Genomic DNA, 144,179 nt, shown 5'->3' on the forward strand with positions numbered 1-144,179 from the left:
GATAATGATGGACTATATTAAAGTAATAAATGGACCATATTCATATAAAAGGAAGGGCATAGTCCCCAACACAAAGATCTAGCCTCTTTCCTGCATTTCCCATTCCAGTCAAACCAGACCACAGATTGGCTGCCAGCAGAGGACTTTACCTCGAACAACAGAAGGTAATATCACATCACATCACATGACGTCACACCACATCCACCATTCCTTTTATTTCTAGCCCAAATATAAGACAGACTGCGGCCTTAAAAAACTCAGAACAGACCTGCCTAAAATTTATGGAGGTGGAAATAAGCAGCAATCCAATGGAAAAGAATCACGTCATAATGAATTTTGATTCTTGGGTACAAAACTGTCAAAAAATTAGTTTGTCACTGCTCAAGGGAGATGATGAGGTCCTGATACCTGGCATCCCTTCAAAGAAATGCAGATTCACAGAATTACAGAATGACTGAGGCTGGAAGGGACCTCTTCAGGTCATCTTGTCCATGCTCATAGCTAAAGGAAGACCACCTCTACTGTGTCCAGGTGACTGAGTATCTCCAAGGATGGAGCTCCATGCCCCCCTGGTCCTCTGTGTTGTCCCTAGTGACCCTGCCCAAACCACCTGAACACTTACTTGTTCTTGTAATTGTGTGGATGTGAGAGTGTAAGGAAATGTAATCACTGAGAAAAGGACTGTGAGTGGATAAAACTAATGCACTTAAGAGATTTTGTAAAACAATATCACCTTCTCCTACCACAGATTCTCACAGTGTAATTTTTACACTAACACGTAACAGAGAAAAGCACAGACAGTGATATGTGCTGGAAGGATGCAAGATCTGGATTTGTGTAATCTGGATGAGAAAAGCTTCAGAGACATTAAGGTGATAGTTTTCTACATGTAAAACATCATTATCAAGAGAATAGCCAGCTGTTCTCACAGATGTTGGGAGAAGGACAAGAAGAAAATTTCAAATGCTGCAAAAAAATTTTTGGCGGTGTATCAACAGGAGTGAAACTGGGGGCCTCATGGACTCTCCACCAGAGAATGTGAAGCACATGAAGGCAAACATTTGTCACCAGTGTGTGGATATGTTCAAACCTGCCTTACTGCTGGGGGCTGGACCAGACCAGTAACTGACAGCAAGCTTCTCCTGATGTTCAGTGCCAGATTCTTTGTCAAAGGCCCTGTGACTCAGAGCTCTTGGTGCCAACCCAGATCCATGCCAGTTAGACTTGGTGCCTGAGCCAGAATTTTGTCACTTCTGGGCTAAACAATCCCTTTTACTCTCTTCCTGACCTATATTGTTTCAGTTGCTATGAAACCCTTAGCCATGGAAGTAATTTTTCCACTGGCTCCATGGACTGTGTCTCACTGTCTCTGCTTCTCACTACCAGGAATGTTAAAACAGTTTTATTTCTTCAATAAAATTGAATACAGTCATGCTTGAGCTGGGGTGGGGGTCAGTTAGCCTAACATTTTCATTTCAGATGACTTTCGAAAAACTTGGCTAGAGCTAACGCAACTGCAATTATTTGAGTGGATCTTTTGCTATTATCCATCTGACAAAGAGATGGCAGCAGGGTGGTGCTGTTGCATTTTTGTCTTCATCTGCTTTTTTTATTTTTTTTTTTTTTTTTAATCTGTTTTTTTCAGAAGTAACAAAACAGAGCTTCTGAAGCTTTGGTGTTTTACCAAAACTACACATAGAAATATTTGAATCTGGTACAAAGTCAAGAAAAGAAATAGCTATGCATTTTCCAACATACATGCATTTCATGTGAATTTTACGCACAATATTTCCCTTGAGTTTTAAGATATCTGCAAAACTCAACTCTGTAATCTATGAAAGTGAACATTCAGGTTATGAAGGCTGAATGAAGCCTACAAAATCTTCATGTTGTGTAAATGCTGGGAGAAATCTTTATGCTGGGAGCAGAAGGTAGATCCTTTACCTGTATTTTTAGTAGGATCAAGTTAAAGAAACCCTACATTTTGTTAAAGCCTGGTTTTGAAGTGCTCTCTTTTTTTAACCTTGCTATTATTGGATTATATTTTCATTCATTAAATGTGAAAATGGGAAGCATGTAACCAAGGTAACAATAATGTCCCTGTGGAGTATCAGAGTGCACAACACTCATGTCACCATCCTAAACCAAGCTGTGCCTTGTCTGTAACAATCCCTGCCCTCTTCCCATCATTTGTGAAACAAGATCTCACCAGCCAGGACCACATTTTCGGGAGGACCTGCAAGAAAAGGGGGCAGCTGAAGATTACACAATACAGGTATATAAAGATGTAACTGCAACTGTGTGCCAGGCACTTCAAAACCGTGATGTGTCTGCAAATGAGTCATCTTGGAGTGAAATCTCCTGGCTAGGAGCAATGTAACTCACTCTCTCCCCATAACCTCACAGAGTGTGAGACCTGACAGGCAGTCACAGCAGTGAGTAAGGCACATTCTTCGATGGTCAGAGGCAGATTGGATGTGTCACAGGGCAGCACACCAGGTTTCTAACTTAGGACGCAAAAGAACAAATCTTGCTATGCATCATTACCCGCCACTGGCTATCCTCCCATCATATTGCTCTCCTTCTCTGGTTCAGTTCTGTGAGTCTTTCCTAATCTGAGTGAGAAAAATGCACAGTGTCAGATGGCGCAGATAATGATAATACCAGCGAGGCATTATCAACAGGGCAAGAGCAGTAGCTTCTAATCTTATGGTTTCGCTCATGCCTTTGCAGACAGTTTCTGTTTTTAAGCAGCCTATGAGAGAAGGTCTTTGCCAAGCAGAGCCATTTCAAAACTCTGCAATTAAATTTCTTAACTCTTTTTTTTTTTGCTGAAAGTTCTTGCACTTAGACTACCTCTAATACCAGGCCCTGCTGTAACTCTAACCCACAGCTGAATGACAGCAGATAACTGTATCAACAAGCAACAAGCTTATCTGACATATGACTTTTCAGCCAGTTTCTTGTATGTACACTTTAAACATCCTGGGTCCTGTGAGTCATTTCGGTGTCAACAATAGACTGAAGAGAAAAAATAGATTGCTTGTAGGGTTTTTCCTGCTTTCTGCAGGGAAAAAAACCCTCAAATGGTATCTTGTGCATCTTGTCTTCTCTTTTCCCAAATATTGCTCCTCCATTTCTTCAATCCATTTTTACAGTCTTATTTTCATTTCTTCTCACTATACCACCTCTGTCCAGTTCCTGTCTGGGTACTCCTCCAGATGTCTTGCAGTTTTAGGAACCCTTTGCTTGCCCCTGGAACCAACACAAGTGAGTAGATGAGTGTATTGCTGAGCACTAAAATCCCTTTTTATAAGTACTTCTGCCCCCGCAGCATTCCTGCATAGTGACAATTCTGCATTCTGTGTCGCAAAATTCTCCTAGGCTGTGTCTGGAGGAGAAGATGGAGATAAGGACAACCTTTTCCCCTGTGAAATAGTCAACAACGAGCTAAATACATTACTAGGGCTCTAGAGATAGGCTTTTTATTCAGTCCTTGAGCATTCCCCCTTCAATTTCCATTACCTTTTCCAAATAACTCTTCCATTACTTGTTGCTTTGGCGCTTTTTGCGTGTGTAGCCTTCACATCTTCATCAGTATTTAGCAGCGGCGAGTCCTTCGACGCTCGGGTGCGTACTTTGACACATTTCTGAAAGATCCAGGGCTTTGAAGGCTCCCGGCGCTCCCGCTGGCCGCGGAGCAGCGGCTGGGGCGGGCTCGGGGCCGGGCCGTGCCCGGCGGGGCGGGGGCGGCTCCTCCCGCCGGGAAGGTGCCGGTGGCCGCCCCCGCCGCCGCTCCGCCCCGGGGCTGGCGGGGCTCGGGCCCGGCTCCCTCCCCGGCCGTGAGGGAGCGGGCGCGGGGCGCCGCAACTTCGGCAGGATGAATGTGGACAACCAAGATGTGCTGCTGGATCTGGAGGGAGAGGAGGAGGAGGAGGAGGAGGAGGAAGATGATGATAATGATGATGGGGAGATTGGTGAGTAGGAGGCTGGCGCGGGGAGGGTCCTCGCTGGCCAGCGGGCTCATCCCCGGGCCGCTGTGGCTCGGCGGGGGCACAGCCTGGGGAAGTCCCCGGCGGGGCCGGTGCGGCGGGCGGGGAGCGCACCTGGCGGCGCCGCGCCCGGGCTGGGGCCGGCCGGGACCGGGAGCCGCCGGCACACGGGGAGAAGCCGGCACACGGGGAGCCCCCGGCACACGGGGAGAAGCCGGCACACGGGGAGCCCCCGGCACACGGGGAGCCGCCGGCACACGGGGAGCCCCTGGCACACGGGGAGAAGCCGGCACACGGGGAGCCGCCGGCACACGGGGAGAAGCCGGCACACGGGGAGCCCCCGGCACACGGGGAGCCCCCGGCACACGGGGAGCCGCCGGCACACGGGGAGAAGCCGGCACACGGGGAGCCGCCGGCACACGGGGAGAAGCCGGCTCACGGGGAGCCCGCGCCGCCGCTGGCCTCCTTCCGCTGACACTACTGAGGGTTTCCGCGGAAAATACGGGATGTCTGTGTCCGTGCAGGAGGCTATGTGCCAGGTGTGGTTGCCTAACGGAGCGCCGTGGCGATGGTCCTGCTTCCGTAGCGTGGGCAAGGCTCAGTGGGCGAGAAGCACCGAAAACTTTGCCCGGTCCTGCCCCTCTGGCGGGAGGGAAAGGCGTGAGCGGGGGCAGAAGTAGCGCTTCGCAGTGAGCGCCATGCCGGAGACCTTTGGTGTCGCAGAGGTCTCCCAGCACAGGCACAGCCCGTGCCCCGGTGCCTTGGTCCTTAGGCGAATGCAAACGTGCCGTCGGCTCCGCACGCCCCGGGCTCGCAGCATCCCTCTTCTCTCCGCGCTGCTTGACTGGAGTGCCTTAGCTTGACACCGAGCTAAAGAGAAGGGAAATCACAGAACTGCTTGGGATGGAGAGACCTTGAAGATCATCCAGTTCCTGCACACCTGCCATGGGCAGGGACACCTTCCAGCAGACCAGGTAGCACATAGCTCCATCCTAGCTGGCCTTAGACATGATCAGAGATGAGGCTCCCCCCAATTCTCTGGGCAGCCTTTTCCAGTGCCTCACCATCCACACAGGAAATAGTTTTCTAGTATGTAATCTAAATCTCTCCTTCAGTGGCACCACTCTCTCCCCCCAGAACAAATAAACCAACAAAACTAAGGAAGGGGAAAAGAGGCAAAGCAACGAAAGATAGTGATTTTGCTGGGAGTGTCTGTTGGAAAAGCAGACATTAAAATGGACAGAGTTTTAAATTCAAAATGTATGCTAGTTTTGTTCCAATGCCAGTAGCCCAGGACAATGACATTGTATTTACTGTGGGAATGAATTCTATTAAAGTATTTCCAGAAAACAGCCTGAAAGGGGTTGTTTCTCAGCTGGTTCAGACTGAAGGGGCCTGTTCATTTCACTGAAGAGACACAGATTTGCTTCGGTTCAGAAGCTGTTTTTCAGCTGCAGTAGCCAAGATATTATAAAGCCTTTTATTTCTAGTTAACTTGTTAAAATAAACCTAACAAATAAGGAATGCCGACAAAAGTCAGATAAGCAAGTAGAATCTGGATCTCTCTATATAAATTTTAGCAAATTAAGAGGGTTTCTGCTCATTATTGTTCAAAAGGTAGTGAATGTTTTCACTGAAAGACATGTATTTTTGATGATTTTTTAAATATTTGGTCTGAATTTCTGCATTTGTAAAAGAATTTAGTGACATGAACTCTCTCTGATACTCTCATTGCCTCTGAACACTGATCCTTAATAATGGTAAATACAGCCTGCCACATTTATTCAGTTAGCTCACTCCAGAAGTGTATAAAGTTTGAGCCTCACCCAATGTCTGTGGAAATCAGGAATGTCTTTCCTCCAACATTATTAGCCTTTGTTTCAGATGGGAGTATCCCTTGACTTACAGTAACAGTCCAAAGACAAATTCAGTTTTCCATATGAAGTGAGGCAAAGGTATTGTTTGACTCCACTCCCTGAATTTAAAGGGTGGATCAGCACTGCAGTGTATTAACAGCTGTCTTTTCCATTCTTCACCCCCGAGAACAACTGAATTTTTTCCTGCTTGTAACTCTTTATCCAGCTTGGGGATAGTTCAGCTCTCAGAGCCAGCAAATCGTGAGCTTCATATACTGTATACAACAGTTTGGAACCACTCATTCTATGTTTAGGCAAAAATGCCTAAAAATTGTGCAGTAATGATTTCATGAGTTGTTACGCAAAGCCTGTTACGCAGCACCTGGCTTTGTCACGTTTGCTACTCTGCCTTGCAAAATGCATGTGTAACTGTCTTAAGGTTTTTATATTAGGTATAATTACAGGAGAACTGTTTTATTAGTCTGACAAACATGTAAATCATCAATTTACCTCCAGTTTTATTGTACCACTTGCATCTGCATCTTTCCCACGGACACCATCCCTGATTCAGGAAGTTAGCAGGGTTTCTGAACTCTTTCCAGTTCTATTCAAGATTAGTCTGAGGTCTTTATAGGTCATCAGAAAAGCGTTATTTTGGAATATCAAAGTTTGTAGTCATGGCACAGAGAGGAAGATCTGTCTCATTTTGGCATACAGTCGGTTTTGGTTATCCATGCTGATGACTAGCAAACCACTCATGTCAGAAGCATTAGGCAGGCATCCAGAGAAAGAACAGTACTCAAGTCCCAGTCCACAGGGAGGTACCAGAGCTGCTCTTCCTGTTGTACAGGGCTTTGAAACTAATTGTTTGGGTCAGAGCTGTGCTTAGGGAAGAAAGTCTTGTCCTAAGGTTAGACTTTTTGGCAAGTTTAGACTTTTTCTTTCCAATGCTTGAACAAGATGGGCAACTTTTCTTTTTTTTTTTTTTTTAATCCTTTCAAGAGGATTGTTACATCAGTAGCATCTTCTTTTTTTCCATAAATCATAAATTTATTCTTTCCCTGATGCAAACCTGACACTATATCCAAATTGGTTTGCTTGTGTTTGGGGATTTACAGGATATTTGAGTAAATTAAATATTTACTAGTTTCCAGAAAAATTAACTTATTTTTTAGTTAATTGCAGTTTATTGCAGACAATATTCAGAGGCATGCACACTGACTATCCAGCTGACAAGAAATGATGTTGTCTTCATGGGGATATGTTAGCAACTTGCTTACTCTTTGTGGTCTTGGTTTTACTCAAATTTAAGTCCTAGCTGCTCCTTGAGCCTTGAGTCTACATCTTGCCATCTTTTGACACTGCTGCAATAATGACCAGACCATGCTTTATAGATGGCTGAGAAAAGGGTGGATTCAGGGAGAATTCCAGCTCTTCTTTCTAAAAAGGCTTTCATGCTGTTGTTCAGGACATATTTTTAGTAACTACAATAAAAATGTACAAAAGTACTGGTTTATTCAAGCAACACTGATTGTGGAGTCACAGCCTGACACAACCAGTTTTGTTCAGCCCACCGTATGACTGGAAGGCTGCCCTGAGTGGTGATGTTGTAATCCAACTGGTGTAGAGTAGGCATATTTTTCACCTCCTTACTTTTGCTGTCTGTTAGGTTTTCTGCTTGTTTCCTCATGGTATATACTGCATTTAGTCATGGTGCCTGCCCAGAGCTTTTATTTTTTCCTTTTCAATGGCTTCAATAACTTGATGTTTCTTGCATGACCCTACAAATATTATTGATATCATGTACTATACTCCAGTATGAACATATACCATGCCAACAGTGTCCTCCAAATTACTCCAGTTTGCCTTTGTGATGCTGTGAAATAGACAGTTCTCTACAGAAGTCTTCTAAAAGCAATGGAAAGCCTGAACACTTAATTTTTTTGAGGGGGAAGTATGGCTTTGTGCTGTAATTTATTGAGTATAAGCCCCACCTTTGGAAAATTTCAAGGGGGCCAGATCTAATAAATTTTTAACACGCAAGACTTTATAAGCAGATTCTTTTAAAAAAATTAGTTCTGTTTCTGAAAGGACATTTTATTCTTTTTCAGTCTACCTACAGTATTGAGTAGAACTGCCCCAGTGGTGTCTTTTCACACCTATTTTTCTTCTCTTTTGCTTCTCATACTTGCAATCAACTTAAAAATTATTGGAGCACATTGTAGCCCTTCATTCTCCTGAAGATGGCAATAAGCTGTCCGAGGAGCTGAGAATCAAGAATTTCTGCTCACTGCATTCTGTTTGCGACACTGTTCTTGTGCATGTACATCTCCTGTGTGTACATTCCTGCAGACACAAGCAGGAGGGCAGACACATGGTCTCATTTATTCTGAGTTACTGCTGGGGGAGCGAGAGACTCCACCTGGTGAGCTGGGACTTGCATAGGTCCAGGATACAGTGGCCTGTTACACTGGTTACACTTTCTCTTATATCTCTACACTGATGGTTTACCTACATTTTTTTGTCCCTTTGTACTTCAGTATTTTAATCTCCTGAATTTCTGCCTCTTCACTTTCTCAGAATCCAGGCCACAGATGAGTATACAATCCTAGCCACACAATGACATCAACTTTGTCACCAAGTGTGGTTCCATTTGAAAGTACACTGCTGGTACCAGTCACTGTTTAGTGCTGATTTAATGATTTTTTTCTACAGAAATCCTAAAACCCAAATGGTAAGAATATAAATATTTGATTTCAATATAATTAATATAATTACCAGTTTGCAGCTATTTATAATTCATAAATTCTGTAGGAGATCAGAGAATCAGGCAGGAATTTAGGAAACTTATACAACCTTCATACATATACCAAATTTTAATCTATTTAAAAAGGGTTTTTTACCATACCTGAATTAAAAGTTGCCCATGAAAAACTTCCTGTGCTTTGAAAGTATTCTTTCTTCCTGTATTTTAAATTTAGCTGTACTGAGCATATGACTGTATTTTACAGGTAAGTCTGCAAACTGCAGGAGGACTTAATCTGCCACTGTATTAGCTTGTGCAAATTGCACACCTTTAGTAGTAATAGTTTTGTTTCTCTTTTTGGTTATTAAGTAATAAATTTTACAGTGAGTGTTTATCACAAGTCATTCCCTGAAATTTTTTGTCTATGTATGCAAGCCTCTTACTTTAAGAGGAAAAATGCTCTACACTTTTATGCTCAATAACTTCAGGGTTTTTTTAAACGACTTTTCAAGCATTACATTTGTAAAAAAGAAAACTCATTAAATTGAATATGTAGGGAAAAGCCAGAGTTTTGTTACATGCTACAGAACTCCAGGAGTTCTATAATGTTACAGTTACTAAAAGTAACGCAACCAAAAGCTCACAAAAACCTGTGCTAATATCAGTTAATTTGAGCTTTATGCAGTATATGAAAGTGCAGATAGAGAACTTGAATTTGAAGAGACCAGAGACGTGGAAGGTAAGATATACACATGCCGTAACAGATGTTGTGTTTCCACACAAAAGGACCTTTCAAGAGGAATTAGAGAAGAATTACTGATAAGATCTGTTACTGTATGTCTGGAAATTTCTCAAAATCATAGAATGTGTAAGATTGGAAAAGACTATGGTGGATCATTGATCCAACCTCCCTGAATATCTCCAGGGAGGGAGACTAACCACCACGTCTCTGAACAATCTGTTCCAGAGCATGGTCACCTGAACAGTAAAGTTCTTCCTCATATTCAGGTGGAATGAATATTCAGGTGCACTTCCTGTGCATCAGTTTCTGCCCATTTCCTCTTGTCCTATTGCTTGAAACCACCAAGCAGAGCCCAGCTCCATCCTCTTGACACCTTCCCTTCAGATACTGAGGACATTGTTGAGGTCACCCCTCAGTCATCTCTTCTCAAGACTGAACAGGCACAGCTCCCTCAGCCCTTCCCCATAAGACAGATGTTCCATTCCTCTGGTCATCTTTGTCACCCTCTGTGGGAGCCACTCCAGGAGTTCCATGTCTCTCTTGCCCTGAGGAGCCCAGAATTGGACACAGCACTCCAGATGTGCCTCACCAGGGCTGAGTGGAGGGGCAGGATCACCTCCCTGGCCCTGCTGGCAATGCTCTTCCTAATGCAGCCCAGGATCCCATTGGCCTTCCTGGCCACAAGGGCACTGCTGGCTCATGGACAGCTTGTTGTCCAACAGGATCCCCAGGTCCTTCTCCAGAGAGTTGCTTCCCAGCAGCTTAGCCCTCAACCTGTCCTGGTGCAGAGGGTTATTTTTTCCCAAGTGCAGGATCCTGAATTTGCTTCTGCTGAATTTCAGGCAGTTCCTCTCTGCCCAGCTCTCCAACCTGTTGAGGTCCTTCTGCAGGGCTGCACAGACCTCTGGGGTGTCAGCCACTCCTCCCAGCTTTCTGTTGTCCATAAAGTTGTTGTCATTTATGTAATTCAATAAAGTTATCATTTAAATCACCTCATCCTGCTATTTTCTCATACCTGCCAATTCCTTGGAAATGATGGGTGGGTGGCATACTGTGTACTTAAGGTCTAGTTTGCCACTAGACATGTGGCAAACCCCATGGGAAATCTCATACTAAAATGGGTGGGTGTTTTCCTGTGATTAAAAAAAAAAGAACCAAACACATGGGAACTTTTGTTTTACATGGTATAAATTAAATAGTCTTGTATCCCCAAAAGAAGTCAAATAAGTTAGCATTAGCCTACGTTTGGGATTAACTGGTATAACTGATGTGCTTTTTATGTAATGCACAAATAATAGAACTAAATATTGTGTGCTTGACATGAGAAAACCTTTAGAAAAGGTGCTTCAGGCCTTAAGCATATGGAACTGCTGAAGTTGCGTGTTTAACAAGATAATTTATTTAACAGAGTGTGAATGTCAAGGAGGACAGCTCTGAAGTAGGTGCCATGGGTTGGTTTATGTGCTCCTCTTGTACTGAAGAAAAAAAAGTGAGGGGAGAAATATTATCCAAGTGCTGAGCTCTGTATCCTGCTATATAGAAAAAATCAGATTGTTTTTAGTGGACTGTCACTAGTCCTATGGTGCATGTCTTTGGCATAGTCCTATCTAACAGTCTGAAATGTTGGTGTACAAAATATATATTATTTAACTGATTTTTTTTTTAATATTAAATACAAAAATTATTCTGTTTTTCAATTCAAACTCAGGCTTAGTGTGAGTGTAGGTGGAACAGTCTTAGCTCTGAAGAGAGTGTGTTCATCTGCTGCACTAGCCCTGAGGAGAGACTGCTCGGACATTGCTCCCATCTGGTGTTCAGGTTCCATTTTGATGGATCTGGAAGCTGAAATGAAAACTGGAGGCTGTAATGTCACAAATGTGAAGCACACAAACTGGTTTGGCTACAAGAATTATTCCCACCCGCAACCTGCCCACAGCAGCAGCCCAAGTCTCCTTGGCATTCTGGCCTTACCTTTCACTGGGGAGTCTCAGTGTAAGGGTGGTGGGAATGCAAAGCTGCAGAGAAAGACACTGTACACTTTATCTTCTTATTGCTGCTGTCTGTGATAAATGAAAACTGGCAGTCATGCACACTGTCACCAAACAATAGATTGTGTTTGATTGTCAGTCTAAGAATGCAAGTGTCTGGGCATAGATCTTTTGTCTTTTCCATCCCTCACAATTTACTCAGGCATCCCACATCTCTCTGAAGGCTTTGTGACAGAAGAAGTGTCTTGATTGTATCCCAAGGCAATATACAGATATCTGAAATATACTTTTGCTTAATTAAGTGGAATTACTCTCTTCTTACCTACCCCATTCTCAAGTGTTGTATAACAGCAATAGGCATGGTTCCCTGCATGGACTTGGGAAGTGGGCTCCTGAAGCATCCTTAATGAATGCCAGATTCAAATTGGAAAATTAATAAAATATACTAAACTGCAAACTAAACTTTCAGAAGTGTAATTACAAGTCTGCTGGACCATAAACATTCTTTTAATTGTTTCTATGACTCGTGGTAGAAACAGCAGCCTAGTTTCAGAATGTGTAAAGGCCCTTCCATTTAGTTTTTACATTAAATAATTTCCAACTAAACCACTATTTATCAACATTATTTAGACACAACTGAAAGTTAAAGTCATGTAAGAACTGGCACCAACAGAAGATTTTGCTTTGCTTTTACTGTTTCCCTTCCTTTCGGTTTTTTGTATCTGGATTTCATCTGGCCCCATTAATCTGGTTAGTCAGGTTCTCCAGCATTTTTTAGATATGATTTATCACGGAACATTAAATATTTGCATAGGAGGCTGCTTACATTACAGTCATCAGAATGAGCTGTGCAGCAGTGTTCTGCTGTAGAAAACAGCTACTACCTCTTTTGTGTTCAGTGCTGTTTGAGACCTGCTGGTGCAGCAGGCTAAATGCCTGGAAAGCTTTAGTGCCCATGGTGTGTGGCTGTCCTGCAGGCTTCCAGCATGGGTGGAGATTGGTCACAGAATCACAGAATGGTTTGGGTTGGAAGGACCTTTAAAGCTCATTGAGTCCAACCCTGCTGTCATGAGCCCCATCTTCAACTAGATCAGGTTGCCCAGGGCCCCATCCAGCCTGGCCTTTAATGTTCCCAGGGATGGGGCATCAACCACCTCTCTGGGCAATCTGTTCCAGTGTGTCAGCAACCTCATTGTTAAAAACTTGTTCCTTATAAGTAGACTTGAGTCTACTCTCTTTTAGCCTAAAACCATCGCCCCTTGTCCTGTCCCTAAAGGCCCTATCCCCATCTTTCTTATAGGCTGCCAGTTAGTCCTAAAATGACACAGGAAGGTTTCTTCAGAGCATTCATTTCTGATTGACAACTCTTCTTTTTTCCATGGCTGCAGCAGAGACCTGTGACCTTTCCCTCGGCCATCACTATTTTGGGAAATTACAGTCAGATAAGGAGTCTTCATTGTCTAGGAAGAGTGGGAGCAGGAGGTGCTTGTATTGAGATACCCTGCACCTCCTATATGGTGGTGATACTAATGGACTTGTGTCAGGAGAAGGGGATGCTATTTGTGACTTGTCAGTGGGTGAAATATTGTGGATTCTTTCCTTCCTTTCTGAGAGGAATAGTAAATAAAAAATGTCATCTGGGTTGCAGATCAGGTTGGAAAGTATGAGAATATAAAATATGTATGATTATAAAATATTGGTGGTGTAGCAATCCTGCTAAAGATGCTGGCAACTGATATTAGTGATCCAAGAGTGTGCTAACACAGTGAAGGAGTTAAGAGCCATGACCAGACAGCCTGTGGAGAAGCTGTGGTCTGTTACTGTCGTTCAAGAAAGCCTGAGATAAGCATCAGGCTTGAGCTTAAATCAGTGGAGAGATTCATGTAGCACAAACCAGGGTCTTCACTGAAGGTTCTCAACTAAATAAGAAGTGTTGAAGTAATGAAAAAAGTAAGGAAATAGAAGTGAAGGCAAAACATGTCAAGCGCTGGGTACAGACTAGGAAAAAGAAAGTAATTAAAAGTGAAAGAGGAAGAACTCTTGACAGTACTCACAAGGGGAGGTCTGGCCAATGCAGCTATTAAGAAGCAATTATTACTGTGAGGTGGTGAGGCACTGGAACAAGTACCCCAGAGTTGTGCATGCCACATGCCTGGGAGTGTACAAGGCCAGGCTGGATGGAACTTAAAGTAACCTGTCTTGTGGAATGTGTCCCTGTCCGTGGCTGGGGGTTTGGGAACTAGATGATCTTTAAGGTTCCTTCCAACCCAAGCCATTCTGTGATTCTGTAATTCACCTATTTATCTGGGCAGGCGCTCATTAAGCAGTGGCATAAAGATTCTTCCTGTTGAGTTCATCAGGAAAATAAACTACAGAAGGGACTAAGATAATATAGCTATGAGTGCAGTGAATTGAAGTAATTAATCTGTGGCATTTTTGTGCATATTTTTAATATATAGTAAAAATTACAATGTGTTCATTGGTAATTTATCCAGCAGGAAAAGAAAAACTGCTATATTTATACGATTAGTTATTTACAAAACAAATCTCCGCTGCTGTAGGTTTGGCACTGCACTTAGAGATAATAAGGCTGAGATGATGATCCAGAGGGCTCTAGCAGTGCCAGAGAGTTTTATTAGTTTGTGTGCAATATTAGTAAGATTATTGGTGTTCTTTTTCTGTGTGTTTTTTCTGTAAGTAGTCTAATGGAGTTTTTATAGGCATTAATGAACAAGGATGAAATCAAGCAAGGCACACTTTACCCTTGTGAGCAGTCCCTTTGACCAGAGTGGGAATCATTTTTGTATACAATGTAGAAAAAGGAGAACTAGTCCCTAGTGGAAGGAATATCTCTATTAAATCTTTAATCAACTCCATATATGATGATTTATTCTAGGAAAAATAGTAAATTCATTTAATTATTTTGCTGTCTATAAAATACAAGAAGGAATTTTGCACCAAAGTGCAATTTAATCTATAAACTGATGGCGTTGCTTAAGATACAACCCAGCAATAGCTCCTATAATATTTGGTAAGACTTAAACATGTAATAATTTTTTTTAAAAAATATGACCTGAAGAATAGAAGAGTCAGTGCTGGACTATATTTTTTGACTTGTTCCTTGCTGGTAACCAAGGGAGGAGAGAAAAAGCTGCAAGGGCAATGCAGTCCAGCCAAGTAGAGCTCCAGATGTTTTTGTAAGTTTATTGGAGTTTGCAAGAAAAGCAAAGTTCGTTTATCACAGAATCACAGAATAAGCTGATTTTGGGAGGGATCCACAGGGATTACTGAATCAGCTCTTAGCCCTGCACAGGACAGCCCCAAGAATCACCATGTGCCTCAGCATTGCCAAAATGGATCTGCCAGCCTTGGTGCTGTGACCACTTCCCAGGGGAGCCTGTTCCAGTGCTCAGTCACCCTCTGCGTGAGAAACCTTTTTCTAATATCCAACCTAAACACCCCCTGCCACAACTTCAGGCCATTTCCTTGGGTCCTGTCACTGGTCACCACAGTAAAATCTAAAGATTCCTTCAATTGCTAAAACTACAAAGTATTTCCTAATTAGGAAACAAAAGTACAGTTTGTTTCTAAACTCTGGGTCCAACATCAAGAATGCTTGCAGGCAGAGTCTTTGCACCTACACACAAGTTAAAAAGTGCCTCTAGGTTTTGACTTTAAACTTAATATTTTCACTGTTTTTTTAAGTAATTAAAAGTATCTTTTTGGGACCCTCCTGTAAACACACTGTCTAACATCTGAGTGTGGGAAATACTTTAAAGCAAACATGCTGAGAATCTCATTACAGAAATTCAAATATATCTCCTTTGAGACATGTAAATTTAATAGCAGTGGGTATAGTTTTATAAATATATCTCAGGATTTCTAATTAGATAGCTCGTTGATCCGTAGGCATTGAAGGCTGACCAAACAGCCATCTGCAATTACAATTGGGTTAATCATGTCAGCTCCCTACAAAAAGGCTCCATGGCTGCTGCCTGGAGATTTGGTATTGGTGAGGAACACCAAGGGATCAGCTTGGCTGCTAAAAAAACCTATGTTTGGAGCTTGGGGCAGCTGCTGTGCATGGGCTACCCTCCTGTAAAACACATGGAAGACAGGGTATGCCAGTTCCTTCTGTAAAGGGGTAGTAATTTTGACAGCATGGTTGAGGCTGATCTTAGCAAATTTGTCTCATGACAAAAGCAGAACTAGCTTATCTTCTTTGTATTTCCTGCTTCAGGACAGCTGTTTCATCTGGGATTAAAAACAAAACAAAACCCCCCAAAAAACCACAAACAGAAAAAACACAAAACCACCCCACCCAAAAATAATAAGTCACATTATTTTAATCAATGAAGAAAACACCTTCCTATTCAAGAAGGCCCTTAGGGACCTTCAACACTGGAGAAGGTATAAAAGCAGCTTGTCAGACTTTAGACCAGAGGCCTAACTCTACAGTCCTCTCCAAAATGTTCTGTCACAGTCCTACAGCAAGTCAGCCTTCAGAGTATATGCGTGTTTATCAGGCCAGGTTCTGGGCATGTATGAGACCTAGGCAGGGGAGACAGAGTGCTCACACAAAAATGATAACCTGCTTGTGCTGCTTGTTGGTTTTATCCTTTGTACTTCTTAAAATATAAGCAATACTGTGTTTTAACAGAGCTGATTTAGATCAGATCTCACTAACTCCTCTGAAATTACTCAGGGAAAGAAAACATCAAACCAGTGATACTTTATGGAGTTTGGGCTCAAGTTTGGGCTTAATCTTCTGACAGCCATTATGTTGCCACCATTTAATGCACTTGTCTCAGGCTGTGGTAGGAATACTGACTTTTACAGGCTTACCTGGAGCCTGCTCCTATAGTTCTCACACAACAATGTAAACTTCTGAGGTAGCAGTCTTCTGCTCCTTTCTATATTCTGTGTAGGGAAGGATTACAAGCCAAACATGAGAACACAAATGTGAGAGTGATTCTTTTGAGATAAGTGGATCCAGCAGCATCCATGAAGTTTTTTAAGTGTGTAAATGTTGCAATCTTAGTCCCCAGAGCCTGGGGGTAGCTGTTCAGTAGGTGTTTTTCAGAGTGGGGGTTTTTTAAGTTGTTTATTTTCCAAAGTTATTATGATGACAGCATAAATAATAATACTCCATTTATCAGTTGTGGATTGGTGTATCCTTGCTTTATTTTAATTTGTTTCCTCTGAATGGAGGAGAGTTTAATTAAATGCATTGGGTATAGATGATTATCCTGTGCTCAAAGATCAAATGTGTCCATCAGAAGAGCTTCTGCACTCTCATCATATATAGTTCACCAAACAAACCCATTAACCATTCATCTATATCATAATGTCCCTTAGGAGCAGCTTGCATGCAAAAATAAACATTAGAGAAATCCTGTTTGCTTTCATGATGATTATTTCAGTTCTTTTCCATAACCATCACTATTTTCTTTGGCATTTTCTCTGCCATTTTCTCGTGTCACCTTTAGGGCCAGTCATTCTCTTGGCATTCAGAATGCCAAGTTTGAGTCCATAAGAACAGATCTGGCTCCTGCAGAAGAGAAGTGTCACTCACAAGTGGCATAGGGTGCTCTTCAGGTCCAAACTGTGCGGCTGAAGTGCCAATCTGGAGCAAGCAGGGACAGAGGAGTTATTCCATGATTTCATGTTTCTGTATTTCTCCAGTTTTCAGATACTAAACTAAACGAAAATCTGGAGGTAAATTCTCTAGTTTGTGTTCACAGATCAGACTGGATGACCTTGCTTGTTCTTTGTAGTCTTACAGTCTAGGAGCTGGATTCACACTTTTCAATAGGTCATTTTTCTTACCTTTGACACAAAAAATGGAATCTGCAGTAGAGCCACTCTGGTCTCTTCTTCAAAACCAGAACAAATCTCAGCATACTGATATCAATGGGTGAGGACTAAGCTCCTAACAGCTCATCACACTTGCATTTTCCCTACTGTTATAACAAGATGGATAAGCATTCTTATCTCAGTTTAAATGAAAAAAGCTCTCTAGAGGCTGCTGGTTGGGTTTGGGTTTTATTTCAGTGGAAAACTGATTTTTTACATTTTCTCACTTCCGTAGTTTAGAAGAAATGGATTAGAATATCAGTGGAAAAGAGGACTATCGCTGGGTCTCTCAGCACTGGTTGTACTCTCATGGAGATCTATAATGTTGTATGAAATGAGCAAACCCTGTGGTTGTTCATGTGTTACTTCCATCTGGTATGTTCATAACATCGTAAAACAGTTAAGCAGAATTCCTTACAGACACCAAAGTAAAATGTCTTTCCCTGCTTTCCAAAACAAAGCTTGCATTTCCTCTTCTGTGGGCTGTTTTTAAGATTTTGTAGAATTACACTGTGGTGTGGGTGAGATAGGAGGAAAGCCAGGGTTTGGCTTTTTCCTCATTATTCTTGCTGCTTGGTTTTGTTATAACTGAACAGTATCTAAGATTCAATGCTAGTCATTTTTCATCAGGATCATTATAGTCCTGAGTTCTGTTAGCTCCCTCCTGAGATACACTATCAAAATACACATATTTTTATTCTCTGTGCCAAGCAAAAGGAGACTTGTACTTTTAAATTCATGGGTATTCTTTACTGATAAGTTCTTAGAAAGAATTTACTCAATCTGGGATGGCTAATCTTCTATGAGGGGGCAGCAATTGCTAGAGAAATCTAGAAATGGCACTTTATGCCAGACTATCAGGTGCTTGTTCTGCTGGGTCTAAAGCTGTCCTGCTGTTCCTACTCTGAAAGACTTGTTCACAATGGTGGTGGGTGACCATACTGAAATCTGAAGTATGACTCAACGTAGGGAATAATCCTTCTATACAACTTTCTTATAAGCACAAATCTTAAGTATCTGGACACCTGATACTTCATTAACATTGTTGCACATCAAGCAATCACAAAGCTCTCACTATCCCATACTCAGCACTGTTCATGCATTTTCTCAGGTATCTTTGGCATCTGCCTCAAAGGTTGTAGGACCTGGGGGCTCTTAACCAGTGACTGAAATGACCAGGACCTTCAGCATGTCATTCTCTCTCCAGAGGAATATACTTCATTTGTTTCCATCCTTGTCTTGTTAGAGGACTATAATGGCTGTTGGGATCTTACATCCTTCTGCTTCTGTGTTCTCAAAGTCCAGGGGAAAATTTTTGTGTTCTCTCTGGAGCCTGTTTTTATTGCCTTCATGTTTTCCCAATGTATTTGTGTATAAATTTGTTGAGTTGTTCTTTTCACATGCATTTATTTTTAACATTAGTTGAAGAGTGGACTTTTCAATGGCAGGCAAAGGGAGCATATTCTTATTTTCCACTAGCTTGCCCACTCTTATTAGAAAGCTGTGTGCACATATGCATCCTTCTTAATGCCTCTTTTCTCAGAAAGAAATTTAGAAACCTCTGTGTCTCCAAAGCCACATCTGTCCAGGAGGAAGCTGTCAGCCTTACCCAGCTGTAGCTGCTGGGCATCATGAGTTGAATTTTCAGCAGAAATCAGAATTTTTGTTCATAGTGATTTTAATAAGCTAAAACAACCACACTGGTTGGTTGTGGTTTTTTCCATCATAGTACTGAATTTGCACTAACTACATTATTCCGAACTGACTTTTTAAAACTTAATAAATTTGATCCATGAGAAAAAGTGTCTACAGTTACTATGATTACTTTTCTTGCAGTGCATTTTGAGATTAGTCTGCAGCAGCACAGAGTGCTGCTAATATGGACCACTAATCAAATTGCCTGATTAGGTGAAATTCCAGACTTTCAGCAAAGTTTCCTCATGCCAATTGCAGTAATAATTGTTACATCATTTCTGCTCAAGGGAATCACTCAAATGCTTCAGATATAATTTCATTTCTAAACTGACTGTATAATTAAATAATACAGTATAGCCAGCAGTAATCTTTCCCCATATTTAAATGCAAATTTTACCAGTTACCAGCAGGAGCCATAGCATCCCTAATTGGTTGCAGCTAATAATGTATTATGACTAAAAAATGTTAACATTAAGGTTATGAAGCCAAGCACTTAGAAGTTAGGCAATGTCAGCATTAGTATTGCCCAGGCAACTTCCATTTCCCTGCCATTTGTTTAAATGCAAGTTACAGTGTTTATGTACACAATCATTGTTCTTTTTTTCCTCTTAAGTCCACTGCCTCATTCAGTAAACTAGTAGTAATTGCAGATTTCTTTTTATCTTCCTCGTAAACAGCATGGCTCCTGGTCTTGTTTAGCTCAAATTATCCAAGCATTGCACAGAACATTTTCATTCCTTTCTTCCTCTGTATTTCTGTGGTGCTTTTACCACATCTGAACACTATATCTAAGAGGGATGTGAATGTCAGGTTGCCTACCTCCTGTTTTTAGGGAGACATGGAGTTTTAGGAACCCAGGCCCTTTTCACAGGAATGCAGGCTGCTGAAGTGATTACTAAGATGTGGGGAAGGTAAAACAATTCTGAATGCGTTGTGCAAACACAAGATGCTAAACAGGGAGATCCAGATTGCACTGGCAGAAATCCAGTGCCATTGCAATGGCAGGAATGCATCTTCTGTAGGTCCACATGAAAATATTTTCAACCTCTTTTTCACAGTCAGATTTTAATCTCATTCTGGGATTACAGTTGATAAACTCCCTGATTTTCCTACAAAGCTGCATAAAAAATGCTCCCCAATGACAAAAGCTTTGCAACATATTTTCCAGTTTTGTCTTTACAAATATCATACCATACTTCATTGTAGAATCACCATAGAAATAGAACAGTTTGGGTTGGAAGAAACCTTACAGATCATCCTGTTCCGACCTTTCTTCCCTGGGCAGGGACATCTTCCACTGGACCAGGTCACTCACAGCTTCATCCAGCTTGGCCTCGGACACAACCAGGGATGCAACATCCACAGCTTCTCTGGGGAACCTGTTCCAGTGCCTCACCACCTTCACAGTAGAGGATTTTTTCTAGTATGTGATCTAAACATACTCTCTTTCAGTTTGAAGCCATTCCCCCTTGTCTTGTCACTACAGGCTCTTGTAAAGGGTCTATCTTAGGGACAAATGCCCAGTTGTGCTGTAGAAGTGCTGAGTTTCCTGGCAGTAGCACCCTGGGCAGTTGGCTTGAAAACTGTGCCAGGAAAAGCTGGGCCAAGCCTTGTTCGAGCAGCTGGCTCAGTGCCACATGTGTTAGACCCTGGGACACAGGCCACTTCTCTGAGGCTGTATGCAAATTCTTTGACAAGCAGATAATCTTTCTTCCTTTCAATCTTCCCACAGTCCTATATACTATCTGTCTTTTGCAAAAATAAGTTAAAGCTCTAGACAGACAAGTTTTGCTTAGCCAAACCTGGAGTCATTGTCATTGCAGCCCCATCTCGCATACAAAAGAAGGCAGGGTCCTGAAGAAAAAAGAATAACAGTTTGGGGTTTATATTGAAAAATTATTTCCTTTGCCTTAAAATCTGTCAGCATCTCCTGTGCTAGATCAAATGGTATTACTGTCTACCTTTCACCTTTTTTGTAGTCACAAAAAATTCTGAAACAGAGAAATCAGGATCCAGTCCTTTCCTTTGTGTCTTTAAAATGAGGATCTGCAATGATAAACAGTCTTGAACCAGAACTATTTTAGTGTTCACGAGTTTGAGTTAGAAGTCTTATTGATCTGCTTACTTGCCACATCTCTCTATAAATGTCTTTTTTAGAAGAACCCTGAAAGCCAGTTTCTACCATTAGAGCCATATTAACCAGAGAGGAATTATTGCAGTTGCTGATTTAATTTACGTGTTGTAATGTGTAGTAACCTGAATTTTTATTTTAAAAGCTTACTGACGGAAGTATTTTTTTCTTGTTGATTGGTAAAGCAGCTAACACAGTAAACCCCTCATGTTCTACTCTGTAATGTCATTTCTGAGGGCACCACAGGGGTTACACCCAGTCTGGACCCTGGCAACCCCCAGGGAAATAGCCACACTGCCTGACAGCAAGGCAGGAAATCCCTGTTAGCCAGCAGCTGCAGAGTCTGATTTCAGTTAGAACTTCTGGAACTGAATGTTTCCATTACTCCCAAATCCTGTGTTAGGGGCCTACATCTCGTCTTTGTTTCCACATACACACATTTATTTCATCAAGTATATAGCTCAATGCACACTTTCTTTGATTTTCAATTTGTTGTTGAATAATTTCTTTCTAATCTGCTAGATAATTTATATTTACTCTGAACTTGTATATAGATGCATCTTGTTGGTAGGTAGAGTTAATATACCATAGAGAAAACCATGTTTATTAGTTGACTTAAACATGCTGTATACTTTTTTAAAAGTGCATTTATGAAAGATTTTGCATTTAAAATATTTTATTAAGCAAGGGAAACATTAACTATAGTAATGAAATTGATGTATTGATTAATGAAATGAATTTATTAATTCTGGTCACTAGGGGCCATATGCTATGGTTAATATAATTTGGCTTAAAAACTCTCAATCTGCTTGGACACTTCTGAATACATCAGCAAGAATTTATCTGTAACTTTATATGCCTGAGGTGTTCTGCAAATCTGTCATAATGCCCTTTGGGTTCTTAAAATTAGTCTATCTCATCCTTTGCAACCTGGATTTTATTTACTCCAACAGGAAAAAATGCTACCTGTTCTTCTTGATCCCTTTTCCAAACTAAAATAGGTTATTCCAAGTAAAGAAAATTTTCTCTTGGAACTTTCTAACCAAGCTAAAAGTCCAAGTTGTCTGTAAGCTAGTGCTGGATTCAATGACCCAGCTGATCCCCTACATCTTATGTATTAATGTGACTTAGGTCATTCTTTTTCTCAACTCTAGAAACCAAGAACTTGCATTTTTTGACAGGAAACATTATGATGTTTTCATTATTGTTAAAATGAAAGAAATACAATATATATGCAAGTGTGTATGCGTCAGTTTGTAGGAGCATGACAGAAGCAATCATGAAGCAGGCTCATTTGGCAGTCACCATTACAGTAGTTTTCTACCTGATTCCATATATAATGGAATATATAAATATATATAATATATAATATATAATATATAATATATAATATATAATATATATATAATATTAAACCAAAGAGCAGCCCTTAACTGAAAAATTTAAGAAGACTTGTTTGTTGCATCATTTCAATGTATTAGGTTACTAATGGTTACTTACTAGATTATAAAAAGACATATGTGGAGAAGAGAAAATGAGTCAAGCCATATTCCTGCCTGAGATTAATGCCTGAAAAGTGTATCAGTCTGAAGCCTGCTAACTTAATCACTTTATTCCATCACTTTATACTTTGACAAAACTAGCCATGTGTTTACCATGCATACAATCAGTTTACAACTGAAAAGCATACCAAATATTGTTCAAAATTATATCAGGTAAATGTGTTAGTACATTCTAAATCAAAGGTTGTTTATCTTTAAATTGCCTATTGACAGATGAGAGCCAAAATAATTCTTTCTGAAGGCCATTTCAGCTGAACAAATGTGGGTAAAGTGTTTCGCTTGAGAAAAAGCAATTGGAATATTCTAATTATCAACTGAATTTCTGCAGTGGTTTACAGTCAGCTGGGGTTGGGCATGGATATGGATGAAGCCAGGTTGGTTCTGGCGTGCACTGCAGCAGTGAGGAACAGGAGCCAACATTGGCTTACTCTGGATTACTCTGAAATCACAGAATTGTGACTAAACATCATTAGCCAAATGGGTTGTTTTTATTTTTGGAAACTGGCTGGGGATAGTCCAGCTCTCACTGAAATGCTTTAGGATTTTTGCCACAGGTTTTGGGCAATTGGCCTTCTTTGAGTTCTAAACACGTAAGAACTGTTTTACACTTACTGAGCCCCCTAAACATTCCAATTCACTCTCTTTTAAATATTAGGCACTGCTATCGGCAGAATAATTTCCACAAAGTCAAATGTCTTGTTTTTATAACTGCCTGCTGTTTACTTTATTATTTTTGGTGAAGTACCCTGACTCAGACTTGCAATGACTTGTATTATACACCCAACTGAATGTTTTCCTGTTTAGGGTTAGCCATGAAAGAGGATTTATTTTTTAAAGTCATTCCACATGTTCCCATCCTTTGTTTACACAGCTGTAAAAGAAGATAACTTAATGAAAAGAATAGTTTTTCAAACAAAAAAGAATAATCTTCCAAGACATCCATTTCACTTCCTTTAGCTCCAGCAGCGTCTATGGCTTCATTATTAGATTTCCTTGAGCCTCTGAAATGAAAATCAATGCTTTCCTTATTATGTGGTGTAGATTAGGTTTTTGGGTTAATGATACCTGCAGATCTGCACTATGTGAGTGCACAAACTATATAATTTATTAACAGCTGGAAAGCCATTTTGGCATTGCTACATTTTAACATTACTAATTGTCACCATGTTTCTCACGTGCTGTAAGACTGCAGGTGACCCTAAGAAGAGAACAAGACCGTCACATGGAGGGCAGCTGTGCAGATCTTTTATTAACTGTAAATGATAAGTTATAAAGCATAGTTTGATATAAAAATAATTCAATTTCTCTTCAAATGCAGAATTTTTCTGAAAATTAAGAATGTGGGGTTTAATAGCATGATTTTTAATCTGTTGTTGAATAATTTCTTTCTAAGAAATCATCAAATTGTAGACTTCAATGAAGTCTACAAGTATGAAATAAAACTAATTTAAATACATTCTTCAAATGAGGTCTACAGGTGTGAAATAAAACTAATTTAAACACATTCTAATCACAAAATTTGGCAGAATGAATACTACTAAATGCAAGCAAATAGTATTTAATGGAATGCAGTGAAACCATTGATAATTTTATAATGTCTGCTCTCATATGTGCATGGAGAAAATACCAGAGCCCAGAGAACTACTAGTCAGGAAAAATCGGCATCTGGACAAAGACCAGTCTTTGGATCTTCTTGTTTATCCCAGCAGATGGGAACAATCTGACTCCATGTAGTTCTTTAAGCCTCATTGTGGCAAACATGATACGATCTTTTAAATTGATTTTCATTAGAACACATAGACTTTATACTGATCACTCTTTTTTCTTTTCTAATGTGATGACAGTGCTGTCAAATGTTTCAGGAAATGTGTCAATTCAGTTAAAAATTGCATGTAAATATTTCCTGGTATTTTCCAGTCAGTGACGTATTTTGTTATTACACTAATTTTCTTTGCAATCTATTTGAGGCGTAAACGACCTGAGCATGTCTAATGGTGTACATAATGTTCACACATTTCTACATGCAGTGAATGTTGTTGCCTCAGGCACGGCTATGTGAGGACAGGGTTGTGAGGAAGCTTGAATGGGGATTTGGAATGTCATCTACTCAGGGTTTTCCTTCAGTAAATGCCTGCTGCCCACTCCTCTGCTGCTTCCCACCTGCTGCAGTGTGCGTGCAGACAGGTGCTGCAGACCAGCTGCTGTGCCCCCGCACTGTGGTCTGCCTCTGCAACATCTCATTTTCTGGAACCAGACTGTAAACTTCTCTTTTCAGGGAACAGGAACTCCATGCTGCAGGCAAGTCCCACTGAGGGGCTGAGCAGACATTCTCAAGCACATTGGTTTGTACTTAGGAGAGCACAACACTCTATTCACTTGTTTTTCTGCTTGTAAGAAGAGGATTTGGGACTTAGACTAAAAAATTTTAAAAATTATGTGAGAGACAGCACTCTCACAAAACTCTGAGGGAAGTGAGAGGTGATGTGATCTCCATAGCAAAGTGGCAAAGCCTAGGGATTCCAGATGTCACTTTCCTGGCTTTGCATTCTTGGTTGCTCATGAGGTGCCATGCTCAGTGGCAGGGCTGAGATCTTGTCCTTGACAGTTTCTCACAGGCTTGTTAAATACCAGGTACCGTGAGTTTAGTGTTGTAAAATCTTCTTGAATTCTCAGAATAATTTGATGCCTGTTATTTTGGGTTAATGCAGGTGATTACAAGCCAAAAGAGTGCTGCAGCTCTTTTTCACCTCTGACTATTTTCATTTGAGATGAAATCAGTGATAGCAAATATGTAGAATTTCTTTGTCACAAAAAGATTAGCATCTTCAGGCAAGTTTGACAATGTCCTTATTACAAAGCCAAGCCCAGTGTTTGTTTCAAACATCAGTTTATCCAACATTTTTGTGGTTTTCTTGTCATTAATGTTTTTTTGGACAGCATCTTTTTTCACTCCTGGATACTGCATTTTTTTCCAGTCTCAGTCCTCTTTAATTTACAGAGTCAAAAAAATTGTTTCATCCCTACTGCACAGATTCCATTATTTCACTATTCAGACCCAAAGGAAAGGTTTAATTCTTTATATTTAATTCTTCTTTATGTTTCTTACAAAAGAGGAGCAGCTTCCATGTCTATCAGTAGGCCACAGCCTGTCACCTAGGACAACAGGTAGAGATTGCTAGTAGTAATGTTCATTAAAGCCTTTAAATTTGAATTAAGTAATGAGAAACCACTGAACTTACAAAACCATCCACTGTCAATATCAATTCACTTATGAAAAGACTGGACATTTTGTGTGGAATATCAAGGAAATTTTTTGATCTTTATTCAATCCAGTCAGAAATTCTGGCTCACCTGTGAGAAAGCAAAGCTGTAGAAAAAACTCGTTAAAAAAATCACTGGTAGAATAAACAGCAGGATTCATCTCCCGTGGCCTGGCCAAAAGAATGGGATATACACAGGTTATAAAGGAGTAGTGTGGGATTAACATGGACTTCTTAGTACTTCTGCATAGGCATATTTGTTGGAAGGTGTGTGGTGTTGACAGCTCAGTTCAGTGTCCTGCATTGAAGAACAATCTCCAGGCAGCTGGAAATACCACTGTTACATTGGCAGCTCAAATGCCCCCAAGATATTCTTACAAAGTAGTTTGCACATTTTCTGTACTTAAAATTTTTACAACAGCATCTTTTGAGAGGACTAGATCAAAGATCAACTGGTCATTGGGCAGACACTCAGAACTATGACTACAGTAGAAAGTAATTCAGTCAAGTGTTCTTGCAAAAGCATATGTTTCCTGGATTGCTTGAAGACAGAATTTGACGTATCTGTCAATTAAAATCAGAGTATGCTGGCAAAAAGCCAGTAGATTTTTTTGTTCCCTCTCCTTTGCTTTACTTGGCTGGATGATAGAACACAAACATCTAACCTTGATATACTGTGACTCAAATATTAAGAGTGATAAAAATTTCTGAAGAAGATATGAGTAAGCAGAACTATTATTTTAATATAAAATCTCAGCACAGTGGCCTTTAGACATAACTATGAGGTCACTATGACCAGACTTACACTCAGAGGAAACTGGGTCTGGGGAAGGACCTCCAAATTTCTACTAGGCCAACCTTGTAAAGTTGATGCCAGATTCAATATGGCCAGATTGTTCCAGGATATTTAATTCATCTGTACTAAATAATCTCTGATGTTAAAGACCTCGCATGACCTCACCTGCCTTCCCAGGCACTCTGACCTACTGTTCTTGCTGTTGGGAGGTTTTTCTTAGTGTCTAGCACCAAATTTTTATGCTGCAGTTTTTTCCTCCATACTTAAAACTAACTTTGCCATAATGCTGGAGGGGAGGTGGGAGAAATAAATTAAGTGATTTTGGGGGTATAAAAAGCACTTTGTGTGGGTGCAGTTTTTCTGGCAAAGCTGTTTTTGCAGTACTGTTTTTGTATTTCTGAGAGACTAGAACAGTCTCTTCCAGATAAAAGCTGCACGAAATTGGCACAGCTGCCCTTGCAAACCACTGTCAGAACAAATCTTCTCTAAGTACCCATTCAGGTAGTGTCAAGGCTTTGTAATTTTGGATTCACATGAACCTTAATCTGTAATTAACTTGAGAGAAGTTCTTGGCTATTGTCTCATTAGAGGTGAGAGTAGCAGCTCCCTGTTACATAAGTTCTTCCATGGGGAAAAGTTCTTCCCAGGGACTCTCTTGAACATTATTTAGTGTACCAATGTGTTAAGATATTAAATATAGACACAATTACAAAGTTTCCATGACATTCACCATATCAGGAGGAAGGTGTTCTGGACAGAGACCCTGATGCAGAAGCAAATTGTACTCACGTACAAATTTCGTAAGAATATTTCTGACCAGCCCCAGATCCGTCAGGATTTGAGAGAATTGGACTTCTTCCTATGAATGCCACATTTTCACCTTCAGCTCTGTCTGAAGGGTTTTCTAGATGGGACTGATGATGGGGGTGCGGTTTCTTAGCAAAAAGGCCACTTTAACTCCTCATTCTGCCATTCAGTGGCTGAGAGTCTTCATGTCTGTGTCCACTGCTGTGTAATGTTTTGTGTAATGGCACTCACAATTTCAGAGAAACTGCTTGTATTTTAAAGTAAGATGCTGATATTTCTACTTCTCTCTGCCTGTTACATGTGGGCAGAAGCATTTCTCCTTCTGTGGGTTTTCAGAAATACTTTGTATCTGGATATCTTTGGGTCCACACAGAGAATAATGAAGGAAATGCAGGGAGATACCATTACACTGAAATTGAGAATGTATATTTCCCCTTCTCACCCTAGTCTGAGCCAAATCCATTAAATCATAACTATATACAAGTTCAACAATTTTTCAGTAGCTGCTGAGAGGTTCTTGTATTTTCTGAGTCCTTGTGTTATTGTCCCACCATGTCATGTTTGAATGCTGCACTAGTCTATATTTTCCATCTTTTTTTTTTTTTTTTAATTCTGGGAAATGTTTCTGAAGATCTTAATATTGTTGAGAGCTCACAGACCTCGATTATTCATCTGGGCAGACCTTTGGATATGGCTCTAATATTTCAGAAAAGATTCATGGACTTGCTTTCGTCTTCTCCCTGGAGCATTTACTATCACCAGAAGAGAAATCTGGAAACTGGCAATACCACCTGGAACTAAGTCCCTACCCAACTCTATGGAAAAGTATTTAATTTTCTGCTAATTGAAGAATTTTCTTCTTGAAGGCTATGAGAGAGTTCTGTTGATTTGTAATCTTGTTGTGCTCTTTTTCTAACTGTTTTGACATATCTTTCGCTGGTATAAATTGAGCATCATCAGTGGAAAAGAAAGCTTCTTAAAATGTCTTGGAAATTTGGCCATTTAGCAATGAAGGTTTCAAGCCAAAAAAACCCCAGAGCTAAAGTAAATCGAAACATAACCAGGCATATCAGTTGTGCTCTTCCTGGCTTTGTATCTAATGGGTGTTGAGCTATTCTAAAACTGCTATAGGTTAATTATTATAGAATTTGGAGCTCTTCTTTTAGTATTATAATATTTTTTGGTAGGTTGAGGCTGTCCTTTTCAGACAACACTGATATTTAGGTAGCAGTGTTGCTGTGTTATCCATGACCCTTTCTCAGTGCAGGACAGACTTGACTAAGATACGTCTCTGTTTTAAGGATCTAAAAATAACAGATGGGATCCATCTGTCTGCCATGCATAGGAAGGAAGCAGCCTGCTCCCTTCAGCTACATAATGTTATCTTCAGCCTCAGGATGTTATCTGGCTTCTCCTTAAGACACAAAAATAGTTGTGAAGAAACAAAATGTTGCAAATACCTTGCAGCAACAGTAGAACTTCTGTAACTTATTTCCAGTAGCTAAATTAGGATGAATTTGTGTGTTATCCAGTGCTTGATTTGGTAGCCTGTATTCCCAGTGTGCTTGATAATGGCTTCATGCCGCAGCATATTTGACAAAGTCATTTTTAGTTCATGTTGTATTTTCAGGAAACCAATTCAGTTTCCAGGTTGTTCATTTTTAACAGGTATTGATGAAATGGGTGAGGAGCAGCTGAGGCACACACTGAAGTTGTAGGTGTGTTTTTAGGTTATGTGTTATTGAGTGTATGTTACAGTATCACAGCCTGTATAACACACCTTCCAAGCCTTGAGAGGAATTTTTTTTTTCTACTGTTATTTGTTCTTGCCTGACTAGAACAGCCAGCATGAGCTAGGGTTGTTTGCACAGCTGGAGCCAGTTCTGGTACCCTTATTCATTGAAAAATAAACTTCTGCTACAAACTCCATAGAGTTTCTGAAATACTAAATAACTAGTAAAATACTAGTAAAGGGATGCTGTTTGCATCACTGTAGGGATGCATCATTGTCAAAATATTCTCCTAGCATTGCCTTGTCATCCTGATGTTTCACTCTCTTGCCATCTGCGATTGTAACTGAAGTGTGATGCACAATTGTTACGTCTCTGAAACACTAAAGTGCAATAAACTGGCTTCTCCACAACGCATCAGTAAAAAAAAATTAAAAAACTATAAACCCATTAAAAAATCATACCACAAAAAATGCTGAAATATTTTCATTTTTTATATTTCATTTTAGCCTTGGAACTGAACCAGGTGATTATTCCCACTTACGGAACTGTGCCGGACCAGCAAAACCTTCATACTCCTGAATGGGTGGGTACCTGTTTACTTTAACTGTGACTACCTGTACAATTTTCTCTTGTAGGTATGCAATAGTCCAGTAGCTTTTCCAGAAGACTAGCATTCCTTTGCATTTGCATCACATGCAATTCATCTTTGTGATTAAATCTGAGTTGCTGTTATCCCCATTTCCCTCAAGGCAGCTGAAGTAATTGACTCAGATCTATAAGTACAGGTTGTCACAGGCACTGGACTCAGTGATAAGTGACCAATATAAACTCATTATAAACTGATAAATACACATACATCTCCTCTCTCAATGTAATTTTGTTCACAAATATATAGGATTTCTATGTGTATACACAAGAATAAATAGTTCTGAACACACCCCACACATACTCAAGAAGGCTCCAAGAAAGTTTGGAGACACCAAGAAATTCCTTACTCCAGAGATTGAACTGACAAGAAAGAGAAAGACCTAGAGGTGTCTATTCCCTTTGTCAAAAGTTCTAAGTTCCTAGCTCACCTAAGATCTTCTGCAGCTAACAGGCTGCTGGCTCTAGCTCAAGAACCCCTGCCTCAGATCACATAGGAAACCAGTATCCAAAATATCTGGAAATGCATTTCCTTATGGGAGGTGGTCACCCTTGCCTCCCCTGACCCTGTGTTTTGCAGCAAGACGTTCATCTGAAGCTGTTTAAACATTTTTGAAGCATGAGGTGCAACCAAGAGTTTCCATTTCCCAACTGAATGCCTATACTTAGATGTTATCAAAATCCTTCTTAGAGTCTCCTTGTGGTTCACTGATTTTTTTTCCGTATTTTTATGAAGTGAAATAGCATCCAAGCAGCTGGAATGTCATATACCTTGTGGTTTGAACAGTTCTCCTCTGAACAGCCTTGGTAGAATTTATTTTTATTTCTAGTGAAAATTGATGGTCAAAATCAATTTTTATTTTTGGTTACTCATGTTTACCAGCAATTGTCGTTTCTTCTCAGTTTTAGCAGCATGTCTCCACTGCTCCTTCTGTGTCAAGCCCTCATTGCTGATCACTAGATAGTTTCAGTGGGTTGGAGGAGACAGAAAGATAAAATTGAGATCTGATGAATCTCTGCTAAATGAATTAAGGTTAATTGTAGCTAGAAACAGAAACTGAAGAGGAAGCCTAACCTGAAATGGTTGAATAGAAGGGAAGTGCTGTGCCTTTTGTCTAAACTTAGAACATGCATTGTAGCCAGAAGTATTCTGGAAATTTGATTTGATTTTGCAAATTCCTCTGAGGAGTCAAAACTAAGTAAATTTTTGGCTGATAGAAGCAGTCCTGTTCTTCTTATGGTGCTTTCTCTAATTGCAGGATCATATGCAAAGTTTGCCACAAGATCCCTGCCTCATTTGGCACATGAATAGAACAATTATCTCCAAAAAGACAAAAATCTTTGAGGATATTGTTTGTGGTACTTCAGAAAACTTTAAATGTGGCAGGAAGTAGCAGCAAAGGAATGAAAGGCTCTTACCACTAGAATAACTGAGTTCAGTCCTAGATATTTGGACATCCCCTGCTATAGGATTTTTGTGTAAGACTTAAAAAGTTGCAGCCAGCTTCTCTTTTTCCTGAGTGCCAAAGGAGAACATCCATGGCCCTGTTTGCATTTGCAAGAGAGTGACATATGGACCTGGAACTGAGTGTATTGATTGCTCTTTGAAGAGAGAGAATTGCTGAGCTCTCTGGAAAGATGTCACTGTCCTGCTGTATAAAGCTGTAGCTACAAATATAGGAGACAGTAAAGAGGTTTTGGCATAGGTGTTTAGATGCCTTATGTGACGACCATTAAAATGAGAGTTATAGTGTTACTTTCTGTCCTGGGGGATCTTTTATAATTAAGTTTCGCAACATTTGCAGAATGCTGAGATTCCATAAGGAGAATACCAAAGGCATCGTCAGAAGGAAATCTCTATTTTAAGCACTTGAGCTGTTTAGGTGAGGTGTAACAAGAAGCAATACCCACAAAATAAACCCCAACAAACAAATGAAAACAGAAAAACAGACCTTAAATAAAGAGGACAATAAGGAGGATTCCATAACTAGTACAAGGAGCTTAGAAATACGGCATGTGGTGCTGCAATTTAATCATGTAACATAAACAACATGTACAAGGAAGAACAAAACTGCACAGTCAGCATTAATTCAAGCCTTTTCCAGCTCATGTTTCATTTTGCAGCTTATCTGCTTTGTAGGTAGACAATTTGAATTGGCATGTAAAAATAAGATTTTTTTTGAGCGTGAATAGCTGCAGAGAGAAGGTTAACTTCATCAAACTTTTTATTACTGCTGGCCTTCATATAATTTCTTCTGCAAGAAGAATTCTGGGCAGCTCAAAAGAGTGAATTTCCCAGCTCTTGCATCCCAGAAAATATGGGAGCTGTTGAAAAGCAGATTTTCACTGAGTGCTTTCTTCATTTTCTTTAAAAGTAAGGCCATTCAGTCTCTCTCTAATCAGGAGTGACTGGAATTCCTCCTGCAGCCAGCAGCAACCTGACGCTCAGACAGGAAGTCAAGTGGGTGTCTGATCCAAACTTAGCTGAGGGGACAAGGCATCCCAATGCCTGGCCAGTTACCAGCTGCTTTCTGCTGACAGAAACTGTAGTGACACCCCATATTTTTTCTACTTGTCTTTAGTCTCAGTTTGTTTCAGTTTGCTACATAACTGAAATTCCTTTGCATGTTGAAGAAATGAAAAAAAAACCTTCTGATGAAGTGCTTGCTAATATTCACATTATTGCTAAAAAGAGACCTAAAATAGTCCTCTGCTGTTATTAAAAAACATGAATAATAAAGGAAAATGTTAAAGGCACAATGGTTTTATTTGTCTCCCTCCAGAGCCAGATCAACATGACTATGCAATATGCAAATAAATTTACATCTTTCAGTAATATCTGATATATCATATATAAAAATATAATCCAGAAATAAGTGTTTGTGTTGGTCGTAATGTCAGAAAGTTGTCTCTATTAGTTGCTCAGAACCTAAAGCAACAACCAATTTTTTATATGGCTGTGACAGTAAGAAGAACTTCATATTTCTCTAACATTTTCTTCAGATGATCTCAAAGTCCTTTATAAATAAATATGTTTCCTGATATCCTGGTAATATAGTTTGTTTTCTTTTTATTTACTTGTTTTAAACTTTCCTGAAGAAGGAAGAGAGAAGTAACTGTGCTCCTAATTAGACAGTCTGAAATTTTTCCCTTCATAAAACCCACACCTGAAGTGCAACCTGCAGATCCCCCATGTGCCTCTCTCTGTGCCCCAGTGGGAGGATTTTTGCAGGATTTGTGCTTATCAGCAGAGGCAATGTTACACAGGTTCTGCTCTCTTCTTTCCCTGTACTGATTTATTCACTGGCATGCTGCAGGAAGCTATTTTGAAGCATATCTGAAAAATATGTAAGGTTGTAGACAAGTAGTTTATCCCTTCAGTAATGATTACATTTGGCGCTATTGACAGTCACACCAAAGGTTCTTGCAGGCAATATAAAGCACTTCTTTCATCTTTCCAGTTAGATAAATCATTCCTGCAGAATCTCTTGTTATTTAAAAAATCCAGTTTACAATACTGTGCTTGGTCAGAGCATAGTAAACAATAAATAGCTGCAATTCCTGCCCACATATTTTTCTTCATGCTTGTCTCAATGCTGCCCTTCCCACCATTATCCCCACTGAATATTTAACTATATGATGCCTCGAGAAGCCTGGGAAAGTGAGGCAAGTTTCTTGGTAATGCAACCATTTTCCCTCCCTGGAAGACAGCTGTTGCTGAAGGGAGCTTTCCGCCTGCACATTCCCCTTTAATCTACTGCAGGCATCACATGTAGCCATGACTACAGCAGCAGCTCTCAGGAGTGAGACAGCAGCTCGCCTTGGATACCAGCGAGCCTGGGCTATGAGCCTTGTGTGCTGGGGCAGGCTCATCTTCCTGTCTCACTTGCCCCTTTTCCAAGTGCTGCTGTGTCCCGGGGTCTGGGGGCCGGTGCTGTTGGCTGGTGGTGGCTTGAGCTGGATTACCAGAGGGCAGTAAGCTCCTCATTCCTCTGCCCAGGACACACTCAGGGAGCAGGAAGATACGGTGTGTTAGGGGACGGGAGTGCCTGGCAGAGGACTGCTCATGACCAGCCCCTGCCGTGTGACTGCATCAGTGCAGCACTTCCCGGCTCCAGCAGGATTCCGCAGCCACGACCTGTGTGCATCTGGCAGTGAGGGCCCGAGCAAAAGGCGTTTGGTGCCGGGGAGGTGGTGTCTCCGTCACACACCTTGCTAGGTTTTTGCTTCTGCAGGCTCCTCCAGTGTCCTTCCCTGGAGAGCCTCCGATGCTCCCCTGATCTGACCTGTTCCAAACTGAAACACAGAGGTGCGCACACTTGGAGGTGGTCGTGCTGCCTCTAGACTAGCCTGTGTAAGTGTAACTTCAGTGTTACAAAAATCTTTATGCATGGCCAGGTCCTTCTCTCCTTCAGATTCCTTCTGTTAGTAAAGCAACTGATAGTTCCCCGGTTGGCAAGCAGTTGGTTGTACAGCACTTGGACAGTTACTAAAGGCTGCAGATGGTGTGATAAGTATAATTAATATTTCACAGCTATATATATGCATATTATTGGTGGTGGTGTTAATCAATATTAACCTGCTGTCCATTAGGGTATTATTAAAACATTAGAATGCACAACTGATTGCCTCCATCAGTACTTAAAAACGTGTTTATTCCAAGGCTTAAATAATTAAATAGTGCAGTAAATAGTCCTGTGTTCATTTATTCCAGAAGAGGTATCAGTGGACCATGTTCATTTTGGGGCTGTAATTTGCTACTGATACTTGAAAAAACTATGTATTGAAATTTCAGCCCCATTAATTTGTCTCTGCATGCAAGCTTGTGTGCATTGGTATGCTAGTAACATTTGTAAAACTGTCAAATAATATTGCATATTAAAAAAAAAAAACCCAAAACAAACATTGTCTCAAAGGAAATGCTAACTTCAAAGTACACCACATCTTTTTGGTTTCCAGTCCTGTTTTTCTCTGGGTAGTTATGTTGAATAATATATGATTTTTCATTACCAGCTATCCAGTAGGGATTACAAAATACACCACACATGTAAGTAAATGTGGCTGTTGAAAACGTGGCTATTAACTTCTCTTTTACATTTTACTTCTTAATTTTAATTTGGTAATATTTAATTTATTTAATATGAGCTACATAACAATCTATTTATGTGGGCCTTAATCTTGATTTCTTCAGCATTCAGGTTTAATGAGTCAATTCTTTATAATTTTATTGATACATAAAGTGTCTATGGAAAGGTCAACTGAACAATGCCCTTGGGATTAAAAGCAATGGAGATTCCATATAAGAAGTTAGCTGCTTAAGTATGAACTTCTGTGTATCTGGATTCATGCAGTCCAAAATTTATTAATCTTTCAGCTATATTCAATTTATATGTGCATAGTGTGTGAAAGAGAGAGATAAAGATAGCAACAGTTCACAAAGGTAACAGTTATACACACTTGCAGATGACAACACTTATGTAAGTAAATTCATCAGTCAATGCTAGTTAACAGGCAGATTTTTTATTTTATAAGTAGGTATTTTATAACTATTGTATATTTACTTTTTATATAATCAATTATTATTGCTAATCCAGTTATCACTGCCATTTTAAGCTTAAAAAGACTGCATTTAAGGGAAAATTATTCAGTGAAATTATGCAAACACTAATGATCAAATCTCTTTCTATCAAAACTTGATTTGATGTTTGCTCTTTTCCATGTCTTTCTTCTCTACCCTGAGGACAGGTCATAGCAGAAAAAGTGCTAAAAGCTTCAGTGAAAAAAAAGCTATTACTACTTCTATGCTTTCAAGTGCTTGACTTTCACAACTAAACTGTGTATCTCTAAACCTAAGTTATTATAGTGGTATTTTTAAGATTCCAAAGAGGAAAAAAGCCCAATTAAAAGACCTTGTGCTTTATGTAGTGACAGTCCTTCCCCCTATTACTCATTACCACAGGATCTGGGCTCTGTGTTTCCAGCACTGCAGCACAGAGCCATTGTAGCCCATGACCTGACAGAGCCTGCTGGGGTCCCAGGCTCTGTGCCTGCTGCTCAGGCACCTCCCAGGCTGTCTCCCAACAGGGGCTGTTGGTGTTTTCCTCCCAGCAGGGAATCTTGTCAACATTAAATCATCATAGTTATATTTTAAATGAGATTGGAAATGACAGCAGCAAGGCTGTGTTTTACACCTGTGACTAGTCTTCAGCAGGAGAAAAGCTTGTCACAGCCAATTCTGATTTCTTGATAGGAATATTCCAACTTCATCTCTTAAGAATTTAGAAATTCACACCTGTGACTTGCTTTGGCTGATACTCAGTGTTATTGTGGTCTGGTGATGTATCTGGAATTTTTTTTCCTAAAACTTTATTCACAATATGCAATTGTCTGTTGATTTGGTGACTGCCTAGGTAGTCTCTAAATCCTACCCCAGGCTGTGAAACTAACGTGCAGAATGTGTGTGTACTGGCCATATGTGTATGTGTGTGAGCAGCTGCTTGCTGTCAGGTTTGTCACAAATCCCAACACAGGTGGCATTCAAAGAAAACTGTTCTATTCAAGAATCTGCTCAGAATTTTGAAGCAACTAAGTCAACAGGACCTCTTTGCAGCAGCCTTTGCACATGCAACGTAAAAAAAAAATTGTGAGTTTAAACTCCCCTGAGTTTACTTAAAATAAGGAAATTTTGTCATAATTATGGGGAGACATCTCGGCTGCCTGTTTTGGTTCAACCAATAAATAGTTACAAAATAACAGGGAGAAGTTTTTGAAAAAAAAAAAAAAAAAAAGTGAGAGAAAATTTGTTTTGGAAAAACTGACACGTGGTTCCTAAAACACTGTATCCTCCCTGGAACTTGAGTGTTCCTGTCTGAAGACTGACATTCTTCTCTGCTCTTCACACTTGAAGAACCATTTCAGGCTGCACTTCTGGGGTTTCTGACACCATAACCACATATTCGTGGCCTTTCTTTGGACCAGGCATCCTAGAGCTCCAAAACCTGACCTGGCATGTATCATGAAATTTGATCTGAACTGACAGGGAAATTCCAGGGATGAGACATCTGGGGATCATTGCCATATCCACGGCAAATGCAAGAGATTATTCCGTGTCATTTTGCCTGACCTGATCCTGGCTTGGCCTAACTTCCATGCCCAGTCAGCTGGAGACCAAGGTTCCTCTGCAGTGCTGTGTAGGAGCCTTGCCAGCTTTGGAGGTGTTCCTGTCTAATGCCATGCTGACTCCCACTTCTGGTTTTTGGTATTTATCCACTTCAGTGGCACCACCTCCATTAACAGAATGGATGGATTTGGCCTAGAGTACCTGAGTAGTTGGTGCCCATTCCATAGCATGATTTGGATAACATTACAGCTGTATATTACCTGAAATATATAGGGGGTTGGTAATGTGGGATATTGCCCTCAGAGTACTCTAAGAAACTACAAAATCATTATTCAAGTGTTCAAGTTTCCCTGTCACCAATGTGTCTGTATCGTTTCACGCATGAAATAACACATTAAGATGTTATTAGTGGATATGACAATCTATCCTACTTTCCTCCAGGGACTAGATAATGGCTTATGGATATATTAAAAATTTTGATTTTGGCATCTATTATAGCATGATGGATGTGTGGCACACAACAATATGTTTTTCTTGCTGAGTTGCTGCAGATAAAGTGAGAAATATATCCACATAATATGTCTGTTTGGAGATCTCATCTCTGCTCTGACCATGTTCTTTGCATGTTCTTTTTTCTCTTGGCAGTGGTGGGTTTAAGTGTAAGCCATAAAACTGCTTTTTTTCTTTTCTTTTTTTTTTTTTTTCTTTTTTTTTTTTTTCTTTTTTTTTAGTAATTGCAGAGATGCTTAAAATTCTTCAGGTAAGGGAACAGATGGGAATGCACAATTAATGGGAATTAATTCTGAGACTCCAAACAGGCAAGAACAGTCTTGCAGACAAGCTATCTTATGATATATGTCCATGATGGTGTACACATTACTAGACATTATTTGGTACTGGTGCTGCTTTCCAGTGCTTCTCTCATTGTAAAAAACTAATGTACCATTTTAAAAGAAGAAAGCTAAGTCAAAGTTCTGTTTATTTGCTGTCATGTACAGACCTGACAAATTTCTCTGGATAATTTTTTTTCTTCATTCTACTCTGTGCAACATTGTCATTTTGGGCTTCCTGTTACACAAGACTGATATATGATGAATTTCTATGTTCACTGGAATACTGTGTAAATGGAAGCAAGTAAGGAACTAACAAGTAAAGATCTTCATATTAACCTGTGTCACCTGCCTTTCAGGTGGATTTTGATGATAAGACTGACTCCTTGTTCTTCAAAGATGGGCAGCGAAGAATTGACTTTGTTTTGGTGTATGAAGATGAAAGTAAAAAAATGACTCATAAGAGGAGTGGTCGTAAAAAGCAAAAGGTAAGTTATTTTTCATGTATTGGGTGTTAGAGCTGTGGGCAGAAAGGACAGTGGCAGAACAGCAATTCTTTTGCCTTTTACTGAGAGTACTCTTGGAAGCTGGGAGAGTGAAGCCCATTAAACTGAGCAGGGGACAGGGCTCGAGCCACTAGACTGCTGTGTAAATGAGCAGAGCACTGCACATTGTGTCTGTCAGTGGGTGCTTGGTGACCTCAGAGCCTCCTCTTGGGAGGCCACCCTTCAGAAGATGTGAGCAGGAAAATGCCAGTGTAAGGTTAGAGTCAGATACCAAGATCTTCACACTGGGACAATTTTCTGTACCTACCGTGATTCAGTTAGGCCTCTAATGGACTTTGGTAATAAAATCAGAGGAACCCAAAGGAGGCAGCTGACCAGTTGCCCCAGATCGCAGTTATGAACACAGCTGCTGACATTCTGCTGACTTCTGGTAACATAACTAAGTGTTTAAGGGAATTTAATTGTGTATCTGCCACCAGAATTTCTCCCTGTAAAATTCTTTCCCTTGGCACTTCAGCAGCTTCGCACTTTCTAGAGACCTTGCAAAGTTACTGACTCAAGCCAGTGACTTATTGATGCCCCTTCGCATCCACAGCTCCATAGCTCCTTAACAGTGAAGCACAATAACAGATTAACTATTATTCTTTAATCATTTCATCAGCTCCATCAGTTCCATCAGAGGACTATATTCACTATGGCACACAGGGTCACACAAACAAGCTTAGCCATGCCACTGAACTGTCTGAGAAGTAAGCATCCATGAGATTGTTCCCTTGGCATCTCCACTCCCCCACCCAGCCACATCCTCCTCTGATTTAGTAATAATCCATATTCCAGCAGCAGCCTCTCATAGAGACAGGCAGGGACAAAGGTATCACTAAAAGCAGCTCACACACAAATAATAATTTGCAGTTAGGAAAAGAAGAGTAGGAGTAAAAAAGCCTGTAGCGAAGTTGGTTAATACTCATTACAGTGTTGTTGTTGGCATTAACAAGACAGCCATAAGGAATGTTGTTAGAAGGGTTTGAGAGAGTCCTGCCGTGGGTGGATGTTGTATTACACATGATCACAGGATCAGCAATATACATTAATTGAAAGAGGTAATTAGACAAAAAGAGCTGCCCCTTTGGAAAGAATTGTTTTTATCAATTAGCATTTTACATTTATGTTTGTAATACTTGGCCATTGCCCAAATATATTAAAAATATAATGAGCATCTTTTCTAAGTAGCAATGGAAATTAAATGTGAGCAGTGGAGTAGTATTTTCAATGCAGCATGAATGCGAAGACATTAGCCAGAAACCATTGATAATTAAACGAGGAGATGGTGGGTAGGTGCTTGCATAGGAACTTTACTTTCAAAGGTCTCAGTTCTGCAAAGATCTGCAGCCACATTGACTCTGTGGTATGCTGAGGAAGAGGAAGCAATCTAACTACACGCAACAAATACAAGGACGAGACCAGGTTGGAGAAATGCCCAGAGAAAGGGAGGACTGAGCAGCTGGGGGGCAGTTTTGTGGAAGGGGCCCTGGTGGTTTTCGTGGAGAGCAAGCTGAACAAGAGCCAGCTGTGCAGCCTGGCAGCAAAGTGGCCAACAAAGCCTGTATGGACAGAAGTACAGCCAGGAGAGTGACACACAAGGCTAGGGTGACTGGGATGTGTCAGAAGGAAGCCAAAGACGGTATTTCCATGGATAAGTAGAAGCTGAAGCAACAGGGGACTGTACACATATACCTGATATCTGAGACTGAAATTAAGATCACGTTTATGGTTCACCTTGACATCCTTAGAATTCCAGGAAGGAAATTAACATTTTGACCTACCACAATTCCCAGGATGGTGTTGGGATTGATGCTGCCCGAGATACTCAGATTTCATCAGTGTTGGAATAAAACCTACTTGATAGCTTGTCTTTACTGACACTGTTGTATATTTGGTTGTAATTTGAGGCAAATGACTTCTACCCTTGTGATGAAATGCAACCAAAATAAATAGCATTGTCATTTATAAACAATTTTAAATACTGTATACATCACTATATACTGTATGCAGTATACTAAATACAGTAATTATCAATGATGAACTGAAAATGCCAGATTTTATAAGTAGTATCTTGTGTAATTTAGGGTGCTTTAACCAGGAGTAAGTTCCTTGTCCATGCTACTCTTTCTTTGACTTCCTTGACAGTTTTATAGAGCTATTATCCAGAGCTTTATTGTGCACAGGATTTGAAAACTCCAGCTTACTAAAAATAGGAGATTCAGTGAAGTCTGTTCTCATAGGGTAACATTCTCATGTCACTGGAGTCAGGAGCAAGTTTTCCACTGGTTGTGTGCAATATTACAGGTCTGTGACATCGAGAGATTTGTCACTGAGAAAAATTCTGTCTGACACACACACAGCACCCCACCCAATTGCATGATGTGGAAGTCACTTCAGAATTCGATTTGTTAGGCAACATCTGTAGATTGCTGAAGTGAAATGTTTTGTGTGCTGTAGTGGCTGGTTTTGTTTTATGATACGAATGTGGAGGAGTCCCCAAATTCTTACTGAATTTAGACAGAAGGATTTGAAAATCAAGCCACAACGTAGATATCCAATTTACTGGGTTCAGAGGAACAGGGAACAGATCCACATGTTCTTCTGCAGCAAGAGAAAACTCATATCCTGGGATTATCATTGTATTGGATTTGAATGGCTTTCTGTTCATTTTTCAAAGAATTGGATAAATGTAACTGAATGGTATAGCATTAGTTTGTAATAACAAGCAATATTCTTGGGAAAATATCTCAGAGGACAGCAGGAAATAAAACATGGATGTGATTTGGTAGAAGGAATAAAAACATGGGATTCTGAAGCTCTTGGAGATCCACAGGGCTTCTCTTATTTTCATCTGTTTCTGAAATCTGGTTTAGGGGAGGCAAAGTCAAACTAATGAAATGACAACCTCATGGAAGTTTCTAACATAATTTGTAGATCCAAAAGCCAGTAGGTAAGTTACAAATGTGCAACTCAATTCAAATTCCAAACTTTTTAAAGTTTGTATACAATTAATTTTGGAAGCCCTAGCAAAAAGGAGACTGCCAGGAGAAGATTCCAGAGACTGTACCTTGCAAGCAATTGAAATTCTTGTTCAAAGCATATCTTTCAAAACTACAGTTTATGTACCCTATTTGTCAGGATAGTTTACCATCAAATATCACCAGTCTCTTCAGGAATGCTCCGAAATACCAGTTTTATCTGTTTGGGTCCTCAAGGAGCTCACTATTGAATGTCAAAGGATCAGGGCCAGAAAGGCAAATTCAAAAAAAAAAAACTCAATGCAGAATGTCATTTTAGCCCATTTCCCCAAAAGAAAGAAACAGAAAGACTGTCAGTAATTTAAGTTGTAATGTGGGCAAAACCTTCATTTCCAGCTGTGAAGGAATCTGTGCTTCTCAGAAATAGATGGATTTTGTGTTTTTCAGATTGAATGAAACTATCACTCATGGAGAACATTACACATCTCGTTGGGATTTTTTAAATACAGTGTTACTGAGAACTTCAGCAGAGCTGGAGAATTTTGTTTTCATAAGCATTGAACAATTCTTGCCTCTGTACTTGTCAAGTTCAGATAACCAACAACAATAAAACCACAAAAAGAAAAGAACATGACCAAAAATAAGCTTGGGTAATTTTTCAAACATGAATTATACTCATCCCACTGCTTAGCATGTGTCATACCTGCAGTAAGAGAACAGCTCTTGGGTTTAGAGGTAAAAGGGTACCTCGGTGCCTTTTTATGCAGTGATTTGAGGCAGTAGAGAATGACAGGCTCTGCATGCCTGTGGTGTGCTCAGCCAACCTACTAAGGAAGTCTGATAACAAGTATGAAGGGATTTTCAGTGCTGGGAGGAGGGCAGCCACACCTGCCTTCATCTCAGCTGGATGGTTCAGTTTTGAAGCAGAAACTCACTGAAATGAAACCTCTGTTCCTGAGGCAATCACAAATGCAAAATTTACTATTTTGGAAGGAAGGATGACAATGGAATATGAAGACAGATAGAAGGAGGAGTTACTCTGCAGTTACTACATACATTTGTAGGACAGAAATGAGTCTTTCCAAACAGGGTGACTAGAAACTGTTGTTGAGGGCAGGGCTAGACTGCAGTATTACCAGTTCTGTGTGGTCATGGATCAGGTTTCAAAAAACCATGAAGCTGGCTTAAAATCAAAGGATATATCCAAAAATATGTATTTGGAGTTCTTTGAGTTTGCATTTTTTGGGGCTTCTTCTCTATATCATGTTCCGCTTCATATTTTTATGATTGTCTTCAAATGGAAGGGAAAGAAGCTTAAAAAGCAGAGCTTCTCAATCAATTAATTTTCTGATGCTGACAGCTGGGACTGGAGGATAGCTTCCAAATACCATCAAAGAAACTGTGAGGCAGCTAATATTGGTACAATGATCCTCTTCACTCCCTTCAGCTGATTTCCATAGGGGAGGATTTTGGCCCCATGTTTTCTCTTATTGACTGTGATATATCTGTTGCCTGTCAGGTAAGGCAGAGGGGGCTGCTGAAGCCCTCTTTTCTTATTAGGATTTTTCCACTGAACCCACATGGATATTGTGGTAGGGAACTTTTCTCTTTGCACAAAAGAAACTCAGCAAAGATATGAGTTGGCGTTCTTTTGTCACTGTAATCAAAGCAAGTCTTCCCTACCATTTCCAACACACAAGGGAAAAGTGCCCCTGGTCTGCTACCAATTTCCAGACCCACAATCTTGTTAATCTCCTCAACTTGGCAAGACAATCACCAGAAATTGAAAGCACCGTGGTGAAAAAGCAGCTCACAAAAGCTGATCCTTCCACATGCCTGTAATACTTGACATTTACTTACATTCTGCTTTTCTTTTCTTAAGAACTGTGTATGATTGTGCATCCTGTGGTGTCTTAGTCTATTGACTAGCCATTCAATCATCAAAACCTATGTCAGATTTAGATTAGCAGCATTACCATGATTACTTTATTATTGCAACTTGGCCTTTCAGGTAGCTGAGCAAAATGCCAGATACTAAAATAAACTTTGGATGGTCTCCACCTTCCAGCCTAATAAACTATTATATCTATAGACTGTATTCCCCAGTCAATGTAAAACCACTATAGACTCCTCTGGGTAAAATCTAGCTCCTCCATAGATCATTATATGCATAATTCAATCATTTATATAAAATAGCAAAGCCCCTAATTAGCAAATCCTCCCAGAGGCTTTGTTTCTCACTACTTGAATTCATGTATTATTAGAAACCTTAATATTGTCAACATTCCTCTAAGATTTTGAGGGCAAAATTAATTTTGGGAACTCCTTGCCATAATAAATTATTAAAGGAGTCTGATTAAAGGATTTTTAAAAATAGTATTAGATGTCTACAAATGAAATTTGCTCTGCATCTATTTTTATGCAATTTACAAAGAAAATGAAGCAGACATTTAGCCTTCTGCCTGTTTTATTTGCTGGAACAAAGCAGAACTTGGGTTGAAATATTTTCATGACTGAATAGTATTCACTTTAGAAACACCCACGTGAATATGGAAGAAGCAAAGAGGCAGGATGAAGTGGCAGAAGAGTTACTACTAGAGTGACAAACTCCTCTATGTTGTGTACTACATACATTAATGAACTGGTAAGAAAGTTGAGTTTTGATAAAACAAAAATTGCAGGGGAAATCATTATATAGTTTATTTAGAAGCCAAGGTGGCTGAAAACCTTTAGCTTTAAAGGAGAATGGAAAGCACCAACACCTTTAATGGAGATCTATGAAATATTGAAAATGCAAGAAAATATATTACTGCGAGGAAAGCACTCGATTTTGTGAATTTACATTAGAGCTGTCATTACAACAAAGATAATTAGATGTACACATCATAAATGTCTACATTGCACACACACACACACACACACACACATATATATTCATACAAAGAAAAAATATAAACATCATTATACTGTCACAAATAGCCAAGTGAATTACTGAGACATGGAGAGATCTCTCCATGGAGAGTTCTGTCAAAGTCTGGGTTTGTGGTATTAGCCTGAGAAAACCAAGGAATAAGGAGAAAAGTGTTAAGTATTGATGAGAGAACAAAAAAACCAGATTGAGATATTTGGCTCTTCTTGTGCCTAGCTCAAGTAGAAGGTGATTTTCACTGGAATAAAAAGGCAGAAAACCCGAAACAGACAAGAAAAATACTTTTTCACAAAATATTAAAATAGTCCATTGAGATCATTGCCTCATGCAGCCACAGCAGCTAAGAACTAACAAATTATAAATGGGATAGGCTGATCACATCGTTACTCAGTTCTGTAATTATTAATTTCAAGACTTGCTAGAGTTTTGGAAAAATAGCATTTTCTTGTTTGGGGACTTACAACCATCTTAAAATATTCAAGAGCTGGATGAAACTTATTTGGTTATACAACTGACCTGTTCCTGTGGAACTTCTGAAGATTTTTACCCTTTTGCTGAAGCACCTTTTTTACCCTAGAGCGGGTGAGTCTAGCCCTGAGAATCACTTTCTACATGCCTATCAAAGTTCTTAAGACTTTATCTGGAGGGTCATTCATTGACTCTGGTCCTTCACAGTAGCAACAGGTCTGGATCCTGTGCACAGATCTTAAGGCAGCTAGAATCACTATAGAGCCACATGACAAAAAACACTGGGTCCTTCTTCTTTAAGTTCCTGTGGGAACTAAAACATCTTCCTCCTGTGGGGGATGCCAAATCCTTTAAGCACATATTAATCAACAAAGAAATTGGCCAGTGGCATGAAAGGAGTCTGGGAGTAGGAAAGTAATATCCCCAAGTCACTCCAAGAACCTTGCTGCAGCCCTAGCCTAATCTGGTACAGTAATAAGGTTCTCAGTTCCCAGTTTCCCGGTGCATTAAAGCCATCTTCTTCCAGCAAACTGCTCACTCAAGCACCCCCAGCCCCAGCTGCTTACAGGTGCCCCCCACTACCCATGCTGATATTTTGACAGGCAGTCTGTAGCTCAGTGAGAGCTGGCTACCCTTGACTCACATAAACAAATAAATCATTGAGGAACTACCCAGTTGGTGCAGATAGCTTTTAAATTAGATTGCTTCACATGAAGTTTCAAAATTCCTTATAAATCACTTACGGAGTTATATGTTTTGTATTTGAGGGGAAAGGGGATGTTTCTGTGTTTCTTGGGAGGAGCTCAGCTGTATAGAGAAGCAGACTCAAGACTGGAAAGACATTTCAGGTTTTTTGTAACTCACTGTCTGCCAAGTGCTGGTAACTATGAAATGAAATTAAAATGATCCACAGATTTGATCTTCTCTGAGGAAAACTCATTGTGTCCTTCTGGGACATTAAATGCTCCTGGAATAGCACCACTGACTCTACAAGTGCTACAGCTCTCAACTTCTTCCTTTGGAGATGTAATCCGTGGACTAAAATATATTGGCATACTACAGTTTGAACTGCTGTGTGAGCACATATGATTATAGAGAAAGAAGCATAAAGTTACAGGTTTCTGGAAGGAAAGCTCTTGAGATCAAGACTTTCTAAAGGGAGTTTAACATAGTTCACTTAGTGACTAAACGCAAAAGATCACAATTTCAGGGGTAGATTTCAAAATATTCAAAATCTGAGTCACACTTACAACTCTGTAATGTACCAAAAACTGAGGATAAGCTCTCCACAACTGCATTTGAGAGCAATATTGCATATCAGACAAAAACACTCAAGACTAGGATTAATTACTAGGTGGGACTGTACATATCACCATGGTAGCTATCAAGTGGGCTATAGAGATAACATAATAATGGGTTTGAGAGGCAATTCCATTTTCCTGTACATACATATTTGTGAAATTTGGAACAGATGTTTTACGATGTTCAATATGTTTTAACAGAGAAAGAGACAAGTATATGAATCAAACCTGATAAACAATGGCTTGCACCTAGAAGCAACGAGGTCGGTGAGTGCTATTCTCTGTGTGAATGGCTGTTCTGAGAGCAGAGCTGCCCCTGTGGGATTAAGGAAACTGGATATGTGAATTCACTGTAAGATTTCTCTTCCCTCAAGAAAAATGGCCCACCTTCCTTCTGTTAGCAGTGTCTTTAGCTGTTAACACTGTTTGCCCAGAGCTTGGAAAATAGAAATTACTGTCGGTACCCTGCAGAGAGATACTTCTCATACTCTGGCTGTGTAGTACAAGTGGGAAGCCAGTGTGTGTCTGGTGCAGAATGCCCCTGCCAGAAGAGCAGTGCAGGGCTCCTGCACATCCTGCACATGACCCTGCTTCTCACAAGGCCTGGCGCTGTGCAAGTGGTTCTATCGTGTGCTTTGTGTATTTTGGGCTTTGATGTCACCGGCAGGCAGTTCAAGAGCACTGTGGTAATGCACAGCAGCTGCCAGAGCTGCTGTCTCTGGCAGGGAGGGTTAGAGCCCCTCTGAATCCCTTCTCTTTCTTCCTACCCTGCCGGGCTGCAGTGCTCCATCTGTGTCTCCCTCTCCAGGACAAACACTTCCAGTCTAATTTTGTTGTTGTTTGATAGTCTGTAGTGAGCTCTAAAGATGGTTGCTTTGCCCCTTCCTCCCAATTTAGACTCAGAATCTATGGCATCAAAGTATTTATTTGTCTGCAGTGAGGGCTCCTGCTGCATGTCCAAGAATACAGTCTGGTTCTTCACATTCATGAGAAAGTATATGCTTGTTGTCTGGAAGGCTGTTACAGACCTGGTGCTATACTTACATATTGCAGTCTTCAATAGTTCTGCTGGGATTGTGACTGAAAAACATTCAAAACTGGACATTTCCCCAGGCTAGATCAGATATCTGACCAGTGTTCCTGAGCCAATGAGCTGGATAAGGAAATTTCGTGAGGCTGACACTCACTAATGCAGGGCAGGAGTACATCTACAGATGTGTAGACAGGAGACAGGAGTGGCTGTCAGGGTTCCCAGTGCATACTGCTGCTGGTTTGGGCATTCCACTCGGAGCAATGTTCCCCATGCTGTCTTTTTCAGCACTTTCATCTGATTTCCCTTTCCCTCTCCCCATTCTCTCAAGGAAGCCTGGAATTCTTAATTCCCAGGAGCACCCGTGAGTGCCTAGCCTGCTCCATCACCCTGGGGTTGTAACTGAGCTGCTGGGGAGTCACTGGCAGCTCCAGAGCCATGCCATGCCTAGTCAAATTACAAGTAAAAAGGAGTTCTAATGACCCCATATGGGGAAAGTGTTACGCTTAAATTGCTTTGTTAAATACCTCGCAGAGATGTAAACGTTAAGCATTAAGGGAACATTTAACTGTCTTTTTTTATATACCTTTATGTGCCTACATCTGCCTGAGTGTTTCCTCATGTCAGTGCTTTTACAGAAGCCAATGATATGTTAGCTGGGACGGACAATGAATATAACTTTAAGTAGGTTATCTATGAGCTGTAAAGAGAATAAAAATTCTAGATAGTTCAAGAATTGCTAAAATGAGAAGTTCTTTGCTTGCATACTTATTTTCAATATTCTTTCATCTCAGGTTTTGGATGAGAAACTTATTTTTGTGAAAGTGCACGCACCTTGGGAAGTGCTGTGCACGTACGCCGAGGTTATGCACATCAAATTACCTCTGCAACACAATGACCTGAAAACACGAGACTCAGCTTTCAACTGGTTCAGTAGATTCTTCAGGGTGGATGAAAATATCATCAAACCTGAGCAAGAGTTTTTCACTGCCCCTTTTCAAAAGGAACATTTGTCCAACTTCTATATCCAAGACAAAGACACATTTTTCAATCCTGCAACTAGAAGCCGAATTGTAAGTCTATGGAGTATTTCTAGCATTTACTCTTAAAAAAACCCCATTCCTTTTATCAAATCACTGTAATTTCCTTCACTAAAACATCCCAAAGACTTAAAAATGTTTGGGATGCAAGAGTCCTGTGTAATTTATGAAATAGCCTGGGCAATCCAAAGGGAAAATTTTACTTATATTTGTCCTATTTCTCTTCCACCTGAATTTAAAGGAGGGATTTGAATGGTTTTTATACCCTGTGCAATTCATTTTGTCTACACTGCTTATTCTTTCCTTACTTGATTGTATGTTGAGACAGGTATAGCTGTATATGATTTCTTTCAGGTTGCAAGGATACAAATTTTTTTTTTTTAATTTCAGGTTCATTTTATCCTGTCCCGTGTGGAATATGCAACAAAAAATAATGTGAAAAAGTTTGGTATTAACAAATTACTGGACACTGGAATCTACAAAGCAGCATTTCCCCTTCATGATGTAAGTCTGGTGCTTCTAACTAAAATACAGTTTGATATAGAGGTCTGAACTATATCTAGAGTTTTGAACTATATCTACATATCCTCTATATATATAAAAGGATACAAGATATTCATTGCCTTATTCCTGGACTGGTATTATACACAGATAGAAGATCAAGACGTGGTTTTGCTAGAGATTTTCTTCCAAAGCACTGTTGGGTAAAAATGTATTTCTATAAATGAAAAGCAATATATTTCACTTGAGAGTTCTTAAACTTGTGTTCTCTGGTAGATGTATTTCAGGAAAGTACCAGAACTGAGAGATAGTTCCCGTGACACGCTGCATTATCAGTCTTAAATCAATGTTTCATTAGTATTAATTTTCCAATATTAAAATTCTTATCAACATTGTTGACAGAGATGTAGACTACAAATCTTATTTTAGGATGTGTGAAAGTCTTGCGCAGTTAGAAATAGTCCCTTGGTTCCCAAACATTGCAGCATACATACATGAGACTCAGGTTTCTACAGGAAGACTCTGCCCGGCCAGTCCAATGCCTCACAGGTGTTGTCAGAATCTTGCAGAGAAAAGCTTAACTGGTTTCAATTTCACCTTGCAATAATAACAAATCCAGCTTTTGCAGCTACGCTTCTGAAGCTTTTTAAATTATATCATTTGAATAAGAAAGTTAGACTGAAAATTGTTTTGTGTATTTATATAGATGTGTATTTATGTACATGTGGGTTTTTTTGTTTGCTCATCATAAGCAAATGAAAAATTGTAGTCTTAAAAATTAGTCTTCGGTATCTGTTCTGTTTTGGTGACTTGAAGAAAAGTCTGAGGAAGGTGGTTAAGGCTGCCACATGTTCATCCAGCAGGAGCCAGCCACATGCTTAAGTATATCTGTCAAAGGAGCTGGAGTTTTTCCTTAGTAGTTTTGTATACCAAAGCTAGTAAGAGCACAAAAAAAATCAAGGGGAAAAAATCAGATTTCAGAATATTTGACAAAGAAAAAACTCCATGTGAGGCTGTGAATGTAAAGTGAGCAAAGACTGAGGGCTGATTTTCTGTATTCTATCTATTGCATAACCACAACATCCCAACTTGTCCCCCTCAGAGCCACCATTCTGTGTCCAAGGTGTGTTCTGTCGAGGAGACATTGAGAACATGGGAGGTCAGGAATGATAACAGCTTCAGCTGCATGGACTTGGCTTAAAATATTTAGGAGGCCTCCAAGGTTTTCAAAGAAATTTTTAAGGCAGAATCAAGACAAGCCATGTTTCTTGTAAGTAATCAAAGCTTTACAGAATAGAATTAATATAATTTGTGACTAGCCATTTTTAAGGTTTCTTTTTAAAGATTTAAAACCTGCCTTGCAGGCTATTTCTCTCATGGCATGGGGAATTTGGACTCAGTATGACTAGTAATTAATGACTATCTTTTTATACAGTTGAAATTATACATCACAGCTATGCTGAAAATGAAAAGTAGCAGATAGATCTCTACAAACATCACTCATCTTGTTGCATCATGGATATAGAATGGAACAATGTCTCAAATAAAACAGGTTTTATTGAAGTAGCATTTTAAATGGCCTACCAAAAATACAAAAATTATCTCCATGTGAACTCTCTTTTTAATTTAAAACAGAGGCTAGATGCCCTGGATTTTGCCCTCAGTCTTTCCAGCCTGTATTCTAGTACAGTATTATTTTGAAGCAAAGCATGTGTAGCATGTTAAAGCTACTTAAAATCCATTTTAATTCAGTCCTGTTCTCTAATTAGAATGGATCCTTTTTTATTTTCTATTCCTAAGTGCCAAGATGCTGACATGTGCTTAGATTAAGTTCATGATGAGCCTCTGTTATTTTCAGCTCACATATGTACAGCATTTACTTCAGCATTCAGAGCCTTTCTGACAATCTTCTTTCCTGAATCCTGGTGTGCTCTCAGAGCTGCTGTTCCTTTTCCTGGCTTGCAGTAAGGCTTTCTAAAAGGCTACTCCAGACTCTACCTCCATGGTGTAGAGATCAACTGTAGAGATGAGAGATGAGCTGCACTGGTTAGATTTTAGTGATATCTTCTCATGCTTGTTCTATTTTGCAGTCAAGTTTTGGGCACCCATCAACTGATCCCAACTGCCCAAGTGAACGATATCTCCTCTACAGAGAATGGGCTCATCCTAAAAACATTTTCAAACTGCAACCTCTGGATTTCATCAGGTTGGTGTAACTGCCACTGGATTAAATGCAGGGAGAATGAGAAATCTACATAATAGGCCTGGTTTTGGGGAAGTCAGAGACATAGGTCAGTTCTGAAGGAAGATACATACGTCCAGATCAGCTCATGCACAGGAGCATAATTTGAGATTGATTTCATGATGAGCTGATTTATGAAAAGGCAACCACTCAAAATTTTTCTTTGCAATGCATGATCCTTTCTCTTTTCCCTTTTTTCCCCCCATTTCTATCCTTTTACAAAAGCATGCAGTACTACTGCAATCCCAAAGCTGAAACTGGAGGACTATTACAATATGGGCTGACATAAAATGTGTGAAAGGAAGGGCTATTTGAAACAGAAATGCAGATTTACTTGCTTCAGAAAAAAAAAATCACCCTTCTCCTCCACAGGAAATACTATGGAGAGAAAATTGGCATCTACTTTGCTTGGCTGGGCTTTTACACAAATATGCTGACTGTGGCTGCAGTTGTAGGAGTTGGCTGTTTTCTGTATGGATGCCTGACAAAGGACAACTGCACATGGAGGTACCTGATCAGGCCTGGTTTATATCACATGCAATTTTGATCAGTCCTGTACACAGGGGGACAGTGCAGGGTTTGCAAGACATTGCTTAATGAAGGAGGCAAAATTAAAGGACCTGAGAACAGCTACCATGGTGGATTTGAAGGCAAAGGCATAAAATGTTAGCTAAATAATGGATATCCATAGACCATTGCAGTGATAGACATGGGGGAGTTTGCTATTTCATAATTTTATTTATATTTTGAATGAGGCTCACCATACCTAGTGCAGAAACACAAAGAAAAGAGTGATAATCAGAAGTTGATACAAATTGCCATAACACAAAATTTTCACTGTGATAATCCTTAAACTAGATACCCAAAGACATTAAAATTTTTTTCCTCTAATTTGGGAAAATATAGGAAGAGCAACAGCACAGGGGCCTTCAGCTGCTTAGAATGCCTTGGAAGGCAAGGCATAGCCATGACACAGATTCTCTTATCAGCACACAACAAAATTCAGTCATGGCCAAACAACCCAGGGAAAAAAAGTGATGGCATTGTGTCAAAGGGCCTATAGGCCATCCAGTTGTTTACCCCCTCCTGGAATGGTGTTCATAATCCTTGCTGAAGGGCTATTCCACAGCTCCACTCCTGTGCCAAATTTATACCCATTTAGCTTTTTGCCAGTGTTATAATTTAGCTAAACAGCTCAGCTCTCTCCCCGGTGTTTAGCCCCCTGATATATGCATAAAGAGTATTGATGTTACCTTTCAGCCTCCACCATGGGGTAGTATGTATGAGATGGCAGCTCCTTTGCCATCTCTTAGGAGACAGATCTGTGAATCACTGTGGCAGCTGCCCTCTGCACAATTTTCAGTCTGATCCTGTTTAGAATACCACAGGCACTAGGTAGTCCTTTGGGCTCTGCACCTATTCCTTGTTCAGCTAGGCAGCATTGCTCTTCCTGCTCCCTTCAGACTTGCTACGATAGCATGTGTGAGAATTCCACTGTGGATTTCCTACTGAAGACTCTGAGGTCTTTTAAGAGCTGTTTTATTTTTAGTGTGGGCAGTTTGAGAATTACCACCACATACAAGGGATGGAAAATATTTTCCTCATGTGTCATCCATTTTTGAGATGAGGGCTATGAATGGAAATGGGGATATGTTGCCACAGCAAGGGATGAGGGTGGAATTCTTGAGTGCAGATCACTGGTAAATTATTTCTTAATACCCTGAGATTATTGCACTGTCTTCATGTGTGAAAGGGGACTAAAGAACTAAGTGTTGGTGAGTGACTGACTAGTTTTGTTTTTAGCCAAGAAGTATGTGACCCCAACATAGGAGGTAATATCATAATGTGCCCTCAGTGTGATAAAGTATGTACCTACTGGAACCTCAACATCACTTGTGAATCATCCAAGGTAACTACATTTACCACCTGTAGACACACTTTTGAACTGCAGCTGCACTTTCTCTAGTACTACATATAAAATAATGTTGGTCCTCCATTAATGTCCTGCAGAACTGCTAAAAATATGCTAGTAGGTGTTCCTTTTGATACAGTGACTCAACTTCAGAAAGTAAAAGCAACAACATTAATTGCTACAATTTGAACTAAGTTAAAAAATTATTTTTTTTTATTTCACATAGCTGCTGATATTTGATATGAGAATAAAATGTTATTTTAATTGAAAATTGGCTTCATTTGGGGGTACTTCTTTTTGAGGGAAGGGAAGATTCAGTTAAAGCCTTGATTCAACAGCTCTGAATCAATTTTGCTAAGGAAACATTTAAAGCTTGTTTTGACATTTCTAATTTCTGCCTCATCCCTGCGTGAAGAAGTTATTTGGATCTATGCCTTGAATTTGATCCATGTTGCCAAGGAGAAGATGGGTACAAGGAGAGGCTGGTGTTGGCTATGACAGAAGCTGTGACACAGCCATGTCCTGTCATCTGCTCTTTATTCTGGTCAAAAAGAGCCTCACTTTCTTTCCCCACTACTTTGTCTTACTAAGCTAATATTAGCCTTTCATCATTCCTCTCCATAGATTCAGTCCCCAAACTGCAATTTTTCAGCTAATCGTCAAAAATATTTTGCCCAACTTTAATGTGTTGCATCAGCACACTTACATGGTAAAAGAAATAAAGAATGCAGGGAAAAGGCTATAATGGGGGAAAAAAAAAAAGGGGGGGGGAGATAGTGACCACAGAGGTATTTCATCAGAGTGTGGTTTTACAAACTAACTTATTGGTTATCCTACTTATGAGAACCAGATGTATCCATGGCCTTAGTGGCTGTACAAAGATCCATAATTCTATACTGAGTTCCCGGACCAGAAGCACTGTTTTTCCTCTTAGTATGCAACAGATGGAAGAAAGTTTGATAGCACACCATTTTACTGTCCCCCATAATGCATACATGGCTTTTCTTTTTCATTCTGAATTTTGCATTTTATTTCTGTGATTTACTGGAGAGTGGTGTGCATGGACAGAAATTGAGGAAACACTATCCAGAAGGGTTGTTTATGAAACTACATAAAAACTGAAAATCAACATTTTCAGTAAGCAGCTTCTGGGTTCTGTTCTGAGTAGTTGTAGAAGAATAAAAATGGTCAGTTATATTTTAAGACTTTTTTTCCTTTTCCACTTTTCCAGAAACTCTGTATCTTTGACAGCTTTGGAACACTGGTGTTTGCAGTATTTATGGGAATATGGGGTAAGTCGATTTCAACAACTGTGGTTTGTTATCTAATTTTGGCCTAGCCTCCAGCATCAGCCAAGAAAACATGGATAAATTTGCACTGACTTCATTTGCTAGCACTTGGGAATTCACTGGAAAGTAGTTCTGTAGAAAACAAGTACATTCACAGGAGCTCATCATAAGCAAACAAAAAATTGTAGCCTTAAAAATTAGTCTTCAGTATCTGTTCTGTTTTGGTGACTTGAAGAAAAGTCTGAGGGAGGTGGTTAAGGCTGTTCATCCAGCAGGAGCCAGCCACATGCTTAAGTCAGAGGAGCTGGGGTTTTTCCCAAAGACTTATGGAGATGCTTATGCTATTAACAGCTGTGTAACTGCACAGTGCAATTGAAAAATAGTAATTAGTTATATTTCCCAGGATTTTTTTCCTTTTGTCTTTATTTAAGAAGCAGATTGTAAAAAGTGCAGTAGGTTACAAGCACTAGATTTGTCTTTTTGCAGAGAAAATATATATGAAACCAGGATGTTTCCCACAGGTGAAAACACTTGGTGTTATATTCAAGGGATTAGGCAAGGTTTATTTTTCTAGAAAGAATTTATTTTATTCATATTAGCAGCTTTGTTAACTGGCTTTAATTGCAGTGTCTTATCCAGTAATTACAGAAGTAAGTTCTGTGTTAGGTCTGTATATGGGGTGCTAATGAGAATGTATCTCATGTAATATTTTTAATTAATATATGAGAATGCAAAATTTGCTTTCTTTGTAAAACATATTGTAATTTTATTTCCCTATGATGACCTAAAGTGTTTCAAAATAATTCTTGCTTTAAAGAAATGTAAGGTAAAATGTATAATTTCAAAAAGAAGTTTTCTTCCAAAATATATGCTAAAGTCAAAATACCAGCACAGAATTCACTAAATTGAAAGTTGTTAGAAGTTTGATACTAATGTAATCTTCTCCCATCATGTCAAGATTTAATTTACTGTCCATCTGATTTTTAATTAAAATTGTGCTTCCTATTTTGAAGAATGGTTCCAGGAGCAATAATTACAAAGTTCAATTCATGCTTATAGAGATGGCTGCAAGGTCTACTTGTATTCTTGTTGTAAGTCCACTATATAAAGAGGCAAATTATATTACAGAAATTCAACCAAAATTGTACTGAATCCAAATGACCTATGGTCCTGGTATAATTCCAGCTGTAATTTTCATCTTGCTCTATTACTTTTTTTAGACTTCTTTGTCCAAAACAATTAAAATTAATATTAGCCCCTTGGATATATTATTGCATCATTATCATCAGTACACTTCTAATAAGTGCGTATTTTCTTGTGTGTATTCCCTTCAAAAATCTTAAAGCACTGTAAAACACCAGGGAATTTGGCCTCAGGAGTTAGCCTTTTTTATACACTGATGTTCTGCCAATTCTCCCTTTGATGGTAATACTAGATTGGCAAAGGTGATGAACAAGAGGCAGCTTCCACTTCACTTGCTGCCATTCCTGGATCTCCTCCCTGAGCGCGATCAGTTAAACCAAGAAATGTTCTCCAATGGAGGCCCTTCCTCTCAGACCTTGGTGACACAGCTTCAGAGGCAGAACACCTGGGCCAGCCTGAAGAGTGGTGCTGGGAGATACATGAAAGGGGACACCACTCAGTATGATGTGAAATGACTGCTTTGATCTCCTGATTCTGAAATGTCACTTGTTTCCACTGTTGAAACAATCTTGCTTCAAAATAAATGGAAAATGGCAAATCCAGCAGGAGCTCCTTTCCTGCTCTGAAAGACATGGCTTGGCTAGTAGGGGCCTGAGAGAGCTGTCCCTGTGTTATGTGCCCTTCTGCCACAGTTAGCACTTGAGGCTATCACCACAGAAGGAGTCCCTGCACTTCAGGGCTCTCCAGCAGCAGCTGAATTTGCAGCTGTAACAAGTCAGTATAGTCTTTAGATTCCTGTGATTTGGGCTAGGCAGCAATTAGAGATTTATGGAAGACTAATGTCCTTGCTCTGCAGGGGAAAGCAGATGAGACCCTCTGGTCCACTGCTTGCAATGTCCTTGCTGCTTTCTAAGCATGGAGTGGAGAAGTCCTTCTGAAAGAGGCCCCTGAATAATCAGGGGAGCAGGGTTTTCTGGAGTTATGTCTCTTTGCAGATGCCAAGGTCATCTCACAGCCCAGCCCATAGGGTTTCCTGGGTTTTGAATGTTTCACTTTGGGATTTTTCAACCACACCTGATTTTAGACATAATCTTTAATGTTTGGACTTACAACTGCATGCCGCTGAGGTTTCATCACTCAGAACGAGGGGCCAAACTAGCAAAATAAAACCTCAGTTTTAGGGTTAATTACTCCCAGACAATGAGAGCAATGGGAATGCAGTGATTGGATAGTACTCCTCCTGGAAACAGTGCTGCAGAGCCACACCACTCATTTAATCTGAGCCTGCACCCTCTTCAAGAATGAAGCATCCAGGTGTGCCAGGGAGCATGTTTACAGACACCCAGCATCCTGAGCTCCTCCCAGCCTTCCCATCTGGCTTTGTCATTGCCTCTGCTGCCAGATCTGCCTGCAGAGTGTCTTGGGACAAGATAATGAGTTTGGCTGGACTCATGTTTAACCATTACCACTTAGGCATCTGTGTACCTGATCCCTCAGCGCTTCCAGCTGCAGGAGTACACTCCAGGGAAACAGCTGGCCCAGCCCAGGGAGTTTCTAAGCTCCATGCCATACAAAAGACCTGCAGTCTCTCCTCTAACAGAAGAGGAAAGACAGCGGTATTTAAGCAGTTTTACCTGAACAAAAATTGGTTTTGTAGTCTGCAAATTGATAACTTATCTACACAAAAATTGCAGCATGAATGAGCATGAGCTCTTCCCTAAGACATATTTTAGCATACTGAGTTTAATTTTTCTAGAAGTCTGCACTTTCCGGCATTTTGTCTTCACCTATCCAAACAATTTAATTTCTTCAGCATCCCATGTTAAACTTTGTCAAAGCAGTCTGTAATACAAAATGCAAAGTGCTCATATTTTGTCCTTAGGCAGAAAGAAAAAAATAAAGTATATACATTCTTTAGCATGTGGTTACACCACCATTTACCTCAGGTTTCTCATATTAAAGTACATACATCCAAAAGCATAATTGCATAAAGGGATAGATCCAGTCGCATCAGCCAATAAAGGTTTTATCCCATGACTGTGAAAAGCTGTATGGAATACTGAGCCATGTGTTATAGCTCAGAGGGGTTAAGCAGTATCCAGTACTCACGTGGTATTGCTCATTTTGTCTGTCATTTGGATAGTTACCTTTTTTTTGGAGTTTTGGAAGCGGCGGCAGGCTGAGCTGGAGTATGAATGGGACACAGTTGAGTTCTTAGAGCAAGAAGAGCAAGTTCGCCCAGAATACGAAGCTCGCTGCACTCACGTGGTGATGAATGAAATCACACAGGTAAAGGACTGGTTTGATAACTGGTGATGCTTACTGCTATAGGCATGCTGTGAGCAGACACTATGAAAGTGGTGAATCAGGACTGGAGCTTTATGAATCAGCAGTGCCTCAGATTGATAAGCTGGCCTGAAAACAGTGACTTGATAAAGTACAGATGCAGGGAGAGGGAATTGATATCTAGCTGAAAGCACTTTAAAGTAGTTGCCTGTTTGAGGACCTTGTGCTGCTGAGGTTCCTCTGCCTTAAACAGAAGAAGACATCATCCCCAGCTTAGAAGACTAAGTCTACTTTATTAAATCCCCCAAGAAATTATTAAGTGTTGTTACCAGAGGCCAGGATCAAAGAACATTTGCTATCTTTGCCTAGAATGCATCAGGAAAAAAACATGAATAGAGGGAAACATTGCATTATTATATATTATGCCAAGAATGTTTTTTAACTGAAGACGTTTCTGTTTGAAACATGTATAAATAGCTATTGTTGCTAAGTGCATATGGATGAAATTATGATTAATAGCAACAAACTTGCAGAGACAAGGATAAAACTCATTTCAATGACAGAGGACTCATATTTATGAGGATTTTAGTTTAGATTTCTATTTATTATACATTTGAGAAGCTTTAGCTTTGGCAGCTTACTCAAGTTCAGTTTCACTTTTTATTATTCTCTGTCAATAGATTACTCTGTTTTTTATCTAAACATTTGCACTGCTTTCACATTCAATCCACGTTATACTAATATTTATTATAGAGCACCTGAAAAGTTTCAAAATTAACTGCCATAGTCGAAACTATCCTATATAGATCTTTTTATATCTTGTTACTATCAAAAAACTCATCCTGTTTAAAAGCTTATAAACCTATGCCACCTTGAATATATAAAGTCATAGCTAGAAACTGTCCCTTTCAGACAGTTCAAAGAGTGGAGAATATGCTAAAATATTTTATTTTGATACTCAGAGATTCTTTAAAGACTCAGTGAATTTTCACAGTACCACACTGAGGTAGTCATTTTCCTTGGGGAAGCCATCCCGTTGTTCATATGGAATACATTGAGAAATAGAGAGATCAAGGACCAAAATTTTACTGCCTGCTAAATTTAGTCATTAAAGTTTGAAAGATAATGACCTTGGATGCCATGATCAGCCAAGAAGGGTGGGTCCATTCATAAGGACTATGCACCCCATCATGGCTGAAGTCAGTAAGAGCTGACCACCCTCTACCTCTAAGGAAGTCATTTTTATCCTAGAAGAGGCAGCTAAAAATGACGCCTGTAATCAGGCAAGACTTCTGAAATCATGAATAAATGTTAAGTTTCCAGGAAACAAAACAAGGTACTTTTTTCTTTTCTTTCTGCCCTCAGTATAATAAAGAGTTTAATTGGAGCATGCAAAAAAAAAAAATAAAAGAAGACTGTGTGCATCCTTGATCTGTTTCTTAATCTTTTACAGCAAGAAGAGCATGTGCCATACACTGCATGTGGGAAGTGCGTACGGATGACTTTCTGTACAAGTGCCATCTTCTTCTGGGTAAAGTTCTTCTCTTTTTCTTTCCCATCATAAATTCACCTTTCTAGTAAGTGTCTAAAAAATTGTACTCCTGAATGGAACAAAAAATGAGGATGAAACAGGTTGGGTAGGATTTCCATCTCCTGTATAAATCAAGCCTATAAGGTATGGATCCACATGGAGAAAGGAGCTGTAGTCACCCAGTATTCATTAGCATACAGTTTCAAAATATCTGGCAGCTGTAGCTTGTGAGTTATGCTTGTGAAGGTGGTCCATTTGTTTTTCCCTCATTATTTTAAGACAAATGTCTTTGCTTTTAGTGGGGCAGTTACGGGAAGACTTTGGTTTATATGCTCTCCTCCCTGTGAGTTTCTGTCTGATTTGTTCCAGCTGTGTTCTTCCATATTGTGTCTCATAGTCTATGACCTCTTTCAGGTTTTGTGTTTCACTTTACAGAGCAAAGCTGGGTGCTCTTTAATCTTCCAGAGCTGCTACTTTAATTAAAACTAAACCTTGAAAGCCATCCTGTCAACCATGACACAATATATAACACAAGCAGGCCCAGAGAGATGGCCTTGAAAAGCTCTGTGTTATAGCATGCTGCAAGTCCTCCTCATCTGTAGCACAAATACCAGCTGGAAAAGACCTCATTCTTGGTGATAGAATGCAGATAGGAGATAGAGTGATGTCTGGCAGCCCAGGAGAGCCTCAGAATTGACACATTTGAAACACAAAGGAAAGAATACTGATTTGCAGTTGGATTTAAATAGGCCAGACTTCATGTTGGAGGGAAGAGATTTGTTCTGGGTTTGTCACTTGTGTTACTGCACAGTCACTGTGTGCGGGTCAGGGAAGGTAGTTCATGGCAGTTTGCTGAGATAGTGAAAAAAAGATACACAACCTGTGGACCTTAAACTGAATAATAGCTAGAGAACTAGCAAGAAATAAAAGCAAGAAGAGAAGCAGAAAGAGGAGATGGCAAGCAAGATGGGGTAGCTGGATCATTATTGCAACTCCTGCAGACTACATGACTTGGCTTCAAATTTTTCTATTCCTTTGAAGGATCTGTAGTCTGTAATAGTATCATGTGGAAGAGAAGGTGCAGCCCTCTCCACAATCAGTGTAGATTCATTAGTACATTTGCCCATCCTGCCAATTGTCCAACATGAAGCGTTTTCCTCCATCACATGCCTCAAGGTGCAAGATTTGATTACACTTCTCGTTATATTGACTTACATCAGTACAAACCTTGTTATTAGTCATAAAACAGGCCATCTCTTTTCTTTCCTGCAGATTTACTATGCTACATGAAAAAAGGCTTCTTTTATGGGTTCTCTATTTATTGCTTTGTATCTTATTTGATCATCCTCTTGCAGTGGAATGACAGGCACAAAATTGCTTTCCTTTTGCCTATCATAAAAAGTGTTTTGAACTCACTTTTTCCTAATGCCAGTGGTTGAACATGAACATCCTTCTTGCATTCCCTTGGCAGATCCTTTTGATTATTGCTTCAGTCGTTGGAATCATTGTCTACAGGCTCTCAGTTTTCCTGGTGTTCTCTGCAAAGTTGTCACAGCACATCAGTGGAACGGAGGCGATCCGCAAGTACCTGACTCCACAGACAGCCACGTCAGTAACCGCTTCACTCATCAGCTTTGTTGTCATCATGATTCTCAACATCATCTATGAAAAAGTGGCAATCCTGATCACTGACTTTGGTATGCTGCTGCTCTACCTCAGGTGGAAACATGGCGTAAAATAGCTAGAAAAATTAGCATTTATATGTATAGTAGGTATTACAATAAATGAGCACCTGTGCCACATCTTTCAGAATTTTCCCACAAAATCACACAATACAACCTAGAAATTTTCCGATATAGATTTTCTCAATATCAGAGTAATATGATATTCAGCTTTTTGCCTGAAAAGTCCTTACACAGGCAGCATGAAAGATCAGTTGTTTACAGTTTTGTGCTTGTGAAACATACAAAGCAAAGAAAATTACTACAACGACCAAGCTTTACGAAAACAGGTCAGTAAGGCATAATACATTCAACTATATTAGCTTTTGTTTATGGAGAAAATAGCTATTTTCTTTATAAATAAGTGAACTAAGGTCACCTTTCCAAAGCTACAAACCACTCTGATGTTGTTAAACAGATAAACAGTCAAAAATAATATTATTCTCTATATTCAGGCCATTATCATTAAAGTAGCTATTTTTCTTTAGATGTATGAAGTAGTGTGGTGTTTTCATTTAATATTGTTTCATCAGTTCAAAGTGTTACACTTGCATCTTTCCTAAGTCTGCTGGATTTAGTTGCTTTTTCTTCCCCTGAGTTATTAGAATTTTTGCTTCCTCTCTTTCTTTATTTTCAGGGAACGAGTTATTTTCTTTTTACAATCCATACAGTTTTAGAATTATATAATGGTTACAGTATACATGGGGATTACATACAATCTAAATGATAATACTTTCAGTCATACAAAGGAATGTGAGGCATAAAGATACTTAGCTGCTGAGGCTCTAGAATAGCTTGTAGGTTACTTGTAGGTTGGGTTGGGTTTTTTTTTAATTTATTTACTTTTCTTTCATTGCAGAACTTCCAAGGACACAGACTGATTATGAAAACAGTCTGACCACAAAGATGTTCTTGTTCCAGTTTGTCAACTACTATTCTTCATGCTTCTACATAGCCTTCTTTAAGGGCAAATTTGTAGGTCACCCTGGAAGTCCAGTTTATTGGCTAGGAAAGTATCGCAATGAAGAGGTAAGAACGTAGAATGTATAATTATTCTGGATATTGTGCTGCAGTTAGGAGTGTATAAAGTAAAACATAGTTGTACATATTTAACATTAGGGTTTAAAAGGGGACTGCTTCCCAAGCTAATTGCCTCCTCACTAACCCCTAGCATAAAAAAATATATCACAAGACCAGTTGGACTTAGAAATGAACTGTGCATACCCAAAAAAGTGTGTTTTACCGTGGGCCTACAGTCTGGGACTGGGTACACAGAAAGGAGAGAATATCAGTAGAAGCATTCCTATTTTGCTGAGTGACCCTCACAGAGCTGCATGTCTTCTGGTATTTCACTCTTTTGCTGATATTCTGTCAACCTACCATATGTGGCCTGGAATTAGCTTTTGCATACCTTACTGGAAAGGTTTGCCTAGACAGTCTTCTTTGATCACTTTCAAAAAGTAATGTTATTATAATAAACCAGGATTGCATAATTTTAAATGTTTCATTCATGCCTGAAAAGTTACCCAAATTCAAAAAATTTTCCTGTCTCTCCCAACCTTCAGTGTGATCCAGGTGGATGTCTCCTCGAGCTCACAACCCAGCTTGCCATCATAGTAGGAGGGAAAGCTATATGGAACAACATTCAAGAAGTTCTTCTTCCGTAAGTTCAAACTATTCAGTAATCTTCTCTTTTGTATTTGAACAATACTGTTTTGTTTGATGCCTTCAGGCACTTGGTCACTGAGTTTGGAAAGTGCATATTGTATTCTGAAAGAATAAGACTTGTTCTCAGAGTCTTTTTTGCTCTGGTAGTCTGGGATCCTGTCTCTGTTGTTTTAACTGATTTTAATTCTAATCAGAAATTTTTCCTTCCTCTGAAAGTCAAACTTGATGTGTTTCAGGTTCAATATTCAAAACTGATACAGTAGAAGTTACAAGAATATTAAACTGAAAACTTGCTCAGTATTGATTGGAAGGATTTGTTGTTATACACTGGGCTTTTAAAAGTCATATATAAGTTACTACTTTAATTCATTTAGTAAATATAAATCACTATGATTCTGGGATCCACTTTGCACTCTTATTTATGGTTTGTAAAACCCCACTTTTAAGATAAGGCAACAAAAAGAAGGAAGTTTTGAATAATTCAGAAATAAATAAATTCATTGTTTAAACCTCTAACAGCAGAAATGCCAATTTTTTTTTTTTTCATTTACTGAACTTTTTAGGTTCTTTTACCTATTTTAGTGTTCTTTTCCTCCCTGTCTGACAGTTTGCTCAAGAATCTAATTGGAAGATACTCTGCAGCTGCTAGATCAGAAAAAGTTGTTGCACGTTGGGAACATGACTACCACCTCCAACCCATTGGAAAACTTGGATTATTTTATGAGTATCTTGAAATGGGTAATTAACAGTTTAGTCTTATTCACTACTGCTCCTGGATGCAGACATGTTCTAAATAAAGATTTCATACAAGCAATGCTTAATATGGTAGACAGAGGAGACTAATTTTGATTGAGCCATTACAGATGGTTTTACAAGCTTTTATTAAGCAGCTAAGCCTTAATCCATGTTATAACTAGGAAACAGCATGTGATTGTACATGGAGAAGTACTGCTGTTTCCTTGCCTAATCTTGTGAGAAATGCATTCAGAAGGCAGACCCCTGTCATGTTCTGGTGTTGCATAGCAGAGCCCAGCAGTGTCTGACTGCTCTGCTAGAGGTCTGCAGTCACCAGGAGTGCTTGCTGGTAACTTGGGAGCTGGCAGGCCATGGCTGCTTTGTTGCCACCATCCATTCTGTGACAACATTGCCAGTGTACTTAAGGCAGTACCCAGACACCAATAAGATGATTGCTGGTTTGGACCTTCAAGTTCAGTACGGAGACAGATAGTCATTCCAGGTCTTCATGATAAAGACATCAGAAAGAAATATGTATTTGAATACCCAGAATAGTTCCCCATGCTGTGTTGCGAGTTGTAATATTTTCCTGTCCCCTTCACCTAACACGTTTTTCCAGTAGTGTTGTGCTACTATTTTCTCATCCAGAAGATTCACTGGGAACCCAGCTACTCTTTCTTGTTTCTACCATATGAATTTGAAGTATATTAGCTATACATGCCTACACTTGCTTATCTCCAGTAAGTGAAAGCCTCACCAATGCCTGTCACCTCTCCCTCTCACAGTTATACAGTTTGGCTTTGTGACCCTGTTTGTGGCGTCGTTCCCCCTGGCTCCTCTTCTGGCCCTTATTAACAACATGCTGGAGATCCGGTTGGATGCGTGGAAGCTGACCACCCAGTTCAGGCGCATGGTTCCACAAAAGGCACAGGACATTGGTGCCTGGCAGCCCATCCTGCAGGGCATAGCCATTCTGGCCGTGGTCACCAATGTAAGTACGGTGCCAACACCTGCAGAGGATAAAATGCCTTCACTGCAGCTGCTACATCCAAATGTGGGAGTGCTGTGTGTGGCAATGCAACTGAAATGATCCTTGAGGCACATCTCCTTGCAACAGATATTCAGCTTCTTTCTTGTGTGCTTAAAAATACCGTGTGTGCTCAAAATTGCAGATCAGAATGGATTTTCTGAGAATTTGGACACTAACCTGTTCTTCAGTTGTACTTAATTTTTTAAGTACACAACAAAGAAACTGAATTTTAAGAGAGTTTCTTGAAAATATTTAAGAAAACAATTCTGATTAATATACTTGTAACAATGAAATTCACATTTTTTGCATCAACTCACCAATATCTTATTTGTAGGCTGCATTGTGGAAAGAAAAATAAGCCATTGTTATTTATCACTGTGGATTTTTTTGATTGCTTATTCTTATACAGTAACTAGTATGTATTAACCTACAGAAAATTCTTGCTGCAGGCCTTTTTTTAAAGGAGAAATCACCACTGGTTTCTTCTGCAGGGACAATAACACCACAGACTATCCATGGGGAATAGCCTTTCTCAACAAGGTCGCTGTTTACTTCTGTTATCAGAAAGATCCAAATATGTTATGCTATTGGGTAAGATAACTGTATTTCCTAGTCAATCCAGCTGGATCTTGTAATACCAATATGAAACTACAAGTTGAATGTGTATCTTAAAATTGCTTTAAAATACTGTACCTTATCACAGTTGTCATGATGTTCAGGCTTTGGTGACCTCACGTTGACTCAGCCATGTGTAGGCTGCTATTAGGAGCAGGTTCGTGCCCTGCCTTCTGCAGCTGATGTCAGTGTGCAAACAGGGCATCAGCTGCTCACCTCCGTGGGGCTGTTGGCCTGCCAGGGGCTCAGCTCCAGAGACTGTCACCTTCAAACAGCCCCGCTGCACGTGTTGTGAGGACCTCAAAGAGATTGTTATTTATTGCTAATGAAGTGTGGGCCATAGAGCCATGTGCTTGAGCAAATGCTAGAAGCTGTTTTTCTCCTTTGAGTGTGTTTCTTTTCTTGTTTGACATCCAGGAACTGATCCAAGTCATCAGTCTTTCCTTTACCAACCCTGCCTTGCTTTTACCTCAGTACACAGAAAGTGTTTCTTCTCTTCTATGTGACTTGTTACAGCTGATTAGACTTCGGTGTTGTATCTTCTTCTCCTTCATGCATCTTCTCCTTCATGCATGTTACCTTTGTAGCAGCTGCTAGTACTTGCAAGCAACTTCTGCACAAAGCTACCAGTTTTGAGAGTTGCCGTGAGGCACTGGACTTGCTATTGCATCTGTTGTTGATTTGAAGACTGATTTTAATTAGTTATGGTATAAATGGAAAACTGTGTGTAGTAAAGCTTGGGAAGCAAAGAATGTGCTGTTTGTTTGTAGTTCTCCAGTGCAATACTCTGAAATGCAGCCCATAATTCAAGAGGAAAAAAAGTTTTTCCTTTGAGAGGATGCCGTAGGATTAGCTCTCATATTTCTGTCCTTGAAGCTCTCCGGAGCACATCTGGAGATCATTCTGAGAGAGGGAGGAGAATGAGACAGGGTTCAGATTTAGGATGATGGGAGACCTGGGGTCTTGCAAAAAAGATTCAGTAAGATCAAGTATTAAGCTCTGTAAATGCTATATAGCAGCATCTTTCTGATACAAAGAAGCAGCAGCAAACTCATTTGGTCCAAAGGGAGAAAGAATTTTTTTGCCTTACTGTTAAGTTGATATTAATTCATTTATGAGCTAACGAACAGAAAGGAAGTTTATTTAACAAAAATTTTCTATGCTTGTAATTCAGACTACAAATACTCTACTTGTACTCTACTTTTAACTCTACTTCAGAGTTAAAAACAGAGTAATTTAGCTGTGAGGTCGTCTCCCTGCAACTGCAAGACACAGTAATATATACTTCTTGTCAGTCAAAAACACCCACTCAGCATGTAAATATAAACAACACATAATTTTCACTTCATTTCACACTGGCATGTAATGCTTAAAAACAGTATTTAAAAGTGCATGCCAACTACATTTGATTTAAGCCAAAGTGCTGTACAAGAAAAACACCTTATCCTTGAAAATTTTCAATGAGACCTAGAATGCTTCCCTAATATTTCTCATCAGCCAAACTTTCTTTCAACTGAACTCACTTATATCAATATTCTGGAGAACTAAATACAGATCTTGGACCACAGTCTCAAAAGCATTGTTTCTGCAACTTTTATCTTAACTACAGTTTAGCTTCTCAGGTTCTTCAAAGTAAGCTAACTCAAAAGGAAAGACACTGGGATATCATTCATCATTTGGCAGTGGTGCTACTTGAGGTAGGGTGGGTCTTGCCCCCTTTTCAACTGCCTGCTCTTTCCCTTTGCTGTCTTTCCCCTTTAGTCCTATCTCTGGCACCAGCACTATATAAACACATGATGAATCAGACCAGGGAAAGGATCCAGTGGTGATTCCCAGTCAGGTCAGCATTGTCATCTGATCTGCTGCAAGAGGCCAGGAATGTCCAAACCAGCGCAGACCATAAGTCAATTGCTAGAGGCAATTGACTCCAACAACCTCCAGCAGGAGGTTGCTGTAGCTAGCACACCAAAGCATTGCTCATAGAACTGTAGAAGAGATACCCGCTTTTTTTTTTCATCCTTTCTTCTCTCTCCTTTTACCTTTTCAACAACTGTTACAAATAACTCCTCAGTCTGGGACTGTCTGGCTGGGAATGCTGCACAAAAATGGAATTGTGGTGTGGACCCTGGTGTGATGGGGAATAAAATACAGATATTAACCCATTTTTTATGCTCTTTTGTTACCCATTACTGCTTGACTTTGGTCCTAGCTGTCCTACGATTTTCCTGTGGTTTTTTCTGCCTCTTTTATACATCTCTGCCTAAACCTCCTTCCTCCTGATCTCACCAGATCCCTACTTCACACCTTTCTCCTCCATGTCTCTGCCCTGGTCCTTTCTATCCATGTTGTCAAGTGGGTATTTTTATCCTGCTATGGGACAAAACACTTCTCATGCAGCTGGTCGCTCCTTCCCAGGTGCTGGGCATGAATTGGCTGGGCAGCCTCTTGCTAAATACTCAGCTACAGATCTTGCCAGTGGAAAGTCTTCTTCACAGGGAAACCTTTTGAACTTGCAGTAGGAGGGGAGGAAATTGGATTAAAGATAGTTAACCTGCCCTCCAGAATAGGATGTTTTGGGAAGTTCATGAGTTTAGAAAAGACTTCCCACAACAAACCCACAGATCATATTTCCTACCCAGTTTGTGACTAGCAGACTGAGTAGGACAGGGACTCTCTTGGGAGCAAGATAAAAACAAATGGTCACGTCATGTAAAACGGCACTATGCAGCTGCTACTAAAAAAATTATCTTGGCATCAAGAGCAGTTTCCACATGTACTATGCTGTAGTAGGAGGCGACAAGTACCAAGATAAATTTGGGCTGGCTAGCATCTCAGAAAGGGTGGGATGTTTCTAGGATCAGAGACAAGAGACAGATCATTTATATATCTAATTTATTTAATTCCTTTAATCAGACATCGGAGAACCTGGTGACATTTAATTTTCTATTACTGAAGAACTCTTCTGTTGTTTCCATTAGTTTCATCAGGCAGAATTTCTTTAAGCATCTCATAAGTACTCATAAGAAGCACATATGCTGATCTCCTCTGAATGCACATGAAAACAAGTGTTTTATTGTATAACTGTTTTAAGGTATTCAGCAGAGCTAGCATAATTTAGAAACTGTACACAGTGCACATGCCAGAAAGGGATTGTTTTGTGCCCATGAGAGACTACATGCTCATTTACAGAATGAACAACCACTGACGGGAAAGGAACATATTTTCTATTTTTAGCTCCTATGCTTACTTTTTAGATGATAAGTGCATGGCAAAGGAATGCGTGTTAAAGCTTATTTCTTGAATGTTGCTCTGCTTTTTTGTCTTCTCTTTCTGGAACGCAGGCTATGATCATTGCTTTTACATCTGACATGATTCCTCGTCTGGTTTATTACTGGTCCTTTTCGGTCCCTCCTTACGGGAGTCACAGCAGTCACACTATGGAGGGGTATATAAACAGCACGCTTTCTGTCTTCAATATATCAGACTTCAAGAATGCAAGCAAGCCTCTTTCCCCTTGGTTCAGGAACCAAGTGACATGCAGGCAAGTGTCAAATAAGCATTTGTCATTTTCCAATTACAAAAATAATGTTTTTTATATCTAAGTTGTCTAATTCAGTTAACAATATCCCATAAGAAACATTAAAAGGCAGGAAAACCCAGCTTATTTTGAATGGCAAAATGGAGTGGAAGTTTGTGCTACTCAGAAAATTCTTTTCTTATTTTGGTTTTCTCCTAGCTGATAATTAAAAAAAAAAAAAAACAAAAAAAAAAAACCTCCTTAAAAATTTTATCAGTAAGTCTTAATAAAATGTCAAAAATACTGCATTTCAGGCAAATATGGCTTATCCTGCAGATATGATTTTAGCCATCACAGTAGTTCCCCGAGCTAACTGTTCCTGGATGCGTTAAGCAGGGCCATGTGGTGCTCCATCCTCTGGCCACAATGCCGTACTGCAGAGATGCCAGAGACCAGCTCCTGACTTTCCTACATTGCTTTCAGATACCGGGATCTCCGGTACCCTCCTGGTCACCAGCACCAATATGAGCACAACATATACTACTGGCATGTCATTGCAGCCAAGCTGGCTTTCATCATTGTCATGGAGGTCAGTGTATGGGGGCTTGAGCATTGCTTATTTAGTCTTTTCCCTCCCTGCAGAAAATCCTTCAGAGGCATTTGGTCCAGGCACAGCTACCAGAGCTGGTGATGTGTGCCAGCATGAGTAAGAACTTGGGAGATGTAAATTAAGAGTAGCAACATTAGAAAAAGAATTCCCTGAAATTATGATATCAGCCGAGGATTGCCCCACATATCTGCAGCTTCTTTTCTCAAGAACTGTAGAATAATTTTTAGTAGCAGAAATAGAATGCATGTACTTAGAGGAAGTTTGCACACAGCATCCTGAATGCATATATACGATACCTGTACACAATACATGTGCATAATACAGGTACAACTCATGGCAGGGTGGAGTCTATAAAGACAGTCACTGTAAGAAGTGAGTCTCTAGATGATCATCAAAAAGCGATTGCTCCTTCCTCTGCAGATACAGCCTGGGCTTACAAAAAATGGGAATTAGTTCAAGATGAAGAGAGAGAAATATTGGGTTATTGGGAATATTAAATTAATTTTTGAAAGTATTTAGGGCCTGATCTAGGGACTGCTGAAGTAATCAGAAACTGGTGAGAGCAGATTTCCTGTGTCAGAGAAAAGTAATTGCCCCAGAGTCATTTGAACAAACCTAGAAAACCTTATAGGAAACCATAACCAGTCTTTCCATGCAGGAGGGAAGCAGTGTGTACCAGGGTTTCCCCAAAGCAGGAAGAGAAGTCCTTGCTCAAATCAGGATTGGAAAATCAGAAGTTTTTGTTTATCAGATAATTATTCTATCTTATTAGTCATGTCTTTTTTAAATCTTTTTCAACTGTGTTAGATACTGGTACTAAATCAACGCAGAGTATTAAGACAAAAAGTGACATTTCATTTATAATCATAATAATGTCCTGTTCAGCCTGACTGACATTTTTTCATTTTCACCTTTCCCAGCATGTCATATACTTTGTGAAGTTTATTATTTCCTATGCAATTCCGGATGTATCACAAAAGACCAAGAGCAAGGTCAAACGAGAGAAGTACCTCACACAGAAACTATTACATGAGAATGATCTCAAAGGTGTGAAAAAAAAACATGGGAAAAATAGCTGACAAAATCATCAAGGGAGAAGACAGCACTTTCCGACACAAAGATGAATAAGTACTTTTCCATATGGAATAACAGTACTTGCACAACTAATACCTGTCCAGATATTAACAATAGCTACCAAGCACTGTGGATTTACTAAACATTGTTTCTTGCAACTCTACATACTCATTTACCTGTTTTGACTTGGACAAAATGCAACCACTGCAATGCAGAGAAGAGTTATCATTTTTTTAAACAGCTTTTTAGGCTATATTAAAAAAATTAAGGTGAAAATTATTTATCCTCTTAAGAAGATGCAGATTAATTCCCATACACCTAGGCTGCTTTCTACTTTTTTTTAGGCATCAGCTGTTAGATTACTAGTCTGGCTTGAATAAAACCTTAAGAACAAGAATGATTTGCTGTAAGAATGTCATCACATCTAATGAAGGAGTTTTGATTGCTTGCTAATGCAAACCTTACATATAAAATGAAGAGGAAAAGCCAAAACATGAAAGAAAAAGAAAGAAAATATAACTCAAGATCCCATTGTTAACACACTGGAACTACTAAGTGTGGTTTTTTGCTACTCTGAATTAGCTATGCATACTGAGACTTAAATGGATAACAAGATATTTCAATTAATCATGGACTTGGATCACAAGAAGCAACAGAACTGTAAGCCCATCCTGTTCATCAATCTCTGTGTAAACAGGAGAACTGCCTTTGAAATCAATGCATACAAACTGACCTTACAGCACTCCAAGTGAGTAGAAAACTCAGGCATTTTATCTTTCCCCTGTCAATGTACTTTCATTACTTCACTCGCCCATTCTGAGCTAAATGCTCATAGCCTTGAAGATCTTCTACCTGTAAAAGCAATAAGTGTTAAAAGTCTTTTCACATACTAAATCAATATTTGTGGAGGGCTGTCTTTTGCATTTCTCTCACACCAGAACGTGCTCTTCCCTCAGGTTTTGACACAGGACAAATGTGCAGCTGAACATTTTGATACAACATTGTGTGATAAAGTGAATTCTGACAAGACTATTAATCTATTGAAACTGGAGATTGGAATAAACCATTTAATAGGCCTTAACCATGCTATGAAGCTTTAAATAATGCGGAAGGATGTCAGAGGTGTGGAGGCATGTGCTACAGCCATCAGTCATCTTCAAATCAGGCTGCCAATCTGCTTGCTTATTTTGGCTCCAGATGCAAACTGGGAATTAGGGAATTACAGATTAGGCATGTATGTGGAGGGCTATTTTGTGCCTGAAGCAGCGAAATGGCAGATTATTAACTTGCTTTCTCTTTTAACAGTTTTAATGGACCAATTTATATAAATAATGAAAACCAAAACCTTTTTAAAAAAGCAAAATATGCCTGTACTCTATAAACTAGGTGATTACTTTATGTTTGTAATTTTGTACTCTTCTTAAATGCAATTGATATGCAAAATTTTTAGGCAGATTATTCATATAGCTTTTTTATGTGTGACGTATACTTACAGAAACTAAATAGCATTTAGAAGATGTCTTTTATCCAGTCAATAATCAGAAGGAGTTAAACCTATTAATTTTTCAGCAAAATCTCCAAATGCTGAGTGCCATGTAACTCAAGCCTGTCTTTTGAAGGAAACTCTACAGAATCATAAGATCATTCAGACTGGAAAAGATCTTTAAGATCATCAAGTCCAACCATTAACCTGACTGCCAAGTCCATTAACTGCCAAGTCCACAACTGAACCCTGTCTCTTGAGTGCCTCATCTACATGTCTTTTAGAGACCACTCTCGGAGCTCAGTCATCCAGCCAGGCTGGGCAAACAGGAGGTCTGCTCAAGCTGTGAGCACACCAGCACCTGTTTGGCCCCAGGGACTTGTGCCTGTCTGAGTGGTGTAGCAGGTCACTGACCATTTCCCCTTGGATTATGAGTGATTCATTCTGTCCCCTGCCCCTGTCTCCCAGCTCAGGGGGCTGGGTTCTCAGAGAACAACTGGTCTTACTACTAAAGACTGAGGCAAAAAAGGCATTGAGCACCTCAGCCTTTTCCTCACCCTTTGTCTGTGTGTTTTCCACCACATCCAAAAAGGATCGAGAGTCTCCTTAGCCCTCCTTTTGTCGCTAGTATGTTTATAGATACATTATTATTGTCTTTTGCAGCACTAGCCAGATTAAGTTCTAGTTGGGCTTTGGCCCTTCTACTTTTTTCCCTACATAACCCCACAGCATTAGTCTTCCTGAGTTGTCTGCCCCTTCTTCCAAAGGTCATCAGCTCTCCTTTTTAATCTGAGTTCCAGCCAAAGCTCTCTGTTCAGCCAGGCCGGTCTTCTCTTCTTTTGAATATTTCCAGGGATGGAGACCCCTCAACTTCTCTGGACCACCTGTGCCACTGCTCAGTCACCCTCACAGTGAAAAAGTGTTTCAGTTTGTGCCCACTGCATCTGGTTCTATCACTGCATAATATACCAAACTTTCAGTTAAAACAAAGTTTTGTCCAAAAAACTGTTTTGAGGAACAATTTTAGTACAGTACTCGGGATTTCTCCATCCAAAATGAGTTGGGTTAGAAAGGACAGTCAGCTCCTTTCACACTTGGAGGTTTTGATTTTAGCTTTCAACTGGACCTTTCTCATTTGCAGTTGTGTTCAGAGGAGAGATGCCATTTTTATTCCCTCATCAGTGATTACAGCACCAGTGTGCCTTAAATACCTTTCCAGGTGTGGCGTTAGAGGGCTGGGGAAGGTAAGGAGGCATCCTGCGATAAAGGGGGAAAATGGACTATTTCAGGTAATTATTTGGTCTTAAGGAAGCTCTTTGACAGTTAAAGAGACTAGGAAACAAATGAATTGTCACGCTGTGAGCAGTGGCAGAGCTTAAGGCTGGTTTTCAGGAGTGCCTAGACTTTTGCTCCTTGTTTGATACCTGGGGATTCTCCAAGTTGTTTCTTCCTACATCAGTTGGCATCATTTCCTAAAAAGGGGTGTTAGCCTGCTGTGTCATAAAGAGTTTATATTCCTGCCTTAAAAATAACAGTTAAAAAACCTGCTACATCAACAAAGCCTATGTGCCTATGGTTTGGGCTCCTTCCATAATAAAATCCTAATCAGCCTTGAGTGTGTTTCTATGTAACTGTTTTTTGTTCAGATGACAAATGTGCTTTTGAAACCAGTCTTCTACTTGTCTCCGTTCTCTGGGAGACATCACAGACTAGTCTGGGCACACAGGGACTGAGTTCCTTCTGGTTCAAACTGACCCAGAAGGCAGCTTTTAGATATGCACTTAGTGGTCGCTGAAGGCACTTAGTCTGCAGAGCTGAAACCAGAGCTGGACGGAAGAGATTGGTGAGCTCTGCATGGGCATCACCTAGCCAACATTAACTTTTTGCTCTGGTGATTTGCTTCTGAAATGCTGTGCTCCTTGCTAATGTAGCTGTAACATTTCATTTCAGAAGACATTACATCAGGAATTCAGTTCAGTATGCCATGTGCTCAGTGTTATTCAAGCAGAGTTCTGAATCAGAAAAAGAAGAGGGAAGCCAACACACTGCCTAATAATTGCATTTTAATAGTTTGATTTAAGCTGTGCAGTTTCTGAAGCCTCTACCTCCAGCTGCTGAAATGTGCTCTGCTTGCATGCAGAAAACTCTGCAGAGGCATAAGAACAAAATGCTGGGGGCCAGTAGCCAACATATGAGCATTTGTAATTTTGTTTGTTTATGTTTTAGGCCTGGTCACTTTAATTAAAGATCTGCTTGAAGGGAAAATCAGCATTTGTTTTAAACTCTAAATCCATTTTACCTTTGTTTCTACACTTGATATGTAGGCCAGACTCCTACTTAGTACAGATCTATTGAAGTCAGGGTGAATTTGGACCAGTGACCATTTCATTGCCTTAACCATAAAGCAGCATAAATTACAGACTATCACCACTGTTTTAGATTCTGCATATGTCAATAAAATTCAGAATGTGAGAGTGTATTTTTTGTATTTTTTCTAAGAATGTTTGCCATTAGTTTCTGAATATTAAGAATTCTTTATATTTATTGTCATTAAATAAAGTATATTTTAAAATATTAATATATCTGATGTTGATTAGTGTTGTCTGTTTTTCCTTGAATGATACTCCTTCTACCAAATGCTACACTTACATTATTACAGTGTCATCCCTGTCTAATTTCCATATTCATCCTCTTTTTCAATCTTACTCCATTAAACTGTTACTAGTGCTAAAATGTATGTCCTGTGTTTTTCTGCATCTCCTAGATGGAAGTCATTCCTTTCAACACCCTATTGATGACAAGGACCATTATGGTCTCATACAAATAAACAGTTTAGGTCTTTACAACCTTTCACTCCTGTCATGATAAACCCTGTGTTATGTTTCAGAGCCATCATTTATTTCTTCATCTGGATCTGGGATACTCCCACCTCCAGGCAGTCCACTCTGTCTCTCCCTGCCATCCAGCCATCAGTTCTCTTCTGTTTCCACTTTGGATCTTGCTCTCTGCTTCAGGGAAATCTTTTCCTAAGACTTGGAGAACAGAAAGGTTAGAGGGTAATTTTAAATAGAGACTTCTTTGCACTGAGGTGTGTTGGTTTTATTTCACATAGACATTCTCAGGATCTGCTTTAAGCAGCTTTATGACAGTTGTAGAAGCAGAAGTGCCACCACTTCCAAGCTGTTTTCTGCTGACTAAGGGCTATGTATCTCACAGATACCAGTACCCACTGCCCTGCAACTCTGTCTTCAATTTGGCTTTGTCAGAACAAGAACAGAAGAAACTTTAGAATAAAGCATAATAAGGATTATTTTCCTACAAGCAGAAAGATACAGTATCATCATAGCCCAGATCCATACAAGGACTGTGCCAAATTGACTTATAATTTTAAAACTGTTAAATCAACAGGCTTTAGTTATTTTCTATTCAATATACAAATAGACAAAGCATAGCATTTTATTTCTTGTGATGCTAGAATGTAACTCTTTCTTGTCACAGAGCAGATGAAGTGCCCTTTTTTGCATAGTCAGTACATACCAGATGAAAGTACACTGTGTTCTGCCCCACCTGGAACACCCAACCCTGTTAGTGTGCTCTGCCTGCACATCACCAGAGATGTCAGTAAAAGTATGAGCAATTCACACTAAGTCTAGATTTTTCTCTAGTATGCCTACCTGTCATTTCCAGTCTATTACATAAGGCTGCTTTTCCAATACCGGGGAACAAGTGATGGTGGCTGCAAGTTTTATTTTTATTTGCGTTTTGGGGGTCTCAAGCATGGGGAACCATAGCAGGCATGCAAAACACTGAAAAGATATGGATGTAGTTAGTCATAAATAACCTCAACACAGCTTGGAGCAGTATTTCCCTGGTAAGAAAATAATGTGTTTTAAAAGCCTGATAATAGTAAAAAAAATTATTTTTAGGACAGTTGAAGAAAGTGGTTTTTATTTACAAGCTGAAAGTGCCTCAAAACTAGAGTCTTTTAAAATTGCTTTCTACAATTTCTGCTGCATTCTCTGATACATCCTGTAAAAACAATGCTAGTTGCTAAGATTAAAGTTACAGTAAATCAATCAGGAATTATATCAATTGTATCGAGATATACTATTCTCTAAAAATATGTAGGCTATGGTAATATCCTAAATGCTGAAGAGAGAGAGAGAGAGAGAGGGAAAAAAAAAAAAAAAAAAAAAAAAAAAAAGTACATAACACAGACCAAGGAGCATCCCACATGCATGCATTCCACAGTACAGCGTTACAGCGTGCACAGGCCAGGACACCAAAAAAGCCACCTCTAGCATATGAAGAGACAGTTGGGAGGAGGACACAAATTGTGCAACACAAGAGAAATTACAACCAACTCTGATAGCACTAACATAATATCAGGGTGGGAGAGGTTAGGTATTTGTATAGTATCCTTGTAAGCCTCTCACATAATTTCACAGCTTTTTGAGACATTATGATGCCCACAAGTGCCTAAATAAGCTGTGCTGGGAGCCACAGCCACCTGCAGCTATCGCCTTACCTCCCATTCTCTGGCGTCCCGCTTGCTCTCAAGTTACAGCCATACCGTGCTCATTCATGCAGTCGTGTTCTAAACCGGTCTGGCCGCTCAGAGTGAGCAGGAACTCGTGAGCCTCTCCGCATGGGCACGGCACGATCTTCGCTTGCTGCAGCCAGGCAAGCCAATGGAAATGGTGACCGACGGCCCCAGGCCGGCATTCAGCCCCAAACATCCATCCCCTCCACTGAGGACTGAGGGGGCCTGGGGTTTGTGGTGTTCTTGGGTTTTATAGAGCTCAGAGTACCCAGGCTGCCAGGGGTTAAGATTACTTGTCCCGCGAAAACATTTTGGCAGCCGCGGCAGCGGAAGGAGGCGGGGGCTCTGCCTTCTCCCCGGCGGGTGGCGGGGCTGGCTGCGCGCCTGTGCCCGCACGGCCTGACAGGGTCATGCAGGGTGGGAAGTAGAGACGAGATGGTGGGACAGGTAGCCCAGCTTCGGGGAAGCCTCTGGCCCAAAAATCTACCAAAAACGCAGCCAAATGGGCTCCTCATCCCACAGTTATTTTAATGAGTTTAGAAAAGAGGGACTTGCCTGCCTGCCTAAGCTGGTTACACAGATGAATGGGCAGGGTTGTTCCTTTAAGAATCCCCTGCACAACTGCGAACAAGCAGGTCTGGTCTTGGCACCTGCTCTGTGTCCTCTGAATATCCCTATTCAGGTGTAGCTATTGTGCTTTGAGCTCAGACTTCACCTGAAGCCAAGTGAATTTTCCAAGTTCAGACATGCTGTCTGCGCGCTCATATCTTTAACTATATAGAAGATTATATAGATGGCCAAAACCTCACAGGATCGTGCCCTTTATCATTGTTCTAAATGTGGCTTTGCAAAAAATGTCATTGTTCAATCAGAGATTGCCAAAATGTCACCTGGACTCTGAAAGCCCCAGGACAATGAGGGAGTTTTATTGACAGCAACCTGCAGGACCAGCCGAGCAGCCTAGGACTGAGGTGACAGCAGACAAGGGTATTTGCAGGAGGTTTTGGCCAGAGGCAGAGGTAGCAGGGTGAGGGCAGCAGCAGCCCCATGCACAGCCCCACAGCCTCAGGGTTACAGCACTGACAGTGTGCCAAAGCAAGGACTGAAGACTTCTTGCCATATCCTCTGTTCATTAGTAACCACTTACTTAGACCTGGGAAAGGCAAAAACTGATCTGCCTCTCCTGGACTACTGCACCTTCAGATTAATGACAGGCTATAGACCTGTTACTGCTCAAAGCAGCTTTCTTTTTAAAAGAGGCTAAAGTATTTCTTTTTATTTCTTTAAAAGGTATATGCACATGAACACTGTATCACTGGTTTTGCACTAATACAAATACAAAAATAAGGCTGAATTTGTGCTTTTCATAACTTAAAGATTTTACTGAGGAGCAGAAGTATTTTTTTAAAAAAATTATAAATAATTTAAAAAAAATTTTTGAAAGTGCTGAACTGATTTTCTTTCCTTGACAGCCTGCTCCTGTATTTTTTCCCCAGTGATCTACAAGGGGGAAAAAATGTCACCATCCCCCAAGAGGAGCCATTAACAAATCCTTTCTTATCTTGCAGTAAAAGTAACGACATCTTATTGACAGTGCAGCAGAACAAACAATGTCTTATTGAAAGTTCCGGTGCTGGAGGATTTGGGCTGACTTCAGGACTTGAGACCTACTAATGAAAACAGGTTTTACTGCTAAATCAGAGACAATGTCTGCTCTAGTTCTCCAATGGCCTTTAGAAGTCCCAGGCACACAAGAAGGTATGTGTTCACCGAGGTATCACCACAAACTCAGTCAAGTACAGAGACCTTATTACAAGAAGTATGCCCAAAGCAGCAAGCAGTTTAAGTATGATCTATGGTACATATGGGAACAGTGCTGGAACTTTTCCACAACGCTGTACTTGACACATGGATGAGCCTGGAAATACAGGTCTGTCCATTTCTTACAATCTGATTTAGTCTTGTCAGAGTCTATGGCAAATTATTAGCTGATTTCTGTACCTCATCAAATTCTTTAGACCAGCTGCAGATATTTTTGATGAGCAAACATAAGTTGGTGATTCGCATTTTGGTTGTCATGTCTGTGTATGATCTTATCAAAATTATTAATGTACCTTTGTTCTTTAGACAGATCCACCTTCTTGTAGCCTGCTCTCAGTATCTTGTGAGTATGAAGAGTTTTGCAACCCAGATATCAGAGTTAGGTCTATTGTATACCTATGGCTTAGTACAGATGAAAATCAGTCAGTTACAGAAAATGTAACTGTTCCTCTCAAATTCACCCAAGCAAAGGGGAAACAAAAATGCAGAAAACCAGTTGTTGTAGCAATGAAGCCTACAGTTTCAAGTAATCTAAACCACCACTGCCAGAGCTCAGTCACATCCTGTGTCCCCAAGCTTTCCTGCACATTTTTCAACTATCACTTGTGTTTACTTAACATCCTGAAAAATAAGCTCAAGATGCAAAAATGAGAGAGACCTAACTAAAGTCACACATATATTGAGTATTCTTCTACCAGCTCATCATAGGGCCAGTGGACACAACTGCTGCTGCACAGAAAGAGCAGGGCACCACGTCACAATGGCAAGATGCACTTGGAGTGCTTCAAAGTCTTGTAGACCCATGTGCTGGTGTTCTGGCTGGGGAGGTGGAAGAGGCAGCTAAGTAGATCTAATGGATCTCTACTACCTAAGAATCATCATTCTCCCTCTCCATCAGCCTTCACTATGCACTTTCTCAGCATTTCTCAGGCCCTCTGTGAAGATGATTCAACTGATTAACCCAAGACAAAATTCCCCCATTTTTATCTATTCAATTTTATTCTGGATAAGATTGTATTAGATCAAATGAGCCCATGGAATGAACTGCAGGTCTCAAAGTTCCATTACTTCACAAAGTAGTTACTTGGCTTGCAAAACCTTTTTTTATTCTTGTCCTTATTTCTGTGTTTATAAAGCCAATGCCTCACATCTATACAGCACATATATAATAGACTAAGACAGAATTTGAACATACATTAAGAAAGTGCTCAATTTATCAGTATTAAATTTAACAGATATTACATTAAATACAACTTACACTGTTGAGTAAATAAAGATTAATATTAAATCCTGTGTGTGCTAGAGCAGGAGTAAGCAATATGTGATGTCTTAACTTGGGATATGCATCTTCAAGGCCAGAACAAAAGTGGAAGTGGACCAAATTTGAGCCCCCTGAGGAAGCTGAACATCTACCAAGGCTTGGCCAGGACAATGCTCAAGGACCTGTGACAAAGGAAGCTTCTCAAAAAGCCACTAAAAATGCTGGCAAACATCTGGCTCAGGAATACCACTTCCATTTTTCAGATATCCCTCTTCAATTAAAGCTGAATTCTCAGGAAAATAAAAACTTATGAAGTATTTAAATAGATATTTTAATAGAGAAAGAAATTCTTAGAATAATGAGTCAGGACATTCCCAGTGGTTCTTCTCTCATATTTGCTACCGTAGGTCCTACACGGGTGAGAGCAGCTTTGTACAACACCTTCCTAGATTATTCCTGATTAAATAAGAGATGATCTGTAGGTTCAGCCAAACCCAAAGGGACTATATTCAGCACGGTGGCCAAGAAGGTCTCCAAATTCCCTCTTCTTCACCCAGGAATAAGATACAAGTGCACTCAAACCTCAATTCTGAACCAGAAAGGTTTTCCAGCCCTCCAGCTTCAAAAGTACCTGATTTGCACATATGTTCTAATAAACATCCTCTTATTTGGTTTTTGCAAGAATTAGAAACACCCTATTTGCCCACTTAGATATCCCATAATGAGTCACATTTGTGCAAAAAAATCCCAAACCTTTGCTTTCTCTTGTTGCTTCTGGTTTTTACTTGGTCTTCAAAAGAAAGGACTGACTAAACTTTTACTTTGTAGCTTATGGTCACAACGGTATCAGGGCAGTTCTTCTCTGCCCCGCTCTCAGCAGCAGAAAGCTCACAAGAATCCAGCAACTACCAAATCTAAATCCAACATCTGGCTCCAGTCAGCCTCAGACATAAGCTTAAACACCACTCTATCTTATCATCCTTTTTTATGCTTTATCTTTCCAGTGTGACAGGAATTTCATCTCTTTAAATATACACATTCCCTGTCGTTAAATACCAACAGTCTCATCTGGCCTACCTATAATTAAACCATTATTAAAGTAACTTAATTTCACAAATAGCTTATAGAGTACAAAAAATCCCACAAATTAATGTGTGGCTCTTTGCATTGATTTTATTTATTCCTGTTGTATGGCCTTAAATAATATTGTGACTTGAAAAGTCAGGGTATACTGCAGATAAAATTTTTGATTGCCCAACACTGGAAGGGTCAGAAAACTGTAAACACATAGCCTGAAAAAGATATTTACTACTTTAATTCAAGAATCTCCATTATTCAGTTCATAGGCCTCTTAAGTCTGTGCTATCGACTGAATTATACTCAATAATACTGACAATACATAATGGAAATGTTACATTTAGTCAAAATTTGTAAAATTCTTACAGATAAGTCTAACCTCATCTTTTTAACAATTTTCATTGCAGGAATGTAAGGTGCAACACAGCTATTCTTGATGCAGACAGTTTTCCAAATAAGACATTCCATGCTCGGTATAGCCAAGTATAATGAATCCCTCCTGCTCCTTTTTCTCCAACAAAACCACTGGAGGAGTTGTTTGCACTCTATATTTTCAAAGTATCTTCTCAGTCAAGTGCATTTCAATGAAGGACGGGTTTCTCCAAAAGCCTCTGGAAATGCACTTTGCAGAAAGATCAGAAGAGCCATCTTTTTCCTCTTTTAATTTGACTGACACAAAAGAACCTGGGCCATATTGCCTTCCAGGTCAAGAATTGCATCTCCATTCAGTCATGGTGAAAAAGGGGCATTAGTGAGGATTTTTATTCTCAAAAGTAAACTGCAGAGAAGATAATACCAATTATTAATGGGCTGCAGATATACTACAGAAACAAATTAATTATCACATACATTAATTTCTAAATGATTGTAAGAAATACCAGAAAGGACACCAGCAACCTGGTGAACAGTCCCATGCCTTGCCCTTCTCTAGAACACCTCACCTCTAAAATGACACGCAAATGCGTAGTCCAATATTTTTTTTCTCTTTATATTGTAAAACTTATATAACCAGATGCCTTAAAGTAATGGCTGGGAGGACAAACTTGACTTGTAGGTTGACACTGATCTCCCGAAGAAGCAAGGGGAAGGGCTGGGGTCAGAGCATTCCTCCAGCTTGGCTGAGGGCACCAACACTTAAAAGCACAGTAAGGAAAATGGGCAGGGAGAGCAGAGGGAGAGGCGAGCCAGAGGGCCAAGTTTCACCTAAATCAGCATGATAATCACATTTCTTTAGAGAACATTGTCCTTAAGAGAGGTTGTTCTGAGCCCCGCTCCTTAATAAAGGGGATAATAGCTCATGAGAACAACAATCACAGGAGTGATTTTTCTAGTCAGCTTTTGTTCTTGTACTTGGCCAGTTTATGTGCAGCCTAAGGGTATAAATAGAGAGACTATAGAGGGGATTAACAGGCTTTCTTTCTAGCAGAGCTCATGTGCCAAAGCGATGACTCTATTAGCATTGTTTCCCCTCAAAGGTTTGCTTCACTCAGAAACCAGCACAAAGGCACCAAACTCCTTCTGAGGCCCCATTTTTTCCCCTGAAGAGGAGGGAAGCCTCACTTTTGGATCTAAATACTTTGGTGTTTTTCCTTCCATCTGGGATAACCGAACCAGATTTTCCACCTCGCCTTTGCACACCATAGTCAGAGACAAGGTTTTTGTGGGGATTTTACACCCCTACAAGCTCCACTACACCATTTAAACACATTTATTTGACGAACAGGTTGTAAACGATGCTGTGGCCTCTCACTCTTCTGTGTACTGGCGCCCTAAGAGAATGCTACAGAGAATACAGGGATTTTAAAAGGTAAGCCTCACCTTCCCAAGATTTAGGGCTATGGAGAGTAGTCATCTACACTTGAGGAGCCACCCCAGGATCCCTTTGAAATTAACAGAGAAAAACTGGCACTTTTCAGGTGTCATCTTTCTGATCCATTTTGATTGACATTGGGATGTCGTGAATCACATGGAAGTAAAGGAGAGCTGGCTGAGTCGTTTGCAGGTGACTAGACAGGGTTGTATTTCTGCTCCTATTCTCTATCTCCCATGGACAATTTCTTTTACTCAGCTCCCAGTTACTCAGTTAACACCCAGCTTCTCAGTTTGGGGTTGGTTTTGTTTGTTTGTTCGTTCATTTTAAACACAATCTCATTTTCGCAAGACTTTTTAACAATTAATATTCCCTTTTTAGGGATAGATCTCACACAAATGTAACTATTGCGGAGAACTCAGAGAGGCACAGCAGAGAGTGCAATGACTTCCCATGGAGTGAACAGCTGGAGAATGATAACATGAACATATCCACCACCAGAGGAGCAAAAGGACTTTGCTTTGTACTAGGCACTCCATAGGATTCACCAGAATATCTGCACATGTCATTAAATAAAATATGAACACAAGTTTAGACATTTCTTTGGACCAGCTCTAGGTTCCAGCATGTCAAAGGGTAAAGCCCTCACAGTCTGTGGCTGACACCATTCCCACAGATCCATCTTTGAGCAATTCTAAAACTTAATCAGTCTGATTATGACCATCCATGTGGTGGGCCATAATCAGCTGCATGATCCTGTCTGATATGTGCAGTGTTCAATTTAAGCAACTAGAAACAACAGTCTGCATGACAGGATAATCATTCATCCTGGGTGCCTCGAGCACTGCCAGGATGAAGGCTGAGAGCCATCTAAACAGCTAAGCGTGAATTACTACACCATAATTCAAAGTCAGTGGTATCTTTTATTAATCATTTATAGAGCTGTGTATTATTAATATATGCAGAAGCAGCTGTGTCTCTCTCTCTCTCTGGTGGAATTTACTTTTGTGAGTGATTTGGGGGAGACCAAGGGGATGAAGAACCAGAAGCCCAGCAGAGCTTTCCCAAAAGAGCAGGAGAGTGGCAGAAGTAGGTCACAAAACCTCTCAGTAGGTAGAGGTCCTTCCCTCATTAGGCTATTTTTAAGCACACAGGACCAGCTCCTTAGCTGATATAAAGGAGTTTGGTACCATTGATTCCATTTCAGCCAGACATATTGACACTCTCTGGAAATTAGGCCCATGATTATTTAAATACAAAGAAACACCCTGCAACGTACCACAATTACAAGCCCAGAAGATATATTGAGTGTGCAGTAACACTAAGCAGGATAGGCAATGCACTGCCGTTACACTTTAATGTTCCTCAAGATATGAGGCCAAAGTGCTTTTAATGCTTCATGATGAATACATTATAGAGGTGAAGCTGTCTCTATGTATTTATAAAGTAGATATTGCCTTCTAATTCACTGGTCCATGTTTTTTGCTTACCAACACATTAGAGCTGCCCTCTAGGACTTCACTCGAGGACTGAATCTCTGAACCACTATCAAAGATTAAAAAGCACTCTTGGTTTTACAGAAATCCTCTTGCTTTCACAGAAATCAGCTCCTCCTGTTTAAATATCTAATTAATTTCATAGCAAGCATTTCCCAGCATTTTTTCTTTTCAATCTATTTATTGGCCTGTTCTCTGCAGCACCTTACAACACAGCAAGACCAGCTTGCTTTGGCTGCTAACATTTGTACTGTTCCATGAAAAAGGAATAAAATATCTATCTCTTAGCAACCTTTAAGGAAAAAAAGAAAAAAAATTGTTTTGTTTTGTTATAAGAGCTGAATAGAAAATATTTTCCCTTCCCAGATAGTTTCTATGAGTCCAAACATATATTTTGCAACCAAAGAAAACTCAAGACCTTGGGAAGTTTTCCACAAACATACTTAAAAGTCTGAAAAGTGCTGGAGTAAAGCTTTTCCGCCTGGGGTTTGGGGAAAACAGACTGAGGTTCTATGCCAATGTCTAATTATCTAAAATGACAGTACAAAATTATTTCATTAAGAGTAACTCAGTGAGTCCTTCCCAGTTAATTCTTATCCCAGCTACCATCCAGCATCTGGGCACACTTCTGCCAAGTTTGAAACCAGGGAAGCTTGACTTTAGTCAAAGATTTCAGAATCCCAGGGAGGGGCCTGGGACACTCTCCTGAATGATAGGATGATGAAAGGAAGAAGAGAAATGTTCCCTCATGTTCTCTTCTTTCCCCTCATCTTCCTCCTCCCTCTTCCTCCTAGCTTGGACCAGAAACACCTGGCTTTAGCCAGGAGCCTTTCTGTAAGGATTTGTGTGTGTTCATAAGAAAAAGAATACTTTTTTCTTAACAGCTTCAATTTAGAATAATCAGTTTAAAAGACAAAAAACCCACAAAACCTCCTTAGAGTGTGTCAATGAGAAAAAAAAAATTAATCTATAGATCTCACAGTATTAAAATTAACATAATTCTATAAAGCCCTAAGACTGAAATATTGCTAAGACACATCTAAGTCCATAACATAGAGCAGACAACAGCTGAGACCTAACTTTTTCCTAGTTTTGTCATGCAATTTGATGGAAATTTTAAAAAATCCAGTTTTTATGTCTTGTCCACTTAGTAACGTTGATACATGTTTTGAGACTATTTGCATCCAAAAGCTGATCCTGGCTAGGACTAAAAATTTTAATTGTCAAAAAAGTCTATTTTATGATTGTTTCCATTTCACTTTTAGGCTGATTTTCAGTGCCCTGTGTCTGTCAAGAAGTGTGTTTTATCCTTGCTGGGAGGTTTGATGAAAACCCGAGCAGTGACTTATATGTATAAGTACTAGTATAACTTGTAGAAGGGTGGTAAAGTTTCATCACTTTTGAATTGATTGGTTAAAAAAGCTACATAGATGCTAGCCGGATTTTAAGATTCACAATTGTCAACTTAAGTGTCAGAGGAACTTTCAGTTAAGACATCTGAGTGGTTTTGGATCTGGATCTTAGGAACGTAACAAATTCAGCAGAAGAAATTTTCAGGATTTTAAATTAGGGAAAAGCACAATTCACAAAGAATCTTGCAATTTGAAAAAATCCCAAATGACTTGGTTATTTACACCATTTATAAACGTATGCAATATTTTCTGATCTATAGCTTACACCTGTGAATAATAGTTTAGCTTACAAATAAATAAGATGTACAGATACTGCATGCAATGAAGCACTGGTTTGCATTGCTTTGTAAAGGCTAGATTTATATTAAACCTCATTTTCTTCATTGTAAAGCTAGTCCCCAAACCAAAATCCACATTAAGTTTTTGGAGAGATTTTTTCCTACCGATAGAAAAGAGCACTGCAACTGCAACTGCTTTATTCATCTTCTGCTAGGCTAATGAGCTAAGGGGTCCATGAGGGGACCCAGGTGACATTGAGCTGGCCTGAGGGCCAGGGTGATCCCAGGACCAAAAATTTTAGAGGTAGGAAGGCAGCACCATGCTGCCAGCCCAGCTCCTGCTCACCCACCACACCTCACCCAAAGCCTTCACTGAGCCATGCACCAGGCTGGGTGCAGTCTGTGGTGGGACTGGAAACACCACAAAACCAAAAATAGCAACAGAAAGTGGACAACCCCACTTTACTTCCAGGTCTGGGGAAGGGATGGGTGAGGGGAGAGCCCTTGGGTCTGACCCTGCCTACCAGGAGGCATTTTGGGGCTTCGATTGTGGAAAAATCCTCTACAGCATCTGATTTACAACTGGCATGTAACACACATCAGGTGTAACACACGTGTCTCTCTCTAATGTTAAGAAGATTTTAAAAGTCCTTGCTCTAAGCTTCATGACTCACCCAGAGACAGGCACCACTGCTGTCTGTTTTCCACACCCAAAAAACTAGAAGCTGAGGAGAGACTTGGTTGCTCTTTCACACCTTAGTGATCTGTTTCTTCAGGAATATCTCTCTAGGACTAGGTAATGGTAATTTAATGGGCTATTTCCTCCAATATCCACCTTTTACTGGCTAAATGCAGTGCAGCTCACCTGTCTGATGGATTAGGAGAGCAATCCCTTCTTGTGTAAAGCCTTTAACTTTACACTGACTGCTCTGCTCTTCACCTAGAAGTGCAGTGTGGAGTTTCACTACAATTTCAAAAGAGAGGGTGAATAAGAGCAAGACATCCACTGAAATTTTTTTCTGTTCTCATTTATCTATTGCACTTCTGATTTTAGGTGCTTCCTTTTTAGTGAATTTAGTTGCCCCTAAGCTGAAGCAAAAGGCAGCTTTAGCAAGGTTCAGAAATGTCTCTAGATCAGAGGAAAACGTGCTGTCATCCACCAGTGTGCTCCCAAGTGATGCAGAGCTAAGGACAGCAGGGCAGCTGCTGCTGGTGTCTGCAGGGGTGTGTGAGAAAACCCTCCCCACCAGAGTCTCTGCAGTGGCTGCTCAGAGGGAGCAGACACAACCACCTGCCCACCACACCATCCACACCCATCAGCTGACCAGTCTCAGAGTGGCCTGTACAAGCATTCACAGAGGCAAAAAATTAAGTTATTTAAGCGTCTCATTTTTGCCCTCTGGTATAGACACCAATATGATGGGATGGAATAAAGAGTCTATTCCTAAAATGCACCCAGTTTGAAAATGGACTGCAAAATAATGCTGTTAGTGAAGGTCTTAAACAGTCACTAACAACAGTCTTTCAGACGAGTATTAAACTGTATGGAATAGAATAAATGAAATAAAGATCAGGGTGCTTCACAACAGAGGCAGCACAAGGTACAATAAAAATTTCAATGTGCTGCCATGCTACATGAGTTTTATTAAATTATTTTTCCTATAGTTGAACTTAACAGCTGTTCCTTCTTTCTTTCAACAGGACATTCTCCCATGCAAAATCATTAAAAGCCTATTATCATGAAAACCCAAACCACTTTGAATGTTAACAAAATACAGATTGTTATACTTTTCTTCTTTCTATCAGAATAAGGAAGACAAAATGGCCAGACTCATTTCTAGAGATTGGCTGGTATTGCAGAAATGGTAAATACCTATCTCTCCTCGCTTGCAGAAATGCAGGGCAGTTTTCTAAATCCATTATAAAAATAATTTGCCAGATACCTTTATAACTTAACCTTTGTATCCATATTCTGAGGAGTGGCTTAGGAGCCTCTCACATTGGGAAGCAAAGATGTTTTATGCCATGCTTCCTACCATTTTCCTACTTAAATTCCTTGAGAAACTTTTGTTCAGCCTAAAAGCAAGTGACTTCTATTCTAGAAAAGAGCAAATATACAAGACATCAGCTCAACAGATGTGAGATAGAGTCTCGGATGGAAAAACTTTTATGTTCTTTACTATATACACAAACACTAAATTTCAAAGCTCACCTGAAAAAATATTGCAGTTGTTGCACAAACACTATTATTTTTAGAGTTGACTTTGCAAATGATTTTCACATGCATTAAAATAAAAAAAGGAAAAGCAAAAGGCAATGTGACATTTGGGGCATAAGTAAGCATTCCTGCACCTAGTCATCAGAAAGCTCTGTCTATGTGCTTTAGGATACACAAACCTTTTGCCTGGGCATTAGAAAGGCTATTACTTTACATATTCCTTTATTCTACTATTATTTTTACCCATGTGTAGATACCAAATTTCACATCCTAAATCCACCCAACTGCCCCCATAAACTAAGATCTGTATGAGAACCTAAATTCCTTAGATAAACTCCCCTAAGTAAGGTTAGCCTGTACAAAGGCCTCTAAAAGCACAAAGAGGGGCACTCACAGTGGGCTACAGGATAAAGCCTCCCAGCTTTTATAGCATTACAGTTGCTATGTCTCCTCAAATCCTAATGACTGTGCAAACCATTTCAAGTGAAAAGACAGTAATTGGGTTGGGGAAAATGAGAAGTAAAAGAGAAATATAATAATATATTATAGCAAAGGGAATTTAAAAAAAAATAAAATAAAGGAGAAGTGTCTGTGGAATGCATCCCATCCAGCTCCAGCTGCTTCACTTTGAACTTGGGGTTGCCCCACTTTTTGCAAGGAGCTCACCTGCAGCATCAGCCATCTCTGGAGTCAGGCTGAAGCAGCTAGGGGACTCACTGCAGCCAAGGTTTTTGATATCAAAAGTGAAGGCTCTCTGCAGGAGGAAAAGAGGGAGTCCCTTACACACCTACAATCTGTTTCTTTTGGGAGGAGGTTGTTGACAGTGTATTTGAAGTGATAAGCACCATCAAGCTTTGTGTCTAGGGCTCTATGCTACATATTTAAGCTGGAAATAGTTTTTAAAAGCTAATTAGAGAAGGCTGTATAACATCAGCTAGGAATTGCAGAGGGTGGTCTGATAACTTTTTCTTCCCATGAACACTTAGAAACTTAAATTCACTCTGAAAATAAATTGATGCTTCCAAACACAGGAGATTCAAGAATAAAATTCCCATTAACAGCTATTAACAAGAGTGATCAATGTAATTCCCTGCATATTAAGTGAAGAATAAACTGAAATTCAAAGACTCTCTAAGGAAGAAAGAGAAGTTAGAAAGAAAAGCCCCAGACATGCAGATCTTTCACCAGGCTTGGGAGCAGGGATCCATTGTCATCTCCAGGGCTTGGTCCCTGCAATATCCCAGGAACTGCCTTGATCCTTCCCATTTCCCAAATGACAGCAAAGTCTGTGTTTGCTGGGCAGTAAGGAACTCAGCAGAGTACCCAGCCCAGGCACAAAAGATGCATTTATACCATTTCTGGGGCTTGGTGTGTTACAAACCCAGGTGTGCTGTGAGTGAACCACATGGTAAAAAGAGAGGGCATGGCAGTCTCCATCCACGCTGCTGCTGAAGCCCTGCAGCAAAAAAAGAAATACTCATCAAATAAAGTACACTGACGTGAAATTGAATTTACTGAGGAAGTATAGCACTATCATCAGGTGCTTAGGGAAATTGTTTGGTGAGTAGTCAGAGATTGTTACGATGGTTGTTACCTGTGAAATACGGAGGCATGGGTGACATGCTTTTAGGACTTGGTCTTGTGATATTCCACCATCACTCCCGAGTTACTAAACACCAGCTGAACCATGGTAACTGATTACTTGTTTCTGCTGCCTGTATACTGCAAATGCATGACAAACTGTGTTTGCTCTGACCCAGTTTCATCCCTCTATGAATACTGCTGTCCACACTGACCACAGGCTATGTTCACAGGCTGGGCTGACTCTCTTGGCTCAGATGATGCAGGATAATGACTGGACTCAGGCAGCTAACTCTCTAGTGTGTCTGAAGCTTCAAACACCTCAGCCTTCCTTTTTCCTGAGAAGCATGCTCTGTCAGTCTTTGTCCATCCAACCCACGGAGCATCCAGCATCCCCTAGGCTGCACAGCTGCACCCAGCTTTACCAGCAGCTTTATAACCTAGAAAAGTCTTGTTACAAACCATAGTATCTTCAAACACTATTTATTTATTTATTGCCTAGTTCCATGGGTGTTTGTGTATTATGTGGAAAGGTATCTCACTTGCCTTTGACTTGGAATATTCTCAGATTTTCTGTGACTGCCCCTATTTTCTCTTGGGGAGGGAAACAGGGACAACAGCTGCTCCTCCCCTATATGAATGATTTTTAGCCTTTATACCCCAAAAGGCACAGGATAGAGAGCCCAACTGCACATCCAGCTGGCAGGGAGCAGCAGGCAGCAGCAGCTGAGTTCAATTCCATTGTTGTGGATCTCTAAAGGTCCTTTAGTGGGTCACAAGGGGTATGTGGATACGTTTTTCTTTCAGTTTTCTTTTTATTTTGCCTCCTTTTTATTTGTCTCATCTCTAAGAGAAACAACTCAAACCTTATTAATCTCCCTTCATATGAGAGTTTTCCTGTGCTCCAGTTATGTTTGTCACCATTCCCTGAACCCTTTTTCTTCTTATGTTATTACCTTGAACAAAGATGGATAGAACAGCAGAAGCAGAAGCAGTTCTCCAGACACACAACTTGCAAACTACAGAAAAACAGGTCAAGGCTAAACTGAACTTTGGATCAGCTCTACCAAGGTCAGCGGAGTTACTTTAGGAATGAGTGTACTCCAGTTGTTTGTTGTCAAACTCATGTCCCTTAATACTGCTTAGGCTGTGAAAAGCAACTATGGCTGACACCAAGCTGTCCACAGCACATGCAATTGCAGCCATGTTAAATGTAGTTTAGCTGCAAATGTGGCTACACAAAAGCCTTTTTGAGCATTTTAGCAAAATCACGCCTGAGCTTGTCTGTACAGCATTGGAACACATGCCCAGAGAAATGATCTGGCCATCTGAAACTCCTGTTCAGATTTCTGCCAAAATGAAGGGATAAGAAATCTACTGCCAAATAATTAAGGCTCTACCTTTTGTTGCTTTGGCTTGTGTCATCCAGTGCTGTCTAACAGGTTTTTGATCTTCTCATTATCCATATACAGACTTTTCCTTGCTTTTATTTTTACTAAATCCTTCATTCTGATGCACCAATCAATACCATAAATTAATAATATACCACTCAGGACATGCTGCTTTTCACTTCCATTTCAAATTACATTGTTTTGACATTATGCTCAAGAATAAATAGGAGACCTTGATTTTCTATAACATTTATTATTTTGTGCATCTTCCACTCAATATTGACTCTATTCATACATTTACTGTTTTTATTCACTTTCTGAATCAAGCAGCTGTGGTCCCTCCAGCTCTCTATACAGAAATATTTCCTGGCTTTTAGATGATGCCTGTTGGTATGGCAAGACTTTGCTTTGTCCAATTACCCTGTAACATAAAGGAAACCTGATGCAATAGAACTAACTGCCCATTAAGCATAATAACGAGTTATCTTTGTGCATGTTCTTAGGCTTTAGTGACTTTCAATCAGGCAAAAAAATTTAAACTAGTATCTTGATTGGTGCCATCTTTCCTGCCACCCTATAGCCCTTGCAACACTTTATCTAATCTGTGGAAGCAGACAGTATTCTTCCAGACCTTCTCAGCTCCTAAGGTTATTTTCATCCAACAGTTTATGGGAATGTAGAAAAAAAGTAAGATGGAAACACAGTCAGAAGAAGCAAACTGTGCCACAGAACAGAACAGTGCTGGAATATCCATCGATGTTCTACCTCACAGCAACAGCTTCATGGCCCAGACCAGCAAGATCTTCCCTCAGGCAGATGTTTTTGATTTGGCAATGACTATAATTGCTGTCTGTTTTAAGGATGCACAGTGCAATATGGTAATTTCTATTCTGTAGAGTCAGTGTCCAAAGAGAAGAAACCAGCAAATGCCAAAACAGATTTCTAGTGATGTGTATGTCAGTACTGAGCTCAGGAAGGTTTCCCCAATCCACAGCACCTTCATCAAAAAACAAATAAAAGGCTGCCAGTAGCCCAGTTTCGTGCAAGCGATCCAGGTCTCATGACCTCCTGCAGAGAGCCTACTCTCTAGCTATAACCACGGCCCCTCCCCAAACTGCACCAGAGCTCCCACGTCCTCCCCCTCCACAGGGCTCGAGACTGACCTCCTTCTCTACAGATGCAGAGAGCAAAGGGCTACACAGACACAACATGCCAGTTCCCAGCTGGACTCTGCTGAATGAGAGTGTCACAGATCTCTGTAAGATTTGCAGTCATAGCCAGCCAAAGGCATATTCATGAATTCTCACTTTGAATCCCATTCCATTTAAAAAATGCTGTCCCCTTGAGGTTTTTTTTTTTCAGTACTTGCAAACCTGCCAGCTTTTTTAACATATAAATAGGAACATTTAGTAAGAAAACAGGGACATGATTCTAACTCTATCAAAATACATCTGATAGAAAGAGCTTTCAGCAGAGAAAGAACTGAAACGATTCACTGCTTTTAAAGAATGGTTAAAACCCCATCTTTCAATACAGCAAGACCTAGGAGGAATGGCTTTGATCTCTCAATATTATTGGACCAAAGGCAGTTAATACCTACTTCTAGAGTAGCAGCATTAGCTATTTTACAGAATTCTTTAAATTACTTCCAGGGCTATTAAAGTCAATCGTAAAATACCGCTGCATTTACTTAACCAAAATTTCCCCACCAGATCAGTCCACAAAAGCCTTTAGAAGTTACAATATCAAGTGTCGCAATTCTGAACTTCTGACACTTTCACCCAGCTTCATCCTGCTAACTTTCAGAACCTTAGCCAGAAACAAAGACCTTGCAGAGCTCCTCTGAAGTTAATGGAGAATTCCGAGCAATAATTCAGGCTGACTGTTACATGGGATGAATCCAAGATCTTGTCCCACAGAGAAATATCCAGGCCTGGTAATACACCTAGGCTCCCTGTTGTATATGTGGGGACATCCACATGTCTGAACAGGATCTAGGAAAGCCACCAGAAGGAATAGAGAACTCTCTCATCTAGCGGGCGCTGAGCTGGGGGGAGAAACCTTTTCTCCCTCAGCTCCAGGAAGCTGCTGATGCAACCTTCTTGGTTTCCCTGCTTTCTAGGATCAATGAGGACAGCCATCCAGGTCTGTGGGAGACTTGCCCATTCATCTCTGCCAAGGCTGTTTTAACATAAATCTTGTCCTGGCCAGCAACATATATCTGTATGTCACTTTCCAGTTTCTTCAGGTTAATTTTTACAGTTTTAATTGAATGATTGCATGTCTGTTGAGCTAGCAAGCCAGAAAATGACTCTCTAATCTAGTCACTTGGAGTAGGCATGGAAGATTATGTCATTACACTTTCTGCTCTCAAGATTATTCCGTTATTTGATATAAAACGTTGACTGGAGAAGAAATCAAACATTGATCTAACAGAGGAAATTACCATGTTTAGTGGATATACAAGAACATCCAGTTACTCTCATTGAGATGGTGCTGGTCATGCTCCCAACATATCGTTCAAAAAATTAAGGACTTTTCTGGCAGAAATGTAGATGCCTAGACACTTATGATTCTGACAGGGTCAGCTAGCAACAGAAACAAGATTTTAAGTATTTAATTGCAGTTTGACATCCCTATAAGTAGTAGGATGTGCTAGGAAATCCTACTGCTTCCAGATTTCTCCTGAACATCAATCTTAAGGGAAAGTCCAGTGACTGCAAGAGAAGAGAACATGCTGAACTCAGTCTCGTTCCCTCTCCCACCTGTAGATGGAGGCATATGTGTAGCACACTGCCATTCATAACTCAAAATTATATAAATAAGTAAGTCATTTTAGAATGACATAAGGAATTAATTGACCTGCTATCTACATACCACTCCTCATGGCATATTGGCATAGCATGTTTGCTAGATAAGATAAATAAACAGGGCTTTACATATTAGTCTGAGAAATTAAGGTCACAATGTTCAGACCTGTTTCAAAAATGTGAACATACTACTTGGAGACAACATTGTGCCACCTATATGGTTACTAGGGCTATGTGTAAGACTGGGAAAAGGCTAGACAAAGTAATATGGGGGTCACCACTGAAGGGAATGCAAAGTCATGTATTTAAGCAAGTAAGCAGCCCAATGAAAATGAACCAACATAAAACAATGAAAAAAGTATTGGCAGAATGAAAAAAAAAAGACAAAATAGGAGCACAGAAATAGAAAAAAAAAAAAAAAAAAAGAAAAGAAGAAGCAGTATCAAGGTCATTTTTATTCACTTGTACACTGGAAAAGAACATTCTTCTATTCATTTATATGTACTAAGGGTTTATTCTGATTGAATAGTACTACAATTTGCTTTTGCACTATATATTCCTTATTCTATAAACTCTCATATAAACAGCACACATGCTTAATATACATATTTTTAATATAATAACTAATTCCTTAACCTCACTGTAAAAATTTAAATTATCTGTCTTTCAATAATAAAGAAGAGAATCTGATTTGGTTAATGAGAAGATTTGTCTGATTAACCTTCTCCACAGTCAATGACTTTAAATGGTCCATCAGACCTCTGTGCCTAAGTAAGGTTTCCAAAAGAATTAAAGCCATGGCCACACATATATTTATCAAAACAATCACAGGCCACTAAATAAAATCTGTAGCCCTGTGTTAATCAATGAAAGGAAAACACATTCAGGAAAACATATTTAGAGCATTCAAACACCTGAAGATGCATTATGCATGATTGAATTACTAGAGTTTACAGTCCTTCTGGAATTATACACCCGGGTTAGAATTGGATCATATAAAGAAAAAGAGTTACAAACAATAAAAAATACACAGAGATTTCCACTTGTTAATAAAAACGAATCTGCTGAAAGATAATAGTGCTTAGCAATTGGAAAATTACATTCCTGTATCTAAAATCAGTTGTTAGTCTTAATCCAGTTAGCAGCAGTGACAAACTAGCTGCATCTTCTGCTCTGATGGAAAAAAGCCTGGCGTTTGAAAAATTAAAATGAGGAGGTGAGAGAGATTTCCTTCCCTCTGTTACTGCTGTGGTTACTTTGCGTCCATAAAACTGTGTGGGGAAAATCCTGCCTCTCCAGGATCTGTCAAAGAGATAAATACAGATGTACTTTTTCTGAAGATGCCAAGTAGATATATGAAATGCCATTAATTCTTCTTTACAAACTAAAACCAGAACTAAACGCACAATGTGTGGGTGGAACAGGTCTTGGCATTTCAGGTATTCACAGGAGTCATTTTAAGAAAAGATGAGTCAAAACACTTGGGACTTTCACTGCCATGTTTAAGGCTCTATCAGGCAGTAGTTTCCAGAGATTAAAAACTTCCTTTGTGTGGGTTACTACATAAAATGCCTTTGAAACATAAGGAATTGATCACTGTGCAAGAAATACTAACAGACTCATCACACTAGATGTCTGCTAAAATATAGCAATTATTCAGTTCCCATGATTATCAACAGAGCAAGAACAATAACCCATTGCCAGTAATTTACTGGATAATTCTTGATTTTTCTCTTTGCAAAGTCACAAACAAACGTTCAAACTTTCAAATATGGTTATAAATTAAATTAGTTTTTATTTCTATCAAATGTCCCAGAGATTAGCATATTTATTAAGATAAAGTAATTGAGAGTATGGACTGCATTAGTAGGCTATACTAATGGCCTTGTTTCAGGCTTCAGTTGGGCTCATATCTGCAAATATACATGGAAGGGCAAATTGAAAGCACTGAATATTATAAATTAATATGTGACGTAAAATTAACTTTTGAAATTAAGAACATAAACAATGTCTTTTTTTTTTGTTTATGATGCAAAGCTGCAAAAATTTGAGTACTTAGAAAACCAAATCATAGTATGTGCTGTCTTTCAAGTGCCAGATATTCAGACCCAAGATTTTTTTTCTTTTCTCTTGTTAAATTCTGTCTTTTTCAGAAGCCTAGCCAAAGGACAGAACCAACCTACCAGCTGTACTATGGGAAGCATCTGGCCAGCAACTTGGTTCTTGTTCTTCAGCACCACCGTCTTAATTATATTTTGCTAATTATGTTATTGACCTTCCTCTGAGGAATCTTCTCTCTCGTGAAAACAGTATAAACTCAATTAATATAAAAATGGAAGGTGTTTCTTCTTTTTTTAATGAAGCAGAGAACATTCGAAAAATGCCATTAAAATGAAGGGTACCAGAGCACAAATACCTTTGCTGCCTGCCTTTGGGCCATCTCAGACTAATGGAAATTACTCTCTTTCTTCTTACCAAAACTACCGACTGTGAGCAGAAATACGCAAACTACACCTTCACCATAATAATTAGATATGTGCCCAATGCAAGTCATAGCTTCAGTTAATCTAATCTACTGTGATCAGAATACTGTTTTTTATACAAAACAAAACAAAAAATATTATATCCATATGAATAACATCAAAGACAAATCTCCAAGAGGTAGGTGTAGATTTGTTCTGGTAAACAAAAGGTAAGATCATAAAGAGTCAGGTCTGAAAAACATTTTGAAGACAATTTGCTAAAAGAACCAAAAGATGTAATAAAATCTCTCTTGAACTTGCTGTAGGAAATCAGGGAATCAATAGGACCAATGGGGTTTCCAGAAAGAGGAAAGCTAGGTGGGCTGGGTAACCACAAAGAACTCAAGGACATTCCCACTGCATGCGCTTTCCTGATGGCAACTAGTAGGAGCAGCTCAAATGTAGTAAGGGAATATTTAGGAGAGAACAATAAAATAGGTAGTAATGAATCAGCAGAACCCTAAGGTATTTCCCCAACTTGTAAAAGAACTGCTAAAACTGAGCAACCCTCCCCTTAAAAGGTAGATATGAACTCAGTTTTGGAAAAGAAAATTAGAAAAGGTCCAAACATGTATAGATGTGTGATGATGACATAGAAACACTGACATAGGAAACTTATAATAAATCCTAGAACTTCTGTAAGGAGAAAATCTTACATCAGAAATCCAGAGCTCCTTGGAAACAGTGAAAGCATGGATTGTGGTGATGCTGTGTTGCAGAAGCATGCATCTGTTTCCAAAGAGGCTTTGAGAACATCCTTCCCAAAAGGTTATTAAATAAATAAAGCTCTTGCAGTAAAAAAGAAAGGGCAGGAACCCTTTTGGTCATGAGGATTTTCCTGGGTTTTTTTATAAATGGAGATGTCCAGGGCAGTCCCACCAGCATCTGTGGATTTGTGTGCCTGCCCCAGTCACGCAAAATTATCTGAGAAAAGCAAATAGCAACATGGCAGGGTTTGTAGATGACACAGAATAGTTTAGGGCAATATAAACAAAGGCTGTCTGCAATGTGAGAGAGACAGCTCACAACAGGTGGGATTTATTTTATCTAACCACAGTATAGCTGTTAGAGAAACACAAAACCACCTGAGGCTCATTTTGTACTCAGTGGAGAGAAAACAAGCTGGATTCCACTGGTCTGTTAGGGATATATACATTAGACCTGGAAGAATCATGGTCCTGGAGATTCCTCTTTCTCTCTGCTGCCTATAATGGGATCACATGGTGCCTGGCTCAGATGATGTTCTTCTACACTTAGTCTGATGAACAGGCTCTGGATACGCAGGCTGTAAAATAACAGACAAAAATTCAATGTCAATAAATGAAAAAAACAATGAATATGAAGGCAAACAATTTTAACTACGTATATATAAGTTAATGGATTTTAAATTGGCTATTACCATAAATAAAAGAGAACTAGCAGTCACTGCTGGTCGGTCTGTGGCACTCAGTTCACTGTTGACAGTGGTCAGAAAGACACATAGTTCTGCCAAGTATCATATCTGGTGACACCAAGTGCTTCACAACATAAGTACAATGTAGGACAGGTCAGAAGGGAGCTTTATTAACCATGATCACAGGGAACAAACATTTGGACAGCATTGGTCTCTCTGCTCCCCTGTGCTCTGCCAAGTGATTGCAAAGGGCCAGCTTATAGACTGTGTCAATATGTAAGAAAGGGATAAAAGTCAAACCAGAAATTATGGTGTTGTGTAGATGGTGTGAAATTACCCTTACTGGTGACAGTTCAGGTCCAGCTATTTAAAAAGCACTGTAGAAATGGTACAGGTGTAGGAGAAACACAGTGAGGATGGTCCAAAAGTGGGAACACCTTCTAAATGGGGAAATATTGAACCAGCAGAACTCATTATGTGTAAAAAGACATTTAATGGAAATGAAATGAGGAATGGTGTAGAAAAGTTGCTGGTTGTTCACTTGTGCAATTCTATCAATGTCAGAACTGGCTTGTCATCACAGGCATGTGGACAACCAGCATCATGTGGTACCTAGAGTAGTGAAACAAACACAGCGCAGCCAGCTCCCAGAGGGGGGTGTGGGTGGGAACATCATAAGGAAGGTGTTCCATGGCAACCTTTAGGGGAAACCAGGGATTGAGAGAACAAACAGAAAGTTAAAAGGAGCTAAAACCATACAACATGCAATTGGAGAGGCAGGGGACTGCTGGAAAAGTTGTACACAGTGAAGATTCAAACAGAGAGCTGAGATATATGTGGATCTTTGAGGACCACTGTGGGTAATGGAAGATAAATCAAATAAACATAGTTTCTTTGCCCTCTAACAACATGGCGTCAAAGTAGAAAGAGAGCATACTTGCTGGACTCTTGAGTGGGAATCCCAGGGAAGCATGTTCCCTTGCTGAGGCGGAGCTTACAGAGTTAGCTTTAGCACAAGGACAGGGAGCCTATGACATTGTTTAAGGGGCAAGGCTTAAAAGGGTTCTAATAATTCACTGTGAAACAGAAAACCATGACAAAGGGTAGAAAACACTGAAGGACTTGTAGATCTAACAGATTGATCAGAACTGTGATCTTTCCACAGCAAATGACCTCAGAAAAATCCTGCAAAACCAAATTATGTTTGACATATAGCATATGTGATAAAAATACATATTTATATATAAATATAGAATATTTTTACAGTCTGAATATAGGCATTTGGGAAAATGTCTAAGCTGTTGATTGAAATTGAATCTTCAGAACTGCCAAAACCTAAAAATCTAACAACACGCAACAAAAATTTGTGAATTAGCAGTTTCCATGTTGGAGAGTACCCAAACACAGTAAGACTATGAAAAATGTCAGAAGAAGAATTAAAAAGAAGCAGAAATATTCTTCCATGTACTTCAGAACGGGTATACAACAGCTCCATGCAGGAAAGAAAGATGTACTTCCAGATACTGCAATCACTTAGAAATGCATCAGATTATATCCTGTCCTAGTTGAAAGAAAATAATAGAGCCAACTAAATATTCAACAGTCCTGTACTCGTGTGGGCTTAAACATAATGTTTCAACTACGGCCTCTGCAGAGACTGGAAAAATACAGATGCAATCCTTGATGGAAAGTGGCACATGCTCAGTTTTCTTTATGGACCCTCTAGTACTTGCTCCCAGAGCAGGAGAGAGACCAGAAGCTGGGCAGGGGCAGGAGGACAGGGGCAGAGGGACTGTGGCAGTGGGACAGCAATGTCAGTGGCACTGACTCTGGAAGCTCTACTTCCTCCAATTCCCACCGTGGCACTGGGAAAACGTTCAGCATGGAGGCAGGAATTTGCCCAGGCCCTCCATGGGGACATAGAGCACAGAGTCTGCTTTTTTTTTTTTTTTTTTACCTTTCTCTTGTTCAGAAATTCGTACTGGATGATGTAAACCTTTGTGGCTAACAGCTTATTTAATAAAATATTGATTTCTTTCTTTTCTCATACTTTAGGAAATAGAATCTTCAAGCACTTTGATTAAGTACTGTAGTTTCCTCAAACTCTTTTCAAGGTCTAACAAAGTCTAAATCCTAAACTGACTGTTTCCTCTTAAATTATATCCACGTTTTCTACAAGTCCCTTAAAAAGCATGTCTACCAAGAGTGTTGATGAAGGCGAACACCTCAACTTTTCTGATTTATCCAGCAGTACAGGTCCATCTACAGCTACAAATGAAAAATTGTGTAAGAGTAGTTTTGAGAGGAAAATACCCTTACTGAAAAACAGGTGTGAGTAAATAAAAGCTGTCATATTTACCTCCTAAACAAAACTAAGTTAAGTGGAAAATAAATGGTATGTATATCTCAGAGAAACAAAATTTGCATGTGTAATTTGGATAGTATACACTAAGTGCAATTAGACAGTATGCAAAAGAAATATGTACATTATTTATTCCTATTTAATGAATTATAACCGTAGTATTAGAGATTAAGTGTATATTGACTAAGGTTTATAAATTTATCTATTGAAAAATTTTGAAAACAGAAATCATGAATAATTTTTAATCATAAATGAAAATAAGATTACCTGTAGAGTTCTGAGATAGAATTTAACTGAATTCAACCTGATGTAACAACACACACAATGGAATACAGACATCCATAGAGAACATTTTTCAAAATACTCATAGTATTCCTATTAGTGTTCATCATAATGTAGTTAAATAGAATTACTTTGAAGAATAACAGTACATAAGAATTGTAACTCCCAAGTGATAAATTTTGAAATAAAGTATCATAATCTGAAACACTGCCTACAGAAAGCACATTTTAAATATTTGTCAGTTTCTTTCACTGTTAAGTTTGTAATTTTATGGATCACATGAAAATTTATTTTAAATCAAATTCTACTTTTTTTTTTTTTTTTTTTCTCTATATGAGTTCCCTGGAGTTAATATGGATTTTTTTTCTTGCAACTTGTGGAACTTTTCTGTATTGTATTAACTCTTTCTACAGAGTCTCAAAGAGACTGAATATATACTGGAAGCCTTTCTGGAAAGGTTTCCCAATGAAAAGAATTTGGCTGGATAGCAGTTTTAACCAGCTTTAAAATTTTTATCACTCAAGTAGGAAAGAATGGTTCCTTGGTTAATAGAGCTTGTGATGTTTGGCCACCTTTAAATTTGACATAAACATGTTCATTGCACATAACTGAAATAATTTTAAAGTGTGGTCTACACACACATGCCAACTTAAATTAGATGAGGATCTAGTCAGAAATATTGCCCAGAGTACTCACAGAAACCTTATGCAGATCATCTGTCTGCATATTTTCAGCATCATCTGTCAGAGACTGTGCTGGAGTAAGCCATAGGTAAATGCTCTTATTTTCTGTATGCTATCTGCACTGTCAAAATGAATGCATTTTGGCCTTCTCTTTTTAGCTTTACACAATTTAGGCTTATGACCAGGATAACACAAGAAGAAAGCTCTTGCACATAATGGTATTAATAATAATAATGGTATTAAAGAAAACTAATACAATGAACTAAATGGCTGAATCAAAGAAAAGTGAAAGATCTTCAAACTACTGACACTACTGCTGAAGAAAATGCACATCAACTTTGTTAAGTACCTTCAGCTTGCTCCTTTTACTGTGATGGGAAAATGGAAAAGTATCAGTTTTCTAGATCTAGACACTATCTGTCTGCGTGGCTTGTCACCAGAATGGAGCTGCTAGAAAACAGAAGTTTTTATTTGTGGAAGAGAATGTTGGAGTGTTGATATAGAATCATAGAATCTTGGAACGGTTGGAGTTAGAAGGGACCTCAATGATTATATTGTTCCAACTCCACCGCCATGGGCATGGGCACTTCCTACTAGACCAGGTAGTTCAAAGCTCCATCCAACATGTCTTTGAACATTTCCAGGGATGAGGCATCCACAGCTTCTCTGGGCAATCTCTTTGAGAACAGAGTGAAGGCAATCTGTTCCAGTGTCTCACCACCTTCACAGTAAAGAATTTCTTCCTAACATCTAATCTCAACCTATTGTCTTTCAATTTGCACTCATTACTCCTTGTCCTATCACTTCAGTTCCTGATAAAGTGTTCCTCTCCAGCTTCCCTGCAGGCCCTCTTCAGATACTGGGAGGTTGCTATCATGCAACCTTCTCTTCTCCAGGCTGAACAGCCTCAACTTTACTTCACAAAAATACTTAATAAGAAAAGGTGAAACAGTGTATGACACCTGAAACAGAAAATTCAGGGGCTTTATGTGACAAAGTTCCCCTTTGGTTCTGCCCATTCACAAACTACAAACACCATGTCTTGAAGGCACACACTTCTGCTCAAACTCAAACCTGAAAAATAAGCTAGATACACATAAAATATGATAAACTTGAGGAAAATGCTCTAGGTTTTCCAAAGCCTAGACTAAAACCAAATGTCACCCAGGACAGAATCAGTAGCTTTGCCTTGTTGTTCTTTCCCTTTTTATACTTCATAACCATTATTAGTTACTGTAAGGAAAAAACAATACATTGTCCTTTCCCAGCTCTATTTAGAATAATGTCTCTAGTTGGTGGGCTTTGTGTTTACCAGGTACAGGATGAGACAAGGAGAGGAGTTTGCTTTGTAGGGCAACACATGCAGCTCTGAACTGAATGACCAGAAAACTTACTCCCAAAGTAAGTCCACCCATAGAACTAAAATTATTGGTGGACCTGGCTTGCTAATAAAAGGATAAAATGCACTTTTGCAGTTCTGTATAATAAAAAAATGGAAAGGAGGTTCTCTGCCACATGATGGATACTAAAGCCTCACAGAGCAGTGCACAGAGTTGTGGGTACAGTTGGTCCAGGACATGCTGCTTCATCACCTCAGTGTGCTGAAACTCTCCCTTCACAGCAAGAAATAATTTTATGGCACTGATTTATATCACTATTGATTCTAAGGTCACTAAACCCAAAATACTCCACCAAGGGTAATATTTTAAGACTGTCTTGTGCTCTGCAGGATCACTGTTACAGAGGAAGGGTTTGCACCTGGTGCTGGCACAGCAAAGGTGCTGCACCCGGGCCCAAGCAGAGGCAAAGGTGGTGGTGCTGTGAAAAGCATGATCCCAGTTCCTGAGGGAATGAGGCACCCAGAACTGTGAGCAAGCACTGCTCTGGCAGGATGCCCACAGCCCAGAGGGCAGATGCCAGCAGGCGCTGTGTGCAGGCACTCACACCCCAACATCTTTGTCCCACTTCTCCCTCCCAATATCCAATCCTCCTCCAAAACCTCCCACCTGAATTCCTGAGTGGCAGTGATGGCCTCCACCAGGCAGTCACCTTGACATGGGATGTGTGGAGCCTTCTGAATACAAAAAGCTTGAAAGACCTTGGTAAAGGCCATTCCTGACCTCTTTCACTCCCATTTCCAAATACAGCACAAGAGTCTTTCCTGTCTTTCCTGTCTTTCCAGCTGAAGAAATATAGCTGTTGTAAAATGCTAGCTAACCACATTTAGCCAATGGAGATAATCAAATAAAAATGAAACTATACTTACTAAAGAAAAACCGTTTCCAAAACACAGACTTTGGCTAGAGGCTGTGTTTTGCTTAAGAGTCTGCCAGGAGATCTGTGGACTGTTTTGTAAACAGTTCTCAAACTGGTGTTTGTGGGAGAGACACATGGGAAGGGGATGAAAGACAGATGGACATATGAAATGTATCCCAAAGGAAGCTCATCAGGAAAGAAAATGCTCAAGAGCAGCTTTGATGGGATCCAAGAGAAATGCATACCATGGAAAAAAGGTGAACAGTGAATTGTTCATTTCCCATTGTTTCTTGTTACACAAGAGCTACTGGACAGCCTTAACTCTATGTTTAAGTAAAACAAAAGGAAGCATTTTTCCAACATAATAGAGAATTTACTTACATAATTTATTGGTACCAAAGTTATAATGAGCTACAAAGGAATTTAATGAGTTTGTAAACAATGGGATTACAAGGATTGATTAGCAGAGTGGTTTAGGTGTAATTGAGAGCCCCACCAGTCCAAAGTCAATGACTGCTGAAGATGAGAAGGTGTCCTGGGGTACCAGATGGTGTTCCACCCAAGAGAACCTTTCATTTATATTCTTTCTGATACCCAAATTCTAGGCATCCTACACTGATCGCTATTAGATTTAGCATTATGTAGCAGAGTCATAATCTGACGTAATTTGTCATTCTCACAGTCCAGAAGACAATTCGTGGATCTTTCAAAGTTCTTTCAGATTCTTTCTGACCTAGGTGAAAATCTGTAAGCTGAAAAGCTGTAAGCCAGAGCTTAAAATGGTCCATTCTTCTGTTTTATTCCCTCTAGTCCCTTCCTTTGACACAAAGTGTTTCACACATTTTCAAAATGGCACAAAAATCAACCCAGGGAACTGCAGACTGCCCAACCTACTGTTGTTTCCTCAGGAAATCATTTGGTGAGTCCTCTTGGAGTGCACTTCTGGCACATAAAGGAGAAGGTGACTGGGAAATCTCCTGGGCTGCATTAGTCAGTAGTTTGAGGGAAGGGACTATCTAGATACTGAACAAAGAACAACATGGGCAAACTGGATTGAGTTCAGCAGAGGCCCCTAGGTTGGGTGGAGGCTGGAGCATTTTCCCTTTGAAAACAGAGTGAAGGAAACAGCTTGGTCAGCCCAGAAGAGACAAAGCTATGGGAGGAACCAAGAGCAGCCCCCCAGTATCTACAGGGGTGTTTTTGGCAAGAAGAGAGTTCTGGGTTCTTCACAGTGGTAGATGGAAAGAGAACAACAGAAAAGAGGCATAATTTGAAATAAGAGACATTCAGGTTAGTTGAAAGGGAATGTGTTCTCCCCACCATGCTGTGGAAGAGGCTGTCCAGCGAGGCTGTACTGTCTCCATCTCTGGAGGTTCACAGGGCCCATATGGGTATATCTCTGAGCAACCTGGTCTGGGCTCAGAGGTGATCCTGCCTTGAGCAGGAGGTTGGCTTAGTGACCTTCTGAGAACATTTTCATTCTGAATTATGCTATAAGCCTACGATACTATGACAGTAGTGACAATACTGCCTTTCACTCAGTTCTATGGATTTCATTATTTTTTTCTGTCTTGGTAGTTTTAGATTAATTGCTTTAGTTTTTCAAAGAAATGCATTTGATGTGTGCTTTCTTGTGAGTGATCCTTACTATCCTAACTTTTGAGCTATTAAACTTGAAGTTCTGCTATGTAGCACTGCCAGTATTGAGTTTAATTGTTACTTCTAGTTACAGGAGTGTTTCTTGCTACTGGAGCCTCCTGTTAAGTCAGGAGATGGTGTCCTCTGTTTTTGTGAGACAAAGCAGAGATCCAGCAATTCAGGTTGATGGACCAGTGCTGAGGGAAGCTTTTGCACCATGAACCTCTGCACCATGACCTTCTCAGTCACCACAAACACCCCTGCTGTGGGGAAGAGAGTACAACACCTATTCTGGCACAAAGACCCTCTCCAGGATGCTTTTGGGGAGAGCAGTAGATCCTCCTAACATAAAAAGGTGGTGCTGACTTTAAAGCTGTGGTGGGGGATTTGAAGCCTGTGCAAGGGAAGGGTGCATCTCCAGATACGACCTGTCCCTGCTCAGGCCTGAGAGCTACGCAGCATCTTTGAATGACAAACCTCACCCTGGAAAGAAATGCATACATGAGCTTCCTGTTTCAACTTTCCTATGCAAGTTTTTCTAGAATAGGGAAATAAGTAAGCCTTCAGTTATTCACAGGCTAGGAATAAATCTCTTTTGTCATTTTGCTCAGGCAATTTTATATTTTTGAATTATATGGAAATAGGAGCAATTAGCTTTTAGCCTATTGTTCCTTTCATATATTTTAGCCACCCATTCCCCATTCTTCTTTACAGGGAAGCTAATAGTAGATGTTTTGCTCAGATGGCTTTTAAGAACTGGAATACACAGAATATAAAATTGTATTCTCTTTTCACATTTTTCCCACTCCTCAGAAGACTGCCCAGCACATATTTCATATCATACCTGTTTTGCTTCTTTCCTTTCATACTCATAGAGTTGTATGCATTAGATTAGCTTCTATAACATATTACTATTTACCAAACAGATAGCGGACTGTTGCATCACAGATGCAGATTGTTGGCATTGTCTTTTGCATTCTTGAGATTTTTGACTAGAGACACTTTCTAAGTTTTCTTGTTGCACCAAGCAATCTGTTAAAGGCTGACATCAGATACATGCAAGTTTATATCTTCTTGCTTATGAAATGAGTTGAAAAAATCCACAGATTTTTTGGTAATTCAGTTTACCAAAACCTAATATTTAATATATAAAATATATAACATTTTATTTGTGTTTTTAGATTTTTTTAAAATGCAGTGGTTTTGGACCTTGTAGCAAAAAAAAGGAGGAAACCCCAAAAGGACAAAAAGAAGAGGTGCTTTCTCCCTGTGGACACTCAGAGCTGGGACTGCAGGGTGGTGCCAGGCAATGCCCAGTTGACTGGTGGTGTGCTGGCTCCAGCCTCAGCACTAGCAGGAAAGGCAGTCTACAGCTTCCAGATCCTGGGGAGTAACTCTGCTCAGCCACCTTTTGCATTAACCTCTTGCCAGAAATCTTAAGGAAAAAATATCTTGATAGTGAAGGATTGTGGAAAAATCATTAATAAATGTCATGTCAAAAAATATATTTAACCACAAACTTTGGTTGCATGGGCTTTCTTCTTTGGGCCCCTCCTCCAGGAGGAGGATAGGAAAGAAAAATGATTGCAACATGTTCTAATAAATTAATGTGTTGAAATTAAAAAAAAATGGAATTTGTAACAGAATGTTGAATTTGATACCATTGTCTTGGAATCCATGGAGTCTTGTACATAAGGAAAAGCTACTTCATATTTTTCCATAATAAATCTGAATTTATTCAGATTAACAAGCAAAGACTATTTCAACTCTATTCAGTTAGAAATGCCTATAATTTTAGAAGAGAAGGACGGAGAAAAATTATTAGTATTTATATTTAAGAGTATCTTCTTCACACTGAACACATTTCTCTGCAGAGCCTGCACAAAGCATCTGAGGCAATTGTGGACATCCTGAACTGCTTTATGATACAAGACCCAGGCTTGGAAGAGGATCGTTTTGCAAATAGGAATTTACCTGTTGCACTCCCTTCATTTTTTCCCTACCTATCCTCCGAGGACCTGTGTTACAGCCAAATGGTGTTTTCCAGTATATTTGCCTGTTGGCATTCCCTGTCAGATGATTAAGCACAACTTTTTGAACTACGCCTACTTCAGCTTGTGGGATCCCCAGGCTGTTGTTCCTGCAAGGACTAGAGAAGATCCATCCATGCCACTTACCTCTTATGGAGATGCCTACAAAAGACATCATCATTTGTGCTAGAAAGCACAACGTAATTTTAATGAAGTTCTTTGGTTTGGACTTTCCAGTAACAGCAAGAGAAAGTAACCCTCTTAGGGAAAAGTTCTTGCTCCCACTGAAGTCATTAAGCATTATTAGTAACAGAAAGGTTTTGGGAAATCTTGTGGAACTGGGCAGATCCTTTGTGTACTATCAAGTCATGACCAGAGTAATTATTTGTGCTCTATGAGATTTCTGAATGCATAAAGCTTATTATTTTTATATTTTCTCCTTTGTTTTTAATGCAGTTAAAAGAATGCAGTTATGGCATTTGGTAGCAGTGAAATTATATTTGGTATTTAATAAATCTCAACATCACTTAGCTTTTTTAAATAATAGAGATTTATTGATAGCTCATTTTGTGGTCCTGGTATTAAATCATCTGTAGCTTCTCATTTCAAATAATTTTTCATAGTAAAATGAAAACAGCTCGAGATGTGGTTTAGATATCAGCCAAGATATACCCAGGGGGTGCAATTATCATTTATAATATTAAAGCAAAAAGGGGAGGTAGTGAGATAAATAATATTCTAGAAAAAGCATTGTCCTAAGTTTACTTCTATTTTTCCAGAAATATTCACTAAATAATGAGATATGCAGAAAAAAGTAAGGTATTTTTGGCACAGGTTTTACTCTTTAACTTTTGTAGTCACAACTAGTGGATGCAAGATACCTCAGACAAAGAGGGGTTTTAAATGATTGATGATTCAAAATATCCATCTGTAGCAAATAATTCCAATAAAATCAGATTGCACAGAGCTGAATGGCAGTTATTACTATGAGCCTCTTGCAACCTGCTGCTGTTGCCCTCCCTGAGCTCCAGTTACATGAAGCATTCAGCCCAGGTGGAACTGATTAAACCATCAGGGTCAAAAGAAAGTAGCAGGTAAGAAGCTAAAAAGTGAAAATTGGCTTGTTATTCAACAGGCCACTCCCCATCACTTACAACAAGATGATGGAGGAAAACCAGCTGAGACATTAGTGCTTGCAAGACAGTACCTTTGTACATCAGAGACCATTGATCATTTTCTCATCACTGTACTTCCATAGCTTCTTCAATTAACTCATTCTGTAAGTTATTACATAGTTCCTTTCTATGAAGGGATCCAGGGCATGAAGGAGCCTCATGCTTTCTAGTTGTTATCTTCTCCAATGTATCCTTACTGCCATGAATCACAAGACTCTCCATCAACTTTGTACCTGTAAGAAAAGGTTTAGGAAAGACAAGACTCCAAAGCAGTCAATGCAAGCCACAAATAACTTCATTAGAATCAATGTGTTAGACAAGGCACAAGCCAAAATGTCTCTAAACAGTTATGGTCTCAGTACTGCCTTGCATGCTGAATCATAGACACATATTTTAGACTGGGCACAGATTTTAAATTGACAGATTGTTGATAAGTTAGTGGATACCCCTTTTCCTTGGTACTTGCCTTCACATGAAGAGTTGCAATAAAAGTTCAGAAGGGATGAGTGATTTTACACAGTTATGCTGTAAAAATAACACAAGATATGGCATGCTTTATGTAGGTAAGTTCACTGGGACTTTATTTTGGGTCTACTCTGCTCCCCACAGCTTAGAAGTGCCATGAAAGCACAGAAAACACATACCAAGAGAACATCATTAAAAGGTATCTAGTGACTTGGACTAGACAGATGAAACTCAGTTTCTACAGTCTGCCAAAGAGAAGGCTCAGGGGAGACAAGATCACAGAATACAAATACCTTCAAATGAAGAGGATTATTTGCATTACCAGAATATGACAAAACAAAGAACAGGGCCTTCAAACTAGAGAACACAAAATGCAGTGGAGTAATTAAGCACTGCATGAAGCATGGTGCCAGTGAAGAAGGGGACAAGAGGGAGGAACAAGGTCAGAAGAGAAGACTTAAACAGAGGAGGAGAGGATTATAGGTGTAATTAATAATTCAGTGTTTGGGAAGCTGGGGGATTAGGAGTAGGCAAAAGCTATATCTTTCCTCCCTTCACAGAAGAGCTCTACGGACTGCTGCACACTGGCCACCAAGGCAAGAATCCTTGTCTTCAGTGATCTTGTCTGTGCAGGTACCATCTGTCCAGGAAGAGCCCAGCTACCAAAGCAGGGCTGACATGAGCCCACTCCCTACACCAACTTTCAGCAAGTCTGCACCTCACCTGCTCAACTGCCCCAAGGGTGGAGAAAGTTCCCAGACTGATCTGATCGTCTCAGAGCTCAGGTTTTGCTATACACTTCTCTTCTGTCATATACAACATGTTTTCCAGGGCAGTGCAATCGAGCTTCTTCCTTTAACTTTCCAATCCTTTAAGAGAGCTAAAGGTTCTTTATTAAAATATGCTACATTTGTAGTATATTCTTAGCTATACATTTTACTATCTTATGACATTTTAAGATTCATGTGATTTCTTTCCCCTTTATGGAGAACTTCAAATATGCAAAAATGAATCTCCATTTTAACGGAAGAAGGAAGCAGGTTTTGAAACAAATAATAATGACAGAAAAGTCATTGCTTTTGAAAGACAACGAAGATCTAAATCATTGATAATACAGGGTCAGAAAGAGTTATATGTCTTCAATGGCCACATATCCTTCTCCTGATTGAAGCAATGTCAAAGGGGAAGATGAGCTCATTATAAAATAATCTCCAAAATAAAAATAAAAAAAGATTATGCTTATTATTGGCAAAGCACTGTGGTCAAACAACAAAACATCTTCAGAATATCAGAAAATGGGTTTACACGAGAGAATATACCTTCTCTTGTGTAGAAGATACATATTAAAATAGCTTTTTTGTTTAGGATTTTTTTAGTTAAGTCATTGGTTCCAAAGCAGACACAAGTTTCAAGAATTGCTATGAAGTAAAATATGCACTTGTGTTTTGGCTAAATAAAGAAAATTTCAGAAGATGGCAAATTATCATAGTAAAGAACTATTTCTGGAAAAGCAGTGCCTGATTAGTCCATATTTTAATCAAGTAAACAGAGGACAACCAATTCTATAAATAATATTGGGGGTTATGTGAGTAAAAATTAGCAGGATGCCATTTTTACAGACTCAGTTCTTTTCAGATTAATTGGAATACATAATGAAAGTAATTACACTCTGGTATTTTGGTGCATGTCTAAGTGTATATTGGAAGGAGTCCAGTAAGTTGTCTGTCTAGATCTGATTTATAGAATAATGATTTGTCATTTTAAATTGCTCCTTATGAGCAATAAGCATGGAGTATTTGTATAAATAGTAAATATCTCTTGATTTTTACCTTTCTGTGCCCCCAAAAAGATGTCTTTAAGAATAAAATATCAAAGATAACCCTGATTGATTTACTAAAAAGAAAGTCCCTTTTGAAGCTAAAAAAGTGAAAATTGGCTTGTTATTCAATAGGCTTGTCTATACTACAGACCACCCAGGCCATTCCCCATGACAGGCTGTGCTCCCTGTGCCCAGAGGGATGCAACTGGCAGTGTCCTGGCTTGCTGACTGCACACTTGGGCTCCAACCCTGTTTGGGCTGCATTCTATGGACACCATCAGCGCAGACGAAAAAGTTCAATTTTCATTGGTTGGCATGATCATTTTCAATTTTTGTTATAGTTATGTTGAACTTTGTATTTTTCACCTGTTCACAATTTTTTGATCTGTACCATGTACATTCATTTAGAGGATTAGTTATACAGGTATCTATATAGATACACAGATACATAGATATTTATGTCAGGTAATAACGATGGACACATTTCCTGGGGATTATTTTGTCTTAAGATTTTTATAAGCAGTACTGAGATGAAAGATGGAACTAAAATTTTAAGAATACACATAAAGAGCCTGTTAAAATCACTTCTACAGGTAAAATAAATGACCCTTTACTGCTGTTTCATAAAAATGAAGCTTTAAGACTATTTAAAACTTTTGTATTTAAAACTACATTATTATGCAAAAGAAATATTAATTGTAGCTAGTGAAATAACATATTGTTTCTGGTCATCATGGGCCTCGCTTTAAAAGGTATTTGCTGCCTAATAAAGCAGTTCATTGCCTTGTGGGATTTCAGAATTACTGCAGTAGGCCAGCTGCTTTTTACCCATCAAAATCAATGCCATTAAGATGCCAAGGCACTTCTGAAAAGCAGCCACACATGTAAGAATATTGCCACAAATATGTTTATATATTCTTTAATTTTCAGATTCAACTGATGTTTTTCTTGTCCATTTGGGAGTTGTAAATGATAAGACAGAAACTCCTTTTTCTGCTTTTTTAACTCAGTCTATCAGCTTTAGATGAAACAACACAAATTAAGAAAATATTGTGTTTGCAGCTCACAACTAAAAATTCCACTGGAAGTAATTCAGGAAAGCTTCACCCAATATAATAGAAACTGAAAAAGCTCAAAGTTTAAAAAAAAAACCAGCAAACCACAAACACACCAAACAAACCCTCTTTTCTAAAAGACTTATACAACGTGAAGATTTATAAGGCAAAAATGCACTTTTGAACTCATTAACATCTGAGAATAGTAAGAGCAAAATTAGGCCTTAGAACAGACTGCCATTGCCATGAATAAATAGCATTTTTAAAGAAATGTGTGCTTATTTTAAACCAAAACCTTTCAATTTAAAGAAAAAAAGGATGGCTTTTTTATGTTGGTAATCATGAACATAAACTCCTATGTTTATGGGTTGTACCTCAAGACTGTAAATATTTTATTTAAAAGTGATAATATCTACAAATCTAAAATATATCCATTCTATACATTCTGAGTAGATGATGTTGTGTAGTTATAGGCACAGGTATAGTGACAACAGAACTAGCCCAGGAGCAGCAGCAATTATATTAAGCAACACAGGACAGGGCAACAGAAACAGTGGGGTAGACTTTAGTATTCAGATACACAAGCGACCTAACATCATTAATATAATGTGATGGGCCTGAGTGTAAGTGATAATAAACTAATGTGGATTCATTATGATGACTCAGAGAAACAATATTACACCATAAATTCCAAGTAATATGTTTCTGTTCAGAGCAGATGTGGTCTGGCTAAGAAAAAGAGTACTTTTAAAAGTTGTTCCTTTGGGCTAAAAAAGCTGCTTGAATTATTGAACATAAAGATTACTGAAATGCCATGCAAAGACCTCTAAAAGACATGAAACTGAAGAAGAAAAGGGGAAAACAAAGCAGATTTTTCTTTTTAATATACAAGTGACTCTCTTGTTTTTTTATCATAAAAACCTTGTTACCATCAACGTTTGAGGCTAGAAGTTGGAGCGGGAGATCTGGACAATCCAAGTGTGTAATAACACAAGTATAAATTAGAACAGGTCAGAATGGAGCTTTATTAACTGTGATCACAGTGAGATAACGTGGACAGTATCGCCCTCATTGCTCCCCTATGTTCTGCTAAGTGATTGCAGCCTGTAATCATTCCAATACAGGCTGCATCAGGAAATAAAAAAAAATTAAAGAAGTGAGAAAAAAAGGTCATTGTGATGTTAACAAATTCAGGTATCCATCTCCAACAGGAACAGACTTCTTCAGTAGCTTGCTAGCTGCCATAGCTCCAAGAAGGAGTCACACAGTAAATAAGGTAAGAACGTGGAGCCTTTATCATCAGGTATATCCTGTGTTGCTTTAATTAGCAGTGCGGAAAGGAAACAAACAGACTGCAAGCTCCTAGTTTAAAGGACTGTTCTTGTACTTAGGATGAACTTCCTAGCTAGAGCTCTCAAATATCAATTCTCTAAAATACCAATAATTTTACCACTACATTGGTAAAAAACATGACTCAGGATGTTGACTCTTACAGTATGTCCAGTCAATTCTGCATCATCGATCACAAAAATCTGGCTTTTCTATTGTCCCCTGACACCTGCAGTTGGGGGATGCCTGTGCTCATAGTGAAAATCTGTTTTCTGTGATGTGCTGGCATCAACTTTCCAGTCACAAGAAGCTCACTGGCTCAAGTCTTGCAAGTGTAGGAAAAAAACACCTCCTTGCTGATGCTCTCCCTCACCCCCTCCCAAATACACACACCAAATATTCCAATGAATACCTCAATACATAATAATGTTTTCCATGCTGTATTTTCCAGCTTTTATAGACAGATTGTAACTGGAATGTGACTGTGAAATGAACAGGTACAAAATGACTGACAATTCCCAAAGATGTAAAAGTAAGCCCATTTTAGCCTCATGCTGTTAAAATAATTCCTGCATGGATTCTACGAAGTATTGCCTTTACCTGAAGCTAAAGAAACACTTCAAAGGTTTGGCTTTCTTTTTAAGCCAGGATACCTGAGAGATAAGCTTATTTAAAAAGTAATGGCATTGTTGCACTTGGTATTTCTATAAGCAAAGTAAAAAAAAAAAAAACCCAAACCATTTGTATCACAATCATACTCCTTTGTATACACTGTTTATAATTTACTTGCCCTGTCAACTACATACTGTTTTTTTTATTTGTGGCTGGACTCATGTTAACATAAGTCTACATCTTTCTCACATCAAATGCATATGACTAAAATCAAACCAAACCAAAACTGTAAACACACTGATTCTACATCTGAAGTTATCAACTGTGCAAGTAACAGATAACACTATTCTTACTCATTCCAGAAAAATTATTAAATTGAAAAATCATTACAGGCATTGTGTACCATGTACACACAAATAATTTCTGCTTCTTAATTTGTCCTCAAATACTTCCACATATGCTTTTAGCAGTGAGCTCTTCATAAAAATACTATATGCTAGAGCTACCCAGCCTCTCTACTCTCATTATCCAAGTAAAAAATTAAAACTTCTGGGTTCCCCTCTTACCAGGGACTGTAACTCTGGCAAGAATTAGGGATGGAGGTGATTTGCAACTCACAATTCGGGAGAAGCAATTGCAGACTGAATGGTGAAGGCTCTTTGTAGTTAATGCTGCCAACTCTTCCCATTAGAAACCCTTAATTTCAGTCATTAAAAACTCTTCCAGAATTTAACTGCTAGGGCTGAAATGTTCCATGTCTGATTTCCAAAAGAGTGTTAGCATAAATTGTCCAGTTGTTTTCAATAATAAAATCAGCAGAAAATATATTATTTACCAATCACGCTATTTACCAGTGATTATTTCAACAGTTTTGTAAATAATTTCTGGCAGTATGATGTCTTGAGGCAAGGAAGTGAAATTTGGCATTGAATAGTCTTTGTGATGGGTAAGGTTTTTGCTGTGCATCTATATGTATGGATGGGTATAATGTGCAAATACAGCCAAGTTATAAATAGAGAAAATATCTGATTGCATATGCTTAGTAGCAGTTGATAAATAGCATTTCCAAGGATTCTGTCCATGCTAAGCCTATTGTTTTCTGACCCCAGGATAAAGGAGGCTAAGCCCAGACTGTCTCTACAATTGCCTTTCCCATCTGTGCTGTGCCAGAAGACAGACGCCAAACTGAAGTGGGGGTTACACAAGGTGGTTGCATCAATGGGATCATTCCCTGTGGTTGGTAAGGGAAAAGGCACAGATCTCCTTTCTAGATCTTATAGCTAGCTAACCTCACAAAGCCATTCCCCAAAGCATCCTTCCTCAGCCCCTTAGCTGTGCATCAGCTTGAGCAGAAGACTGTAGTAGTCTTCCAGAAGTGTGGGATCTCACACGCACACTTGACACTGGGGAGGGCTGTACTGTGAACTAATGAAGTCTAAAGAACAGCGGTCTATTGTTTTCTTACTCAGTGTCCAAAATTTGTACTTAAAGTTATTATTCATATTTGTATGCTTCAGCTTATTATCTGAAAAATGGGACTAATAATACTCTTCATTACAGCAAACAAGTATGGCAAGAAGTTCATTACTGCCTGCAAAACATCTGAGTACACTAATGATGAACGTGAAAGAAATGGTTGTAAGGAAACAAATAATTCTGCATTACATCAGTCTTGCACAATATGAAATGAATCAGTATTGGTTGCTCCTTGAAGACAAGGATAAAATCAAATACTGAGTTCATTAATGGACCATCTACATGAAACATGTTTCCATGACAGGTATCTGACTCTAAAAGTTCCAGTAGAAGAGGTTCATTGACAAGTACAAAAAAAAAAAGTGTGTTCTTTCAATTAAAGACTGATCACAGTGCATAAATCCAAATCAAGCTAGTTAAAATTGCACAGACTGCTGCCAGAAAGAAGCAGAATTATGTTTTACTGCTTGATTTTTGAAACTTTATGTGCTTTTAACATTTTTTTAAATATATAATATTAACATATGCAAACAGTAACAAAATGCTGGCAGTAACAAAAAGTATGGGTACAGTGAAAATTAAAATCTTTTGGTTTGAAGTGCTGATATGCTTTCCTAGGAGCACCATTTAGACCAGTTGATTTTACATAAACATACTACAAACATGCAAAACCAAGATCTGATTTAGTACCTAACAATATATTCCTGAAACCTAGCACAGACAAGAACAAGATCGTCTTCAAAATTCTTGCAGAATCACAGCTTTTATGTAAAGAACTGCAAACAAAACTTGGGATGACAGCAGCAACATGTTTTCCATTTTCCCTGGTGTCTTTCTGGGGTTGATGTAATATAGTACTAAAATACAATCCAATGACAAACAGTAAAAATCTGTCTATATGCAATTTCACAAAGCAGCCCTTTTTAACAGCAGGTTTTCCATGAACACAAGGCAACAGCCGAAAAAAACAGTCAGGCTTAATCTAGGACTTTGGTTAAGAGTTTCTTACCTGGTAAATAAGAGGGCCAAGATTCCAGGCTGGAGATCACCCATACTATTTAATACTTCCAATACCACATCAGACATGGCCTCCACTACTGTTTCAAAAGACTGGCCACCTTGGACAGCCTCCCTGCACCATGCCACAGCCCTGGGAACTCAAGGTGCAACTTCAGCTTCACAGCAAGACAACAGCTTCACTTCAGACAGCAGCTGTGAGCTGGGGTCAGGGGAATGCCACTGGGCAGCTGGAAGAGATGTAGAGCCAAGTGTGTAGGGTGGACATGGGCAGCCTATGCCCAGTGGTCAAAAGGTCGTACATCTTCTGTGGTCTCACTTCATTCAGAAGTGAAGGGGTAGTCCAAGGACCCTGTGCCATCAGAGGGACCAGACTGCCAGTAGGGGCTAAGGGCTTCCTAGCTCCTTTCCTCCAGTTCATTCTTCTCACTGGGGAAGCTGGCACCCCTGGAGCTCCTGTTCCTCAGCTCAAACCATCAGTACCTGAATATGGATACAAGCCCCAAAGGTTTTCATCCTTCTTACCATCACAGCCTTTAACAAAATGGAGGTTTCTGGCAGCTTCCCCTCTTCAGGCCCTCTTGAAGGGCCTGAACTTGGAACAGGGATTTGGAGTCCATGCTTAATAAATTAATCCAGTGACTTACAGTAAGAAGATTTCAAACACTCCTGCTACACTTCTTGGAAAAATTTTCTTACCATATATTAGCATAAAATGAAAATGTTCAGTGAGATGCTAACAATATGTGCTGCACTGTGCTTGGGACAGTGACTTATGCATGTCACATGCCCTTCTACCACATGCATTTTAAGCTGCATGTGAAAGATAACCTGGTTATCTCAAAAGCTGTGATATAGCTGGACTTTCCACTGAAGTCACAAGCCATTTATAATCATGAGTAAAATTAAACTACCAAATATTTCTGCCTTCAATATGGCAAATGAGTACTAATCACTGCACTACATTTTGTCATCACTTAGATTTTTTTTCCCAGAATATCTGGACAACTTTTTGAATATTGCATTTTCTAGCAAGATTGATTTTAATGCATCAGTCATATACTTTTCCTCTTCCAATTATACTTACTGAACAAACAGAAACATGTTGAGCAAGGAAAAAATCTATGTACTCAAAAAGAAAAGTACTCTCAGTTTTGAGGATGCAATGATTCCTGGTATTAATTTACTAATACAAAATATTTCTGCTTATTCTCAGGTTAAACATACGCAATGATTTTCCTGTGGGACAGCAATATTTAAGTATAGCAGGTCACTAAGCAGATGACATTACTTCATTGACTGAAGTCCCAGGACTGTGCAGTCATCCCTGATTACTCTTAGCTCAGTCCTGTGAGATACTAAACAACTTGGATTTTCATTTCAGTAGTAGCCAAAAGTGCTTTACCTTTCTTAGGAATACATGCATTAATGATCCTTCTCTAAATTAGCTGAAAAACAGTTTCATGCAAAATTTTACACTTGGTTGTAATGAGAAAAGTTAATTCCAACAGAACAGGACAACCATGCAAAGAGAACATTCGACCCACCAATTTCAACATTTCCTTCAGTTTCTGAGCAATCTCCCATACCAACACAGACTGATTTCTTGTATGTACACTGTCCAATTTTGTATCAGAAATTTTGTTCCAAGTGCTCACAAAGGCACTACACATGAGCTACTAAATAAGATCTGTTAGTATGAAGTTCTCAGAACATGAGTAATTCTATAGAGGAAAAATCCATTACACTACACATTAACACTGCAAAGGCATTCCTGTTTTGTTTTGGTGGGTTGTTTTTTTGTTTGTTTGTTTTTTGTTTTTTTTGTGTGTGTGTGTGTGGGGGGGGGGTTTGGTGGTTTTTTTTGGGTTTTTTTGTTTTTTTTTTTTGGTTTTTTGAGGTTTTTTTTCCCCATTTTCACTTCTCTCCAGCTGAAAAGTGACTTTCTTTTAGGAGTTTGTTCACATTCTTGGTCAGGAGGGGTTACCTGAACTTCAGATCCTGTGTGATGGCCTCTGCCTTCCCTGTCCAACACCAGACACATTTTCAAAAATGGACTTTGCTGATATAATGATAATCAATGCAGGCTCCCTCTCATCTTTTGGGCCTACACAGTCGCCAGTGCTGGATAGACTAATCTGACTGCACTTGTCAAAAGAGTTGTTGCTGTTGCTAGAACAGAAATTTTTGTAAGTAAGTAAGCCAAATACTTATGTTATCAAGAAGCTCACCAGGTCCAGTGGAGGTGGACTTTATCAGAGCAAAAGATGACAAATGTCAGAGCAGAGAGGAAAGACATTTCATTTAGCTCTTCTACAAATAAGACTTCTGAAATTCTTTTAGCACTTCAATTGCTTGAAGCACATTTTTCATACGAAAACTGGTTGCTGTGCTTTGTAGATATTTTTAAGACCTAAATCTCCATAAATTTTGGCATTTTGAGCAATCAGCATTTCAGCAATCACGTTCTGAGCCACTAGAGGCAGTCTTTAGTATAGGTCTTACAGGTATATGTACAACACCTTAGTGCATTCTGTGTTACAACTAAACTAATTTTGTAATAAATACATGAACAATTTCTACCTCAAAAATGTATTTAAAAAACCCACAAAACAAAACCCAACCTAAACCTTTTAATTCCAATGTCCCAATGTGTTCTTTAAAGCTTATTTGATGCAAACACTCAGACTACAAGTTTAGTTTCTTCTATTTGTCTCTTAATACTTGTCTTTAGATTCAGCCAATCAGGAGTATCTGTTCACCTAAGGAACAAAAATTATGAGGTTGCTGATGCTCTTTTCACTTGTTGCTGGTTGCTGTTATTTCAACTCAGCAGAAAGCTGTTGAACATGAGAGGATAAACTAAATGTCAAGTCTGACTTGCACAAAGTAGACATGCTGTCTGTTTTATGGCCCTGGTAGTTCACACAAGGTGAAGAATATAACCTAGCTGTGGTGCGGGGGAGCAGGAAGAGGATTAGTCCTGCAGGACCCATTCATACACTCAGCAAATCAACCATCTGCCATGAATAAAAGGTGAGATGAGCTGCAGCATTTCACAAGCATAGTAGGAAAAAACTGCATTGTAATCTGATAACTGTAATCACTGCAAATCACTGCTCTGTAGCAGCACCAGCGAAGTGGTCAGTAAGTTCCTCTAGCTGTTGAAGAGCACAGTGTACTCACAAACAGGAGGGAAGAACAGAACAGCTTGTGACTTGCCTCCTGCTTCAAGCTGTACCTGCCTGACGCTGCTGCCAGGAATGGGTGGCTCAGAGACCAAAGGTTTCCTGTCACAAGGCCTGTAGCTCCCATGGACACAGCCCGCTCTGCCCCTGTAGGCACGACATGAATAACAATGAATTTGTTATGAATCTTGAGGTAATTGCCAACACTCAGCTGCCATCCCCTGAATTTCTGCTACAATATAATGTGCAATTTCCCTTTACAGTGACATCGTGGTTCGGATAATTTCAGAAACATTTTGTTTGTTGGAGAATTTATGTGCAGTATCCATCTTTACTCAATCAGAAGACAGCTAATTTCTTTGCTGTGCTAATTATGTCAGAGTAAAACACAACGTGTTTATGCTTGTTCTTGTCAGCCAGTTTGAGAAGGCGATTCCCTTTGAGTGACTATCACCTAGTTTCTGATGTTTTGTTTGTGGACTACCTAATGATCTGTTCCAAAATTTCTCTGTAGTTATGCATGTGGTGACATGCAGGCAGTGCAAGTATAGTCTACAGAGGGCTGGGTATTGTTCACAGCAGCCTGTACATACCCAATCTGCAGAGTAAGCTATAATGATATCACTGCCTGGTATCTGTTCATACTCCACATGCCTGTGGTTACATGTGCCAACTTGCAGCCTGAGTCACATAATGATGGTTACATCTGACATACACTATCATATAAGCATGGAACAACAGGATTGGGAAGCATATACAAATATACATAGCAACACACCCAATTTGGTTTTATGGAAGCAATTATATGACATAGCTGCTCACCATAGGTGAGGAGTGGGCTTCTTGCCCCAGAAGGTCCTCTGAGTCATATATTAAAACTGAAAACAAAGTTGTCTTTGGAACAATGGAATTCCTTTTACAGTTTGAATTCAAAATTCTGGGTCAGCAATCAGAACAGGCATATTAAAAAACCCAGAAATTACAGAAGTCCTGAGTAAATATAAGAATCTTTATTGGCATTAAGGCTGTCTGACCACATTTCTCCTAGTTCTTATTTTTGGTCTTACTTTGGCATTCTCTCACATTTTTATCACTTAACAGGATAGAAATAATAGGAGAGAAATACAATCCCATTGCTACCTGCAGGGTTGAATATTCTGTCTCAGAAACCAGGTTTCCTGAGATAGCCAAGAAACTGATAGTGGGTTTGTCAACCTCACAAGCCATGGTGAACAAAGCCACTCTGGCAGGGTCCTGTGCTGCTCAGCAGAAGAGTTCTACTATGAAAACCACATCTCTGCATAAGAAGAGGGAGCCTGGATGTGTCTGCAAGGGCAGCAACAACTTCAGAGAGCAAAGAGGAAGCAATGCAGCATTCTCTGCCATGCACAAATCTGGTAGGGGTGGGAGAGAGTTTGGTTTTGTTTTTTATGAGAGTGGTGAAGGTAGGAAGATCAGATATGAAGGAAAAACAGATAACTCAGGAATTTCAAGAGTTAAACTGTCCTTAAAACTAGTTCTCCCACTGAGATGAAAGGAGCAGCTTGCACGTGGCCTCAGCAGTGCAGCTGCACACTCAGGTTTCCCCTCCACCAGGGATTTTATCATCTACAGCTTCTCAAGCCCAGTGCATGTTTAGATGAATGCAAGTCATATCTACATGATGGGTACAATTCTATTTCTTCCACAAGGCACAACTCTATCAGACATTCTGCTTCTACACAAATTTTTTCTCAAATATTTTGTACACAGGAACCAAAGAGTAACGTGGAGAGAAAGTGCCAGAGGTGCACGAGACTTAAAGCACCCAAAGGTTTTCTTAGATCAGTGTCCAAATCCGAGGGGATACAGCTGCTGTCCTGAAGATGGAAGGTGCTGTCCCTGTGTTTTGTAGGCTTCAAAACCAGCATCCTATGCCAGCAAACTAATCTGAAACATTGGTAATTAGACTCTGTAACCAAGGTATCACAGTCCTATTTGGGGGAAAAAACCCCAACAAAACAGAAAAGAAAAAAAAGTACCAGTAAAAGTGATTAAAATGTGTATATTTGCAAGTAGGATTTAATTCTGCTTCTATTGTATTATCGACATGCAGGCACCTTTTATGCTGTCTGCTGACAGCATTTGATGCATTTTTCCTCCTGTGCTTATTTTTAGTTGCCATAGGAACTTTCTTATTTCCTGTCAGCTGATGTCCTTATTTAGTACTATTAATTGTATAAAAGGGTGTTGATTCTGGTACTCCAGTTGCTGAAAAAAAAAAAGCACTTTACAAAGACAGAACACACATTTCAGTTTACTCAGACTTTTATTCACTTATTTCTATCAATATTTAATTCAAAAAGCTGGGTACAGTAATAGCAGTTGTTATCACATCAGTGGAATCTGGAGTAGATCCTCTCCAGTCTTTTCTTCTTGTTTGATCTAAGTTTCCCTCCCACTACCATAAATACACTTACGTGAAATAGTATCTTTTGTCTGTACAGCTTGTAGGTTCATTCTTTCTCACTTCCCACATACCTAATTATCTTTTTTTCCCAATAAAAAAAAACTTCAAAACTGCTGTTAAAATGCATAGGAGTGAAAAGAAAAATTTGAAGAAATGAAGAAACTTAGTCTGGAAGAATATTGGGACCTGAAGGGGGGTTCTTTTTGGCAAATACCAATTCTTCTTCTCTTACATATAAAAAGATACTTTGCAAAAGATTATTTTCCTATTATTGTGAGACCAGAGAGCAATAAAGAATGACTGGAACTGACGAGGACTACAACAGCTTAAACTGACACTTTCTTTATTCCACAGTTTTTCCCACGAACTGGACACATATTTGGAGAAAAAAAATCTGTTCAACACATATATATTTGCATTTGGGTTAGTATTATATGAAATTCCAATGCAAGCTTATTCTAGTCCTTCTCTGGAAAAACTTAGGAAAATAGCAGAAATGTACACGAAGTCTTTATAAACATATTCCCCTTTCCAGTTCACATCACTGCTCCTCCTAAGATGGAGGAAAACAAGTAGTTTGGAATAAAGAAACTGGCAAATAAGCAAGCATTTAAAACTTCGGAAAATAATTCCTGTGGTGTGATTTAAATTATGCAAACTCCATCTAAGGTTTTATTAAAGTATCCTAAAGACAACTTGAATCTCCTCACTGACTTCAGGGGCTGGGAGATTAGTCCCACTGAATGGGTAACTGGGGTACTAATGAGCTTGCTGTGGCACTAGGAGGATAAGATTCTGCTTGGGAATATTCCCAAAGTATGTGGTGTATGCTCTTGCTGAGACAAGCACTGTCAAGTGTTTTAGTTGCTATAACTCAATGGACATCCAAAGCAAAAGATTTCCAACTTCATCCTGGAAGCCCCTGCATAAAGGATCTCTTCTGCAGAAATCCTTCCCAGACTTCTCAGCCCAGCCCCACCACCAGCAAAACTGTCATCAATTGACCTTAGACAAGCTGTCCTGCAAATGGTAATGCTGATTTTATTTAGGCCTTGCTAAATTAAGGAAAAAATATTTATTCAACAGCAAAAGCTTTTATTATTTAGCAAAAGAAGAATATACCAAGCAACTGTCTTTTCTGCTAAACAGGAAGAACTAAAGGTTTAGAAATTGGAAATTTATTCTTCTAACCAGTTTTTTGTTTTAAAAATAGTTTTTAAAAGCACCTTCTTTTGTAAAAACATGTACATGTAGTTTTTATTTATTAGTAAGAATCAGAGAAAATAATTATTTTGATTACTTCACACTAGGACTGTTTAGGGGATTTAAAGACCTGGAATATTAATTTATATATCTAGATATTGAAATTTAAAACTGACCTTAGAAAAAAAATTCTTAACTAGAATTTTTCCATAATGCCTTTTCCAAAAACAAGTTGTCTAGTTGACACTTCCAGGAGTCAAATAATTACCATTATATAACAATGAAAAATGGAATAAATATCAATGGAAAACATCTGTATTTAATTTAAGATACCATTATATAATAACGGTACAGTAAATAAATAGTAAAATTAAAAAAAAAAAAATTGTTGCCTCTAACAATTGGCGATTTTTATTTATTTTCACGAATAGGCTACCAGCCTGATCTATTTTAAAATATGGGACAAATGTGGGCTAACTTGTAAGGGCAACCATACCAAGTTAAAAAGAAAATTCCAGTTTGTTGTTACTAATATGCAGTGGCATCTTTAACACTACATTAAATTTGAAGGAAACTGCAAAGGTATCCAGCTTACTTGGAAAAACCATGGCTCAAGATCTGGGAAGAAGCAGGTTAGGAAGAAGCAGCCCCTGAGGGGTCTGGGGAGGTGGACTGTCAGCAGGCTCCACAGTCAACTGAGAAAGGATTGTGACACTGAGTAAGTTATGTTGGGCGTGTCCACCCAAGCCACATCCCACTGGGAAGGATGGAAGGAAGGAAGGAAGGAAGGATGAGAGGGAGGCAGGCAGGAAGGAAAGAAGCAAAGCAGAAAGGAAGGAAGGAAAGGCAAAGCCAGGTTCACTGTGTGACAGCAGTGTGGGAGAAAGGTGATCAGAACAAGCCCATAGTGCCGCAAGATGTCAAAGGCCACAAAGACCAAAATCACTTCTAGAAACAAAACTGGAGTATTGCTCTTTCTGCTTTGTGCCCCACTACAGTGGGGACACGAAAGGATTGTATTCTCACCATTTTGCTGTGGGGTTGGCACTGAGCATGAGAGCATGTTTGCTTTCTCCACTGAGCAAATGCTACCCCAGCAGTGATTCTGTAAGATCTGCCAAAGGATAAAGCAAGTTATGAGACCCATGCCGCTAAGACTGAGACACTAATAACATTACAGGGACATCTGAGGATACTGTTGTACTTACCAAAGTATGAGAAGCAACATCACCCTCTCTAAGTTATACAAATGAAAGAAGGTTATTTAGTGTCCGTCTGGTTTTGCTCAAGAGATGGTAATTTATTATTCCTCAAATGTCTGCTGAAGGCTTTTTGAGCTGCCCGGTAACAGGATTTTATGCTAGCCTACAGATGTCACCTTCCACGTTCACTGAGATCGAAATGACGCATTCCCAATTTTTATACCTCTTTCTTTAAGGGAGTGTGATTGCTTGTTTACAGAACACGGATATTAGTACAGCTCAGGGGAAAAAAATTAACAGGTACTATCCAGCAGAGGGAGCACAGTAACACAAAAACCCCTCAGCCATAAGGTGAGGAAATTTTCTATTAAAACACACAGAAACTGGCAATCTGAGTTTAAGGTTTCAGCACATGGCATGGAGAAGACAGAATTTAAATAAAAATAGAGAGATGTGAAAAAGGAATATCAAACAAATACAAACAGCAAAATATTTTATTTGCTGATATTTTCATTTGTAATAAGGTAAATGTAACTTAACTGCTGAAAAAATTTAGGTTTAAAAGAAGAGATCGAGGATGATCTTGGGAAAAGTAATAACATTTTTTTAAAATGCTGATTTTATTTTAATAGAACTGGCTGCTTTGGCTGAAAGACTCAAGTACTGCTTTCAGTTTGATGGTGCACTTCCTCTTGTTCCTAATGAAGTCATATATCACAGAAATAACTTATGCACCCATTCATTTGGTGTATGTGTAATTTTTAGAGTTCAATATGACAGAAATCTTACTAGGTATGTTCTGTCTTCTGTGCCTGCTACACTTTCTAGTATAATCAAGCTCAAATATTTGTGAATTAAAAAAAGAAGAGACAATACCTATTTTTATAAGAAATTATCATAAATCAGAGAAAGAACCCATCACATTTTGATGTGACTTACATGAACTACAGTAATTAAAGAAACAATGTAATATCTTTAAATTGTAGCCATCTTAAATGCAAACATTTCTCAGGGTGCATTTCATTAATATATTTATACCACAGGATTTTTTAATTAGTGCATCTAAATTCTAAGCTATGCCACTGACTGTTATTTGACCTTTGGCAATTCACAGTCTTTCTAAGAGAGTTTCTGTTATCTTTGTAATGAAAATCATATTGATTTCACAGCTGGGTACAGTGTAACAGCAGCTTTGCCTGCTGGTAGAAAGTGGTTGAAATAAAAACATAATTTTAAAAGGAAAGAGAGAAGAAAGAACTGGATGTTCTGATCAGAAATGCTAACTACAGATAACTAGAGATAGAATGTTTTCAGTTTAACTCTTACTTGTTTTGCAAAGAAAAAGCCAAGCATGATGAAGACTGATTAGCTATATTTCCTGTTAAGCAAACTTAACTACTCTCCACAAACTAGCAGTAAGATTAACAACTGAAAAAAACCATCTATATTGCTAAATATTGAATACGTCCCAAAACAGCAGATTTTTTTATTTTGTTGTCCTAAGGAAATGTGGCTTAAGCAGGTGCATTATCCATTCCCTCAACTATTACCCCAATTTCCCTGGTAATTTTTCAACCTCTTGGACAATTTCAACCAAATCTAGAACAGTGGAAGTCATAGAGATGTTAAAGACTTTTGACCACCAGATCCAACCAAAATTGTTTGAAGTTTAATGGACACTTGATACATTTGCTAGCTGCATGTGTCCCTGCTCACTAAAAATAACTCCACAAGTAGACTGGAAGTAGCGCACTGCAAGAGGTTTCTCATCCCCATGTATCCTGGTTCTGGCAAGGGACAGGGTTAGCTGTTGAAGTAACCAAGAGGGACATGGGCAGGACCCAGAGGTTATTCTGTACCACCCCACATGATTCCCAGGGGTGTGGAAAGAGGCCCCTTCTGGGTCACATAATGTGGTGGAACGAGTGGTTGGCTGTTGTTGAGGTTCTGTGTGATGAGCATTCATGTTTGACATTGTTACTGCTACAGTGTGTTTACGGGTGTTTTTTAAATTTCATTGCTGTAAATTTGCAGTAAATTGTTCTTATCTCAATCTGTGATGTTTACCTGTTGTGTTTCCAATTCTCCATCCTGCCGCAGGGGAGGGAGAGGGGAATGGAAATGAGCAAGTGGCACATGGCTTAGACCGTTTCAGTGGGAACACTAACCTGAGAAATGCCATTCCTAAACTACAACACCAACAATGGTTTAAAGACACAGCATCTTTACACTGACAGAACAAGTTGATCCAAAGAAAGCAAAGGTGTCATCTTGGGAAAAAGTCTGAAGAATTATTTCTTAAGCATACTAAAAGTGAAACTGTTTTGCTTATGTATTTGTGTATTCCACTGCTCTTCTAGAATATCTTATTTCATCAGTCCAATGTAAATTCATTTTTTTTTTACATTTTAGTAATGTGTTAATGTCACAATAAACTCATTAAATTATTTTTAAAACATGATGACTTCACTAAGGGTATTAAAATTGTAGTCCAAACTGCCTAACTTCAAAAACACCTCAATAGAAGTTCCTTACTGTTTATGACCAAAGCGTTATCATGACCCTCTAAAGTCACAGTGAATCCAACACATTAACTTTTAGAAGGTTTTACTGTCTTTTTCCCATCTAACAAATACAAATACCTTTTGCTAGGCTAAGACAATCCCTCAACAGCCCAAAAAGGTACCTAGTACAGGCAGGTTCCTTAAATGCCCAGCTCATTTTCATCTACGTGGTGGCCACTATCAAAACCTAGTGTGTGGTATGAACAGGTGCAGATGATGACCAAGTAGAAACAAGAAAAAATGAATTAACCTGAGCCATGCATGGACAGACACACATACACACACACGTGCATCGCCAAAAGAGCAGATAAACCTATGTGCAAGAAAATAATTGATGTCAAATCAAGAATGACAAGGATAACAGAAAGACAAGGAACTACTAGAGAGGGTCCAGAAGAGGGCTATAAAGGCGACATGGAGAACGGAGCAGTTTTCAAGAATGATACTATCCTCTTATGAGGACAGGCTGAGAGAGTTTGGCCTGGTTAGCTTGAAGAAAAGATCTGAGAGGGGATCTGATCAATACAATAACTATCAATACAATAACTATCAATAACTATCTTCAGGGCAGGTATCAAGAGGATGGGGCCAGACTCAGTTCAGTGGTGCCCAATGATGGGAATAAGGGGGCAACAATCTGAAACACAATAAGTTTTATCTGAATTTGAGGAAAAATGCCTTTACTTTGAGGGTGACAGAGCAATGGAACAGACTGCTCAGAGAGGTTGTGGAGTCTCCTTCCACTGAAATATTCAAAACCTGCCTAGACACAATTCTGTGCAACCTGCTCCAGGTGAACCTGCTCTAGCAGGAGGGTTGGACTAGAGGATCTCAAGAGGTCCTTTCCAACCTCAACCATATGTGGTTCTGAGAAATGTCTGTGAGATAAGAAAGAGCTTCAAAGTGTGGTTTGAACTACCTGAAAGGGTCTGGGATTCACCAGTTCCACCACCAGTAAATTATCTATTCTGTCTAATGCAGATTTCCCCAGAGCTTTGTGGAAAACACCCCAGATTGGATGACAATTTGAAATCCATAAACTTTGTAATATTCATGAAGTTCTGAATATCACTGGGGAAGGTGGGAAGGCATTGTGACTACAGACATGGAGAATAACAGACCAGAATCCAAAACCACCCTTTCATGTTTTTTTCTGTGAAGACTGCATATAAGGCAGATAGTAGAGAATCAAACATTCTTCTACTGTCCCACACATTAAGCAAGATTAGGTTTGGTATTGTATTGCCCCATCATTGGGAAGAAGAACTGCACCAATACAGCTCATCACAGGTGTCTTACAGATGTCTGCACAGGGGCCACTGGCTGTGCAGGAGTACAAGATACCATCACAACACACAACGAAATACAAGCCAAATACAAACTTTGGGAAAGGTAAAAGTTGGCTGTTGAAATTTAGTTCATACTTCTAGGAGTCACTGCTATACAAATACTGATTGTATTTGATATTTGCATTGATAGTGCAAACATTCAGTTTAAGAGCTACTAGTCTCATACTCAAACCTTGATTATGGAGAATTAAGCCACTTAATCCAATATTTTCTAAAATCTGTCACTTACTTTTGTAAGTCTCATTAAGGTTCACACAAATATGCATCATCATAGATTCAGTCTGAAATATTACGTAGGGCGGCACAGTGTATTAAAGCACTATTTTCAAAACACGTTTCTGTTGCTATATAGTTACCTCAGGGATGGAAATAAGCCCACGTGTGCTGCAAAAGTCTTCCTACACAGCTACATCACCAAAGGCACACGTGTGGGGAAAGTAAGTCGTGAGCCCTAGACTACAAACCATGTTGACACAATGCTAAGAGCAGGGGGTGTGAGCTACTTATGCCAAATTCACACGACTCTGACAGGTGGTGGCCTTCCCTCCAAGATGCCCTGTCTTCCTCCAACAGCAAGCGCCATGCCTGCATCAGAAGCCTCTGCCGACACAACTGGTCTGATGCCAAGATATCAGTAGCTCTGGGGAACACAGCATCCCAGCTCTGCACTTCCCAAGGCTTTTTGTCAGCTCCATCGTTCAGGTATTGCAGTGGGTTCCTCCTCTACCATGCCATTAATAGTATTTTGTCTCACAGAAGAGCTATGACATGTCCCAGCAGCACAGAGGGATTTAATAATAAAACCAGCATATGAAACCGCCTTTCTAAATTTCAATGGGTATAGCAATAATAAGTTAAAAATCTCTGCTATTTAGGAATATCTGTTTAGCTGCTGTCAAGGTATATATTCAACTTTTAAAATTTCTGATTACCTGATAGGATATACTATAGGTACTACATTCCAGAGAAACAAGTATTTTTTGTCATAAATGTTCTTACCACAAAGCTCTCGGGTACAATTTTTTTTCCTGAATTCAAGAATTCACATGAGCCTGCTAAAACAAAATCTAGAGGAAAAAAACATAGCCAAAACCAAAACTGAAAAAGTACCTCTTGGGAAGGTACTCAGATGAAGAGAAAGAATTTTTTACCCACAGACCCCTATGGACCATTAAGGATGTGCCAAACTGATACTCACTTATCTAGGTTAATGGTCATAATGAACCATCTGTTGCTATGAAACTGTTTAAAATCTATTGTGTCTATCGAATGTAAGGAAATGTACCTGTAAAACCACTTTGAATATGTGCCTGAGCTGCATTAGAGAACATGAGTGCCCAGAATAGAGGTACTGATTTTAAAAATATAACAAAAATCTGTGAAGATTTTTGCTTCTTGCAACTATCTATTTCTTTCCAAGCTTCTCAGTTTAAAAAAAAAAATCGTTTTGGTTGTTTATCAAATTTATTTTCATTTTAATGTGTTTTTCATATGGACACCTTCTCAAGAACTATAGCCATGGAAAAATTAGGTACATCAACAAGTTGCTGAATGGTGCAGTTTTCGGTGGGATGGGCCACTGTTTATCTTTTCTTAAGGATGACAGTAAGTTTTTGCCTTGCAACCACTCAATGTTTTAACATGTTCCAGGAATTTGCTGTGAGTCACAATCTGAAAAATACCAGTGGCAAGGTCCTATTGATCTTGCTTTTAGCAATTGACTCCAAAAGGTAGAAGCTGCAGAATTTTGAGAAGGCAGAGTATTTTGCCAGTAACTTCTATGGACAGAATGGCCTGTTACCGAGGCCAGGTCCTTTCCAATAACTGACCAATTTTACTTAAAGCTAACTTCAGATACCTCTACCCTATCCTGAAATCTACAGGGCATGTATGTATGCAGGAGCATAGGTGTCCAAGTCTAGCATTTATACTGTAGTGAAGCCTCCAATATTTTTCCCATTTCCCTATTCATTGAGTAAGTGCCTATACCTTCACAGTGCATCAATTTCTACTGTTGCAGCATGCAAAGTCACCTAAATGCACATATCACTGGACCCAAACATAGCTATTTCAGTGACAAATAAAATATCAATGGTACATTCTGCTCCCCTTGTCACCAATGAGAAAGACAAATGGAGGAACAAGGTTTGACATATGCCTGGGTGAGGTGAAGGGTACAGTCAGCCACATTCAGCTTCATCAGTCTGGAAAATGTAGGGACAGCGGTCTCCCAGGGTCTACACCTGAAAAATCTAGGGAAGGAGAGACAGCATTTCCCGTAAGACAGGACCCAGATGAGCATGGTTCCAGTGGCACCAATCACAGTGTGTTGCTCAGCCCTGATGGCTGATGGTGTCTTTCTTCAGAATCAAGATGCACTGAGGTCTAAGCAGCTGAAGGAGAAAGAAACAGAACATTTCTGAAACAGGAGAAAGAAACAACAGAACAAAACACAGAAATTTCTGGGACATTTTGGAGTAGAAGCACTATATTCTTCCAGTCATATTACAGGCAAAGTAAAGAAACTGCACTCAAGTTATAAACTGAAAAATAAAGAATGCCCAGAATTAAACAAATTAATCAATTCGAAACTTTGTGTCAGAGATATGTGTTTGAGAATTGTGATTTACAAGTCATCAGGCAGCCACCCTGGCCCAACCATTTTATTCTGGAAGACTCAACTGCAAATACAGTAATAAGGACTTTCAAAGTTATCTCTGAAGTATCTACACTTTATCCTTTTAGATATTTATTGGATTTTGCATGATATGTACAATTTTTGAGAACTGAAGTGCTACTTCTACTATTTCCAGTTAAATGAAATCTTTAAAATAGACGGAATGATAAAATAAAAATCTGAAATTATATTTAGCATTCTGAATGCAATTAGGGCATTCAATTGATTTCTGAAATTCCCACACGAGTGATCTACAGTGATATCATTCAGTACATCAGTAACAGGTGCCGGAAAAGTAATTTTAAACAAATGAATTTTATCACATTATCTGTTTTTTCCCTATTACAGCCAACATTCCAAGTACTTCTGTGCAATTATCCAAATGAAGGTATATAAAAAAAAATACTTAGTTCCAAGATGTATTTCCATTTTTCACTACAAGATCACTGGAGTAACAGCATTGTTTACTCTCTTTTCTACAGAAGGGTTTTATCACTGCTTGAAGACACGAAAAAGATAGTGTAAGAAGTGTACATGAATCCTATGTTTTAAACTAGACTTTTACTACAAGAATAAAATATACAGAAGAACTAGAAGAGACCTCCAAACGACACCTAATACATCCTCCTGCCTGCAGGAAGCAGTTTTTCAAGTACTCTGATCTTACAGATCTCCAATTGAGATGGAAATTCCAAAGGCTTGCCAAGCAATCTATTCCCTATCCTCACCATTAAAGTTTTCTGTAGTTTTAAAAATAAATCTTCCCTGCTGTAATTTAGCCTATTACTTCTTGTTCTATCAAATAGAGGCAAAGGAAATAGATTGTTCTCTTCCTCCTTCGAGCAACCTCTTGTATTATAGTGTCTTCGTTCTATCTTTTCTGTCAGACTAAATGAACATAACTTATATGTATTTTTTTTTCTTTTAGGTGACAATTTCTACATGTCTGTCTTTTTTGTCACTCTCTTTTGGACCATTTCCAGTTGACTGTCTTCTTTCCTCAAATCTGGTGTCTAAAACTGGACATGATGTTATAATTCAATATAAAATTAAGATTTGTTAGTTCCAGATTTCATCTGATTATTTAAATAACGAAGCTAATCATCTCCCAGGAGAGGGATACCAAAGCTCTCATTCTAGTAATTGTCCTGCTGGAAACCAAAGTTGAAAGTTAGATTAATTAAAGCACAGTTCAGTGAAAATCAATCTAAGAAGCTTGTTTTCCTTTTGGATTTGTGTCTTAAGCCTGACTGACGAAACATCTAAGAAAACACAAACTTGGATTCAAGTTTGTTTGCATCACACTTTCTATGAGCTTTCTGATGTCAGCACTAAGAGTGGAACTCCTATGAAGTCTTCCCCTCAGTGCTGTTTATCTGCCTGAAACAGCATATTTCTAGATTCATGAAAACACAAACAGGGAAGCTGCCCAGCTATAAGCCTCTGGGATGACAGCTGGAGTAGATGGAGGAAGAAGGAGCAGGAGGTGACAGCAACTGGACCAAAAACAGCTGGTGCAGGTTTTAATAGCTGATTCAGGATTAGGCTGTGATTTTACAACTACTTCTGTTGACTGACAAAACAGCCCCTACCATAAGCCCACCTCACCAGCTATTCTGAACAACAGCATAATTTCCTAAGCCTGGCTTCTCAAAGAGACTACATGGTTTCTTTGCAACAGTTGTGAGCTATATAAAAAATGCCTTATTACACCCTAGCTTGATGTATAGATTTTAGATCTCTTGTTGTATTAAAGCATTTAAAAATTTTAAATGAGACATGCAGGTGAGAACATCTATTCCCTTTCTTTCTTTCTTCTTATCTGTCCTCCCTCATTTAATTGCTCTACTCTTCTCCCAAGACAAAAATATCTGTGCTTTTGAGAGAAAGATCCTGACATTCAACATGCTGTCATTTATTTTGTTCTTACAGTAGTTTTAGCAATAAATTCTGTTGTATATAGGTGGAGCCACTCAAGGATTATATAAAATATTCATTATGTGAGACAAAAGACCAGCCTATTTGTTCATTCCTGGAGGACTAAGAAACGAATACTTGCATCCCCAATGATGATATCAATTCCACTGTCAAGAGTTATGATTTTGACTCTAGGATTTTGGTCAGAAAGAACTAAGACGGTACTGGTATTTCTATTGGCATTAATTTGAAAAACTTCTGTAGCAGACAACATTTTATGTAATCACTGTTTTAAAATACGTTTGATATTTCAAGTTACATTGAATACTGGGGATTTCAGGAACAATAGCATGAAACTTGAACAGTACATCAGCATTAAGAAGCTCCTTCAACCTATCCAGGAATTGCCATGTTTGCTTACAGTTACTAGGATAACTTTGATATAAGGACTACACACATGGTTAATTTCAGGAAGCTGTCTTGCTATTATGAACCACCTCTTCAAAGACATCTACTTTCCTACTGATTATAGAGGACCTTTGGAGGTTATTCCTGACATCAACTATCCAACATTAGGTTCTTAACACGGCCTCCCTTTTTTTCTTTGCCAGAGTTAAGACACTTAAAATACAGTACATAATGTGATCAGTGAAGGGTGGGAGCCAGATGACCAAATGGGAGAGATGTAAAATCTCATGAAAAGATTTTCTACAGAGCAGCAGTGACTGACCTGACAAATAAGTCAGAGTGAGACTAGAGACAAAGCTGCTAAAGCTTTGAATGAAGAAGGCTGAAGAATGGAGTAGGAAGAAAGAGATAAATGTGGACGTGAGAGAGAAAATCAGCTTGTCTTGGCTATGAAAGAACAGAGATAAGGACTCTGGAGGAGTAAAATATTACTGGAGGAACTGGAAGTGATTGGCAAAATTGGCAAAACCTTGAGCTCCTAGGTCAAGGTTTTACTAAATAAAAAGATGTTAAACAGAAGCCCAGATGAACCATCTTATAAACTAGATTAGGAGAATTAGAGAAAGACACAGGGACAGGTATTAGAGCAGACTGAAGTTGGGGAGACAGTGGCAGACAAATAGATAGGAAGAAGGTAGAAAGGTGTCTCAGCCTCAAGAATTACTCGTTGTTAGAAAATGTGTGTTTCATCACCACTGAAGCTGGCCACATGAGAAGAGTAGACTATTTATGAGCTATTCTATCACATCCAGCTAGCAGAAGTGTGGCGTCTCCACATACAGCATAGCAAAAGAGAGCTTGGTCACTGTGAAAATTTTCTCCTTTTAATAGGTCTTGACTGGACATATAGTCAAAGTTTCTAGAGGCAGATAAAGCTGCTAAATTACCTACTTTGGTCTCACATTTACACAGACACCACAGACTCTCTTTCAGCAATGATGGCAATATTTATGTTTGAGTTCTTATTTGCTGATGGATACAGGATTGGTAGGTACGCTATTTAAAATTTCCACACCACTCCTATCTTAATATGACTTTACTTTTGAAAGGGCACTTTGCATGCCCTTTCTTTCTATGTGCACAACAGTTCTGTTCTACCCATATAATTATTTGGTGTAAGCAAGCTTCTTTCTTCATAAAATTAATTCCATAAAGATATTTACACAATAAAGAAGCAAGCTCACATTTCCTACCATTTTTTTCTTTCTTTCAAATCTCTTCCTGGGAATGGGGTGAAGTTCTAAAGTAGACAAGATTGTGGACAAAGAACCCATAAAGCTTTGCTTAAACCACAATAACAAATTGTTTTAACATTGTTTAATTATTAAATACATTGAATGCATATATGTAACTAAATAAAATGTGGGATGAATTTGCAGAACTTTCAATACTTGGGTTTTGCTGGATGTGACCGTGTAAGCAGGATGTAATGTTTACTTACTATAAAGCCAAGGTCAAGGACATTGTAAAGCACCATTTTTCAAACACAAATTAGTTAAAGGCCAGGGAAAAGGCAAGTAGCACACCAGCTTCATACAGATGCAAAACCAGCCTACTGAATTCATGCAGTGAAAAAATATTCTTGCAAGTGTACAACCTGCTTTAACCTGTGAATTTGGAACAAGGCAGAGATACAAGACATTTTTGTTACTTGGCACCAGTTCTTGGAAGGTTCAAAAGTACTGCAGAGCTTCACCATCTCCAGTGAGGCACTTTTTGGTACTTACTTACATTTCTATGAACCTAAACTTTGCCACAGGGCAAGGAATCTTAGCCTTATCTTGACAGCCCTTGAAATCTGCTAGCTCACCTCTTAGGTCTAAATGAGATTCCCATTACAGGAAGCTCCCACCCTACCTCACCTGTAGGCTGAAGCACAACCCCTCCATCAAGAGCTTGGAAAAAGGCAGCTGAAGACAAGAGCACTTGGCACAGTCCAGGATATGCTCCTCAGCATGCCCCAGTGGCACAGCAAGTAGGAAACTCCCTTGGAATGTAGCCATTCCCCACTAGCTTGCTTGGGCAGCTTCCTGATCAGAGGTTGCTGTGAAATCCACTCCCACTTCTCCTCCCACACTCCTAAGGAAGCCTCTGAACCTTGAGCTGGGCTGTGACTTCCTCCAGGCAAAGGGCATCCAGAATTACGCAGCGTGATGCAGAGCAGAGGAACAAATAACCTGTCTCCAATATTGCAGCTGTAGAATAAGTGGGGGTGGAAGCATTCCTATCATGACCTGCCTGTTGACACAACTCCAGAGGAAAGAGCAGTTCCCATCCTAACTCATGCTACGTGAGATGATTAAAAAGAAAAACCAGACAACCAAACAGGGTATCAATTCCTTACATTTAATGCCTCTGCTAGCTTATTCTCTTATCTTCATCTGCAAGATAAAGCCTCCAAGGGCCACTCCACATGTGCCAAAACATGGTGCTACTGGTTGCTATAAGGACCTATGACTGCTCGCCACTGCTTTGGGCCATCCACTCGTCATTTTCACCTACCTGCCAAAACATGTCAACTGAGCACTAGACAAAGAACCCAACAGAGATGAGGAACAGAGACAGAAAATGGTACAATGTTTGGAGAAAAAAACATGGCTTAGAGGTTCAGGGTAATTTTCCCCTTTCCTGTACATGTTGATTCATCAGACTTATATTTCTTCTCTCTCCTTTAGCTCAGGCATGTTTGCAGCTTCAACCCAATCTTTTCAAGTTTCTCTCTGTTCCTGAGAAGGGGCAGAGTGGTAGGAGGTCCAGAATAAGAAGATGAGGTTGGTCCCTCTGTTCACATGCCAGTAAACAAATTCACAGACAGAACTTAGCATACATTATATAATGACATGCAGTCAGAATTTGTACCCGATACAGATTTGGTACAACACTTGAAAAATAATTTAGAATCTGTCAGCCAACTTAATCTAAGAGTTCTGGAGCTATTTGAAAAGCAAGCTTGCTAAAGTGTAAATATGGCTCTTATTAGAGGCATTTTTCAGTAAGAGCACTGAAGGCACTTATTGCATTTAAATGCTGAATGCACCACTTACTCATGTATTGACCATGACCAGTTCATACACAGTAGAGTCCCCATACACAGCTGGCATTATCAAGTTGGTAACTTATACCTAACTCAGCAAGGCTGAGAGTTGTTGTCCCAATTGCAAATGCAACGCAAAACAAACTGCACTGCAAACTTCTTTTTAAATGCTTCAATTCACTCTCAAACAAGCGAGGAGAAATATCAAGGGAATGTGAGGGTGGGATCCATCTCATCCACCTTGACATACCTAAATCAATGAAGTTTAGAGAGTGACTCATCTGACTAAAAGTAGATGCCTGCTTTAAAATGAGTTGACTCATTTTATGGATAATATTGACTGTTTTGACTATATTCCCATTGACCATGACTTCAGGGCTATCAGCTGCCTCTACACACTGTAAAACAGGAGAGAAATTCAATGAGTTTGATTGAAGGCTAGGGATATTCCAGGACATGATCAAGCAAACTAGTAGCTAATATAGATTGTCTTCCAGTTCTCATTTTAGAGGAAATATCAGTGATTCTACAGAGACATCACCACAGCAGAAATTATACCGAGATAATATAGATAGTCATTAAATAGGGATTAATTAAAAATTAGGGAGAGGAAAGAGATTGAAAGGAATTATTTACTTTTAAAATATTCCATAAATATAAAGCTGTATTTTTTACAATGTTGTTTTATACTGTGCATATGCATACCAACCATATATACACCATTCATGAATATTCACTAAGAACCAATAAAGTATTTTTATGTAATCAAAGTCCTGGCACATTAGGAGGATCATATGTTTGATAGTTTTCAGATTATATCATAGGCTTTAAACTGTTGCTTATAAAAAGATTCTGATCTTAAAATTTCAAAGCTATTCAAATAGAAATTATTTTCTTAACTAAGGGAAAAAAAGACTTGTAAGTGACAACCTTTTTTATAGAACCATACTCTTGGGACCAGCATGTGAGTGATGCTTTTAGTATATGGACTGAATATGGCATGGCTTTTGGATCACAGAACCTCTTTTAAAATAACCTGAAGAGTCACATAATTTTTCTTACAGAGCATGATATAATGTAATCCAAGCATTGAAATCTGATAAATATGTTTTCCTTCCCCATTTGGCAAATATCATTTCCCCTTCCCCATAATTCTAATAAAATATAAACTAGCATGTAATTTGTTAACATACTACTGTGGAAAGGCAGAAGGTCAATATTCTAAGTGTTTTATCACAGAGGGAGAGGCATTGTCAAGCTAACGATTAAATGCTGTATTTAAGACAAAATACAGGAAACATTTTCAAGTTACCAAAAGCTAAAAATAAGGAGGATTTTTTTCTTAAATATAAGGATTATCCACTGGCTTGTATTTGTCCTGTTACCTATACCTGTGGAAGTTGCTACAAAATTGTGAACGATTACACTAGAAGAAGGAAAAATCATATATTCCATTAAAGTAGGTATCATGTTCATTAATTTTTAGTGACATAAAAACTTTTCTTATAAAATGGATAAAACTTGATCAGTCATAAAGAGATAATTACTTTTTCCCCAAGCACTATGTGTAGAATGTGCATATTTTTTAACAGAATACTAATGTATATTAGCTTTTCGTTCTATACAATTATTCTTGTAATGCATGCCTACATTTACAGCCCTGCACAACACAGAGTGCAGCAACATCACCTTCTCATATAGTTTTGCTAATGCTGAAGTTAAGCAGAATGTCTGAAAATGGAAATTAGCACCAGTTAGAAGACAACTATCAATTAACTCCAAAAAAGGTGCCAAATGCAATCATGTACACTAGCTACAGGTATGCATTAACTATTAGCAGATAGGAAACTCACAAAGGAAATCAACAACTTAAAGTCCTGAAAACAGTAGGGCCACTCCAAAACATCTGCCACTTCCTACAACCTCCAATCTCATCTTAGGACAACAGAAAAGAAAATGTCCCTCAAAGCCATCCTGATCAACCATCCTCTTATGTCTTTCATGTCTTCAGGGGAGAAGCCTGCACTCCTTGTAAACAGATCCATTCTTTTTAAAGTTGACTATTAAGAACTAGATTCAGAAACATATTCAGACCTAAGGGTTCTTCACTGAAACTTGCAGTTCTCAAATGGAAACTCAGCTGCCATCTTGCAATGTTGAAATGTGTAGATTTCTTTGGCATCTTTGTGCCTCATCTTTGGCACTAGAGCTCTCTGACAGTAAGGGTTTGAGCAGATCTGCAGTGGTAAATTATTGCCATTTGCTGGTCTTTGATCCTCTTCTCTGATGGACAGCTTGAAACTGATCCCTGGAGGTCTTCTAGTACAACTTCTCATTCAAAACATCTCCAACTAAAGCATCTTGCTCAGTCAGGTTTTGAATTTCTTCAAGGACTGAGATTCCACAATATTGACTGAAAGTCCATTCCAGCATTTGATTATAGTAACAGTGAAAATGTTTTTCCTTACAAGCAGAATTTCCTGTATTGCTTTCCATTAACTCTTCCCGTCACCATACATCACCAAGGAGTTTGGATCTCTTTCCTATATTCACCTATCACACTCGGCTCATACACTTCAGCCTGCGTTATCTTAGTGACACTATTGCATTCAAAACCACGTGTCAGTCTCTTGTCCTGGGCAGCAAAAACAGTACTCCGAAGCAGTCTCACAAGCACCAGAGAGAGGGAACAATAACTTCCCTTGACTCTAGACCTGCTGGTTACAGCTTGCTAATGCAATGTGGCATGAGGCTGACCTTGTTTGCCTCAACTGCCAACTCATGCTCATTGTGTCCACCAGTAACGCAGGTCCCTTTCCACAAAGCTGCTCTTCAGTCAGTTAATCTGCAGCATGCGCAAGACTTCACACCTGTCTTTGCTGAGCTTGGTGAGACTCCTGGAAATGCATTCCTCCAGCCTGGCTCAGTCCCTCTGAGCCAAGAGCCCTGCCCTCTGGCATATCAATTCCTTCCCTGAAGGCTGGTATCATCTATGAATCTGCTGATAGTGCAAGTTCTCCTACAAGATCAGATCATTAGCAGTGAAGACACCAAACTATTTACCCCAGAATCTGTTCCTTACGAGGACTGCCTGTAGCAACCAGCTGTGAGATGGACTTTGTACTGCAAATCACAACCTGTCTGGCCTGGAATTCCAACCAGTTTTCCATCCATCTTATAATCTGCTTATCCTGCCAACATCTCAGTCATTTCGACTGGTAGGATACTATCAAAGATTTGGGAAAAGCCCTGCAAAAATCAAGGTAAACAACATTCACTCCTCTTCCCCCATCCATAGAATCAGTCCACCTCACAGTGATCAATCAATCAGGTTCACCAGGGGCAATTTGTCCATGATAAATTCATGCTGCCTACTTTTAATCACCTTCTTGCAGTTCATGAGCTTGGAAATAGTTTCCAGGAGGAAAAATCTTCCAAGTGATTGAGGTTAGAGTTCTTAGCTTGTAGCTCCCTGGATCCTCTTTCTCAGCCTTCTTGAAGATGGGTATGACATTTGCCTCTTCCAATCATCACGGACCTCTCCAGTCACCAGAGCGAAGGTGATGGACAGCACACTCAACTGCCATTGGCCAGATTTTGTACCTGCAGTCAGTCAAGATCATTCCATTCATCCATACTGCCCCTGTTCATCCATACCTTTTTCTTGACTTAGAAGGGACCAAGTTCTGTGTTTTGAGAAGGTTGTTCTTAAAGGTCAACTAGCTGTGCCAGGGCAACTGACTGCCTCTCATGTGATCCTGTCCAGCAGATTCCCAAACAAGCTCAAATATGCCCTTTAGAAGTCAAGACTACCAATTGAATAATTTTTCTTTTTTATCTCAGGATTTTAAACTATACAAACTCAGAGTTGCAGCCAAAGCTGACTTCAACCTCTTACACCCTCACACAAATTGTTCATGAGTAGTAAGTCCAGCAGGGCATCTCCTCTAGTTACCTCAGCAATCACCTATGTTAGGAAATTGTCATTGAATTTTTGGCACTTAATCCATGCTTCAAGTACTGACATGTTTGGAACGTGGTGTTCCATAGAACAAGGAGTTGTACTTTCACTGTTTTGACAGCAGAGATCTCACTTCACCTTCAAAAACTGAATATCCTTATCACCTGCCACAGGGAATCATGGGGAGAATGCCTCTTTAGCACAGCTGTAGTGCTGAGGAATACTGTGGCTCTGATGCAAAACACTACTAACATATCCCAAGGATAAATGTGATGAAGTTAGAAAGCTGGTGCCAAGGCCTCTTTTGACAGGTGCTACCTTCATCACCTTTACTGAGGCTAGGAGTGGACAAGGAGACTACGCACTCTCAGGTTGTTGGTGCTGGCTTGCAGAGCAGCCCTAGTCATGTTGAGTCCTATCCACACACCAGTGTCCAAAGGACACATAGCACACCAAGACTTACCAGTGCCAAGGCTAGCATGTCTGCAGTCACTTCACGTAGGCTTTTACCAGGGGCAACAGTACTGGATATGACTCCCTGTTGCCATATTTCACTTACCAATGAGCTTCTTTTACAATTTCATGTGCCCAAGAAATCTTGACATAGTGAGGATTAGAGCTGCTTCCTTAAGGAAAACTCCTTAGGAGAATGGCCCCATATTGGTTCAGAAATGAGGAGTTCTGTCAGTTCACAGCTCCTGCTATTTAATGTGGCCATGGAATTCTGAATTTAATGATACCTTCATAACCTGCCAAGTTTGTAATTCTGCTGTTCAAGCTTCTGAACTTGTTCTAAAATAACAACAAATTGAACATTTATCAGAAATACATTACCTTCTGAGCAGTTAAGGCTCCTGGTTTGCACAGGAGAGGAGAGGACTTAGACTTTTTAAGCTATGCTGAGTGAAAAGTTGCCTTTGGAGAAAAATTGTAGAGGCACATTCATATCTTGAATGTCTAATAAACGGAAAACAACTCTCTCCCTGTCTGATACTCACTCACCTCAGCACTGTTCCCCAAGAGAAACTTGTGTGGGGCACTCCTTGAATCATATCCTACACAAAAAGGAGAAAAGTCTTTGAGCTTGAGTAATGGGAAATTGTTGGCAACAGAGTCTCTGCCAGGAAGGATTTACATTCTTAAGCCAAGCTCTTTCAGTTACCTCCACACACAACTTTATACATAAAAATCCTGTAAGGTTACTGAAGATGTCGCAAATATACAGTTAAGACATGTTTTTAGATTACCAGAAAGTTCTCTAAAATTAAGAAAATACTTTGTGTGAAAAGTGAGTTTGGTGTCAATTGAAGGGTCATGTTTAGTATTTCCATTTTAAAAAATCAGCTGTTTCTGATTTTTTTTTCCTACCATTTAAAACAAATAAGACTTCAAATAGCCATTTGGATAAGAAACAAAAAGGATTTTGAAGGGTTTTAAGTGAAATGAAAAAAATTAATGGATGTTAACCGTATATGAAACACCAATGGCTACAGTTAAAGAAAAATTGTGATGCTGCCCTCCCAATTCAGTCTTGGCAGTTCTGAAGCACCTGGCTCCTTTTATTTTACATGAAATGTGCAACTAGGGCCTGGTTTAGAAGGAAACTGGAGTAAAGCAAGAGAGAAATTCACAGCAAGTGCTTTATTTAGTGTTTCTCAGTTGCATGTGAAGCACAACAGTTGGGCTAGAAAAGTATGGACTTTTACCTAAAATATGACATTTTTGCTTTTAAAAAGAGGGGAAAAAAGTGATCCTGTTTATTTCCATTCCTGACTTCCCATATCCTCTGCCTTACTTGCAAAATAAACGCAGATTTTTCTTTATAATGTTTTATTGTAAAAGAAGATTTTTCACTGAATAAAATGAATTTACTTAAATTTGACAACTCTGAGCTTGTCTCAAGGTCTAAACTGCACATTTCTTCTTCATTCCTATGCAGAGGCATGGGACTTGTCCTTCTGGAGTCTTCCAAGGCTTTCAAGAAATTTAAAGGTCATACCTCTATTGGGACTCTTAGACAGGATTAGCCATTGTGTTATTCCAAAGAAACCAAGCCACTAGCAGTTGAAGACAGAGGAGGTGTGAGAATGATGATGCTGCCCTACTCTGGACTCAATGACAAACCCTTTTGCATCACTGGAATGGTAAAATTTCCACCGTGAGCTATTAAAAGAGCTACCTCTCTACATTTTTCTAAAGCACAGCACAGATTTGATATAATTGCATGGGGAAGCAGAGAAGTTCTAATTGAATATCAACACTTAAAACTTTAATCAACTTTTTCAGTTGCTTAACTTTACTGTTTGCAACACAAAATTACAATCTGGGATTAACTGCAACTTCATTCTCCCCTCCACACTTACAGGGGTGTCATGAATCTCCAGATAGATACTCTGTAGCTCCAGTGGCAAAGTGCTGCTGAGATGAGGTTGAGCGAGCGGAAAATGGAAAGAAGTCTAAAATGGATGCAAATTAACAAGAGTTAAAACCAATGGGTCTCTGGGAGAGCAGCAGTAGACAAGGCAGTGTTTTGGTACTTCAGCATTAAGGTAATGTTGACTGAAAACATTAATCTTACCAAAATCAAGCTTGTGATATGTCCTCTGTCCCTCTCATTTATATGAAAACATGTAGAAAGTATACTACTCCTACAACATCCCTGAGATGCAAGACTTTAGATGTGGAATTTATTTCATATATGCATGTATTTTAAAACTTGTCCACATAAAAATAAAGCGGGGGGAAAAGTATATAGATAGGTAATCTAAATATAGATGTGCCATGGCCCAAAAGGTCCTATACTAGATTCTTCGTAAGTGGAGAAGAGAAACTTATTTCCTAATCTCAGCCTTGAAAATATCCAGCAGGGTCTCGTTATGCTCAACTTCCTTCCATCTCCAAGGCCTACAGACTCTAAATTTTAGGTCTCTGGATGCAGTGCAGTTTGGGGGCAAAGAGACTGAAAGCTGGCAACAGAAGGAAAATATAACAGTTGTTATCAGCCAAAAAGGCTTTTCTAACTAATTTTTGTATCATCTGTGTCCATCCCACACGGACATGCTGCATATAAAATGAAAGTTAGTTTTCTGTTTGTTTTCTTAAAAACACCACAAGATGACAGTTGTACGCCACCTCCCCTGAAAAAGAAATAAGAGCACAGTTAACAATTCAGCCAGGTGCGCTCCTTTCAAAATGCCTGTGACAACTTGGCTAAGCAAACTAGAGGAAATATTTATCAAAAGAGCCACCACATTATCATCCTTTCAAAGAGCAACAAGGAAGTGCTAGCAGCACCTAATTGCCTTGACTTCAGATTTCTTCTACTCCCTCACCAGTGATAACAAGGGGGACAATGTTCTGTCCTGCTGTTGTTATCTGAATAGAGTGGATGCTGGAGCCTTTGAAGGAAGACTAGAGGAAGAAAGAGTCCTGTCTTTCTCTGATTCTTATTTCTACCTTCTCTTCCACTGATGATGCCCTTCACACAGTGGTACCAAGTCCATTTAAAACACAATCTTTTGTCCTGTAAATTTTCAGCTGAATTAATCTTTATCCATGTTGCAGTAGAGGTGGTGTGTGAAATGCTAATGCCAAGAGGAAGGAAGGAAGAAGAGGACGAAGGTGTATGATGTGCTTCTTTTTGGAGTCAGCACCTAGCTTAAACTAATAAGAAAACTGTGGAACACCTTGTTGTTACCTAACTACTAGGAGTGGTTCCAGAAGTTGGAAGTTTAATGTATTTAGTGCATAACTGCAGAAAGCCATCCTGCTGGCAGGCAAAGCTATCACTAACATTCAGAAGCTAACTACTCAAGACCACAACTGCTACAGATTCATGAGTTACTAGTCTGGCAAGTCAACTACTGCATTAGGTTAGTGACATCATTATCTAAATTATTTACCTGCAGGTTTTCAGCATCAGGGGTTTACCCAAATCTCAACTGTTCTTATAAGGAAACAGCACCATGAGATCGTGCTGGTCAAGACGAGATGTGGATACTGTGCACATATATTCTCATGTCTTAGAGGTGATCCCATGAAAAAACTGCCTCCTTAGTCACATTGCATTCCATATTTTGAGATATGAGCTTTTATATCAAACTTGTCCAATAAAAGAGTTAGGAGTTGTCTTTTAAGATTTTTTAAGGGGCTCTTAAAGAACATGGAATATTCATCCCCAAATAATTTTATGTACACAGAGTCTTAAGTTAATACATAATCTGGCACACAATTCAAAAGTTACTTCCTGTAGTAGCTAGTTTGTGGTAATGACATGTCATTTCCACATGATTGTGTAAACTGCTGGCTCTGTTTTCATACTTCAATAAAATCTGTTTGCAGAGCTTGTACTTCTCCTTTCATTACAATTAGGCAGAAGTTCAAACAACAAAACTTTATTGTTCATGTCTGTAAGTTAAACAACAACTGCAAAATATAAAATGTTTTTAAACCAATATAACAACATGCAAAACAGTAAGTTCTACAGAAATTAAAGTGTACTTCCAGAAGTGACTAATGTGCAAAGGAGTAACACAAGTACTGTCTGCTTGCAATTCTCCCATCTCCTCTCCACACACTCTTATTTCTTGTCTAAGTGGTTCATCAGGGAGTATATGAGAAAGAGCTTAATATGGCTAAATTCTGGGATCAAACACTACAAATGTATATGCATTCAAACCATGCTTTGTATCATATATCCATACCAAAAAACATTAACAATCTATTTCTCTCTTCCAACTTTACAAACATGCTGAAAACTCATTTTTTAGAGATCAAGATATATATTAAATACTTTAAAGTAGTAAACTCTTACTAAAAGTCAATTTGCAACACTGCTACAGAATATGAACTCAACTGGTAAGTTTCTTTGCGAGTTTCTTTACTTACCATCTTTGAGTAGTGAATTGGCAGCAGTTTTGACCAATTAATTTCGACATGAATAAAG

General features: G+C 39.3%; 1 protein-coding gene and 1 long non-coding RNA gene across 2 annotated transcripts in view; one reads left to right on the forward strand and one right to left on the reverse strand.

Moving 5' to 3' along the window:
- The first annotated feature begins 3,806 nt into the window (after positions 1-3,806).
- ANO6 (anoctamin 6) lies at positions 3,807-70,120 on the forward strand. Its single transcript, XM_066319066.1, is given in 21 exon segments — positions 3,807-3,977; positions 29,671-29,747; positions 38,119-38,247; positions 46,185-46,250; positions 47,808-48,086; positions 48,444-48,557; positions 50,645-50,760; positions 51,169-51,303; positions 52,600-52,705; positions 53,940-54,000; positions 57,284-57,429; positions 58,880-58,957; positions 60,429-60,654; positions 61,538-61,707; positions 62,244-62,341; positions 62,954-63,084; positions 63,867-64,072; positions 68,068-68,267; positions 68,727-68,832; positions 69,774-69,905; positions 69,907-70,120. Coding segments are annotated over 21 exon segments (2,748 nt in total). The 5' UTR covers positions 3,807-3,880; the 3' UTR covers positions 69,982-70,120.
- A 70,740-nt stretch (positions 70,121-140,860) lies between these two features.
- The window catches only part of LOC136361272 (uncharacterized), a 10,472-nt gene continuing 7,153 nt past the window's right edge, over positions 140,861-144,179 (reverse strand). Inside the window, exon 2 of the long non-coding RNA XR_010743604.1 lies at positions 140,861-142,371. This is a non-coding gene — a long non-coding RNA (uncharacterized lncRNA). The remainder of the gene's footprint in view (positions 142,372-144,179) is intronic.

This window comes from Sylvia atricapilla, chromosome 5 (genome assembly GCF_009819655.1).
Source record: "Sylvia atricapilla isolate bSylAtr1 chromosome 5, bSylAtr1.pri, whole genome shotgun sequence".
Classification (NCBI taxonomy): domain Eukaryota; kingdom Metazoa; phylum Chordata; class Aves; order Passeriformes; family Sylviidae; genus Sylvia; species Sylvia atricapilla.